The following is a 144,179-nucleotide window of genomic DNA, read 5'->3' as shown; positions in this document are numbered from 1 at the left end:
GACTCCTTTTACTAGCCATATTTTATTTATTGACCAGTCAGTTGCTATACATTACTGCTACTTATTGTACCCAACATTTTAGTTTTATTATATGTTGTAGCAGGTTAAGTTAGAAAAATGCATCTAGCTTTATAAGCAGTAGCGCTGTTTTGGATATGTGAAGATATTTTAGGAATTTGCTTAGCATTTTAAATGAACAGTGCTACTTATTGCTTTCTGCACATTTTCTTCCCATTTTAGGAAAGAACATCTCTCTAAAACAGAGGCTAGGTAAACGGATAAGGGAAAATATGATTTTTTTTTAAGTCATATATCACCAAACACTTTTTTTTGGTCTTGCTTAAGGCAGTTTCATTCCTTGCATTTTAATGGGGAGGTCAGGGAATTACAGTAGTGAAATGAAAATAAATTAAAATCCCAGGCAACTGGAAAAAAAGCTGTAAAGGTAAAGTGTACTTTCTTGTAATGTGCCATTGGCACTAGAATCACCAGCCGCTTAGTCAGAAAGTTAGTCTTGAATGTTTCTTGACTCATCCAATGTCACATGAATATCTGCAGGCCAAATACAACTTTATAGAACCCCTTGTCAACAGGGCACTACCGCACTACCCAGCCCCAAGGGCACAATATTTAATGAAACACAGATTGGGCCATCTGAATGAAAGGCCCAAAATGTTTTAAGTGTTTTACATGCATGCTGCTATGAGAAAATAAAGGGAATTATTCCCAGGTATTTGAGCCTCAGTCAGTTGTTTCATTAGGGTTGATTCAGTTAACAGAGTAAAAATGGCAATATTACCCTTACTAATGCCAGGAAGTACCATGAGTCACGCTATTAGCACAACTCACTAAACTTGAGTAGTGTGTGACCATTACTATGGTAGTGTGCATAACTAATGGTTACTCTATTAGCACAACTCGAGAAACTTGAGTAGTGTGTGACCATTACTATGGTAGTGTGCATAACTAATGGTTACTCTATTAGCACAACTCGAGAAACTTGAGTAGTGTGTGACCATTACTATGGTAGTGTGCATAACTAATGGTTACTCTATTAGCACAACTCGAGAAACTTGAGTAGTGTGTGACCATTACTATGGTAGTGTGCATAACTAATGGTTACTCTATTAGCACAACTCGTAAAACTTGAGTAGCGTGACCATTACTACAGTAGTGGGCATAACTAATGGTAATGCTTGTTAGTTATGCATGTTACCATAGCAATGGTCACGCCACTCGAGTATTGCAAGTAAGGGTAATATCGCCACGTGCTGTGTGTGCACGGTAATATTACTGCTGTTAAGTGAATGAACCCTATTGAAGCTTAACTCATCCACCCTTCCTACAGCTTATGATCTGCTGTCTGTCTCTGCCATCCCTTTTGCAGGTTTCCATTCCACCTGAGAGCAAGATTTAAACTACTGAAGGTATACTGGGCGTTTAAATCAATTCATGACACATGTTCTGCCAATATACAATATAATACAATAACATTTGTAAAGTGTTTTTCTCCCAAAGGACTCACGGTGCATACAAATGTCTCATATATCAATACAGTACATGGTTGCAGGGTGGATGGATCACCACAGCCGGCCTGATAGTCAAGCCAAACAAATCTTAGATAGGTAAGAAACTATGGTAAGAAACTGTGGTAAGAAACTTTAGGTGTTGTACCTAGGATATGTGGAGGTGGGGGGAGTAGTTCATCTAGAGACAGGGAAAGTGGATAGCATCTTGTCATGTCCAGCCCCCAAAACAAAGAAATAGATCTAGTATTTTCTGGGAATTGCCAAGTACTGCGTCTAGTGGTGGATAAGTCTTGCAAATTATGGTGGAGGGCTCCTTCTCCTCTGAATTCAGTAAAAAAAAAAAAATAACAACAACAGTTCCTGCCTCTGCTGGCTTGTGGCAGGGTGGGGTCCTGACATATCTCTGATTTAATACATGAATACACACCAAACTTACTCCTATGCACCCACAGAAGTCCACAAATGTCTTCAGCATGTCTTGCATCTGTCAAGGGGAATGGACTGTTTATGTGACCAACTTTGTTGGTGTAGTTTCTCTGGGTAACAGATGGCAACAGGATGACTGAATTTGTGGTGTACTAATGACAGGCAGAAGGCTCATTCTGGAACAGCCTGAAGGTCAGGGCAGACACCTATTGTGTTATCAATAGAAAGACTCCAAGATTATGGGCTTAGAGAAATCAGTAGGAGACCAATACATAAGCCTGGGTCAGTATAGAGAACAGTACTGATACCCCCGCAGGAAGTAATAGAACTGTTTCTCAAATACTGACAAAGTTACTTGAACTTGCTTAAAAAGGTTAGCCTTGTTCGGGGGACAGAAAGTGTGTGCAACCTTCTTTTGCATTTTAGTTAAATAAAGAGTATAAGAGAAGCTCTAGCATTTATTGCTATCTGTAGCACCATTGGAGAAAATTCCCCTTACTTCCTGCCCCTGAGACCTCCATTATATAAATAGTGGGAAAGCAATAATAACTAGTCAGGCATTCTCACTCCTTCCAAATTGATAAAGTGTTTTAATTGCAGTTGTCTATGTCAATCTTGCTGAGATTTCCTCACTTCTTGTCTGGACAGAGTGTGATGCAATTTTTTACAGTTGGAGACACAGGCCATGAATTTCATGCAAAGGTTTTCAGGTGGTCAGTATTCAGTGTGTAATGACTACCTGGAAACCTGGTGGAACTGGCAACACTTTGGCCAGGGATCGCTGTACAGCCGCAATATTGCTGCATTCTTGGCAACAATACCTATTGTTTGGACTAGAAAAAGCACTGTGTACTGACCACCTGGAAACCCTGGCATGAACTTCACTACTCTTTCTTTTGACATATGTAAATTTACACTACCAATCAGTTGATCCATTATCTGTATTTTAACCACATTTGAAGAAAAAATGTTTTCTTATTGTAGCTTTGAAATTTCCTCAAAACAAAAGGTCTTTTTGAAAGATTTTTTTTCCTTGTTCCCTCTGTTCACCTTAACATACCCTGCAAATCTGGTGATTCTAACATGTATGGGGGCTTTGCTATTTGCATTGGCATCTCTTTTAAAAACCACCCAAAAAAGCCTTTGCGGAATAAACATATTTTTGGGAGGAAATTTTGCCATCTATTCCCCTTCACCATGCCACTACCCGGGATTTCGCACCAGGGCCGGACGGAGGCAGAAGCGAGAGAGCCTCTAGCCTCAGGGCACAGTCCATGAACGTCTGTTCGGGATGTTCATTCATCACTACTTGGTTCATTCATCAATACTTGGTCTTCCCATCAGACCGCCGCTGCTCTGATAGTGATCACTACGATCCACCGGTGATCGTAGTGATCATGTGATCAGGAGCCAATCGCGATGGCTCCTGATCACTGAGGGGAGATGTCAGTTGTCATATGACAGCTTAATCTCCTCTCCCGGGTGTGCACAATCATGTCGGGAGCAAAAATGGCAGGTGGCGTAAATACTACGCTGCATCAGGCTTAGACAGCCACAAGTGTGGTGTAGGATTTACTCTCAGCGGTCCCCAAAAGGTTAAAGGAAAACACACAAAAGTATATATACAGGACTGTGTAAACATCTTGTGGATGCTTTCTATGTTTTTGATATGGTCCATATACTTATAGTATCATAAGTGACTAAACCCTGAAAAACTTTTCTTTATATCTGAAAAGTATAATGACCCCCCTACCCCAATTTTTTTTTACCTCTTTGGTGTGTGAATGCGATATTCCAGTAAGTGGACCTTGCATTTTTACACTGCCTAATACCAACTCATGTGGTTTTAATTGACTTACCAATAAATGGTGCCCAAACCATGGCAGGTCCCTCACATTGTGTATACTTCTGTGTACTGGAAGAGCAGACACAGGCATGTTTGCCTAGAATTCTGCTTTACCTAAGCTACTTATTCATTCTTTTCTTTCCCTGTGTGTGTGCATTAACACTGACATTGGGGTTTTCCAGCAGTTCAGCTTTACATTTGGCATTAGTCTGCTTTGCTCTTTACTCCATGCCATTTTATATTATGTTAATGTTATATTATTTATACTTAGCCATGGAATCATTAACAAACAAGTGTCATCTGAATGAATTTCTACAAAGACACTGCAGACATATTTTTAGAAGTACAGTTTAATGAAATATATTTCAGAAGGTTCACACAATATTTTCTTTGCATTCGTGAACTGCAGCTGAACTCAAATTAAATCCCAGAGCACATATAAAGATGAAGTTTTGTAATAATGCAGTTTCTTTTTAAAGAAAGTAAAGAAAGAAATAAAATAAACCCAAACAAGGGTAGTAAACAGTACATAGCTATCTTCATGTAAATGAGTATTTATGGCTTTATTTGAACATAGTTTATCTAATGTAGTCCTATTTTTATGCTTAAAACTACATGTAAGGAGAGATCCACAAACCAAAATATCGAAAAGGCAGCCAAAGAATTACCTGCGAGAGATAAAAATGTATAAAAGTGTTCCCAGGAGGAAAAAAATGCATCAATCTCTGGAGGTTGGTGTTTACTTAAAATTGTATAGTGTTAGCTATTTTAAGTTTGAATCTGCACTATAAAAATGACAAAATACACACAACACATGATACTTAAAACAAGGTACTAGTGATGATTTACCAAAATAGTAACATCTTGCTAGCTTGTATTTACTATATTGAGATAGGATCCTCTGGATTTATTAAACAAGTTGGTGATAAAATAATAAATGTGTGGAGCAGTGACTACCTGAATGTGACAGTAAGACAGAAAAGCAATCACTGACTTTGTAGATATTCAAGATAAGATGTGGTTTTAGGTAATTTAACCAATCAACAGCAGACTGGTGTAGATTGTGTTTACCTGGAAACCACTATTCACTACTCAATATCACATCAGATGTCTGCAGACAGATTATAAAATATTAATCTGACCATTGCTTGCTTTGTACTGAAGTACACAGCTATGGAAAATGTTGATCATGCAGGACTCTCACATGTGTCTCATCCTCCTACAGCGTTCAGTAGCAGCAAATACCATTTCCAGCAGTGGTGGCTCCAGCTTCACATTTATGGGGGGGGGGGGGGCACAAAAGGGGCACAATGGCTGGCTGGTGGAGCCCATTTGGGTGATCAAAACTGATGTTTGTATGGTGAGCTGTACATATTTTTTGCCTACTTTTATGCTCCTACTCTTAATGTTTGAATTAAGAATGAATGTTTTGTTGCCTCTGCTCAGTGTCAGCCTAAGTGTCCCAGAGTTAGAAAAAGGTCAACAGTTCATGTATTTTATCTCCCCCTGCTCTCAGAAGTTGTATTCTGCCAGTGAAACTTTATGGCTGTAATTTGCTTGTCATTGATGTTTACTATATTCTCGACAAGGTACTGTCAAGACAAAAGCTGTCACTTCCATGTCTAACAATTAACTCTTTCAGGCAGCAAAATAAAGCAAGTAAAACAGCCTGGTTATTAACCACTTTACCCCCAGCCGTACGGATTTCTCCGTCTCTTTTTCCACCCTGTTACCACCAAGGGACGGAGAAATCCGTACCTGACGCCGCTCTCGCCGCTCTCGCCGCTGTCCTCGCTCCCGCTCACTCGTCTGTGCGCCCCCGCGCTTGTGCACGCTGCCACCCGCTTGCCCGGAGATCAATGATTGGGACAAACCTTTCCCATTCGTTGTTCTAAGCCCCCCGCAATGATTAGCTGCTTCTACAAGAAGCAGCGTGATCATTGTGAAAAAAAGTTGCCCAGCCTCCCTGAACCTCCTGCAAGCGTACTTCCTGTACGCTTGCAGGTCGCATAAACAAAAACTCACTGTGGCCATCTTGTGGCCAAATAGTAAAACTACACCCTAAAGCATTTTTCATAGACAAATACATTAGCTATACCTTAACAATTAACTAATTACCTCCCACACTCCCCAATGTATTTATTTTTGTAATAAAAAAAATACAATTAAAAAAATACATAAATAGTTACCTTAGGGACTGAAATTTTAAAATATTTATGTCAAGAGGGTATAACACTGTTACTTTATAAACTATGGGCTTGTAATTAGGGATGGACGCAAAACTGAAAAAAAAATGCACCTTTATTTCCAAATAAAATATTGGCGCCAAACATTGTGATAGGGACATCATTTAAACGGTTTTATAACCGGGACAAATGGTCAAATACATTTCATGGGTTTTAATTACAGTAGCATGCATTATTTTAAAACTATAAAGGCCGAAAACTGAAAAATATTAAATTTTTCCCCACATTTTTTCCTATTTTCCCATTAAAACACATTTAGAATAAAATAATTCTTGGCATAATGTCCCACCTAAAGAAAGCGTAATTGGTGCTGGAAAAAACAAGATATAGTTCATTTCATTGTGATAAGTAATGATAAAGTTATAGACGAATGAATGGAAGGAGTGCTGAAAGGTGAAAATTGCTCTGGTGCTCAAGGGATAAAACCCCTCAGTGGTGAAGTGGTTAATATGTTTTGCACTGTACATACACATGTTTATCTCATCATGTCACATATCACCTCGGGTACACTTTAAATGGTACCTTAAGTGACAATTAAAATGATAAGATAAACATGTATATAGAATACTAACCTTACTTATAAACCAGTGAGTGTTCCTTTCTTTCTCAGTGTAAAAGTTAAGAATATAGGACAGTAAATGGCCGTTTCTCTGCATTTGGAATGCAGTTAGACTGTAGTGTAGCTCTCATTGATAACTAATTAGAGGTCATTAAAATCCTCCATGGCTGAGACATTTTTAAATGCAAGAAACAGATAAAACACTCAATAAGGCATTATTTGCCTGGATGAGAGCTTTATAAATATTGAAATCCTGAACAGTGATTCACCTAAGACAGTTAAACCTTAACACTTAAATTTTCAGCTTTTAAAATCAAAATAACACCATGAGTTTCCAGGAAAGTTCCATTTTGTATTAATGCTATGCATACAATTATTTATCTCATCATTGTATGTTCACTTCAAGTTAGCTTTAAAAGTAAAGAGCCCATGGTCATATCTACAGTAGAAGGGTTGAAATTGGGTGACATTGTCTTTTAGCTACCATTAACCACTTCCACAAGCATTCTTGACGTCGGAGAGGGGCACACATCTGTTGGCCAAATAGTAAATTAAACCCTATCACTTTAAATTCAATAATACATTGCATATGCCCTCCAATTAGAATTAATCTCTTACCTCCCCCACCTTCAGAATCAGAATCAGCTTTATGCGCCAAGTATGCCAGAGACATACCCGGAATTGTTTATGGAGCACATGGCATGGCATTTGTACATACAAACATACATAAGACCTACGTACATATGGTGTAGGGTAGGCTACATAAGCATGGACATGAACATAGACATGTACATAGTGAGAGGCATTCAGTCAAACCGGGGTTATATGCAAGAGGAAAGTCACAAGCTGTCATGTGGGGTTCGAGTTCAGTTGGAGTACCGCTTGGGGGAAGAGGGTATTTCAGCGTCTGGTGGTTCTGGTGGGGACAGCCCTGTAGCGGCGGCCCAGTAGAAGGAGCCTGAAGAACCGACTGCCCGGGTGGGAGGGGTCGGTCGAGATCTTGGTGGCCCTCGTCCTCATCCTGGCCGTGTGGAGGAGATCGAGGGGTGGCAGTGGCAGTCCGATGATCTTTTCTGCAGTGCTAATTACTCTGTGGAGTTTGTACTTATTGCTAGCAGATGCCCCTGCGTACCAGACGATGAGGGATGTGCAAGGAATGGACTCCACGGTGGCAGTGTAAAAGCACCTGAGCAACTTGTGTGGGCTGCCAAATTTTTTCAGTTGGTGCATGAAGAATAACCTCTGCTGTGCCTTTTTCTGGGTTATGGTGGAGTTCTGCCCCCATTTTAGGTCCTTAGTGATGGTTGTGCCGAGGAACCGAACGCAGGGGACCCTGGAGACTTTGATATCCCTTATGAGAATTGGGTGGAGTGGGGGGGGGGGGCGTCTCCTGAAGTCCATGACCAGTTCCACTGTCTCTGCTGCATTGAGGACTAAGTTGTTATCTGTACACCAGTTGCAGATCCTGTCTATCTCACCGCGGTAGGCGTCCTCACTGTTACCGCTGATGAGTCCAATGATTGTGGTGTCATCCGCAAACTTGATGACCTTAACAGAGTCATCAGTTGAGATGCAGCTGTTGGTGTACAGGGAGAACAGGAGCAGGGACAGGACACACCCTTGCGGAGCACCTATGTTAGTAGTTCTCACCTTGGAGAAGCAGTTACCAAGCTTGACCCTCTGCGTTCTGTTGAAGAGGAAGTCCACGATCCACCTGCAGAGGGGGGCTACTCCCAACTGTGCTAGGTTGGCCAGCAGGATTTCAGGGCAGATGGTATTGAAGGCAGAACTGAAATCCAAGAACAGTAGCCTGGCGTAGGCGTTTGGCCTGTCGAGGTGCTCCGTGATGTACTTCAGGCTGATGTTGATGGCGTCCTCTACCGACCGGTTTGCCCTGTATGCGAATTGATGTGAGTCGAGGAGGGTGTTAGTGGAGTGCTTCAGGGAGGCAAGGACCAGCAGTTCAAAGATCTTCATGATGGTGGGGGTTAGGGCCACTGGTCTGTAATTGTTGAGATATGTGTTACCCGACTTCTTGGGGACAGGGATAATCGTGGACCTCTTGAAGCAGTTAAAAAATTAGAACATTTGTATATGTAAAAAAAACGACATTAAAACTACATAAATAGTTACCTTAGGGACTCAACTTCTTTTTAATATGTATGCCATGATTGTGTGTTATTGTTATTTTTGCAAGTACAGTCTTGTAATTAATGATGAATGCAAAACTAAAAAAAAATACACTTTTATTTCCAAATAAGATATTGTCGCCATACGTTGTACTAGGGACATAATTTAAAAAGTTGTAATTACCAGGACAAATGGACAAATAAAACCTGTGTTTTTTATCCATAGTAGCACATTTTATTTTATAATTATGATGGCAGAAAACTGAGAAATAATGAATATCCATTGTTTTCTTATTATTCCCATTAAAATCCATTTAGAACAAAAAATTCTTAGCAAAACATACAACCCAAAGAAAATATAACTGGTGACAAAAAAAACCCCAAAACATAGATTATCTCATTGTGATAAGTAGTGATAAAGTTATTGGCGAATGAAAGGGAGGAGAGCTGAGATGTGAAAATTGCTCTGTTCCATAAGGTGAAAAATCCCTCAGTGGTGACGTGGTTAGCAATACCTCCTTAAAGATTTAATTTCCTAAAGATGGTATTACTGTTTATTGAAAGTTTACGCCTTGAATTTTTTAAAAGTTAGCCAATGCACGGTACCATACTGACTAAAAAAAAAGATGACTCAATCAATGGCTGATGCAATACAATACTTTTCTGGTCATATTTACTATAAGCCATAAGAACAGCTTTTGAGTTCTTTGAACGACTTTGCTAATCTTTGGACTTTAATGAATGTGTTCTTGCATAATGTAAACCGCAGTAAAGGAACAACTTTCTAACTCTCTGCATTTATGAGATAACTTCTACTACTAGATAACTACTAGTTCACAATACAGTATTAAAAAACAAAAATATTAAATGCTTATAAAAGTAAATATCCTGATAGTTTCTCAGTGAGGGCTGGTTCACACTGCAAGAGCTTTTTCTAATCACTTGTGATTTTAAAAGCTCTTGCTAATGTAATGCTATGTGTGTTCTCACTGGAGCAATAGGATTTTATAAAAAATCCACCATAGCATTGCATTAGCAGGAGCTTTCTTTTGAAATCACTAGCACTAAAAAAGCTCTTGCAGTCTGAACCAGCCCTCACTGAGAAATTACACCCTGTCAAAGTTAGAAACATAGAGAAAAATAAACAAAAATCAATATCACTATCACTTATCCCTATACTTAATAATCCAGATGGAATGTCAGAAGCGCACATAAACCCAATGGAGCGGGCAAACTAATATTCATGCCCAGACTATTTTGGCTAATGAGGAAGATGCTTTCGGACATTTCCTCTCAAGTACAATGCTCCAATATTGATATGTGGCATTTATTACAGTTTAGGCATTTTTTTTCCCACCCCAAGGAAAGAAACAGGATTTCTCGGGAGATATCACTCAGTTTGACGAATTAGCCAGTAGAGAGAATAGAACTCAGAAAACCCTGTCCTAAATCTCAAACGTCCAAAGGACTGGCACCACACCAAGTAAGTATAGCTCAAATAGTTTAGTTAGATCATAAAAAATTGTGGTGCTAGTCCTTTTGACGTTTGAGCTATATGTGACCCCTTGGTACATGGGTGAGGACTTTGGCACACACATTTTTTCTGCGCCTATCTTTTTGGGTGCTCCTGGATCCACGTTTCTCCTGTCCTAAATCTATAATCTGATAAATTCAGATGAAACCATACTCTGCTATATCACACTACATGGCAAAGTGATCAGAAAAAAAATATTTTACTGATCTATAAGCGCCTTTTGGGAAGGAGTGAAGCACTATATTTTAAAATTAACAGTGTTAGTTCCAGTTTATTCGGCAACAGGGATTACTGAACATAACAATTAGAACCCAAGGTGATCCAATCTTCCATCTCTTACATCATAACCTATGGAGGATAAAAAAAACATATATGAAAAAAACTCTATGTAGACAACTAATAAATGATATACTGCAGCATATCCAGCATATGGAAGAACTGATACAGATTATATGGAAGAGAACAACAAAAATTAGGACACATGGAGAAGGTGGAATTAATTCCTTACTTTAGAGTAGAATAAAAAGGCAATGGTAGGGAATTAAAATTTGGGTTTGGTCTCTGACATGGGGAATCATCTGAAATGAAATCAAACAGATTTAAACTTTAAAGGTCAACTGAAGCGAGAGAGATATGGAGGTTGCCATATTTAATTTGTCTTGCTGATCCTCTGTCTCTAATCCTTTTTTTAGCAATAGACCCTGAACAAGAATGTAGCAGATCAGGTGTTTCAGACATTATTTTCAGATTTGACAAGATTAGCAGCATGCTTGTTTCTGGTGATATTCAGCCAAAAAAGATCAGCAGGGCTGCCACACAAATGGTATTGTTTAAGAGGAAATAAATATGGCAGCCTCCATATTCTTCTCACTACAGTTGTCCTTTAACAGTAAATAACCCCCTCCTACAAGTGTTTGTGAGCAGAGTGGTTTTAAGGAAAAAACGGTAGCAATTTATTCTTGTTATGATAACAAACATTTTGATTTAAATGGTCTTCCAATTACTCTAACTATATGTGATGAGTTATTTGGAAGAAGGAATACACAACATAAGAAATATAATGGTCTGAGATCAAGATGTAGGTTTCACTGGTAATTTTCAAAAGTTCTGCTTTCTTTTCTATATTGAAGAATAAAGCTCAGATATCCTGTATATATGTTGATGTTATTTGAGAAAATGTTCCTCGGGTCCTTTTTTTCCTTTTTATAAAGTGAAAAAAAAAGAATCAATATTAAAAAATAAATAAATAAATAACCCCATACTTAACCTTTTCGGGACCACGTGCATTAGATTCTACGCCGCACTTGTGGCTGTTCTAGCCTGATGCGGCGTAGGATCTACGCCGGCCCGCAATTTCCGCTCCCAACGCGATCGTGCGCACCCAGAGGGGGAGATTGAGCTGTCATGTGACAGCCGACATCTCCCCCGAGTGATCAGCAGCCATCGCGTATGGCTGCTGATCACGTGATCACTACGATCGCCGTCGGATCGCAGTGATCATTTTGACAGCTGCGGCGGCAGGGGGGAAAAGAAGAGGAGCCACTCACCTCCCTGCCGTTCCCGCAACGATTGGCACCCCCCTCCGCTCTGGCCGGCATCTCCGCTCCGTCTGACTTCAGCGCCGGGTCCCGGCTTGATGACGTCATCAAGCCGCGACCCGGAACTGATCGTCAGACAGAACGGAGATGCCGGCCGGAGAAGAGGGTCCCGTGCGGCTCATCGCTGGAGCCTGGAAGGTGAGTGAAGGCTGCTGGCAGAAGGGGGGGGCACAGGCCACCATGGGGGGACACAAATACAGCCAGCCACAGATGGGATCCGGCCACCTGACCCCCCCAAACGTGTGCACCCCCTCCCGCGCAAAATGCCTGGTCCTTAAGGGGGGTAGGCAGCCGGTCCTGAAAAGGTTAAGCTGTTACACAAACAAAAAGTAAATTCAACTGATTTCATGTGGTCATATATCTGAAATTCTAAAAATGTCTGTGACATACTGGGGCATTAAGGATGTTATTAAGGATCTTGTGCAGGTTCAAATGGGGTAGGGCAGTGCACTAAATAAGAAAGGCATGAAGATGTCAGCCAAGATAATTTGTATGAGTTCCAAAATTGTAAAAAATTTAAAGTACTGTATATAACTAATAACTTACCTTTAGATAGATGTGCCTGGCTGCTCTAGTGACCACATATACTATTACTCCATTGTTATTGCCTGATGAAGCGGGATCAAAACTGCGAAATGCGTTTCATTGTCCCCTGGAGTATGTCAATAAATTTTTTCTATTTCACAAACACTTTGGTAATTTTTGTGTCTGCTTGGAGGAGGTAAGTTCACTACTGCCTCCTCATGTTTTAAACTTTTTGGATACTGTTATCCTTTTGGAGCTTCTATATCCATACTACGCTATTTCAAGTCCACCCCGGTGGAGGAGTGTTACCCCTTTTTTCCTCATCTACGGAGAGCAACTTCTTAATCCTGAGTGGGGTCTGGTCTAATCTCCCCACCTGCCTATACGGTAGTTGCCTTTGAGGCAACCCTGCTTTGTGAGTATAACTTATCATACTTCATTTCAACTACCAGTACATACTACACTATATTTGGCTCTTGGTGTCCCTACTCTGTGTTCTGTTTTGCAAACTACTGTTTAAAAGAGGTTAATACCCAAATAGAATAGGCTAAACATATGATATGTAAAATTTGATTTAGTGTAACTGATCAGGAAGGATATTTTTCTCCAGAAATGATTTGCTGCTCTCTTACACTCTTGTCTCTTAACACTTACCTTCCCCCTTTTCATGGCTAACCCTAACCTCTCCCGCTGCTGTTTCCACTGTATGAGGTCAGCTATAATGTAGCTGAAGTCAATACCGAACAGAGTGCCATACCTGCTACTTCCCCAGCTGCTCCAATAGCTCAACTATAGCATAGCAGAGAGGCCTCACTGAAATAAAGTTCCATTATATGATAGCTGAGCACTCGACTATCTCTTAGCTGAGCATCACTATCATGCACTAAAATTCAGGTTTCGGGTTCCCCATAGGTGCAAAGTTATGTCGCAGACTATGGGTAGCTGGGTTTGATACATGCCCTTTTGTCAAAAAACCCATTCTTCAAGTAATAAGATATTTATAAGTATTTTTGTCTGGATAGGGAGTGTCCATTAGTTTAGTGATTTCGGGAGTTTCAGTTTGCTTTTAAGGTCTGCTATAGAAATCACAAAAAATAGGATTTAAGATCTTGGGAAATTAAATTTGATTTAGAAGGGAAAGTCAGCTAGGTATCATTGTCATTAAGTAGCTGACTCATTTTCTTGCTTTGTGATCATCAATGTCTGCATTACCACATAGGCAGGGACATGCTGAAAGCCAGAAACCGACCAGAGGCCCTGTAGGATGGGTTGCTCGGACAGGTTAATTAAATACGCTCACTCAGTTTCTCTCCCCTCACCATAGCCAGCTCTGCTTCCAGGGTACCTAGTTCACAAACTCTTTGAACTGATCAGAGATTTGCAGGTGCACTTATCCAGTGTCAGAATTATATATACAGTATATATATATATATATATATATATATATATATATATATATATATATATATATATTATATATATATATATATATATATATATATATATATATATATATATATATATATATATATATATATATATATATATATATATATATATTATATATATATATATATATATATATATATATATATATATATATATATATCCTCCTGTGTCCTCCTCTATGCCCCTTTTTGTTCCTCTGTGTCCTCATCTGCATATGTTACTGTACCTCCAACCACAATGTGGCGGGTTAGAGGTACAGTATATATGCATCCAAGATGTTTTCACATTTCAGCGCTCCTCCAATTCATTCGCCAATAACTTTATCACTACTTATCACAATAAAATGATCTATATCTTGTTTTTTTCTGAAACCAATTAGGCTTTCTTTGGGAGGTAAATTTAGGTAAGAATTATTTTTTCTAAATGCATTTTAACGGGAAAAAAATCATTATGTCTCAGTTTTCGGCCATTATAGCTTTAAAATAATACATGCTACCATAATTAAAACCCATGTATTTTATTTGCCCATTTGTCTCGGTTATTGCACCATTTAAATGATGTCCTTATTACAATGCATGGTGCCAATATTTAATTTTAAAATAAAGGTGCATTTTTTCAGTTTTGCATCCATCACTGTTTACAAGCCCATAATTTAAATACATATAACCTATATATATATATATATATATATATATATATATATATATATATATATATATATATATATATATATATACATATATATATAACCTCTTGGCATACAAATTAAAAAAGTTCAGTCCCTAAGGTAACTATTTATGTATTTTTTTACTGTCATTATTTATGTAGTACTTTATTTTTGGGGGGACTATGGGAGAATGTGGGAGGAAAGGAGTTAATTTTAAATGTAATTGTGTTTTTTTATTAAAATAAATGTATTTGTAATTTTACTATTTGTCCACAAGATGTCCTCAGCCATTTTTTCTAAGTGTCATGTAAGCGTACATAGTAAGCTTACAGGAAGTGAAATGAGGATGTGTAACTTTTTTTTATTTTACAGATTGATCACAGCTTCTCTTTGCTGCTACAGGGACTTAGAGCAATAAAACTGCATTCCCATTCATTGATATCCGGGCTAATGAGTGGCAGCGAGAATGCGTGCAGGTGCACATGCACGAGTGAGCGGGAGCGCACACAGCAGCGATCACGACGATGGTGCGTGTATATATACACCCCTGAGTATATATATATATATATATATATATATATATATATATATAATGAAGATAATGAAGTATAGTATAATGAAGTAATCTTCATGGTCCAAGTACTTCTGCAATGCTAATAATGCCTGCTAAAAGCTTTTCTCTTTGACTAGTTCATTCATTGTAGGCATAGGTTCCCACAGGTTGCAGAATCTAAGTGGCTAGTGGTTTTTACCTGACCACCCTTCAAAAGATCATGGATTTTCCACCAATAGTAGTGGGTGAAGGACTAATTTACTGCCTCATAACCACCATGTCAAAGCCCATGGGATTGCCCCACCAGTGTCAGCAAGAACAGCAACTCCACAGGGTGAAGCACAGGAGGAGTGCAGTCTTGCAAGTTCCAGTTTGTAAAAAATGTTCATAATCAAAGGACAAGTCAATGTCAACAGCAGGCCACAGGTAGATGTAGTCATTAAGTAGCTAAGGGTGTGAAACGGTGGCTAATTAGCAGAGTTGATACGTGTGCCAAAGTCTTGGGCAAATGCAAATAAAATTCAGGAAACTAGGCAGGTCATAACAGGTAAGGCAGTTGAACATGAGAATGTGCATGTGAACTATGAAAATGCATAAAATTACAAAAACTTCTGGTTTGTACATGTAGAGTAAGGATGTGTGGGCGAAATTCATAAACCTAAAATTCTAATACAAAAATCGTACATAGAAAATGAGACAGAAAATGCAAGTTATTTTGCAAGCTCAAGTGTGCATCCAGCCAAAAAATTTAAAAAATGAACGTGCTATTCTACACTGTTAACCTCTTGTCCCCCTTTTCACTCTGCAGACTGGTATTTCCAGGACATTCTTTTTTTTCCCTTTTTGCTGGGAAAAGAAAAAGAGAGAAGAAGGGAGAGACAGAGAGAGACAGAGAGAGAGAGAAGCCCATGTTTTAATTGTTAAAGGAAATGTGTACTACCACTTTAAATTTAAAAAAAAGATTAATCAATTTACTAAGGAAAAGAATCAGTTATGGATAAAATGTATGATGAAATTAATGAGACTGAAACTGCTGCAACATTGCACAGGGCTTAAAAAGTACTTTTTTCTCCCCCAAATTTTAAAAATTATTTTCTTTTTAAAAATTATTTTTGACATGTTCCCACTTCTTGCCTAAATGCTATAATTAATTTACTCAAATACAATAAGACCTTTTTAGAAAATACATGTACTCTTAGCATGTTAACAGGGTTAACTTTGATATGCATACCAAATGGTGGTGCCAAATTTATGTATGAGGTCACAAGGCCCTATAGACCTTAATGCCAATTAGCAAAATAGTGACAATTTTTGAAAAAATTAATGAAATTTTCATGTAAAATTCACAAACTGATTTGAGCAAATTCACTTATGAACAACTGTAACCTTTTTTTTTTTCTAAGTTAGATACTTACTCATCTAAGAGCACTGTGGGTGCACAGTACTGAACAACTAATCGTAAAGACGTACTTGAAGACCCGAGTACTTGTGAGAAGACCCAAAGACAGCCAGTGAGAGATTTGAATGGGGGCTCAGCAGTTGAATGAGGAGACACAGAGAGGAATGGAAAGGCTTGAAGGAATCCAGCGCCTTTCCTTTTCTTAGCCCTCTCATTTCAGGTGACCTTTAAGTGCAGAATAAGTGCCAGATTCTGATTGCTGCCAGGTATATAACTGCTTAAAGGGAACCTTGAATGAAAAAAAAAATATGATTTTTACTTACCTGGGGTTTCTTGCAGCCCCTCTAGCCCTTAGGTATATGACTGCTTAAAGGGAATCTTCATTGAAAAAAAATGTGATTTTAACTTACTTAAGGCTTCTTTCATCGTAGCCCCCCTCCCCCCAACACACACACACACACACACACACACACACACACACACACACACACACACACACACACACACACACACACACACACACACACACACACACACACACACAAACTCTCTATCTGGTCCTTCACTCAGGCGCGGAGCTAGGGGGGGTCGGGGTAGGACAAGTGCCCCGGGGCGCCGGATCCCCAAGGGTGCCCTCCGCCTAGCTGAGCTGCGGGGTTTTTTTTCTTCTTCAGAGAAGAGGGAGAGCTGTGCGGACGGTGGGGAAGGGGGGCAATCACCCCCCTCCTTCCCTCACCTTAGGTGCTCTCCCTCCCTCGCTCTCCCCTCCATTACTGTCCGGGTGGCTCGTGGCTGGCAGCGGCAGGCGGAACTCACCTCCGTTTCGCTCCAGTGCCGGCTGGAAGTTCGGGTCCAGCAGCCACTGCTCTGGTCTGGACCAGACCAGAGTAGTGGCAGATCCATCCGGCGCTGCGACGAGACGGAGGTAAGTTCCGCCCACCGTTGCCAGCCACCCGGACAGTAATGGAGGGGAGAGCGAGGGAGGGAGAGCACCTAAGGTGAGGGAAGGAGGGGGGAGATTGCCCCCCTTCCCTACTGCTGCTCACAGATCTCCCTCTTCTCTGCTCTGCTCCCCTTCTGCTGGGGAGGGGGACACCTGGCTACGTACTCTGGGCACCTATACCCCTGCCTACATATATTGGGCACATATACCCCTAACTGCATATACTGGGCACATATACCCCTGGCTACCTACTCTGGGCACATATACCCCTGCCTACATATATTGGGCACATATACCCCTAACTACATCTACTGGGCACATATACCCCTGGATACCTACTCTGGGCACATATACCCCTGCCTACATATACTGAGCACATATACCCCTAACTACGTATACTGGGCACATATACCCCTGGCTACCTACTCTGGGCACATATACCCCTGCCTACATATATTGGCCACATATACCCCGAACTACATATACTGGGCACATATACCCCTGGCTACCTACTCTGGGCACATATACCCCTGCCTACATATACTGGGCACATATACCCCTAACTACATATACTGGGCACATATACCCCTAACTACATATACTGGGCACATATACCTCTGGCTACATATACTGGGCACATCAGAATCAGAATCAGAATCAGAATCATTTATTTATTTTGCCAAGCACGGCTGGGCCGTGCCCGGAATTGGGTTTGGCAAGTACAGGGCTAGTGTGAGAACAAGCAGGACATAACGATACATATATGTAAGCAGACAGACAATATAAAGGGTACAGTTACAGCATTTGGCCACATTTGAACACGTATATATGAAGTGTGCACCCGTGCGGTCAGGCTCGGTGCTACCAGACACCGCTTGTCGCGGTAGGATGAGGAGGGATCTAAGAGTTCTAAGAGTTCAGATAATTTACGGCTGAAGGGAAGAAACTGTTCCTGTGCCTTGTGGTCCTGGTGTAGATGGATCGGAATCTCCGGCCTAGGGGGAGCCTACTAAAGAAGCGGAAACCTGGGTGGGACGGGTCATTAGCGATTTTTTGAGCTCTGGAACGCAGTCTAGAGTTGAAAATCTGGTCAAGAGAGGGGAGTGGTTTCCCGATGATTCTCTCTGCTGATCTGATGACCCTCTGCAGTTTGTGTCTGTCGCTGGCGGCGGATCCAGCATACCAGACCAGGATGGAGGAGCAGAGGACAGATTCAATTGTGGCAGTGTAGAAGCTCGTCAGAAGCTCGCGGGCCATACCGAACTTCTTAAGTTGGCGTAGGAAAAATAGCCTCTGCTGGGCTTTTTTCTGGGTTGAGGTAGTGTTGGCTTTCCATGTCAGGTCCTTAGAGATTGTCGTGCCAAGGAGGCGTGCACAGGGGACGTTCTCAACTACCGTGCCGTCAATGCTGATCGGGGGTGGGGTGGTGGCGCGTTTCCTAAAATCAACAATCATCTCGACCGTTTTTGTAGTGTTGAGGACCAGCCCGTTCTCCCTACACCAGTGGCAAATTCTGTCAATCTGCTGGCGATACTCCTGCTCATCATTACCCGAGATGAGGCCAACGATGGTGGTGTCGTCGGCGAACTTGAGGACTTTGACGGAGTCCGCAGTGGACCTGCAATTGTTAGTGTATAGGGAGAATAGGAACGGCGACAGTACGCACCCTTGGGGGGCTCCTGTATTGGTGGTCCTTGGTTGGGAGATGATAGTGTCCAGCTTGACGGCCTGGGATCTATTCCTTAGGAAGTCCGTGATCCAGAGGCGGAGGGTGGGGTGGACTCCAAGGGCAGCGAGATTTTCCTGAAGTATTCGGGGGCTGATGGTATTAAACGCCGAGCTAAAGTCGAGTAGAAGGATCCTGGCGTATGAGTCAGGTCTGTCCAGGTGTTCATTTACAAGCTCCAGGCAGATATTTATGGCGTCATCAGTAGACCTGTTTGCTCTATATGCAAACTGGAACGGGTCCAGCAGGGACTCGGTCGATTGCTTGAGGAAAGGCAAAACCAAGCTTTCAAAGGCTTTCATGATGACTGAGGTGAGAGCCACCGGCCTGAAATTGTTGAGGTCTGAAACACCCTGTTTTTTGGGGACCGGGATGATTGTAGACCTCTTGAAGCAAGCAGGGACCCTGCCTTCCTGAATGGACTTGGTGAAGATGGATGAGAGAATGGGAGCAAGCTGCTGTGCGCAGGTTTTCAGACAGGCTGGTGACACTCCATCTGGGCCTGAGGCTTTCCTTGCGTTAATCCTCGACAGGTGTTTCCTGACATCATCCTCATACACCGCTAGGGGGGGTGGGCTTGCATGTGGGGGTTCTAAGTCGGTGGCCGGAGGCTCTGGGGACCTTGCTGGGTTCTCAAATCTGCAATAGAACTCGCTGAGGTTCTCAGCGAGCTCGGTGCTGGGAGTTGCATGCTGCGGAGGGGGCTTGTAGTTCGTGGCAGCCTTGAGCCCCTTCCAGACAGTTCGTGTGTCTCTTGAGGAGAGGTTCTGTTCCAGTTTTTCAGCGTAGTTCCTTTTGGCGGCCCTCAGTTCCTTGTTTAGGGTGTTTTTTGCCCTCCTATACTCCTCCTGGTTGCCAGACTTGAACGCCAGTTCTTTGCTTCTGCGCAGATGCCGAAGTTTATTGGAGAACCAAGGTTTGTCATTCGGGTAGTGTTTGCGGATTTTTGTTGGTACACACTGCTCCTCGCAAAAGCTGATGTACGAGGATACAACGTCTGCCCACTCGTCTAAGTTCGGTGTTTCCAGAGCCTTCCAGTTTGTGCAGTCGAAGCAGGCTTGAAGTTGTTGTTTAGCCTCCTCTGACCAGACTTTGCTGGATCTTAGGACTGGTTTTGCGGTTTCCAGGCGTCTCCTGTAGGTGGGTATCAGGTGAATGATGCAGTGGTCCGATGAGCCCAGTGCAGCTCGCGGGGTTGCCTTGTAGGCATCCTTCAGGACCGTATAGCAGTGGTCCAGAGTGTTGGCGTTCCTGGTGGGGCAGGTGACATGCTGGTGGTAGCGCGGAAGTTCATGGCGTAAATTGGCCTTGTTGAAGTCCCCTAAGATAATGAATAACGAGTCCGGAAGGGACGACTCCCCCTGTGTGATGGTGTCGCTGAGCACACTCAGGGCCGTTTTGACATCAGCGTCAGGAGGAATGTACACCCCAACAAGGACGTAGGAGGAAAATTCCCTGGGTGAGTATACGGGTCTGCAGTTAACCAGAAGGAGTTCCAGATCAGGGGAGCAACTCTTGGCAAGAACAGAGGTGTTGGGGCACCAGGCAGAGCTGATGTAGAAGCAGATGCCACCCCCTTTTCTTTTCCCTGAGAGCGCGCTGTCGCGGTCTGCCCGGATGATGCTGAAGCCATGGAGATGGAGAGCACTGTCGGGGATGTTGTCGTGCAGCCATGATTCTGTGAAGCAGAGGACTGGGGTGTTGCTGCGAAGTTCCCTCTTGTTGCTGAGGAGCCGCAGTTCGTCCAACTTGTTTGGGAGAGAGCAGACATTTGCCAGGAGGACAGCGGGGATGGCTGATCGCAGTCCTTTCCTTTTCAGTCTCGCATGGGCTCCGGCACGACAGCCTCTCCGTCGCTGGCCCCAGCGGGGCCCTGACCCAGGGGCAGTGATTTTTTGGACATGGCTCCAGACAGAGTCGAACAGGAATCTGTCCTCTGGGTGCAGGGCTGCGCTAGGCTCCCATTTTAGGAGCTGTGGTCTAGTGTAGGTGATGCGTGTGAGTATAGGGGGCATGGGAGGCATGGGTGTAGAGTCGACTCGCGGTCGCTGTGGTTCCAATCGATAATTGTTCAGCCAGTAGTCGTGCCCTACAGTCCCTCCTGTGAGCCGCACAAGAACAGCCGTCCCTTGTGTGATGCCATACAGACCATCGCATGAGCAGTGCAATACAGTCCATCACATGGCAGTGCAATACAGTCCATCACATGGCAGTGCAATACGGTCTCACACAAATGCAGTGCAATACAGTAAATCACCAGTGCAGTGCAATACAGTCCATCAGTGCAGTGCAATACAGTCCATCATCAGTGCAGTGCAATACAGTCCATCATCAGTGCAGTGCAATACAGTCCATCATCAGTGCAGTGCAATACAGTCCATCACCAGTGCATATACCCCTGACTATATATACTGGGCACATATTATACCCCTGGCTACATATACTGGGCACATATAACCCTAACTACATATACTGGGCACATATACCCCTGGCTACATATACTGGGCACATATACCCCTGACTATATATACTGGGCACATATACCCCTGACAATATATACTGGGCACATATTATACCCCTGGCTACATATACTGGGCACATATACCTCTGGCTACATATACTGGGGACACATACCCCTGCCTACATATACTGGGCACATATACCCCTGGCTACCTGTTCTGTGGACATCTCTACCCCTGGCTACCTGTTCTGGAGACATCTGTACTGCTGGCCACCTATTCTGGGGACACCTATAGACCTGAGGCTACCTATTTTTGGGGAACCACTGCTAACAGATTGAGTGTATTTTGGGAAACTGCTGCCAGGTGAGAGGTGTCTACCATATTAAGGGGGCATTCTGCCTATTTATGTGAAATGTTGTCTATTTATGTGCCTCATGACTGCTGAATTTGTCTTGTTGGGGGCCTAATGGTTACTGAATTTGTCTTGTCGGGGGCCTCATGATTTGTTGGGGGCCTCAAGATCGCTGAATTTGTCTTGTTGGGGGCCTCATGATTGCTAAATTTGTCTTGTTGGGGGCCTCATGATTGCTAAATTTGTCTTGTTGGGGGCCTCATGATTGCTGAGTTGGTCATGTTGGGGGCCTCATGTTTGCGGAATTTGTCTTGATGGGGGGGGGGGGGCTCATGATTGCTGAATTTGTCTTGGAACATGCTGGAAGGTACATACTGAGGGAGGGTGGGTGAGCGTGAGCCTGCAAACCTCCATGTACATTTGGCTCCACCCATAACCACGCCTACATTTGGCCACGCCCCTTCACCTTAGGGGGCGCATTAATAGTCTTTGTCCCCGGGCGCTGAAAACCCTAGCTACGCCTCTGCATTCACTGTCTTCCCAGGCCTCACTGCTGTGTCGCTTTCACCCTATGCACTGTCCTGTGCACCTCCTCAGTCACACTCTTACACAGCCTATTTTGTCTTTATAAAACATAATCATTTCATAAGTTCACAGTCACAAAAATATTGTAGCATTTTTGTGTTAATTTATTATTCAACACACTTCATATGTTTTTGAACTTCTATCTAGAGCAAAACATCAACCATGGACTGCAGTCCTATGTGAAAAAGTAAGTTGTGATGCCTATTTTCAAATGCAAATTCTTTAATGTTTGAACAATCGTTCTAATTCTCTTCATGTTAAAATAAAGTTGGTGTTTTTTCCTTTTGAAGTATTTGTAATTTCTTTTTCTACAATATTTAATTAAAAATTGATGCAAGGTAGAGAATTCTCTGAAACAAAATGAATTCCTGTTCATATGAAATTATTTTCTGTAAGTCAGCTATGGTCTATGAAGCAACTATTCTAAATCTAATTTTAGCAGTGTGGTGGTTTCAAAATAAGATTAAAACAATTCCTATTGTATAGATCTGTCCTCAGGTATAATCTAAAATAAAATGCTTCTGTAAAATCTATAAAAACTGCAGTTAAACGGCAAATATAATCTACATCGATTCAGTACAGCTTTAAAATTCATCTTTGTGATAAAGCCTGGCCTACTTTTGTTGATATTTTCAATTCTTAGCATGTAAAGTAAAATACTACAATCAAATACTAAAAATGCACAAAAGTAAGCTTAGAGGCTGAAAAACTGGGCAAAATCTCTCAGAAAATGAAAATATTACAATTGTGATAAAAAAGAGAGTAAGCATGGGGCAAAGCGTTTTACATACAGTATGACATGTCTTTGGTACAACGAGACTGGACTCTTTTCAAGCACAGGTGGTCCCCTACTTAGGTTACATTCCAGGGGTTTGTTTGTAAGCTGAATTTGTATGTTGCCTACTGTGTTCAACATGGTGAACGATTTATTTTCGAACAACTCTGGATTTGGACATAAAGTGTAAACCATATTTTTTTGGGTTGTTTTCAATGTTCTTGTAAAGTGTTTTTAAAATACTTCTAACAGTTCATACAATATTGTAACATTTAGGCTGGTTTTACACCCGATTTTTGCTCTTCGTTTTCCCCATTGGCCGCCCGCAATGATGGCCACCCACCAGCAGGGTCGGGTCTTCTGTGCCTGTGCGGGCACTTATGCCCACGCGTCCACGTCATCTGACATGTACTGCGTCTGCACAGTACTTGTGGGCAGGCGCAGTATGTGTCAGATAACATGGACTAGCGGGCACTCGTGCCTGAGCAGGCGCAGAAGAGCTGACCCCGCCGGCGGGTCACCATCATTAAAGAATTTTATTTTATCTATAGTTGGTGTAATGGATAGTGTAATGGTTAAGAGCTTTACCTCTGATGTAGGAGACCTGGGTTCAAATCTTGGCTCTTCCCATGTTAGTAAGCCAGAACCTATTCAGTAAGGAGACCTTGGGCTAGACTCCCTAACACTGCTACTAAGTACGCTACAGTGGCTGCCTCGCAAGCTTTTTGAGTCCAATAGGAGAAAAGCACAATACAAATACTGGAATTCATTTTATAATAGTTCTATTTCTTCCATTCCTGCAGGCTACACACACAAGCGACTGTTCCAGCAGCATCTTTGTCTTGGGTAACCTTATGGGATTCTGGGGCACATTATTTCTCACTGCACTGATCAGGTGTTTTGAAGTGTACTGGTTTTGTAGACTATGTTTAGCTTCCACTCAGAAGCATTAGTAAAATAGATCCATTACTCAAAGCAGAACTGCGGCTCTCTGGGTAAAATGACAAATGCCTAATTGTTTTTCTGATCATTTATGTCACAATAATTTGTAAGTAAACTCTGCTTATGAACAGAGTACATTCCCCTCAAGGATAAACTCATGAGGCTCATACCTTAAGTTCAGTGAAACTTGATTATTTGTTCATTTTTCACATAATGGATATACTTATTTCTGGCATAGGAAGGAACACTGCAATGCTGTACTGAGATTCAGTGTGTTACAGACTAATTAGTCAACATATGATTATGTCTTATGTGCACTAGTGGGATTACATGATTTATTATGAATAAATGTAAGAACTCAAAAATACAATGGTGTTTCAAGGCAAGTTTGCATTGTTAATTATTTAAAATATGAAAAGAGTTTATGTAGAACATTTAGAAATCTATTAAAATGTTTTGTCAAACTATGTTATTGCTACTTTTTCTTTGTGGGGTACATAGCATACTCAGGGCCGAATTCATACTTTTTCCCCCCCCAAGGCCACTATCACCAGCTGCCCCCGGACTGACAGCATCCCAAACTCGCCCCCCCCCCCCCCCCCACACACACACACACACATGGCAGGGATTAGATTGTAGGCTCCTGTTAAGACAGTTAGTGACATGATTGCAGGGATTAGATTGTAGGCTCCTCTGAGGACATTTAGTGACATGATAGCAGAGATTAGATTGTAGGCTCCTCTGAGGACAGTTAGTGACATGATGGCAGGGATTACATTATAAACTTCTCTGAGGACAGTTAGTGACATGATGGTAGGGATTAGATTGTAGGCTCCTCTGAGGATAGTTAGTAAAGTGATGGCAGGGATTATTTTATAAGCTCCTCTTAGGACAGTTAGTGACCTAGATTATATTATAAACTCCTTGGTGAGCTGCACATTTTTTGAGTGCCAGGCAGCTCAGAGATCACTGTAAGTGCCCATTCACTTCTTCATCTCCTGAGTGCCAGATCCAGCTGTTGGTAGCCACCCAGCGCTATGTGCAAACTCTGTGTAGCAGGAGAGATGTACTGCAGGATAGCTGCTACTGCCTACCTGCTGCCCACCGCCCTCCCACCCCTTGCTTTCCCAGTGCCCTAGGCCATGGCCTTTGTGGCCTTGCCAGAAATCCGGCTATGAGCATACTATAAAAGCATAAATAGCAAATTGATATTTGAAAACAGTATTCCAAAGTGGCAATGCAGACTTAGACATCTATATGTAGTACAGCAAAGGTGACAGCAATAGGCACAGCGTAGTGTGACAGACCTTACAAGCCTTTATGTGGAGGGAATCTATTGGTAGTTGAATCGGGTATTATATTTTTCCTTGCTTGAATGCTCAGGAATTGGATTTACAAACCCATAGGATACAAACTACTTTTGGTGATAATTATGTTATTAAATAATGTATTACATGTGAGTCAGTCAGAATACGTAGTGTATCTCCTAATCTGCCCTTGTGGCTTGAAATACGTTGGAAGAACAAAAAGAAGGCAGAGGAATCGTCTGTCAGAACATGTTAATAACATTAAAAATGGAATGGAGGGACAATCGGTCTCAGATCATTTTTGTTTGAAACACCAAAAAGATCCATCGGGATTGATTTTTTTTGTGGTGTCCAAAAGTATATTAATAATTGGAGGGGTTCAAATAAAATTAGGGAAGTGAAAAAGTTAAAGACCAAGTGGATCCATGAATTAAATAGCATGGCTCCACAGGGTCTAAATATTGAATTGAACTTGAACTGCTTCATCTCAAATGCATAATAAAACCTGATCTGTATAGTTCATTCTAGATAATATTAAGATGTACAGTGGGATGCAAAAGTTTGGGCAACCTTGTTAATCATCATGCTTTTCCTGTATAAATCGTTGGTTTTTACAATAAAAATGTCAGTTAAATATATCATATAGGAGACACACACAGTGATATTTGAAAAGTGAAATTGGATTTACAGAAAGTGCTCAATAATTGTTTAAATAAAATTAGGCAGGTGCATACATTTGGGCACTGTTGTCATTTTATTGATTCCAAACCCTTTAGAACTAATTATTGGAACTCAAATTGGCTTGGTAAGCTCAGTGACCCCTGGCCTACATACACAGGTGAATCTAATTATGAGAAGGGGGTCAATTGTAGGTTTTGTAAGTTTCCCTCCTCTCTTAATTTCCACTGAAGAGTAGCAACATGGGGATCTCAAAACAACTCTTAAATGACCTGAAGACAAAGATTGTTCACCATCATGGTTTAGGGCAGTGATGGCTAACCTTGGCACTCCAGCTGTGGTGGAACTACAATCCCATGAGGCATTGCAATACTCTGACAGCTCTAAGCATAACTTGGGGAGGCAGAGGCATGATGGGATTTGTAGTTTTGTCACAGCTGGAGTACCAAGGTTAGCCATCACTGGTTTAGGGGAAGGATACAGAAAGCTGTGGCAAAGATTTCAGTTGTCTGTTTCCACAGCTAGGAACATATTGAGGAAATGGAAGACCACAGGCTCAGGTCAAGTTAGGACTTGAAGTGGCAGACCAAGAAAAATCTCAGAAAGACAGAAGCGACGAATGGTGGTAACAGTCAGAATCAACCCACAGACCAGCACCAAAGACCAACAACATCATCTTGCTGCAGATGGAGTCACTGTGCATCATTCAATTTATTCGGCGAACTTTGCAAAAGGAGATGCTGTATACAAGAGTGATGCAGAGGAAACCTTTTCTCCACACACAGCACAAACAGACCCACTTGAGGTATTGTAACGATTGTGGAATTCTCTCCGTGGTCAGCGCACAGGACGTGCGCTGACACTGCGGAAATCCTCCACAAGCGTATAATCTGAGAGAACCCAGCAAAAGGTGCAACGCACCTGTAGAGGGAAATTCCTGTTGGCAGATGGAGCTGTGGAGTGCAGAGGAACAGATCCTCTGCCCTGCCACAGATGCCAGATAGGAATTGTACGAAGGGAAGCAATGCAGGACAAGATAGCCCTTAAAGAGAGAGAGTAAAGCGACAGAGTGTATGTGTGTCCACCAATCTAGTCGCCACCCAGTGACGATGAACACACAACCATGAAGATCAGGTGAGAAGGCAATCGCAAGAGATGGCGATTGCTAACAGCGACACAAGACAGAATAAGCACAGAGGAGGAATGTATGTATGTCCACCAATCTCGTCGCCAACCTGCGATGGAGAACACACAACAGAGGAAACCAAGTGAGAACGCAATTGCAAGAGAAGCAATTGCGAATGAGAATGAGCACAGGGACAGAATGTATGTGTGTGCACCAATCTAGTCGCCAACCCGCGACGGTGCACACACAACAGCAGAAACAAAGTAGGAACGCAATCGCGAGAGAGGCGCTTGCCAGAGGTGACACAAGACTTAAGCAAGACAGAGCAAGAGAGTAGCAAAGGCACAGCAAACTACAATGAGAAGATAAGGAATATAACAAACGCTAACTAAACGCGAACACCGCACTCATTCGCAGCGAACGCGTTTCTGGCGCGGTTTCCGCACGTTAAGCACAACAGAGACAAGCACGCCACCCTAACTAACCAACGCCACACAAACATGAAACAAAGAACGCGAACGCCTGCTTAATGGTTGCCCCACCGAGCCTACAGCAAGCGTTCGTATCAGACAGAGAGAAGGAGCAGCCAGCAGCAACTGCGGCTGGCCTACACTCCCAGACAGACAAACTAACAGAAACAGGAATAGGACAGATAAGTTCCACCGCTCTTCCATCAGAGCGAGTGCGATCCGGGTTCAGGGACAGGATAGGAAAGATCCACTGCTCTTTCCGCCAGAGCGAGTGCGATACGGGTTCAGGGACAGGATAGGAAAGATCCACTGCTCTTTCCGCCAGAGCGAGTGCGATCCGGGTTCAGGAACAGGATAGGAAAGATCCACTGCTCTTTCCACCAGAGCGAGTGCGATCCAGGTACTTGGAATGGAACACAGATCAGAAGGATCCACAGCCGCTACGGCTAGGGGCTAGTGCGATCCAAGCAAGACAGGCAGATGAGATAGCCGGTAGCAACCGCTGCTCCAGCTATACTCAAAGAAAGCAGATCAGAAGGATCCACAGCCACTACCGCTAGAGGCTAGTGCAATCCAAGTAAGACAGATGAAACAGAAGGGGCTACCAGTAGCAACCGCTGCTCTAGTTAGCACCCCCAGACAGACAGGACGATTTCTTATCGACCACCGTTGGCGACAGGAGAATCACAGCAGAGAGGCAACATAGACAAAACAGATATGCAAGCTAACTGCACTAGAGGAGCTGCCTAGTGCAGTCCCCAGAATTACTCTAAGATAACTATAACAATCCAACAGGGAAGGCTGACACTCCAGGAGTGTATTAACAAATCGTTATGACCAGCAAAGCCTTCTGGGAGCAGAAGGCTTTTATACTGCCAGCCCTCAAAGGAGACAGCTGGGCAATTTGCATGTATGCAAATCCCTCAGCAAAGCAACTCTGAAAGTTGCAAAATGAAGCCAGGTCTCTTTTCCAGAGACCTGCATCTCTCAGACATTAGGAATGGTCAAACAGCTGTCTGCCTGTGCAGCCAGCTGAGCGAATCATTACAGGTATGCTAAAGCACATGTGGACAAGCCAGCTTCATTTTGGAATAAGGTGCTGTGGACTGATGAAACTAAAATTGAGTTATTTGGGCATAACAAGGAGCATGGAGGAAAAATAACACAGCATTCCAAGAAAAACACCTGCTACTTACAGTAAAATATGGTGGTGGTTCCATCATGCTGTGGGGCTGTGTGGCCAGTGCAAGGAACGGAAATCTTGTCAAAGTTGAGGGACACATGAATTCCACTCAGTATGAGGCAGATTTCAGAGACCAATGTCCAGGCTGTAATTTCTGTAAAAGGAGGATCTACTAAATATTAATTTAATTTCTTTTTTTTTGTGGTGCCCAAATTTATACACCTGCCTAATTTTGTTTAAACAGTTATTGCACACTTTCTGTAAATCTAATAAACTTCATTTCACTTCTCAAATATCACTGTGTGTGTCTCCTATATGATATATTTAAGTGACATTTGTTAACGTAACAACCAGCGATTTATACAGGAAAATAATGGTCATTAACAAGGTCGCCCAAACTTTCACATCCCACTGTAGTTTTTAGAAAATCCAGTAGATGGCAAATATGTGTCTTTTTTAATTATAATTTCTTTGTAAACAGGGCGCCGCTTACCAAAGTCAGAAAACGTTTTTAGATGTATGTATAACTTTATATCTTTTTTATTTTAGATTCTAATAGATCTGAAAGAGTATTTAAATAATAGAAATTACTACTAATTACTATCTTTATAGGCGCACAAGACGTGAGAGTAGTGCGTGCAGGAGACGTGAAAACGTACTCTTTTTGAATGCGGATGTTAGTACGCTTAAAGTGAGTGTTTACCGTTTTAAAAATAAAAAAGTCAGATACTCACCTAAGGAGAGGGAAGGCTCAGTCCTAATGAGCCTTCCCTCTCCTCTCCCGGTGCCCTCAGTGCTGCGCTGGCTCCCCCGTTCACGTCCGCCGCCGCAGGGACTTCAGAGGTCTTCGGGAGCACTCGGGCTTCTGAAGACGGGCCGCTCCATACTACTAAAAAGAATGAACGTGTAAAGCGTGTTGATGTATTCCTAGACGTATATTTTGAGAAGTGGAAGCGGAAGTGATGTTGCTTGGTACAGAACCCAATTTTAGACAGGAAATCATCTTGTAACTCCCGGCAAGGGCCAGGTAACGCCTCTCACATACGGAAGATGTTATTAAAATGCTGTTCCAGACATATTTAGTTAAGCCCCTGAGAAAACTATTGTAGTGAAACCGGTCAGGTGTGGCTGATGTTTGGTTGGACGGCGTCCTGTGATTTGACATGCTGTATTTTATTGGGGTCCCTGTCAGAAGGGCCAATATGTGAATTATCGTTTTACTTTGTATGTTTAAACCTTTGCTACAATAAATGAGCTGTTGATCGATACTCTTAGATGTTTATTTTTATCATTTTTAACTGTGCACCAAATTAAACTGCTGGACACGCTACCTGAAAACGGTGGACATAGATAAATAAGAGGGAGGCAGGCAGGGAAGTCACCAGCCACTGGTCCTGTGATGCTTCAATTAGACCCTGTAATTAACCACTTGAGGACCCACCCTTTACCCCCCCTTAAGGACCAGCGCTGTTTGTTGTGATCTGTGCTGGGTGGGCTCTGCAGCCCCCAGCACAGATCAGGGTGCACGCAAAGCGATCAGATCGCCCCCCTTTTTTCCCCCCTATGGGGATGATGTGCAGGGGGGGTCTGATCGCTCCTGCGTGCAGGCATGTTGCGGGGGGGGCACCTCAAAGCCCCCCTCCGCGGCGACATTCTCCCCCTCCCTCTCCTACCTTTCCCCCCCAGTGATCCGGGCTGCACAGGACGCTATCCGTCCTGTGCAGCCAGTGACAGGACGTCCCCTGTCACATGGCGGCGATCCCCGGCCGCTGATTGGCCGGGGATCGCCGATCTGCCTTACGGCGCTGCTGCGCAGCAGCGCCGTACAATGTAAACAAAGCGGATTATTTCCGCTTGTGTTTACATTTAGCCTGCGAGCCGCCATCGGCGGCCCGCAGGCTATTCACGGAGCCCCCCGCCGTGAATTGACAGGAAGCAGCCGCTCGCGCGAGCGGCTGCTTCCTGATTAATCAGCCTGCAGCTGGCGACGCAGTACTGCGTCGCTGGTCCTGCAGCTGCCACTTTGCCGACGCACGGTATAAGCGTGCGGTTGGCAAGTGGTTAAGGTCTAACATCTTTTGGTAAGCGTATCTCTAATTTTATTGGTGCATGGTGATAGAATTTTGAATTAGCGCTGAAAATTATATTGATTAATTAAAGCAGGGACACTGGAGTACTTGACTTTGGCAACTTTCATATATGGACTTTCAGATTAATATATAAGATGTGGTTGCGCTGATAAAGTTGTTATTTTTGCAGACTGTGAACAGCACCATAAAGTCAGGCAAAGGGGTATAGAAAAAAAAAAAAAAAAGGTTATGCATGAAGGCGGGACATGGATCAATGCTGCTGAACTCTCTTTTCTTGCAGGAAAGCTTTCTTTGGGACTTGACCAGCCATGTCCAGTCATTTTGCATTTTGGCCAGCTAAAGTCTATAAAAGGAAGCATACTTTATGTATCGGCCACAGCAGCCAGTCACTTCTAATATTGGCGACTGGATCCTGAAGTGGCCACATTTTTGTTTCTGACTGTAACACAAATGTAAAGTTTATGATGAAGCATAATCAGGGGTGCAACTAAGATTTTTGTAGCCCCAAGCAGCACACAATTTGTACCTCCACCCCCCAAGGATTCGGCGAGGAGAGCTTGCCACAGCAAATTAATGGGTGAGGCTCCCACCACAGTGAACAGTGCGCCCTGTGGATGGAGCCAACTGCATGATGCTATCATGTCAATATGGACCAAAATCTCTAAAGAATGCCATGAAGAATTAAAGGGACTCCGAGCAGTGCAGAAACTATGGAAAGATGCATATCATTTTAAAGCTCTCTTTCTCCTCTTTCCAATGATATATAAACCGCCACCCTACGCCTTTTAGTTTTCGCTATTTTTGCGATTGAAATTGCCACGGCCGCGATTCCAATCGTGAAAATAGAGAAAACTAAAAGGCATAGGGCGACGATTTAGGTGTCGCCAGAAAGAGGAGAAAGAGAGCTTTAAAATGATATCCATCTTTCCATAGCTACTTGTATTACACAGGGCGACTTTTTCCTAAAGTCAGCAGCTCCATTCTGCAGAATGGAGCTGCTGACACTGGGGAAAGTGTCGCCCTGTGTAATACAAGTAACTATGGAAAGATGGATATTATTTTAAAGCTCTCTTTCTCCTCTTTCTGGCGACACCTAAATCGTCGCCCTATGCCTTTTAGTTGTTTCTATTTTCACGATTGAAATCGGGGCCGCGGCAATTTCAATCGCAAAAATAGCGAAAACTAAAAGGCGTAGGGCGGCGGTTTATATATCATTGGAAAGAGGAGAAAAAGAGCTTTAAAATGATCTGCATCTTTCCATAGTTTCTGCACTGCTCACAGTCCCTTTAAGGCAGTTCTGATGGCAAAAAAAGGTCATGCTCAATACCAGCAAGACATACCTAATAAAGTAAAAATCAATTAACCCTTCGCACACTCACATGCAAATGTTCAAACAAATGCATTCACAGATTTACTCATCCAGGCACAACTGTTATCCCTACAGCTAAATTAAAAGCCAGGGTTTTAGTTCACAGAAGAATGCATTCTTATGCTTAGTCACCTATACTGCGTAGAAGTACCCAGGTAAACATAGGTGTCCTAACTCTGGCCCTGTAACATGCATAGTGCAGACACATTCATTGCATCAAACCTATCAATGGATTAGGAGCACACATCCTAACTTCCTCTCCTGGGAAAGACAGTGCTTCTTACCAATCGCACAAGGGAGCTAATGTTATGTGTCCATGTGCACCATGCGCATACACCAGCATAAGCTGTCTGCATGCTGACAAACATACAGGGGAAGGGGGGAGTGCACCGAATTGGACCCTAGCCACAGGGGTCAATGATAAGAATAAACATACATATATCCAGGCACATACCTAATAAAGTGACTAGCTAAATACAAGTTAAGGTATGAATAGGGACTGTAGGTCCCTTCTTAACCTGAATCCATTCTTATATCAGAACACTTTTAAAATATGGGATAGGTGAGCGTTCTTACCTGGGGTGGTGATGAGATAGGATTGGATGGGATGTGGTATTTGGCCATTTTAATTGGGTGCCTGGATCTGTGCTTTGGTGTGAAGATGCGGATGGAAAGTGGGTTGGAGCACTTTGGTTCTCCTTGCATCCGTAGTTGTGCACGTGTGCGCTGTGTGATGGATATGGGTGGATATGGAGGCAGCGTCATATGGTTGCCCGGAAGACTTCCATGGACAACATAAGCCATACGTGTATGACACGGATATTTATTTCCGTGTCAGCATGTGGCTGTTGCACTTTCAGCTCCGCCCTCCCCTTTTGTTTCTAGCTACAGGTATTTGCATTTGCTGGGAGTGATCCTCTCAAAACATGGGAATCAATTGGATGGTTCCTTGTGTCTAGCCCAGCCTCCTTCCTCTCTCATAAAACTTGACAGGAAGAATTAGCGTGGAACGCATGCTGAATTCTTATCCCCTACGCCATCATGTCATGCAGACAGCAAGGCGTCTAGTAGTAAGTATCCCTTTCAGCCTAATCAATCCCTAATAAGTTTTAATAGATTATAACAAGGAGATCTTTTTGAAGATAATAGCTGATTGCGCTCTCTATATATTTTTGCAGCATTATTGAAACTGGGAAATCGTTGTATATATCAGTGATTCACAGGGTTTTTATAAGACCAGGTACTGAAAATAGTTTTCTAGGGCTGTTTTGATGGTACGAGCTACAAAGCTACAGTTCTATATGAATATATATATATATATATATATATATATATATATAATATATATATATATATATAATATATATATATATATATATATATATATATATATATATATATATATATTATATATATAATATATATATATATATATATGTGTGTGTGTGTGTGTGTGTGTGTGTGTGTGCTCAGCTAGGACTGCTCACTGTGAATATATATATATATATATATATATATATATATATATATATATATATATATATAATATAATAATATATATTATTATATAATAATATATATATATATTGTGTGTGTGTGTGTGTGTGTGTGTGTGTGTGTGTGTGTGTGTGTGTGTGTGTGTGTGTGTGTGTGTGTGTGTGTGTGTGTGTGTGTGTGTGTGTGTGTGTGTGTGCTCAGTTAGGACTGCTCGGTTCAAATAAGCCAGCATCTGGGTGGATATGTAAAACCATTTCAAACAGTCTGGATGATACCAACCCACGTAGATTCAGAAATAAATATTTTTGTAGAAGGGGGTAAGTGTACCATACAGGGGAGTTTTGGACTTGGTGCATGGTTGTTCACACTTTTGCTCTGTGATCAGACTATCAATATGGTATTGGTTGGAGAGTTTCATGCCACTCTTTTAGTGCTATTTTTCTGTATTGTCACATGACTTGTCTGATCATGTTAATACTTTCTAAATACTGGTACATTCACTTTCATAGAATCTTTTTGTGGTGGTGCACTTTTCACAAAGCTTTAGGTGCTGGTCTTTGGTGTGTAGAAAACCTCCCAATAGCCCATGTGATATCTCTGTTTATATATTTTTATTCTTGATTTTAGGTATTAACCATTTGCATGATCTTTTGCTTAGCTGGGAAAAAATTGTACTCCTGAGGAAGTGAACGTTATTTGTTATAGGGTTCACGAAACGCATAGAGAAAAATCAATGATTATCTCGGCAGGCATTTGACAGTATTGAAATATGATGTAAAATTGATACGGATATTTATTGCCCCTCAGGGCTGGAACCCACAGGAGCGCTTTTGGCAGCGTTTTGGCAGCACTGCGATACGCTAGCAGTTTGCCAAAACGCTGGGCTAATGTTAATGGATGGGGCAACTTCCACAGGAGCGTTTGCGTTTCCCAGAAACGCAAACGCAGGACCTGCAGCATTTTGGGAGCGTTAGCGCTTCAATGTAAAGTATTGAAACGCTAGCAGAAACGCTCAGCAAAACCTAAACTGAGCGGTTTTGCTAGCGTTTTGCGGTTAAGCACACTGTAACAAAATAAAAAATAATTCACAGGACCAATCAGGATAAAAACGCAAAACGCAAAACGCTAGGCACCCGCTGGGGAAAAAAATACAATGTTGCAAAACACGACCAAAAACGCGCATGAATCCGCTTGCAAACCGCTCAGACAAAACGCTAGCGGTTGCGTTTTGCGTTTGCGTTTTTCAGTGGGTTCCAGGCCTCACAGTGTACCCGGCAGACCGTGTTAGGCCTGGGCGGTAACATAGGGACTTTATTCCATTGTAAAATCACCCATTTTGGGTTGATTTTGTTACTACTGTAATAATTGTGAATGTATACATTTTGTGATGGTTTTGTAAAAGAAAAAAAGTATATTTGTGTGTTTTTAACATGTAGTAATAAAGTGTGATTTTATAGGTCATCGGATGATTTGACTCAATACTTACCTATTCAACCTTGAATCTATCTAAGAAAGTTGGATTTCCCCCGAAAAATCCCTAAATTAATATCAAGATTAGCATCTTGTCTAGGATACGGGGTTATGAGTTATATGAGAAAATATTAGTTATTGTTTAACCCATGTGATCATTTAGATTGAAAATATTGGGTGGTCTTGGTTCAAATTATATCGGAACAGTGTCACCTCTGTGCCTTTTTTATCACTGTGTCACCTCTGTTCCCCCTGTTCCTCTTTTGTCCCTCTCTGTTCCCCCTGTGCAAACTCTTGTGCCCCTGAGATTTAGTGTATATTTTTCCCCTGATTTATGCCCTCTAAACCTAGGTGTATTATGGTCAGGAGTGTCTTATGGTTCAAAAAATATGGTAAATTTGAATGAATCACAATTATTAGCATCTAATTGACCTTATCTAGTCATCAAGGAGAAGAACTGCAGCTGTAGTCTGATGGACTGCAAAAATATAGCTCTATGAACACATTAGTAAAAATAAAGAAATAAATTACTAAAATAAATAGCTTAAACAAGTTTTTAAGTAGGATTGGTAATTTCTATGCATATGTGTATCTAATCATACTACATATTATTTCAGGTTTTCTTTAAAATAGGTTTTTCAAGTTTAACCTTGTAGTGTGATGCTTTATGCATTCTTTTATTGCATCTATTAAACTAGTAAACTATTACAAATGGAAATAAGATATTTATTTAAAATGGACCTGAACTCAGAACTTCCACTCTACCTTGAAAGATAAAAACATTTCTTTGTTACAGCCCACGGAACTCCTGCAATAAATCTGCATTGTATCTATTTCCTGATTTAATGGATGAAGACAAAGGGCTAACATCCCGTGTTTACAAATTAGCTGAGGCTGCCAAGGCTGCTGATATTCCAGTGCTTACACAGCTGAGAGATCAAATTACAATTGTGATTACTTCTAACTGAGGGGGAATTAGACAAGCTCTTCACTCTAAACACAGAGTGAATTAATCTGTGCTTTCCTAGTGTTCCGTGCATGAGTTCAGGTCCACTTTAAAGCTCTACCTGCTGGAACATTTTGCAAGTATTGAGTAATGTAAGATAGCTCAGCAAAAATAACAGGGTCTAGTTAATTCACCAAGTCTTGAGACTTTTCTGTAAAAATGATAGATAATAATGTATTGCCGAAGGAAATTAAGACTAATAACGACTTCCTCTTAATGTAAATATGCTCTCAATTATAAGCTTGCAGTAAATTAACATAATGTGCAGACTTATTTGATTCTTTGTACTGTATTCTTAAATCCCTAATTATTATTATTATTATTATTATTCATATTATCATTATAATTATCATTGTTATTATTAATAATAATAAATAATAATATATAATTTAACCAATGACTCAATTAAATGCTTGAGGTCAAAATAGGAAGAGGCTTTTTAGTGGCATGCAATCATGATTTTCTTCTTACAAATCTCATATGACTAAATGTTAAACTAGTAAAATGTCAGCGGTATTAATGTGCACCCAAAATATAAATTCAATAAACTTTTGTGTAATATTACAATGTATGCAATGAGTCTCAAACAGTATTCAACTTTATAAAGTTCAAATGTCTGATGCACATTTTGTAACCAGTCACTTCTTCAAAGTCCAGTGATGAATCATGCCTATCGTGTAATTTATTTTACAGTTAATGCATTCTAAAAAACAAATTGTCAGTTAGAAAATCTCCAATCCAATCCCATAAAATTCTCTCCATAGAGAACCGCACTCAAGAAACCACCAGTTACCCATATTACCTTCCCTAATTATATATCTGGATAGTCATATTGAGCATCATGAATGAGCCAATTAGCCTTGAAGTATAAATAAATATTGGAAATCGTTGAAACCAAATTTTCTCTATTGATCTCTGTTGAAGTAAGCCCTAAATAAACTCCTGTTATAACCAAATCACTGCATAATCTAATCCATGCAGAACACAAAACAAATACTATTGAGATAAAATACAGCATCTCTATATACAGTAAGTGACTGGGAAGCATATACAACAAGCAAGCAACTTGTACTAACAGAAAGAAATACGTAAACATAACCTTTGTGCTGTGCATGTATAAACTCCATCCACAAATTGAATATAGATATTTGTTTAAATAAAAGTATCAGTGTGCTATTATCTCAGTTTACTATAGTATAAACATCATGGCCCATATGCAATTCTCTTATTCTCCTGCATTTTCTCCCAGGAGATATTTTTTTTATCTTCTGTTTAAAATTAATTTTCAGCCATTTACATTGAAAAAGTACCAAAAAGTGGGTGAAAAATTACTGTATTGTTCGGACTATAAGATGCACTTTTTCTCCCCCAAAAGTGGGGAGAAGAAGTGTCTGTTAGGTCCCTCAGTGTCCTCCAAGTTTCCTCATATGTGCTGCTACCCCTTCAAAAAAATTTGCGACTGAAGCTTTAGTTACAGTTACTGTGCATGCACGGTCCCATCCATGCACCTCCTCGACCGGGCTCCCATCTATGGGAGTATTTGGCGCAAGCCTGGTACAATTCTTTTGAGAACAGCAGAAAGCACAGAGTGCTCCTGTCAATGGGACCAAGATCAAGGAGGAGTGCGGGAGCAATTGCACATGCACAGTAGCTGCAACTAGAACTCCAACCACAGATATTTCTGAGGGAGCAGTGGCACATAGAAGGGGAACCAGAAGACACTGAAGGACCTAACATGGAAGGTGAGTAAAAATCTACTTTTTTATACCAATTCAGATGTGCTTTAAAAAACAGAAACAAAAGCACAAACCCACATAGAAAGCATTTAATGTCTTTTGCACATATTCTGCTGCTGAAAAGTATATATAAAAAGCTATTTTTGCTTGGTTTTATTTTAAGGAGAAATAAAAAAAACGAAAAACTTATGTATATGCTCTTTTTTACATGTTATGTTGAGTAATACTTCTTCTTCAATTAACAAGAAAATGTGCCTATTTCTGTAAAATCAGTCTGTGATTGCCATCTGGCCTTATTCTTTTTATCACGCCTGGTATAGGAAATTGCAATATAATTCCATTCAACATGACTGTGTAAAAACAGTGAAGTGTGTATTGCTTCAATTAGCGAATGTTCATGTTTCAGATTTGGTTAGCATGCACAATTTCCTCTTGATAACAGTAAGTTAGTGTTCTTGCATTAAAATGAACACATGCATCTATTTCAGGTAATTTGGGAACAGATGCTAAAACACTCCAAAAGTATTAATAAAAGCTATCTAAAAAGTGATTAATTTGCTCCGTGTTATGTCCTTGGAAAGTACTCTTAGGAATTATGCCTCACCTCTGAAACTGCTTGCTACATGTTCAGGGTCACTTTTTCATAGTACATAAATCTGCATCTCTGTTGGTGATACAGACATCATGTTTTTCCTTGTGAGATGATTCCTTTCCTAATCAGTATTTGGCAGGAAAGGCAGCAGATAAACATTACTTGCAATGTAAGTTACATTAATCACTAATGAAATGAGCATTGTAAACCATAGTCACACTCACACAGACCATATTCTCAATTGGCTAAATTGGTATTACTAAAAAAAAAATGTTGTTATGAATAACCAAAAGTGGGGAAAATGTATTTGAGACACTGAAAACAGAACCACAGCAGGCAATCTTTTTATCATTTAACTACTGTAGATAAGCAGATTGGATGATGTGTATATATATATATATATATATATACTGTATATATATATATATCATAAAAAATGTCAGTTAAATATATCATGTAGGAGACACACCCAGTGATATTTGAGAAGTGAAATTAGGTTTATTGGATTTACAGAAAGTGTGCATTAATTGTTTAAACAAAATTAGGCAGGTGCATAAATTTGGGCCCCACAAAAAATAACTAAAATCAATATTAAGTAGATGCTCCTTTTGCAGAAATTACAGTCTCTAAACGCTTCCTGTAGGTTCCAATGAGTCTGGTTTCTGGTTGAAGGTATTTTGGACCATTCCTCTTTACAAAACATCTCTAGCTCATTCAGGTTTGATGGCTTCCGAGCATGGACAGCTCTCGTTAACTCACACCACAGATTTTCAATTATATTCAGGTCTGGGGACTGAGATGGCCATTCCAGAATGTTGTACTTGTTCCTCTGCATGAATGCCTTAGTGGATTTTTGAGCAGTGTTTAGGGTTGTTGTCTTGTTGAAAGATCTAGCCCTGGCGCAGCTTCAGCTTTGTCACTGATTCTGCTGATACTGAGTGGAATCCGTGCGTCCTTCAACTTTGACAAGATTCCCAGTCCCTGCACTTGCCACACAGCCCCACAACATGATGGAACCATCATCATATTTTACTGTAGGTAGCAGATGTTTTTCTTGGAATGCTGTGTTCTTTTTCCTCCATGCATAACACCCCTTGTTATGCCCAAATAACTAAATTTTAGTTTCATCAGTCCACGGCACCTTATTCCAAAATTAAGCTGGTTTGTCCAAATTTGCTTTAGCATACCTCAAGCGGCTCTGTTTGTGCTGTGGGCGGAGAAAAGTCTTCCTCTGCATCACTCTCACATACAGCATCTGCTTGTGTACAGTGTGCGCCGAATGGTTGAACGATGCACAGTGACTCCATCTGCAGCGAGAGGATGTTATAGGTCTTTGGTGCTGGTCTGTGGCTTGACTCTGACTGTTCTCACCATTCGTCGTTTCTGTCTATCCGAGATTTTTCTTGGTCTGCCACTTCGAGCCTTAACTTGAACTGAGCCTGTGGTCTTCCATTTCCTCAATATGTGCTTAACTGTGGAAACAGACAGCTGAAATCTCTGAGACAGCTTTCTGTATTCTTCCCCTAAACCATGAAGGTGAACAATCTTTGTCTTTAGGTCATTTGAGAGTTGTTTTGAGACCCCCATGTTGCTACTCTTCAGAGAAAATTAAAGCAGGAGGGAAACCTACAATTGACCCCCTTAACCACTTCCCGACCGCCTAACGCACAGCGGCGGCTGGAAGGTGGAGCCCGCAAGGACCAGCTCACCCACAGAGGCGGCGGTCCTTGTAAGGGCATGGGCGGAGCGATCGCGTCATCCGTGACGCGATCCTCCGCCTTCGCCTGTCTCCGCTCACCCGCCGCAACATCCTGCCGGCCATACGGAAGTGCCGGCGGGATGTTAACCCGACGATCGCCGCATACAAAGTGTATAATACACTTTGTAATGTTTACAAAGTGTATTATACAGGCTGCCTCCTGCCCTGGTGGTCCCAGTGTCCGAGGGACCACCAGGGCAGGCTGCAGCCACCCTAGTCTGCACCCAAGCACACTGATTTCTCCCCCCCTGCCTCTAAACACTTCCTGTAGGTTCCAGTTGGAGTCTGGATTCTGGTTGAAGGTATTTTGGACCATTCCTCTTTACAAAACATCTCTAGTTCATTCAGGTTTGATGGCTTCCGAGCATAGACCGCTCTCTTTAACTCACAGCACAGATTTTCAATTATATTCAGGTCTGGGGACTGAGATTGCCATTCCAGAACGTTGTACTTGTTCCACTGCATGAATGCCTTAGTGGATTTTGAGCAGTGTTTAGGCTTGTTGTCTTGTTGAAAGATCCACTGATTCCTGGACATTGGTCTCCAGAATCTGCTGATACTGAGTGTAATCCATACGGCCCTCAACTCTGACAAGATTCCCAGTCCCTGCACTGGCCACACAGCCTCACAGGATGATGGAACCACCACCATATTTTACTGTAGGTAGCAGGTGTTTTTCTTGGAATCCTGTGTTGTTTTTCCTCCATGCATAACACCCCTTGTTATGCCAAAATAACTCAATTTTAGTTTAATCAGTCCACAGCACCTTATTCCAAAATGAAGTTGGCTTGTCCAGATGTGCTTTAGCATACCTCAAATGGCTCTGTGTGTGCTGTGGGTGGAGAAAAGGCTTCCTCTGCATCACTTTCGCATACAGCATCTCCTTATGTAAGTGCGCCAAATGGTTGAATGATGTACAGTGACTCCATCTGCAGCAAGATGATGTTGTAGGTCTTTGGTGCTTGTCTGTGGGTTGACTCTGACTGTTCTCACCATCCGTAACTTCTGTCTATCTGAGATTTTTCTTGGTCTGTCACTTCGAGCCTTAACTTGAACTGAGCCTCTGGTCTTCCATTTCCGCAATATGTTCCTAACTGTGGAAACAGAGAGCTGAAATCTCTGAGCCAGCTTTCTGTATCCTTCTCCTAAACCATGATGGTGAACAATCTTTGTCTTCAGGTTCAGTATACACACAAAGTAGCGCAGAAATGGATGCTATTGCTGACTCCAAAGCCCAAAAGTGTCAAGAACCTAGGTCAGATGCCTCAGCACAAAAGGGGGACACTTTAGATGCAGACCCAGAAAAAGTAGCAACAGTACCTGTTCCTGTAATGGTCCCACCTTAGACGAGAGTTCCTACACTGCACACGAACTGTGGTTATCTTGATGTAATCCCAATATCCATTGCAGAGCCTGGCGCAATGTCAGTAGCGCAGCTCTGCTCTGCGAGCATCAGACGGGACCCAGCTGGACGGATTCCCCCGGTCAGGTGATTGGCAATACTTCCGGCTTCTGCTTCCTGTGCGTTCCAGAACGCTCTCCTCTGCTCGATTGTAGGGAGCAACAATGCCACCCGTTGGCTGTAGGAGAAATGGAAAGAGAATAGTGCACACTGCAGGAAAGAATTGGCCACACACAGGGGGGTCCACTTACTGAAAAATTCTTGTTTAATCGCACATAATAAAAATGTAGCCTCCACTTCCCGACTTAACCACTTGCCGACCAGGGGATGTTACACTGATCGGTGCTGCGTGGGCTCTACAGCCCACAGCACCGATCAGCAGTGCAGCAGGGCGATCAGACTACCCCCCTTTTTTCCCCACTAGGGGGATGTCCTCCTGGGGGGGTCTGATCGCCGCCGGCTGCAGTTGCTTAGCGGGGGGGGCTCTTCAAAGCCCCCCTCCGCAGCGCTTTCAGCCCTCTCGCCAGCTCCCTCCCTCTCCCTTCCCCTGTGTGCTGCGCAGGACGGATTTCCGTCCTGCGCATTGAAGGATAGGCTTCAGCCTATCATATGCCGGCGATCCCCGGCCAATCAGAGGCCGGGGATCGCCGATCTGCCTTACGGCGCTGCTGCGCAGCAGCGCCGTATGATGTAAACAGCGGGGATTTCTTCCCCGCCTGTTTACATTTTGCCGGCGAGACGCCATCGGCGGCTCTCCGGCTGTTCACGGAGACACCCTCCGTGAACTGACATGGAAAGGCCGCTCGATCGAGCGGCCGTTTCCATGGTAACCCGCAGACGACCAGTTTACGTCAAGAGGTTAAGTTTCGGCTCTTGCCTTTGTCAGGGGGTGGGGATATAAAGTTCAAAGGCTACTTTTATAGACAATCCTCCTCCCTATGATCCCTAATCTTTGTCTTCAGGTTATTTGAGAGTTGTTTTGAGACCCCCATGTTGCTACTCTTCAGAGAAAATTAAAAGAGGAGGTAAACTTAAAATGTACCCACTTAAATACTCTTTCTCATAATTTGATTCACCTGTGTATGTAGGTCAGGGGTCACAGTTGGAGGAATACAAGTCACAGCACCATTCGCAGCTCCTATTTAAAAGATTCTTATACACTTACGCATACGTTGATGCATTGCTAGTTCAGTGGGGTGGGGTGGGGGGGCACTATAATTTGGTTTGGACATCATCTTTAATGCACGTCTGACGTGTAAATAAACATTTGAGATAATGAATTGTATGTGTAGTACAAATCATAAATAGAACATTAGCAGTAAAGAAAACAGTCTCACATTTTCATTTTCAGTTCTATAGCTGTATTTATAACATTACAATCAGACTGGTACCATTGCAGTTTAGAATTCACTCTATGTATTTTAAAGAGAACCTAAAGTCACCAAAAAAATGAGATTAACTCACCTGGGGCTTCCCTCATCCCCCTGCAGACGATCGGTGCCCTCACAGCCCCGCTCCGGCCGCAATAGCAGCATAGGGGGCAATATACAGGCTGGAAACGCGAACAATCACTCGCGTTCTCATGCCTGTTGGCCGGTGACGGCCAAAACGGAAGTGTTCGCCGGCGGGTCCTGGGCCATCGGAGCGGGGCTGCGAGGGCACCGATCGTCTGCAGGGGGATGAGGGAAGCCCCAGGTGAGTTCATCTCATATTTTTTTTTGTGACTTTAGGTTCACTTTAAGACGTAAAACAAAGTAGAGTTAATGACCCTTTAAATATTCCTGCAGTAAAACCTTATCTCAAGCTGTCTCTTACTGTTTTTTGGCTTTTTCAGATCCTCAGAAAACAAGACTGGCTTATACCCAGTTAGTTCACTAGCTCTGAGAAGCTCTTCTGTATAGATAGCAACTCAAGTTTTTTTTAACTCTTCCTGTACTGGAAAACACTATGAGACTCTTCCTTGCTAACAATGTTCTATTTATTATCCATAATACACATACAAATTATTATTTCATAAGTTTATTTTCGCTTCAGATTTGCTTTAAAATACCAATGTGTTTTCCAGGCATGTTGTTCAATTTTGACTTTGATACATTTTGAATTTGAACCCTCCGGAATCCCAAACATTTTGACTTGTTTGGGTCAACTATCCACAAAACAAACAGAGGCATATTTTAGCAACATGTGTACTAATGTTGACATTTTCCCTGGTCCAAGAACAAAAGTTATTGAGCCTATTGAATTCAGCAGCTGCCCCTAAAGTAGCTGCTAGAGGCATTTATTGAAGGATAATTTTAGATTTTTTTGTGTTACAAGAATTTTATGTTGATCTTTAATCATGACTGGGTGTCAAGTGATCCAGAAAACCTCAGCTGGTTACTTAAAGAGAAACCGCAACCAAGAATTGAACTTCATTTCAATCAATACCCCCTTTCCCATGAGAAATCTATTCCTTTTCTCAAATGGATCATCGGGGGCTCAGTATGGCTGATTTTGTGGTGAAACCCATCCCACAAATGTCAGCGCCTCACAGCACTGAGGTACTGACATCATACTGTGGGAGCCATGTTGCATTGTGGGAAATAATAGCTGTTTACAGCTGCCAAGAAAGCAGCATCTCTTTCCAGTGACATCACTTGCCAGCAGTAAAAATGTGGCCATGTGATAAATGTCAGAATGTAACATGGCAAGATATTTCTTTGCTGTTGTGTGCGCAGGGCATGCTTGTAAAAGAAGGAAGTAAATAGACTACAGAAGCATTTAGTGGGTTAATTGCATGTTTACAGCATCATTAGAACGATCCATCGTTCAAACTTGCCTGACAAAGCTATGCAGCAGATTGATTCCTCGATTTGCAAAGGTTTTTATCTGATGTGCTTACCCAAGTTTTGTAAATCAGGCCCTGAGTGTGTTCCTATTCAAAGAATCATTTTATGAAATTCAAAATCATTTAATCCCCCCAAAAAACGAGATAAACATTTTGCACTATAAAGAAATTTTAGTATTCACTACGGAAGGAAAAAATAGTTTGGATTTCATTAATAGATATTTTATTGCACTCATAAATGCTTACTAAAGACAGATCTTTATTGCGCATTGCGAGGCACAGAACAGCATATGTTTAGAATTGATTTCTTTTTCTTGCCACATGGAGTCACTGCAGTGCACACAACAAGACAATACAATACAAAGCAATACAGGTTCATAAAATTAATTTTGTTGCCTCTTCCAATTTTCTCCTGAGATTCTTTGTTGAAATAATAGTGTTACCTTCAGATATTCTTGAAGGTGCAGGTTTTGCTAGCAGAGCTCATTGGCCCAACAAATCAAATCTTTTTCATACAAAAGCAAAGAAGTATTGAATACATTCCATCTTTCTTTGTTTATTTCTGGGTTTCTATTGTTGAGAATACAAAGAAAATATAAAAGACTTTACGAACGATTGCAACAATTGATTTTCAGGCATAATTTGTATTGTTCCACGCACAGTAGTTTGGAAATTTCATGAACAGCCAGTTTTAAAATTGGTAATTAATTGATTTGTCTGGTTCAAAATGTTATGCTTTGCTTGATGACGATATTTATTTATAGGCTGTAGTATTACAATGGTTCTGTTTGTTGGGATTTCCTCTGCTGTCCAGTGCCAACCAAACCTCCACTTTACCTGCAGGTTTCTTTCTAGCCAGGAAGGAATGTCTTGTATCAATGAACACAACCATCACTAATACTTGTGCATACAGGCAGTGGACAGTCTTTATAATAAATAAAGGTTGTCATGAACTTATTAGGAAATGTTTTAATTGATGATACTTGCTAGTGATGAGCACAAATTTTGCATAATCATAATTTCGCATGGTAATTTGCAATTACAATGCGAAATTGTTAGGCAAAATTTGGGGAAAATCATACTGATTTCATGTGTAAGCATAATCAGGAACCATAATTTAGCAATTTTACATATTTTTCACACTTCTTGCCAACTTTAACAGCTAATAGCAAAGCCCCCTTACATGCTATTGTCACCAAAATTGCTACAGTCCTTGTAGTTTTTGAGAAACTCGATTTTACAAAATCAAAGGAAAATCGTTTTTTAAACTTAGAGATATATACCGGTATATATATATATATATATATATATATATATATATATATATATATATATATATATATATATTATCCTTATTTTGACTTGTTCCCACGCTTCCCTGTTAACTGCTAAAGTCGGCTCAAAATTACATGAAAATTATACAAAAAATACACAAAATTAAAAATGTATTAAGCTAAATCAGTTGGTGAATGTCCAAATCATAATTACGTATAACCGTAATTGTAAAAATGTACACAAAATTTCACATTGGCCTTAATTCACTAAGCAGTTTAGACTAGTCTACAGATTTTTTTTTATTCTACTGATGGTTTGGTGTACTGTTTTAGACCTGTTTTTAGACCTGGTCTAATGTTCAGTAACTACACAATTCACAAGGGCAAACAAGAAGTAACCATGCCCACTTTTTCTGACAAAGATTAGACCAGCTGATTTTTGTTGGTGAAGTACTTTTGTGAGGTGTTTTAGATGTGAGGATGGAACCTTTTGAATTAATTATGCAGGAGTTTAATTGTATGCAGAGGAGAGCTCCTCAGAGGAGCTAGAATAGCTACTAGTTTATGAATTGCATTTTTTGATCATTTCCCCTGCTTTACCCACCTAATTACCAAATGGTTTAGACCAGGTCTAAAACTAGGTCTAAAACATTTGGTAATAGTGAATTCCCCTTTGATGCAACTGCCCAAACCATCAGTAGACTAAAAAACATCAGTAGACTAGTCTAAATTGCTTAGAGAATTGAAGCCATTATTGTAATTAGCAGATGATCACTAATACTTGCTCATCTGCTATTTCAGTCGCCTCATACCAATTTTCGCTATGGTCTGGTAAATCACATGTGAAAAAATATGCTTTCTGATAGCAGACAATGCTTAAAAAAGCTAAGGCCATGTTTATTGGTCCATGAAGGCTTTCCAGACACAGAGATTGTTATTAAAGCAGGTTCTGCTTTTTCATTTTGTAGACTCAGACACAGGCACACTAAAAATACAATAGACCAGATTTACTATGCTTTATGATGATTACCAAAGGCAATATTTCAACTTGACCCTGTGCTTATCAGACAAGATGGGATCATGTACTGCCCTGCTAGCAATTCCACTGGGATAGGGACTACCATGGTTCTCTGCACATCAGCAGCTGAATTTGTCACCATTCAAATGTACATGGAATCATGGCAGTGAGTACTTATCACATTCAGGCATTGAAAAATGTGAGCTCCAGCCCTGTAATGTGATGCCTTGCCAGCACATATTTCTATAACAATGCACACACATGCTTATGAACATCAAAATCATGACTTAAATTGGGGTAAAAATTAAAAATAAATACATAAAAATAAAATAAAATAAATTGGGATAAAAATGAATTAATAGTGTCGCAATAAGAAATGCTAAATAAGCCACACAGAAAAAGTGATCAGTAATCATATGTCCTCCTCCTTCTAAGAAGTCTACCAACCTACATACAAAGCAGTCAACATTGAGCTACATAACTTTTGGGTTTTGAAAGTGGTCAATACACTGTGGGTCATATATGTCCTTGTAAAAAAATAAATCCATAAAATATATGCAGGCAACAGCTAAAAGTATTAGTTTCCAAAATATATCAAAATTTATTGAAATACATTAATACAATTTATAATGTGCATAAAAACACATGGGATGGCCACCCCGACACAACCTCATTCAAGCAGACACAGCACCACATAGCATACACACAGCAGCTACATATCAGGGAATATTGATGTTGTATCATCTAAAGCTTTAAACCACTAGGATTACCCAGAAAAATAAAGTTCTTAAGTTCCACATTAATGCCAATATGTAGCATAACTAAGTTAGTTTCCGTAATGAATAACAGCAATAAAAATTTGCAGGCGACAGTCCCACATCAAACAGCATGGATTAGTAGTGCTGCAGTAGACATAGGCAGGCCAAGCTGAAACTGTAGCAGTAAATAAGCATTAGTCCAGCATGTATAGATGATAAGCAGAGCAATCTCACCCAGTCCAAGCTTCGGTCCCAATGGTCACACAGGGATAAACTGGTAGTTACCAAATGTGGGTTTGCATCAGCACATCCAGTGTGGTAGGTACTTCACCAGATGACAGGATGCTGTGTAGGCGTGCAAAGTCATGAACCCAAGCGGTGGCAGCCTGGCCAGCGTGACCGGGCGGCATACATGGCTAGGTGGAAAAGCTCTTTTACAGGTCTGTGATGCAGCTGAAGATAGAGGCTGGGGTGGCGTGGCATCCCATGCAGATTGTGCAGGACAGAGCTACCCTCAGTTTCACTGGCTTTCGGCTTCCTCAGGGGACGTGGCTATTTGCTGTGCACATATACACCACATTAAAGGTCTCCTGAAATCAATCATAGCACACAGCACACACAGAGGGATGGCGGATGGGCGGAAAGGAGCAAGCAGTCACATGATCAGCGGTCACATGACCGCAAAAGAGGAAATAAGAAATACGACTTGGCTGCCTGAAAGAAGAATGCCCCCCCAGCATAAAAGGAGGTATAACCAGCCAGGCCAGATCACACAAGTGCAGCGAAGGGCATAAAATGAAATGAATAGACACCCGACTGCCAGTCCCATCAACCAACCGAGGTACCCCAAGAAAAAAAAAAAGTAAAAACAAGGAGAAACAAATAATACTAAACCCATTTTATGCATATAGCTGATGGCTCACGACCAGCATATAGACAGCCAAAGTTAATCTGAACATAAATGTTCACCTTGTTAAAAACAATCTATTTTGGTGTCTACTAAATAATGATATTTTAGACTTAGCTGTCCAAAGAACATTATTTCATAAGTCTTGGTCTTTGTCTGTTTTCTCTCTGGCAAACTTCAGTGTGGCCTTGATGTTTTTCTTAGCGAGCACTGCAGAAGATTCATCCTTGCATGCCTCTAATGCAAATTAAAGTTGTACAGTCTGTTTATGATTGTGGTGACATGCACTTTCACATCAATAGCAGCAAGAGCTGCTGTAGGTCCCATTTTAGGGTTTTTGGAGTCTTCTTCTTGCACCTTATATTCTGCTTTCAGCATTAACTTGTTTGGACTAACAGACCCAGACCCAGGCATATGGGCAGTAATTTTGAAAGTCCACCACTTTTATTGTCTGGACAGTGTAATGGCTGCTTTCAAATTATTTTAACATGTTTTTAATCCAGACTTATAAGCTGCCACAGTCTTCTTTCTTAGGGCCTCAGGTAGATCTTTTGATCTTACTGTGGTGTATACTCTCATCTGTGCTTCCCTGCAAATACACTTAGGCATGGTTCACACTATTGTTTTTAAACCAAACAAAAAGAAGAAAATGCATACTTACCTGACCAAATCTTATGTAGGCTCAACCTTCCTTGTCTTTTTTTTTTTACTGGCAGAGAAAGTGGCTCACCAAAGCAGAACTACCCTCTCTCCCAATTAAAAAGTATTTCCCACATGACCTCTCCCTAGCCCCTGCATTTGTGCAGAAAATGGTGCAAAAGTTCCTGAAGTTGGGGAGACTTGGTGCTTCTCATACAGATGCGCAGGATGAGCAATACGAGGAAAAAGGTGCCAAGGTAAAATGTCCCTACAAGGTACTTCGGAAGAAAAACAATTCAAAAACACGTTAATTATCAATGAAATCACTATCTGCCTTGCAACTGAAAAAGAGTAGATGCTTTTGCATGCACCTGCATGATTTCACAGCCAAACCAGCAATCAATTTGATCACTTTGCTTAAAAGTGCATAACAGTCATTTAAAAAAAACCTTGGGTCCCCCATGCAAGCTTTACATGGGGCCCCAGGAACTCTATTGATATGGAGCCTCAAACTATACCAAGGAAATCTGCAGTGTCAGAGAGGTGTAAACAGAGTATGGAAACAATTTGTGGAGGATTACCACCATGTCATGCACATGTAGAGGTGTTCATTACCAGCATGGCACCAATGAAAAGCTAATGAGATGAGTGAAAGAGGGCCCATAGTGCAGTCGTAACCTCTGCATAACCTATTGATACACCACAAGGCTCCAATTATCCTTCTCAATGCTTGGTAAACACCACACGTATGCATCCTTGCATACGCCTTAAATTTGGACTAGGACATTTCTTTAAGAATGTAATACATGTGAGCAGGGATTGAAAGCAAATGTCTTTGTCAAAAACATACTTAAGAGGCAAAATACAGTTTAGTTAATAACAGAACATTACACAGATTCATTTTATAAAGGAGTGAAGAGGCACTTCACATACACCAGTTTCCACAAATATCCTCCTCATGTTCAAGTGCAGCTACTGCAGAGAAGAAAAGGGAGCCACGCGCAAGCAGCTTTCAAAACATTCTTTCAAAAGATTGCAAAATAATCTTATATATAGAAAGTCTGTCTCAGAAAGTTTGTTTTCTTCAAGAAAGCTATTGGTTTTAAAAGATGAAATGATTCAAAAACTAGCAGGAGGAACAGAAATTTTTGACTAACTCGGATCAAATTGAGAGCAGAACAGCTGCTTTTCGTGCCAGTTAATAGATCGTTTTATGGCTCTACAACCTGATATTTTAAAGCAACTCTGTCTTATCGTGCACTTGTAAAATAATCCTCACCTCATAATTCTGATGCAGACAATAAACTATATGACTGCTATGGTAGAGATTAGATTAAGAGTATCTCAAAGGAACAGTTAGTGATATGACTGTGCTCTGTAAAGCACTGTGGAAGATGTCAGCACTATATTAATGTATAATAATAATATTTCAATGGCTTTTCTTTTTGCAAAGTCTTTTACTGTCACCTAAAATACCACCTCATAACATAGCTTTTTTTTTTTAATCCAGGTCTGCTAGATCAAATTGGTTCATTGCCGTTCTTTCACCTTAGATAGCCTTAGTAAAACAAGCCCATCGCTTTGCTTTATTCCTACCACAGGTAGTTCTTAAGAATCCCCTTTTCATTGCACATGTCCTCAAGAGCTCTTTTCAAGCTTGCTGGACTCCTCCTGAGCATAAAACTGATCACTGAGCTAGAATTTCTTTTTGACCATGTCTCAAAATCTGCAGCAGCCTGTTGAGTTATTCAACATCAGTGTACATACATCTTTTAGCTCAGTTAATTTTCATATCATCCTTTACCTTAAAGGAATACTTAAGTCATTTAAAAAAAAATGACTTTTACTCACCTGGGGCTCCCCTCAGCCCCCTGCATCTGAACGGTGCCCTCGCCGTCTCCCTCCGATGCGGCTGGTCTCGCCGGCGGCCACTTCCAGTTTGGCCGTCACCGGCCGATAGGCTGTGAACGCGGCTGATTATCCGCGTCCCCGGACGCAATAGCGCCTTCTACAATGCTATTGCGTCCGGGGACGCGGATAATCAGCCGCGTTCACAGCCTGTCGGCCGGTGGCGCCCAAACCGGAAGTGGCCGCCGGCGAGACCAGCCGCATCGGAGGGACACGGCGAGGGCACCGTTCCGCTGCAGGGGGCTGAGGGAGCCCCAGGTGAGTAAAAGTCATTTTTTTTAAATGACTTAAGTATTCCTTTAAAGAGAAACCATAACCAAGGCCTGAACTTCATTCCAATTAGTAGCTGCCTGATACCCCCTTTCCCTTGAGAAAGATTTGCTTTTTGTTAAATAAATCATCAGGGGGTTTTGTATGGCTGATATTGTGGTGAAACCCCTTCCGTCAAATCTGCAATGATTTTTACTGCAACAATATAATTGGAACTATGAAGAGTGGTTTTAATTTTAGGCCAATCTTATATAAAGGAGTATAGCCTCTAAAATATTAGCTACATGCTTGCTATACTATCTTTTAGCGTTCACATAATCAGTGACAGACCTAGACCAAGTTGCGCCTGGGGCAAGGTCAGGTTTTAGCGCCTAAAGGTAGGTTTTGGTGCCTAAACTGCCATTCCCCATCCAAATTTTGCCGCCTTTTTAAGAATTCAACAAACTGCGCCTGGGGCAAGAGACCCGCCTGCCCCCCCCCCCTAGATCCGTCCCTACATATAATCCCACCCATTATTAGCATTTTCCCAATAACACTCCTCTTTCCTAACCCATCCCTTTATTTAATATTCAATCAGATGATGAACCTATTGACTCCATCCCCTTATTTAATATTCAATTAGATAATGAGCCTACCAACTCCGCCTAATGAATGGTGATTGGCTACATAGTTAATTTATGCATTGTTTGTCAGTATAAATGTTTCTTCCTGTGAATGCTGTAAGACCTGATGAAATGGAGGGATTACCTCTGTGAAACATTGTCTGTGAATAAAGGTGATTTATTTTACTTATGATTCTGCACTGTCCATAGCATATGCTGTTTGCTGCCAGGAACCTAGCGGCAGTGTAGCATTCTTATTCAGCAGCTATCGCTCCCTGAGGTTTTACAACTTCTACATTTTGTATGCTAGTGACTACTGAATTCAGCGTACTGCTCCCCATTGCGGCCTCCTTGCAAGCCTGGAATACATGCTGGGTATACCATCACCACTGCTGCCAGAGGGAAGGACGTCCACCTCCACCGCTGCAGCCTGAGAGCCTGGTCCCCGGCAAACACTACTACAGGCTGTTATCCAAGCACAGCCACATCTTAATGAGGTGAGATCTGTCCTCGATAGGGCCGTATGCCATATTTACATAGCAGCTGAGAGCGCTTTTTTCTTTTCTTATCTTTAAATCTGCAATGACGTCACCAATCAACTGCAATCACCCCTCGGCCAACCCACACGACCATACATAGCTCTATTATGTAAAAACAGAGGCTGGGTTATAGCCATAAGGGTGAAAATGGGTGTGGCTATGAACTGGGAGGCCACACACTCCACTCAATATCTTATTTAGTCTAGCATTACTGGACATGTAGTTTTTTTCCTCTGTGGCATAAACAACCCTGCAAAAAAAATCTGATCTATGATACACACAGTGAACTTTTCTTCCAATTGTTGACTGTAAAAGGCGTTCAAGTCAGGAGGGCAGATGTGGTTTGGCTTCATAGAAGGAGCCCAATGCCTCACCTTGCCTTTTAAATTGTGCATTGTACAGAAGCAGATAAAACTGTATACAATACAGCCTTACCGTTAGCAGACACTGTGTAAAGTTTGACACATTTTCTTTGAGGTTAATTTCACACCAGGACGTTGCGTTAGAGGGGGCGTTAATGTCGCATAACGTTCCCCTAACTCAACGCCTGGTGGTGCTGGATCTGGACGTCAGAGTGAGCCTTGTTGTGCAGCTCACTCTGGCGTCAGTGATGCCGTGATGCGCACTCTTGTGCGCATGCGGCATCACGTGGTCCCGCCGGCCAATCGCCGCACAGAGCGGCTGCTCCAGGAAGTAAACACTGCACGTCATAACGTGCAGTGCATATTAATTAGCCATGTGCCTGGCCGCTCTCCGCTCCTCCCCAACATTACTGAGCATGTGCAAGCAGTCTAACGCGGCTCAGCCGCATCCAAAGTACTGCATGCAGTACGTTGTCTTGTGATGCAGCGTTACAATGTAACGCAACGTCCGCACTGCGAACAGCCCCATTGATTTTTCATTACTGTGCGGTAGGCTGCGTTACAGGCTGCTCTAACGTGCGCCTGTAACGTCCCACTGTGAAACCAGCCTAAAGGTCTGTGTACACTAAACTTAAATGAACATGCTCAAGCAATTGCTGATACTTCTGACCATAAAAAAGCATTAGGGTCCTTTTCAACTTTTCTTGCAATTTTACGTTTTCTTTTCATCTGAAAAATACAAACTCAATTACAGCACAAAATGGCCCCTGAAATGCACAGGAAATGCACAGGAAACTATTCGGCATAAATAAGAAAATTTCTGATTGCATCACAGAGATAAAGGGCCATATTCTATTGCTGAACTCGCCAGCGCTAAGCACTGGCGAGTTCTTAACTTAGGCGATGGGGGCATCGCCTAATCTACTAAAACTTTAGACCCCCCCAGGCGGAAAAGAACTCGCTTGGGCGATATAATCGCCCAGCGAGTTCTTAACACCGAAATCCAATTACCCTTATCATGTCTCCGGGAAGCGATGCTTCCCGGCAGACATCAGCGTTAGCTTAGACCTGCAAAAAGCAGGTCTAAACTAGCTAACGCACGTCGTCGCCGCTGCATCTGGGGGTCTCCTTTAATAAGGAGACCCCCAGAGCTCCCCGTCGGGTCGCCGCACAGTTTAGAAGCCCCCGCGCAGCTCTGCACCGGCACCCCTGCTGGCATACATACCGCGCCGCAGATCACCCGCCGCCTCTCGCCGCAAAATCCGTCGCGTAATTACAGTGTATCTAACACTGTAATTACTGTCGGCATAGAAGGAGCCCGGGTAAAGCATCTTTGAATCTGCAGCCTGGGCTCCCCATTGGTCCGCTGTCTAAACCAATAAAATGGCTCAGACAGCGGACCAATGGGGAGCCCAGGCTGCAGATTCAAAGATGCTATGCCCGGGCTCCTTCTATGCGGACAGTAATTACAGTGTTAGATACACTGTAATTACGCGACGGATTTTGCGGCGAGAGGCGGCGGGTGATCTGCGGCGGTATGTATGCCAGCAGGGGTGCCGGTGCAGAGCTGCGCGGGGGCTTCTAAACTGTGCGGTGACCCGACGGAGAGCTCTGGGGGTCTACTTATTAAAGGAGACCCCCAGATGCAGCGGCGGAAGATGGCGGCGGGCGAGTGCGCATGTGTGGGGAGTGAGGCCGTGGTGCTGATGGACAGCACCACAGCGTAAACCTCACTCCCCATCGCTCGGTAAAAGGGAGCATCGCTCAGGCTTTCGCCTGAGTAATGCTCCCTAACGATCGGCCATCGCGCGAAGGATATGGGCAATAGGATTTGCCGGTAATCCTCGCGCGATGGCAAGGTGATAAGTAGCTCGCATCTGCAAGCTACTTATCACCTTGAATAGGATATGGCCAAAAGTGTCTTCACACAAAGCAAGGCACATTGGCCCACATGCAATGAAAAATTTCTCCTGAGTATTCTCCTATATGATACTTTCACACTTTCAATAAAATGCCTTTTCAGCCACCAGCATGCAAGAAAATACTCAAAATGATTTTAAAGGCACTTTCCACCTACTTTGTGATACCTTTTTCATGCAAAAAAATAATCTCCTAGGAGAAAACTCAGAAGAGAAAGTGAATTGCATATAGCCCATTATGTAAGAAGAATTCACTCCTAATACAACCAGGGGGTTGTCAAGACAACCTGGAAAAAGTGATAGAAGTACTTAAATTTTCATGCACACTACATTTTTTGTGTCTGTCTCCTTATCAGTTTTTTCCCAATGAAAGTGTATCATGTTGTAACATCTGTAGGAATGGCGGCTGGGGACACGCAGGGTGTACCCGCAGCCTCCTTTGCTTCCTCTTCTCAGACCTCATCCATTCCGTAGGCGTCTAGCACGCCGGGAACGGTAGTGTCATCTGCTCATAGGGTCGCTGCTTCGCGCGGGCGTGCGCGGAGACAGGACCTTTATGCTGGGAGAAGGCGCGTCAGCTGACCTGGCGGTCGGCTGACGTCGGAGGTGACTCTCGCCACTCGGATTGGCTGTTCCGAGATGGGCGCAGCTGAGAGTCTTCCTTTGCTTCATAAAGCCTTTGTTCACCATTCGCAAACGGTCTGCTGTCATGAATACTTTGTGTTAGCACTCAGACCTTGGACTAGTTCCCAGGTGTTGAAACCAAGGACTTCACACCAGACTAGAAATTGTGATATTGTTATTGATTACTTGTGTATGATTCTGGCTATACTCTGACCTCGCATTTGCTTACTGATTCTGTACTTCCGCCTATCTGATCCTTGTTGCTGAACTTCTGCCTGATTACCTACTATTCTCTTGTCTATCGCTCTGTACTGATATTACCTCTCTGTTGCCGAACCTTTCCTGTCTGACCACTCCTCTCACCAGTGGGCCCTTGCCACTGGTGAGGTGTATATATATGCCCACCAGCTCCTCTGGTGAGGTGACACTTGTTTCTGATAGTCCCTTGCCAGCTCCTCTGGTAAGGTTTTGTTAAACTATACAGTTACCGTGTCTGATAGTACTTTGCCAGCTCCTCTGGTAAAGTCTTGTTAATTAATACTGTCTTATCATTGATAGTACCTTGCCAGCTCCACTGGTAAGGTGTTGCCAAACTATCTCGTTCTGTTGTAGCTAGGACCCACCAGATCCTCTGGTGAGGGCTAGCACTGACTCTAGTTAGTACCCACCAGTTACTCTGGTGAGGTTCAGAGTTAGTATACAGCTCCAGTGACTGATAGTACCTTGCCAGCTCCTCTGGTAAGGGCTAGCTAAACTACTCAGTCACTTGTGCTGTTAGTACCTTCAACACACACAAGCAATAGAACACAGCAGTACATGCATCCAGCTACATTGAAGTGGTCAGCAGGTGCTCGTCAGCCAATCAAGATGCACTGTCATACACCCTTTACCTGCCATACCACATCTAGCAGCCATTAGCATTCAGGTGGGAGGCTTCAGTTGGACCCCATCACAAGATTGCGTCGCTAGCAGGCATCCCTCCCACAGGGGTCCCTCCCTAACCGCTCACCTGTCCGCCATGTCCTAGAGCTGAAAGAAAACATTTAAAAACACACGATTGGTTTGCACAATGGCCAGGGGCCCCGGACCTCTCTCACTGGCCAGGGCCCCAAGGCCAATATGCGATACCTGGAGGGGAGTGCAGATGGGCCTGGACCTCTCACACCCAGGCTCTGGACCTCTCACATCCAGAAAACCCACCAACACTGCCTCCATACTGAATGCTAAATTAATTTTGAATTTAGCTTTCAGTATGGAGGCAGTGTTGGTGGGTTTTCTCGATGTGAGAGGTCCAGAGCCTGGGTGTGAGAGGTCCAGGCCCACCTGCACTCCCCTCAAGGTATCGCATATTGGCCTTGGGGCCCTGGCCAGTGAGAGAGGACCGGGGCCCCTGGCCATCGTGCGAACCAATCGTGTGCTGTTAGTACCTTAACAGCTCCTCTGGTAAGGTTTAGCCAAACTTCTTTTACTCTCTCTTTTGCTTATACTTTACCAGCTCCTCTGGTAAAGATCTATTGTTTATATTTCTGTTGTTGGACTCTTCAGCTCCACTGGAAAAGTCTATACTGTTGCACCAAACACCACACCTTACACTCTGCTAGCTATACTTGTATCATTGGTGATACTGCAGATCACCACATAATCAGGTATAGCGTCTGTATTATTTGTGGTTCTGCAGAGCACAAATAATCAGACGTCTGAGTTGCAGCACCCAATTGTTATACCTGTGCTTTTCAACTTCATTTATCTTTGCATGGGTTTACAGCACAGCACCTTAAAGTGGATCCGAGATGAACTTTTACTCATTGCATAATTGTGTTCCTTTCCTATTGTTTATAGGGCATTCCTTAAGCCAAATACTTTTTTGGTTTTGTTTTAATACTCTAATTCCCTATAAACTAAACAAGCCACACCCACAGGTTTTCAGAGAGCCAAGGCACTTTCAGACAATAGCAAGGGCTCATGGGAGCTCAGTCTGGGCAGGAGGAGGGGGAGGTATTACTAGCCAGAGATTTCAGAGGCAGAGGGGAGGAGGGAGGAGGAGGGGGATTAGTCTTTTTTGCTCAAGATGCAGATAAGCCTGCCTCTGTGTAATGTTTACAAACAACATGACTGCTGTCATTATATTACAGGAAGAAATAATCATATTCTATTAAAGCTGTTTTCAACTAGATTTGCTGTGTAAACTATCTAAACTTTAGATAAGATATATAGACAAGTTACTTGTTATAGTTTTTCATCTCGGATCCGCTTTAAGTAGGCTGAAAAACAAACACAAAAACAGGAAAGCTAACATACAGACTTACACAGCATTGCAATTTCCTGTCTGTTTTTTATTGGTTTGTGATGTATGTATTTTTTGTGCACATCAAACTATGTGTGTGTAGTGTGTATGCATGTGTGTCAAACTGGTCACTCCAAGGATAAGGTAGTAATGAATATAGTCCTCCCGATAGTGCTTATCTAACAAAATTAAGCTAGCAAGTAATTTTGTTTTCTGCCAAAGTTATAATGAAGAAATTGAAAAACAAATTTTACTAACATTAAATGGCAAGAAAATAAATAAATAAATAAATAAATAACATCACACTCAATTTAATTTTTGGCAATATTATAGGGTAAGTGGAATTTTCTGATGTATACAAGGGTTGTGATAATAAAATATTTCTAATATATATGAGACACTTAGCTAGGGTGTGCTTACTTTGGACACTCTTCTTTGGTTAAGATATTCCCCTAAATAAATTACCCGCTGATGTTATAGGACTTCTTATACTATGCACTCATGGATTACATTGCCTAGAACTTGAATTTAACTTGATGATAAACTGGTAGTTAATTGATTCTGTAGCACTACACAGCTTTACCTCTATTTATACTTTTTTCTTTATTTATCTTCTCTTGTTATTTATGCATATAATTACATTTTATAATATAAAAGTAAACACAGGTTCACTTCTAATATTATCTAATCTATGGGGAAATATTGTTCTTTCTGGAAAATGTTTCATGCTGTGCTTTATGCCATAAGTTAAAATAATTTGTTCTTGTTAAACAGTTGTTCTCATTTAAAATTTCAAAAAAATAAATAAAATAAAAGAATAGAAAAGAAACTTAAAAAAAGACTTGGGCAGTACCCATGTATATTTAAGAAAGTTGAATTTCTGCTACAGTGTACCTGAGGTGAGATATATTTATTCTCTTTTAAATAATGACAGTTACTTGGCTGTCCTGCTGATGTCCTCTTACTACACTTTAATGTTCACAGGACAGAAGAAAAACAGAGAAATGCACCCTGTATGTATTTAGAGAGTTCAGCCTTTCTAATTCCCCAATATCTGTGACTAATCACCAGTGTAATTTGATCTATCAGCTGTGTCAGCTCAGGAATCTCCTCTGCTATGGCAAAGCTGCTAATCTGTAAACACAGGGGGCCATATGCAATTCACTTTTTCACCTGAGTTTTCTCCTAGGAGATAATTTTTAATCTTCAATTTAAAATAACTTTCTAGCACTTTACAATTAAAAAAGTACCAAAAAGTAGGTGAAGAAGTATTCTCAAAATTATTTTGAGTATTTTCTTGCTTGCTGGTGGCTGTACAGGCATTTTAATGACAAATTTTAAAATATCACCTAGGAGAAAACTCAGGTGAAAAAGTGAATTGCATATGACCCTAGATGTTAACAATATGTCTGTTTCCATGAGCAGGATTTGCATCAGCTGTAACAAAATGTTTTTCTTTCAAGGTTATTATGCTGTTGCATATCTTAGTAGAGAGGAAGTTATCAGTTCAGGTCCCCTTTAACTACTACCCACCAATGCACTATTTTAAAATGCCCTGTTGGTCCCTGTTAATGGACCACAGAAAGTTTTAAAACTTCGCCTCACCCGCCACCACTACCTGTACGAATGACGGACACCCTAACCCCCCCCCCCCCTCCCCTTGGTGCCTACTGTCGGAACTCGCAGAGCCGAGATTGGTAAAAGGGAAGAAGACTTGAACCAATCAAAGTGCTGGTAAGCAAATATCATGGCTTCAACAAGAAGCCAATGATCTTTGTTGTAAGAACACTGTCTCTGTCTCACAGAAACAGTGATTATGAGGATACCTAGTGGTAAAAAAAATTACACACAAAATTAAAAAAAGACATTTTTCACGACATTTACACATTTTACATACTATAAATTAAATTAAATTAAAGCCTAACAGTACTATGCTATGGGAGTTTTTTTTTTAATTTGAGGTATGATCTGAGTATACTATAACGAGATGAACATATGAGAACCAGTGTACACCAGGACAGATACAGATTTCAGCCAGAATGTCAGGGGTGACCTGGGAATAGCCATAACATGCTACTTAGACCTAATTGGCAGTCTCAGCAAAGGGTGAGTCGTATTCCATTATAGGTGTGGTGGTGGTATTGTGGTAAAGAAGAAACAGCTAATACAAGATTGAGGACTGTGTTGCACCATTGTTTACATTATATAAATAGTTATGTTAGGGACTCCGCTTTTATACTATGTATGGCATGAGGGTATATTACTGTTATATTTTTATATATGGGGTTGTAATTAGTGACGGACGCAAAACAGAAAAAATACACCTTTATTTCCAAATAAAATATTGTCTCCATACATTGTACTAGGGACATAATTTAAGTGTTTTAATAACCGGCCCAAATGGGCAAATAAAATGTGTGGGTTTTATTCACAGTAGCACATTTTATTTTAAAATTATAATGGACAAAAAAAACAGAGAAATAATGAATTTTTTCCAACTTTTTCATAATATTCCTGCTAAATCACATTTAGAATAACATAGTTCTTAGCATAATGTACAACCCAAAGGAAGCCAAATTGGTTGCGAATAAAACAAGGTATAGATCATTTTTTGTGACAAGCAGTGATAAAGTTATTGGCGAATGAAAGGGAGGAGTGCTAACAGGTAAAAATTGCTCTGGTCCGTTAGGGTAAAAACCCTTGGTGGTGAAGTGGTTAAAGGGCACCTGCATTGACAGTAGTTCTGTAAAATACACACCAGCATGTAGTGTGGAGTTCTTAAGGTGGCCAGTAATGGTCCAATTTCTAGCAAAAAATCGTTTGAGTGATCAGATAATTCTGATCGGAAGAAAAATCGTTCACTACACCATCAACAAAACAATCGTTGCTTTCTATCTATCACAGCCAACAAGAAAATCCAAATTTTGGTTTGACAAAAATCCAAATGAACGATCGATTTTTATAATTGTTCGTAATCAATTGTGCCCATCAACTGAAATTATTTACAACCAATCCGATCAGAATTTCTGATCACTCAAACGATTTTTCGCTATAAATTGGACTGTTAGTGGCCACCTTTAAACTTAGCTGTCCTCAGTTTCCCTGCAATTTTACACTCCCACCTAGCTGCAGGGCCGGAGCTACCATAGGAAAAAATTGGCAATTGCCCCAGGGCCCCAGAGCCTGTAGGGGCCCCCAAGGTGTCCCTCCCCATCTCAACTGTTGCTCTCAAGGGACTCTGCAGAGTCTGTTATGTTGGGAGGTTATTGGGGGAGGGTCAGCAGCCAGCTCAGGGGCCCAGGAGGAAATTTAGCTGCAACAAAGGTCCTCTAATGATCCTTTTTGGGTGGGGGTATCTGTTGGGGGGCCCCAGGCTAATTTTGCCCTAGGGCCTAATTGTTACTTGAACCGGCCCTGCCTAGCTGTGCACAGCAGCCATGGCAAGGAGAATTCTGGGCGTGTGTACATGAAAAGTACCCCTCATACAGGGAGTGCAGACTGGACAGAGCATGATCTGCTCATTTTTAAATGAAGGGGTGGGGAAAAGTGGTACAACAGAGGGGGCATCCAAAACCAATGGACAGGTAACTACAAGGACCACATACTACACATGTAGGTTTAGTGTCAGTTCATGGGTCCTTTGAAAGCCTCTACATACTTCTGTCGCTGCTTCACTATACTGGCAGTGTGAGGAAAGGTGGCGAGTCTCCTGCCTCTTAATTTTCTATTAATTGTCACATAATTTAAATAACCACCATAATACTGAGTAACCAAGCTATAGTAGCACCCAGAGGACAAAAGTTATTATTAATTGTATTTATAAAGTACCAAAATATTACACAGCGCTGAACATTAGTTCAGGTTACAGACAATATTTAGAGGTGACATACAGCAATAAGAAAATACAGGAATACATGCAAACCAGATCACGCAGCGCAGTATGAATACTATAGGGAAGGCATAAGCAGTCGTCCTCCAAGTCTACAACATGGAATTAATATATATTTTATTTGCTTATTTATTGCATAGTGTGCAAACTGCTCTATCTTTCCAGAATAGGTAGATCTGATTCCAGTTAATTCACACATTAAAGGGAGTAGGAAGCCGAACCCAGTTGACAGTTTTTGAAGATGTATGAGTATCTTTATTTACAGTTAAATAACTAAAAAAGAAGATGCTTGGGGGGGGGGGGGGGCAACTGCAGTTATTATATTTTTGAATAACAAATAATTAAAAAAGAGGACATTAGAAAATTGTTATTCCTATTCAATGTCCAATCTTGTGAAACTTCATGGGATTCACCTTTAAATTTATGGTTTATTACATGGTTAAAAAAAATCTACTCAGTAACAAAATGTTGTACTCTGAATGCTGGAAAACACTTTAAAGTCATTAATCTTAGCTCCTACTATTAAAATACTTGCAGAAGAAGTCTAAAACGGATGAAAATGCACACACCATTCCTTTATGGGAATCATTTATGTTACAATAGGCCAGCATCTGGTGCTGCTGATACATTTTTAAAGATGTTTATTGGTTTAATATATTGCAGTAAGGAAAGAACAATTTTATGTAAGGATGCAAAAACCTTAAGTCTTTGTATGGGGAAAAATTCACATGGTTCATTGAAAATATTCATGTTGTATTTTTTACTTGAATTATCCAGTCAGGCTTGTGACGCCTAGAGGCACCTACACTGTATCCCCTATGCTATCAAGGCATTTTGTATGGACCTGAGGAAGTGGGCCATGACCCGTGAAACATGTTGTCAGATTGCTTTTTGCATAAAACCATTTTTTCCAGTTAAACTGGTATCCATATCTTCTGGAGAGGTAAGCAATGACCTCTCTTTTTAGTATTATATCTTATTATATTTTATTATTATTTTTCTTTTTGTATTTTAAAATGTTAAAATACTAAAATAGAACACGCATTGGGCGCTTCCATCCTATCCATTAAACATCATGAGAATGTCTGTTTTTAAATTTTCCCCAACCTTTTCCATACACCCCAAAAAAATCCTGTACAAATTTCCAAACAGTTTATCAATGTATAATCTCACATGTACTAATATTAAACTTCTGTCAGTTAATTTGATCCAAGAGAATTACATTCACTGAGTTTCAAGCACATTTTGGTTCATAGGATAAAGCATCACTTTGTTTGATCAATCCCCAATCGCTCAACAATATAACACTAATATTAACCAAAAGTTTTTTTTTTTATAAAACTGCCTAGTAGCTCAAAATCATAGCAGTGTGCACAGACATCTAGTGTGTCAAGCCCCTGTCTGAATATCCAAAAAACATAAAATTCGCTTTGTGCTGCTCATCCCTCGGCTTATATTATTTTCCCCTGTGAGCGTGCATAACCACACCCATCTCTAGCACAGTTAAGCATATAAATGAGCGGTGCTCATAGTTCAGTTAGTAGCTAGTAGAAGGTGAGGTGCTTTTAATCTCATTTCTCCCATTTAGCTGACCCCTTGGCTTTTGGCATGGTTCCCACTAGAACGCTGATAAAAACTAGCATTTTTACCTGGTTAGAGTAGGACTCACCAGATCAGGGACACTTTGGCGCAGTTGGTGAGCTTAAACGCGTTAAAGCGTAGCCAAGAGCACCCGCAACTGTTTTCCTGTTGTGTGCTGCAGCACCCTCTGTGTATATATATATATATATATATATATATATATATATATATATATATATATATATATATATATATATATATATATATATATATGTTGTCTCCACCTATCCATAAGACATTCTTCCAGTACCTTTTTGGTTTGTACACATGGGCCCATATGCAATTCACTTTTTCACCTGAGTTTTCTCCTAGGTGATATTTTTAAAAATTGTAAATAAAATGCCTTTTAAACTACCAGCAAGCAAACAAATACTGAAAATCATTTTGACAGTACATTTTCCCCTACTTGTTGGTACTTTTTCCATTGCAAATTGCTAAAAGGTTATTTTATCAAAGATGAAAAATGATCTCCTAGGAGAAAACTTAGGTGAAAAAGTTAATTGCATATGGGCCAATTGCATATGGGGATCTTTAGCAAACTGTAGATTGGTCAGATGTATTTTGGGGGAAGAGAAGTGGCTTTCTCCTTGGTATCCTGCACACCACTACTCTTCCATGTTGTTATGGTGGACTCATAAACATCAATTATTGACAATAAAGAACAGGGCTTTAGTTGTGTAGAAGTTAACTTGCGTTCCTTTGTAACCTCCAGGATGGTCGACCCCTTTCTGGGTAGTGTAGTGATGGTCTTGAATTCCCACCATTCGTACACTGTCTGTCTGGGAGTTGATTAACAGAGTACAAAATCGATATGGTCTTGTAAGTTTTTTTCCAGCTTTATGGGCATTAACAACTTTTTTTCTGCTTGTGCTTTCCATGCCAGGAACTATACACATGACATTTGCAAAACAAATGAAAGGAGAATGTGTTAGGAGGAAAAGACGAAGAGAAAAGCAAAAGAGAGAAAAAAATCATCTTACCTTGTCAGTGTGGAGATGAAAAAGTGCCCCATGCAGTATGGGAGGAATCATGTTTACTACTGGCACGCAAAGCTAGAGGTTTTTATTTTTATTCCCTTAGCTGAAGGAACGCCCTTTTTTCCTTATATAGGTACCCGAGTTTATCCAGATCACTTAGGGGCCCATTTCACACTGAAAATTGCTGAAAAGTCCCTGCTATTTTGCTGAAATTCTGTTTCCAATTCTTGTTCCCTGAAGCAAAATTTCAAATGCATTTGCTTCAATCACTTGCCACAATTGTCAGTATGAAACAGACTGGTTTTCACACTGTGTTATTTTCTGCTATTTCTGCTATTACTCTGCTCTCCACTAGGCTGCTATGTCAGTGCTGTGTCTGACCCCGTGATGATGCTATTTCTCTGCTGTCATCTAGGTTGCAGAGCCTGTGTGTGATCCTCCTATATGTATAGTATTATATTGTGCCACTAATATTAAAGGCTGGATATCTCAGCACTAATAGCTCCTACACACTCCAAATTGCAGGCAAACATGTGCCAAACTGCAGCCCTGTGCTGGTTCCAGAGATAGGGTATACAGATGCTATCTTATGGACACACCTGCTGTAATTTGGCACAGAGGTAGTTTGGGGGAAACCCCTCCCTACCCTCAAAATCTGGAGTGTGTAGGAGATATGAACGCTGAGATATCCAGCTTTTAATATCAGCATATGCAAATTATTATTATTATTTATTTATAAAGCGCCAACATATTCCGTGGCGCTGTACAATGTTAGAAGACAAACAAGGGATACATAATGATACAGACAATGATATACATCAAATATGAACACTTGTACAAAATACAGAACTGGTGATTACTATAGCAAATTTAACATGATGAGTAGAGATGGCCCGAACGGTTCGCCGGCGAATGGTTCCCGGCGAACTTCCGTGGTTCGCGTTCGTGGCGAACCGGAAACTTCGGTTCGCCCCCATAGTGCATCATGAGGGTCAACTTTGACCCTCTACATCACAGTCAGCAGGCACATTGTAGTCAATTTGGCTACACTCCCTCCTGGAGCCCCACCCCCTTACAAAATGCAGGCAGCGTCAGGCAGTGGACTCACTTGTGTGCCTGCAGTAATTAGTGAAGGGATAGCTGCTGCATACTCTCATAGGGAAATCTTAATTAGGCTCTTGTAGGCTTGTTAGCTTGCTCCTGGCTGATTGTTATTGCTAAAAAAAGCACCCCTCTACAGCTCTTTTGAGAGCTAATCTTGTTACATAGTTACATAGCTATTTTGGTTGAAAAAAGACATACGTCCATCGAGTTCAACCACTACAAAGTACAACTCCAGCCTGTCCCCCACATACCCCTGTTGATCCAGAGGAAGGCGAAAAAAAACCCACAAGGCATGGTCCAATTAGCCCCAAAAGGGAAAAATTCCTTCCTGACTCCAGATGGCAATCAGATAAAATCCCTGGATCAACATCATTAGGCATAACCTAGTAATTGTAGCCATGGATGTCTTTCAACGCAAGGAAAGCATCTAAGCCCCCTTTAAATGCAGGTATAGAGTTTGCCATAACGACTTCCTGTTGCAATGCATTCCACATCTTAATCACTCTTACTGTAAAGAACCCTTTCCTAAATAAATGGCTAAAACATTTTTCCTCCATGCGCAGATCATGTCCTCTAGTCCTTTGAGAAGTCCTAGGGACAAAAAGCTCATCCGCCAAGCTATTATATTGCCCTCTGATGTATTTATACATGTTAATTAGATCTCCTCTAAGGCGTCTTTTCTCTAGACTAAATAAACCCAGTTTATCTAACCTTTCTTGGTAAGCGAGACCTTCCATCCCACGTATCAATTTTGTAGCTCGTCTCTGCACCTGCTCTAAAACTGCAATATCTTTTTTGTAATGTGGTGCCCAGAACTGAATTCCATATTCCAGATGTGGCCTTACTAAAGAGTTAAACAGGGGCAATATTATGCTAGCATCTCGAGTTTTTATTTCCCTTTTAATGCATCCCAAAATTTTGTTTTCTTTAGCTGCAGCGGCTTGGCATTGAGTACGATTATTTAACTTGTGGTCGATGAGTACTCCTAAGTCCTTCTCCAAGTTTGATGTCCCCAACTGTATCCCATTTATTTTGTATGGTGCTAGACCATTGGTACGACCAAAATGCATGACATTACATTTGTCAACATTGAACTTTATCTGCCATGTATGTGCCCATATAGCCATCCTATCCAGATCCTGTTGCAATATGACACTATCTTCCTGAGAGTTGATGATTCTGCACAATTTTGTATCATCTGCAAAAATAGCAACATTGCTCACTACTGCATCTACTAGGTCATTAATAAATAAATTGAAGAGCACTGGACCCAGTACAGACCCCTGTGGGACCCCACTGCTAACAGTCTCCCATTTTGAGTACGATCCATTGACCACAACTCTTGGTTTTCTGTCCATTAGCCAGTTCCCTATCCATGCACACAAACTCTTCCCCAGTCCTTGCATCCTCAACTTTTGCACCAGACTTCTGTGGGGAACAGTGTCGAAGGCCTTTGCAAAGTCCAAGTATATCACATCTACAGCATTCCCAATATCCATATTAGCATTCACTACCTCATAAAAGCTGAGCATGTTAGTCAAACAGGACCTGTCTTTAGTAAACCCATGTTGATGCTGAGAAATAAGATTATTTTCTACTATGAAGTCATGTATAGTATCTCTTAGTAACCCCTCAAATAGTTTGCATACAACTGATGTTAAGCTTACATGTCTATAATTTCCTGGATCAGATTTTTTGCCCTTTTGAAATAATGGGAAAACGTGGGCTCTACGCCAATCCACTGGGACTCTGCCAGTTGCAAGAGAGTCACAAAAGATAAGATAAAGGGGCTTAGCTATAACTGAACTTAATTCCCTTAGGACCCGAGGATGCATGCCATCTGGGCCAGGTGCCTTGTCTATTTTTAATTTATTTAGTCTTGCCTTTACTTCTTCCTGCGTTAAGTATTTAATATTACAGTTAGAAGATTGAGACTCTTCTGCCTCTGTAATTTGCAACAGTGCTGTTTCCTTTGTGAAGACAGAAGCAAAGAAAGCATTTAATAACTCTGCCTTACCTTGGTCATCCACCATTGAGTTCCCACCCTCATCCTTTAGGAGTCCTATACAGTCAACCTTTCTTTTTTTAGAGTTGATGTACTACCTCAGCCCGGCGACCATATGGGCTTGAAAACCTCCACGGCCTGCACTGTTGCCATGGTGCGCACCAGTCCAGCATGGCCGTCACTACACAAACAGCTGTTTGTGGTGCGTTACACAGTGAGATTGGTGTGTCAGTGTGAAGCAGTACTCTAATTACACTCCCTGATTGATGTATATGTTACGGCCAGAACCCGAAGTTTGGCCACTTCTAGTTCTGGCCGGCCACTTCGGGTTCTGGCCGGCCAATGCGCGAAGTGGCCGCTGCGCTGCGGCCAATGTTGAAAATGGAATGATTCCTCTGACATTAATGTATCTTCTGGCCGCAGCGCAGCGGCCAAACGTAGAACAACTTAGTTCATTTAATGCAATTAAGCCGGCGGCAATGTAACAATTCAAGCCGCCGGCTTTTTCTCTGCCTCTCTCTCCTCCTCTTATGGGCAGCAGGCGGGGGACATGCGTGTCCCCGGGAGTCGTTCGTCGCACCAGGAAAGCAGAGCGGGGAGGCTGCAGACATCGCTTCTGCCAGCACCTGCTCTGCAAGAACGGCAGGATTCCCCTGCCGCAACGAACGACTCCGGGGGGGGGGACACTTGTGTCCCCGCCCGGCTGCCCATAGGAGAGAGCGAGAGAGGTGGGAGGGGGGGGGGGAGAAGGAGAGAGATGCAGAGAAAAAGCCGGCGGCTTGAATTGTTACATTGCCGCCGGCTGAATTGCATTAAATGAACTAAGTTGTTCTACGTTTGGCCGCTGCGCTGCGGCCAGAAGATACATTAATGTCAGAGGAATCGTTCCATTTCTAACATTGGCCGCAGCGCAGCGGCCACTTCGCGCATTGGCCGGCCAGAACCCGAAGTGGCCGGCCAGAACTAGAAGTGGCCAAACTTCGGGTTCTGGCCGTAACATATACACATGCAAGATGTTTTAAAGCACTTTAGGCCTGCAATTTAGCATTCAATGTGATTTTGGCCCTTAAAACGCTGCTTTGCGTCAAATCCAGATTTTTCCCCAGGACTTTTGGCATCTATCCCACTCCGCCATGCCCCCCTCCAGGTGTTAGACCCCTTGAAACATCTTTTCCATCACTTTTGTGGCCAGCATAAATGTTTCTAGTTTTCCAAGTAGTGATGCTCGGATGTGCCTCATCCACGAATTCGGAAATCCGCGTGGTTGAAAAAAAAAATCCGCATTCGGCCCCGCCGCATGCGGATTTGCGGTCGCGTCCACGCAACCACGCGGATTTTTTCCCGTGAATGGCGTAATCACGCGTGGATTCACGCCCGGAGGCGGATTTTCTTTTAATGTTAATAACAAAGCCCCCATACATGCTACAGTCCCCCAAATAGCATGGATTATCGAGGTGATAAGGGGCAACATAACTTCAACATAAAAAATTCCCCAAAAAAATTTTTTTCTAGAGAAAATGGATTTTAAAGTGAAATCAACACTTTAAATGGGGCTATTAATTGGTAATAAGTGGTTTTAAAAAGGGATATACGCGTTAAGCAGTCAAAGAGGTGAAGGCGAGTTCCAATGGCACTTGGCGGCGAAGGTACCGCTGGAGGAGGATGAGTGGCTGACGGCAAAAAGGCTCCAGAGAGGTTTTTGTAATTTTTTTTTTGTTTTTTTTTGCAGCAATTAGCAATGACATCGCAGCAGAGTTGTCAGTGGACACGGGCAGTGTGAACGCAGAGTGCAGTGGTGGTAGCGACTGAGTCAGGAGAAGGACTATGTGGGCGGTCAGTTCAGCAGCACAGAAGGACCACGGCAACATACTGGTGGTAGTAGTAGCAGCACAGCGTCATAGTGCTGGCCAAAAAATTAAATGCACCCGGTGACCCGGGCAGTGTGAACGCAGAATGTAGTAGCGACTGAGTCAGGAGGACAAAGCGGGCGGTCAGTTCAGCAGCAGCAGCACAGTAGTAGTAGCACAGCGTCATAGTGCTGGCCAAAAAATTAAATGCACCCGGTGACCCGGGCAGTGTGAACGCAGAATGTAGTAGCGACTGAGTCAGGAGGACAAAGCGGGCGGTCAGTTCAGCAGCAGCAGCACAGTAGTAGTAGCACAGCGTCATAGTGCTGGCCAAAAAATTAAATGCACCCGGTGACCCGGGCAGTGTGAACGCAGAATGTAGTAGCGACTGAGTCAGGAGGACAAAGCGGGCGGTCAGTTCAGCAGCAGCAGCAGCACAGTAGTAGTAGCACAGCGTCATAGTGCTGGCCAAAAAATTAAATGCACCCGGTGACCCGGGCAGTGTGAACGCAGAATGTAGTAGCGACTGAGTCAGGAGGACAAAGCGGGCGGTCAGTTCAGCAGCAGCAGCACAGTAGTAGTAGCACAGCGTCATAGTGCTGGCCAAAAAATTAAATGCACCCGGTGACCCGGGCACTGTGAACGCAGAGTGTAGTAGCAACTGAGTCAGGAGGACAAAGCAGGCGGTCAGTTCAGCAGCTCAGAAGGAGGACCATGGCAACTTACTGGTAGTAGTACCATAACACCAAAAAATTAACCAAGGTAGGCACTAGGCAGGTAGTAAATGTCTTTATAAAGGCAGGCATAGTTAACAACAGCACATGCAGCAGCCACTTCATGTCCCCCTGTGTCCGACAATAGGGGCCAGGAACTCACCTTCCACCCAAGCCTGGTTGATTTTCAGGAAGGTGAGTTTGTCCACAGAGGCGTGGGAGAGCCGAGAGCGCTTCTCTGTGACCACGCCACCGGCCGCACTAAAGCATCTCTCTGAGAGGACACTGGAAGGAGGGCAGGATAGGAGTTCCAGGGCGTACTGGGAAAGCTCGCTCCAGATGTCCAGTCTCTTGACCCAGTACTCCAAGGGGTCCACGGGGCTGTCGGTGTCATTGAGCCCGCTGGATGACCCCATATAGTCAGACACCATGGTGGTCAGTCGTTGCTTGTGCTGGTTGGTGGTGGATGCTGTGGCAGGCACCTCTGTTCTGGGCTGCTGCACTGCATACAGGCTCTTGCTTAGGCTCTTCAGGTCTCCGGGGCGCCAGTTGCTGCTGCTGCTGCTGGTGGTGGTTGTTGTGCTGCTAGTGGCAATGGCAGGCACCTCTTGCTGGCTTGGCAGAGCAGTTACAGTGGGGGTGGAAGGCTGGGGGAATGCTTCCAGTAGTCTGCGCACAAGGGCCTCCTTCAACTCCTTGTGCGTTGCTCGGTGGTGGATGGCGTCATTAAGTCTCCCAGCTTCCCCTTCAGACGGGGATCAAGCATCAAGGTAATCCAGATGTCCTCCCTTGAATGCATCTGGATCACCCGGGGGTCCCTGCGAAGGCAGCGCAACATGTGCACAGCCATGGGAAACAAGTGGGCCCTGCCAGCAAGATCTTCCTCGTCCTCGCCATTGTCCCATAACGCATGCCTGTCCTCTTCCTGTGCCATGTCGTTGTCCTCCTCAAACCGCCATCCACGTACAACGCCTGCTGCACTCTGCTCCTCCTCCTCCTCCTCATTCAGGTTAGGGACCTCCAACTCTTTCACTACCTGCTGTGAGCCCTCCTCTGAGCTGGACTGTGCTGCCATCTGCTCCTGTTCTTCCAACTGCCTCAGGGCTTCATCCCCACGCTCAATTAAATTGTCCATTGCCTGCTCCAGTAGACAAACCAAGGGCACCCACTGGCACACAGAGGCCCGCTTCTCACTGACCATCTTGGTTGCCTCCAGGAAGGGACTCAGCACCAGGCATACTTGCTGCATCAGTGTCCACTGAGTGGCAGTAATCATGGGGACTTGCTGGTTGCTGGGGACACTTGGGTCTAGCATGTAGGCCCTAACAGCCAGCCTGTGCTGACACAGCCGCTCCAACATGGCCAGAGTCGAATTCCAGCGAACTGGCATGTCGATGATCAGCCGGTGTTGTGGCCTTCCATACTGCTGCTGTAAGGTGGACAAGAGTGCAGAGGCAGTGGCTGACAGGCGGAAAAAGCGTACCACCGCCCGGGCATCCTGCAGCAGCTCGCTCATCCCCTGGTAGGTGCGCAAGAAGCGCTGCACCACAAGATTGAGCACGTGGGCCAAGCAGGGGATGTGCTGGAGGTTTCCCTGCTGCACTGCTGCCACCAGGTTGGCCCCGTTATCGGCTGCCACATACCCCACTTCCAGGCCTCTGGGGGTCAGCCACCTCCGCTCCTGCTTCCTGAGGGCGGCCAGGACGTTGGTGGCCGTAAGCCTCTCCTTCCCAAGGGTCACCAATTTTAAAAGGGCTTAGCAGTGCCGAGGCTTGGCGCTGCTGCTGCCGAGGCGGGCTTGCTTTCCGGGTGCTGAGGGAGTGTCGTGACAGGACCCTTCTGCATCCCCCCTGATCCCGCGTGGTGGCACCACTAGCTGGGCTGATGCGCTCTTGTCCTCCCTCCCTTCCATCAGTGTCACCCAGTGGGCCGTAAAGGACAGGTAGCGACCTGTCCCAAATCTGCTACTCCACGAGTCCATGGTCACGTGGACCCGCTTGCCCACAGAGTAGTCCAGGGAACGGGCCACGTTTTCCACCGCAAACTTGTGGAGTGCTGGGATCGCGCTCCTGCTGAAATAGTGGCGACTGGGGACTTGCCACTCGGGGATGCCAAATTGGAGCAGCGTCCGCATGGCGCTCCCCTCCTGCACCAGGGAGTAGGGAAGCAGCTGTGATGCCATGGCCCGGGCCAGCAAGCCATTTAGTTTGCGGATCCGCCTGTGGCTTGGAGGCAGAGGCTTGGTCAGACCCTGAAAGGTGTCGCTCAGCAGGGTCTGACGACGCTGGGATGCAGGGGAGACAGAGGAGAGAGACGAACACTGGCTGCCAGCCTCAATGTCTGTGTCCTGAGCAGCCGAGGTGGAAGAGCGCTTGCGTGCTACTACTGCTGCTGCTGTGGGGGATTCACGACCCTGAGGGAGGGAGGATGCTGCTGCGCTGGTGGGCCTTCTGCTCTCAGGAACCCCTGCCAGCAGTGCCTGCTTCCTCTTAAAGTCCGCATACTCGCGGCAGTGGCGGCTTCTCAGGTGGCCCTGGAGGGATGAGGTACCCATCTTGCTCAGACTTTTCCCACGGCTCAATCTTTTGCTGCATAACCTGCACACCGCATACCTTTTGTCATCAGTACATTCCTCAAAGCAATCCCACACTGGTGACTTTAATTTACTGCGGCCCCCACTAGCAGAGGGTGCAGAGGAGCAATGTGTGGTAGTAGTTGCCGGGGGTTGCATGGTGGTGGTGCCGGCTGAAGCAGTGTCCTGTCTACTTCCTCCACGCCCACTGCTGCCGATGCCCCTGCCCCTGCCTGACATATGGCGATATCCTTGCCTAGGCCGAGGTGACTCGTCATCCTGCTCTGCCTCTGACCATTCTTCCACGGACTCAGCAGGCTGCACATAGTTAGGGTCCACAACGTCGTCATCATCAGCAGCATCATCATAATCCAGCTCTTCCTCTGACTCCCCCGCCTCCTCTTCTGTCCCTACATCCCCAGACACAGACCCCTCTTCTTCATCACCAGAACTCAACAACGCTTGTGATTGTGGCCCGATCTCAATCTCTGCCACATCAGTCCCCAGTAAGTCCTGAGCTTCTTGCATCAGCAGGTTCCCAGATGCCGGACTGAGGGACAGAACGCTGTCATCCTGGGAGGGCTGCTGACCAGTGGGTGCTGGGGTGGATGTCACAACAAGCGTGGGATGTTGGCTGCTGCTGCTACTGCTTGGAGTGGTGCTCACAGTAGAGGTCTGGGAGGAAGTCATGATGTCCATGAGTACGTCAGGTTCCATTTGCTCAACCACCACACGGGGACCAGAAACTTTAAAATATTTGGACAATGGCGTCCGCTGACTCGGCCCAGGCTTTGCTGCCCCCCTTTCTGCTGCATCACGACCACGTACAGCTGGGCGTCCTCTCCCTGGACGTGGAGCAGTCCCAGAAGTGGCTGAGGCAATTGAACTCCCTTTCCTGTCACCCCGCGAAACCCTGCCAGACATGTTGCTAGTAATGAATCACTGAAAGCAGTGGGCACAGTACAAGGTCACTGAAGGATGCAGTGGGCACAGTACAAGGTCACTGAAGGATGCAGTGGGCACAGCAGTGGGCACTGGATATACAACTAGGTCACTGAAGGATGCAGTGGCCACAGTACAAGGTCACTGAAGGATGCAGTGGGCACAGTACAAGGTCACTGAAGGATGCAGTGGGCACAGCAGTAGCCACTGGATATACAACTAGGTCACTGAAGGATGCAGTGGCCACAGTACAAGGTCACTGAAGGATGCAGTGGGCACAGCAGTGGGCACTGGATATACAACTAGGTCACTGAAGTATGCAATGGGCACACAAGGATGTCACACTGTGTAATGAGATGCTCATATACCAGCGAGCGAGCGAGCAGTGGGCACTGGGCACGGCACAAGGTCACTGACAGAATGAATGAACAGCGCTGGCAGAGAGTGGCGGCGCCGGCGGTGTGACTGGCTGCCTGCAAATAGTACAAGTGTATAACTGTCACTGGAATATACAAGTGAACACTGCAGCTGCACTAACCTGCCTGCCTGCACTCTACACACAGATAATCCCCACTCCCACTACACTGCAGCACTGAACCTGCCTGCACAGCACTACACACAGTTAAATAATCACTAGACTCCCACACTCCCACTACACTACACTGACTACAACTAACTACAGCAATCACTCACTGACTAGCTAACTGTGTACAGTATAAGAGCAGTGTTAGCAAAAAAAACGCTTTGTTTTTAACACAGTAAATGCACTTGCTCAAACAACAATGGCCTGGAGATAATCCTCTCAGCACCACAGTCTAACAAGGACAGAGCTTTTCCATCATGGCCGCCGCTTTATATTCAGGAGGGGAGGGCATAGCTCCCCTCCTGTGATTGGTTGCTAGGGCCTGGCTGGGGCACTCTGATTGGCCTGCAATGTGTCACTTCCGCATAGTTTGACGCATTTCCGCAAACCACGACTTCAGCACCGGGTTTCACGAGCGTGAATGCGGATTTCTGTCCGCATTCACGCGAAGCCGAAGTAGATTTTCGTGGTTGAAAATCTATTCACGGATTTTCGTGTCCGAGGCGGAATGCGTCAAAATGGTCGTGAATCCACGCGTAAGCGTGATCACGACCTGGCGGTGAGCACCACTGTTTCCAAGTTCGCCTCCCCATTGAAGTCTATTGCGGTTCCCGAAAGTTCGCGTGAACTGAACTTTCGCAGGAGGTTAGCAAACCCAGTTTGCGAACCTAAAATCGGAGGTTCAGGCCATCTTTAACCACTTGATGACCACATCGCTAACCCCCTCTAACGACCAGGCTGTTCATTGCAGAACTGGGCTGTGCAGGCTTTTCAGCCTCCTGCACAGCCCAGCTAAAGAGCCCAGCGATCGGACTCACCTCCTTTTTTTGTCAGACATGCCACCAGAGGGGTCTGATCGCTGCGGCACTTTGCATTTTTTTTTCCTTAGCCTCTACGAGGCTCTCTCTCTCCCTCCCCTTCCCTCCTCCCCTCTGGTGTCTAAATTGGAACAGGGCGGCGATCTGTCCTGTTCCGCCTCTCATAGGCCTCCGCTTATGAATGGACGGCGCTTCCTGGCCAATCAGAGGCCGGGGATCGCCTATCTCATACAGCGCTGTGGCCCCCGGCAGCACTATACGCTTGTAAGCAAAGGAGATTTCTTTCCCCTTACATTTACAAGCAGCCTGCTAGCTGCGATCAGTGGCTAGCAGGCTATTCACGGAACTCCGCTCCATGAACGGGAAGGGAGCAATCGGGCATGCGCGCGGGCGTACCCTGGGAAACTGCAGCCCCAGGACTTGACGCCAATTGGCGTTAGGCGGTCCTGGGGCAGCCGCTGCGTTTACGCCCATTGGCGTGAGGTGGTCCTTAGGTAGTTGATGATGACTAAAATGTATAAATGTCTAACAGAGTGCAAGCAATTAAATTATAACATTCCATGACACAAAAGGGTGAGAGCCCTGCCCTTGCGAGCTTACAATCTAAAGAGGATTGAGCTGCGTGTGATGTCATTACCCACAAGGCTGTGCATCAGTATGCCAAATTTTAATTAGGTCAACACTGTGGGAGGGGCTTCACCCTTTCAGCTGGATTTCCATTGACTGCTGTACTTTTTCCACTCTGGGAACTGGGTTTTCCTTGACAAACCTTCTATCAGCTTCACACTACCCTACAGTTCCTCTTTAAGGAAAACTAAGAATTGATTATTATTATTAAAAAAAAAACTGGGTGAGTGAGATTCTTATATTATTATTATTAAACTGGCTATAGCAAATTGATTGACTGCTGTGGGCTACCACACACTGAAAAAGATAATTGCTCTTTATATTGCCTCAATAAGGACAACCATTACTCTATATGTGTATGCACACAATCTCAGGTTTACCTGTAATGTAAATGATAGGCATAATACAATACACAGGGCTTTTAACGAGCAAGACCAGAACCATGAAAGGAATTGTTTCTATTTTCTGTCACTACAGTATTTCACTGTCAGTGACTATAGTGTCTTAGGAGAAGCACTTTCCACTGTGCATTTTATTGCTTGATAGCTCGCTGATTGCTTTTAAAAAGCAATAAATTTATGACCTGATACAAAAGTGACATTAGCTTATGTTCACTTTTTGATCGATGCTCTTATTTAGAGCTCATATTCCTTTTGTTTTAGCATGGTTGATTTAAATAGGCAGCTTTTATGTCATAAGGATAATGCCAGTCTAGTAGAGAAAAAGAATGAAGAATAAATGTTCTATCCATGATTTGTTCTTTTTTGTTATAAGTCATTACTTTATCTTTATCCTTTAGCTGTTTTCACCTGCACAAAGAAGAGATGGAGTCAAAAAGCAGAAGAAGGTGAAAAACAAAAACTCATTAAATATTAACACCTCAATTAAATAAAGTTAATAATTTAACTACTTTTGCGGTGCTCAGAAGAAGAAAAGAAATTTCATTATGCTGTGCTTTGGCTCTATAAAATTCAATGAATCAAACCAAATTGCACTTTTATTGCAAGAAATTTCAATGAAACATAAGAATAACGTATGGTTTGAGGTACCTCTATAAACTACAACAAAAACAGTGCATTATTTTTACAATTTTTTGCCGTTGTATATCATGAAGCACAGTAATATGTGTTGCAATTTGCAACAAAGTAAGCTGCTTATTAACTTTGTCTTAAAAAAAAAACCTCCTGCAATTTAAAGGGAAAATGTAAGAAACAGAATAGCATTCACATTGATACACATACATAAAAGCCAGCGAGTAATGCTCATATCATGGATTAAGTCTAAATGGCCCCACTGGTTCTCACCTGGGCACCCGTATGAGATGATGGACTGGTGATCCTCGTGGACACTAGAGTCTTTGCTGCTGAGGTCACACCATACAGGGTCACACCCACAAATGGAAACAGAAACAGGTAATTCCCCGAGGGGGAGGGATGGGGGGATGGGGAAGTCATCTGAACAGATCAAGATGAAGTCTAAAGGCAGGTGGAATCATCATAAAGGTTGAAGTTTCAAACTGTAAAATCAGACCAGAGCTACATAGTTGCATAGTTAGGTTGTTTGAAATAAGATATCATCCGTCTAGTTCACCCCAAAAATATGGTACAACACTGGCCTGTACCCTACCATACCCCAGTCGATGCAAAAAAAGTAAAAACACCTTAAAAAAGGGGGAAAAAATATTTCACAAATCCAGATGGCAATCAGAGAAAATCCCTTGATCAACACTGCTGTTAATTACCTAGTAATTACAGCCATGGATGTCCTTCAATGCAAAGAAAGCCTCCAAGTCCCCTTAAATTGCAGTATAAAATGTGTCATAATTACTTCTTATGGTAAGATATTCCACGTTTTAACTAGTGTTGGGCGAACATCTAGATGTTCGGGTTCGGGCCGAACAGGCCGAACATGGCCGCGATGTTCGGGTGTTCGACCCGAACTCCGAACATAATGGAAGTCAATGGGGACCCGAACTTTTGTGGTTTGTAAAGCCTCCTTACATGCTACATACCCCAAATTTACAGGGTATGTGCACCTTGGGAGTGGGTACAAGAGGAAAAAAAAATTTAGCAAAAAGAGCTTATAGTTTTTGAGAAAATCGATTTTAAAGTTTCAAAGGGAAAACTGTCTTTTAAATGCGGGAAATGTCTGTTTTCTTTGCACAGGTAACATGCTTTTTGTCGGCATGCAGTCATAAATGTAATACATATAAGAGGTTCCAGGAAAAGGGACCGGTAATGCTAACCCAGCAGCAGCACACGTGATGGAACAGGAGGAGACTGGCGCAGGAGGAGAAGGCCACGCTTTGAGACACAACAACCCAGGCCTTGCATGAGGACAAGAAGCGTGCGGATAGCATGCTTTGTACCACCATGCAGTCATAAATGTAATAAAGATAAGTGGTTCAATAAACAGGGACCACGCGGCAACGCTAACCCAGCAGCAGCACACGTGATGGAACAGGAGGAGGCGCAGGAGGAGAAGGCCACGCTTTGTGAGACACAACAACCCAGGCCTTGCATGAGGACAAAAAGCATGCGGATAGCATGCTTTGTACCGCCATGTAGTCATAAATGTAATAAAGATAAGAGGTTCCATAAACAGGGACCGGCAACGGTAACCCAGCAGCAGCAGCAGCAGCAGCAGCACACGTGATGGAACAGGAGGAGGCGCAGGAGGAGAAGGCCACGCTTTGTGAGACACAACAACCCAGGCCTTGCATGAGGACAAAAAGCGTGCGGATAGCATGCTTTGTACCGCCATGTAGTCATAAATGTAATAAAGATAAGAGGTTCCATAAACAGGGACCGGCAACGGTAACCCAGCAGCAGCAGCAGCAGCACACGTGATGGAACAGGAGGAGGCGCAGGAGGAGAAGGCCACGCTTTGTGAGACACAACAACCCAGGCCTTGCATGAGGACAAAAAGCGTGCGGATATAGCAGCAATGCTTTTTGCCGCCATGCAGTCATAAATGTAATACAGATGAGAGGTTCAATAAACAGGGACCGGAAACGCTAAACCATCCCAGATGTTCATCGGTCATGTTACTTGGTTGGGGTCCAGGAGTGTTGCGTAGTCGTTTCCAATCCAGGATTGATTCATTTTAATTTGAGTCAGACGGTCTGCATTTTCTGTGGAGAGGCGGATACGCCGATCTGTGATGATGCCTCCGGCAGCACTGAAACAGCGTTCCGACATAACGCTGGCTGCCGGGCAAGCCAGCACCTCTATTGCGTACATTGCCAGTTCGTGCCAGGTGTCTAGCTTCATGCCCGGTTTCAGGTCCAGCGGTGCCAGCCACAAATCCGTCTGTTCCTTTATTCCCCTCCAAATTTCCTCCCCTGTGTGCTGCTTATCCCCAAGGCAGATCAGCTTCAGCAACGCTTGCTGACGCATGCCAACAGCTGTGCTGCACTGCTTCCACGATCCTACTGCTGCTGGTGCTGGGTTAGCATTTCCGGATGAGGTACAGCTTTGAGATGCGTTGGAGGAGAAGGAGTCAGAGAGGTAGGTGCTGCTGTTGTTATCCAGCTGTTTGCGGCGTGGGCAACACCCGCGCCGTAGCAGGTGAGGAATCACTGCCAGGCTCCACAAGGTTCACCCAGTGCGCGGTAAGGGAGATGTATCGACCCTGGCCGAACGCACTCGTCCAGGTGTCAGTGGTGAGGTGAACCTTGCAGGCAACGGCATTCTTCAAGCTTCGGGTTATTTAGCTGACCACGTGCTCATGCAACTCAGGCACTGCAGAGCGCGCAAAGTGGTAGCGGCTGGGAACCACGTAACGTGGGATGGCCACTGACATCATGCCCTTGAAGCTGTTTGTCTCCACCACTCGATATGGCAGCATTTCGCAGGCCAGAAGCTTGGCTATGCTGGCTGGCTGTTACTGCCACGGCCCGGGGGTCATTTGCTGGCAATTTCCTCTTGTGCTCAAACATCTCAGAGACAGACAACTCAACCGTAGCGCTGCACACCGAAGGGCTGTTGGTTGTTGTGTTTGATGAACACTGGGAGACCTCAAGAGCACTAGTCCGGAAAGTGACAGTGTCAGCATCGTCTGATGTTTGTGAATGTTGTGAACCACGCAATGGCTGGGCTACTGCTGCTGCTGAGGCGGGTCTGGTGGTGAGTCTGGTGAACCCAAGGGAGGCAGTGTTGCTGGTGGTACCCTGTCCTGCCGTGTTTGCCCACAGAGTGGGATGTTTGGATAGAATGTGGCGGCTCATGCTGGTGGTGGAGAGGTTGTTAATACTTTTCCCCCTGCTCAGGCGGGTCTTGCACACCTTGCAAATCGCCATGGTAACATCCTCAGTGCAGTCTTCAAAGAAAGCCCAGACTTTAACTGGCTGAGGACTCGGACCTCGTGCGTGATGTGCTGGTGCTGCTTAACCCACTGCTGGACGCTTGAGAGGTCATCCAAGTAATTATCTGGTCCTGTTCTTTTGGATCTGTGAGGGTTGTTGTCCTGGACAACATGGGCAGTATTGAGTGGGTTTTCTTGGGTGCTCCCCTGTGGCCTGTACGTGAACCGTCAGGGGAAACACCTCTTCCCTTGCCCATCCCTCTTTCACCGGATTTCTTCCTCATTTCACTTATCCTTAAAGTACACGCTGACTGGCAGCAGTACAGTGGCAGTACAGAAATGCTATACAGTGGTGGGTGAGCGGTGTACCACTATTGTCAGCAGTGACACAGAGCACAATGCTATACAGTGGCGGGTGAGCGGTGTACTACTGTTCCCAGCAGACACAGAGTGGAAGTAAACACAATGCTATATAGTGTGGCTGAGCCGTGTACACAGAGTGGCATTAAACACAATGCTATATAGTCTGCTATATAGTCACCCCGAACAGGGTGATGTTCTGCAGAACCCGAACAGTGGCAAACACTGTTCGCCCAACACTACTGGGAGGGAACGCAGATTTTAGTACCTAAACACACGATACAACATGTTTTCCGGGGTCGGACTCTGAGGCACATACAGATGGTCCCGATCATCATCCTCATCATACAACTCTTCTCCTGAGTCTGACCCACCCACCACCTCTGCCACCCCAACATCCCCAGACACAGACACCTCATCGTCCTCAACATTAACTTGGGATGCTGGCCTGAGCCAGACCTCCTCCTCCACATCAGGCCCCATCATCTCCTCAATGGCAGCCCTCATTAATCGCTCTGGCGACGGACTGATGGACACAACGTTCTCCTCCGGGGAGGGCTGCTGCTGACCACTGGCTGCTGGGGTGGATGTTATAGCTTGCGTGGGGCTTTGGCTGTTGCTGTTGTTGGGAGTGCTGCTCACAGCGGAGGTCTCTGGGGAACTCATGTTGAGCTCATATAGTGGTTGACGGTGAGTGGAGTATTACTGATCCCAGCAATATACACACTGACTGGCAGAGTACGCAATGCTATATAGTGTGGCTGAGCGGTGTACACAGAGTGGCAGTAAACACAATGCTATATAGTCTGGCTGAGAGAGCGGTGTACTACTGTTCCCAGCAGAATCAGAGTGGCAGTAAACAATGGTATATAGTCTGGCTGAGCGGTGTACACAGAGTGTCAGTAAACAATGGTATATAGTCTGGCTGAGCGAGCGGTGTACTACTGTTCCCAGCAGAATCAGAGTGGCAGTAAACAATGGTATATAGTCTGGCTGAGCGGTGTACACAGAGTGTCAGTAAACAATGGTATATAGTCTGGCTGAGCGAGCGGTGTACTACTGTTCCCAGCAGAATCAGAGTGGCAGTAAACAATGGTATATAGTCTGGCTGAGCGGTGTACACAGAGTGTCAGTAAACAATGGTATATAGTCTGGCTGAGCGAGCGGTGTACTACTGTTCCCAGCAGAATCAGAGTGGCAGTAAACAATGGTATATAGTCTGGCTGAGCGGTGTACACAGAGTGTCAGTAAACAATGGTATATAGTCTGGCTGAGCGGTGTACACACAATGCTATATAGTCTGCTATATAGTGTCAGTAAACAATGGTATATAGTCTGGCTGAGCGAGCGGTGTACTACTGTTCCCAGCAGAATCAGAGTGGCAGTAAACAATGGTATATAGTCTGGCTGAGCGGTGTACACAGAGTTTCAGTAAACAATGGTATATAGTCTGGCTGAGCGGTGTACACAGAGTGTCAGTAAACAATGGTATATAGTCTGGCTGAGCGGTGTACACAGAGTGGCAGTAAACACAATGCTATATAGTCTGGCTGAGCGAGCGGTGTACTACTGTTCCCAGCAGAATCAGAGTGGCAGTAAACAATGGTATATAGTCTGGCTGAGCGGTGTACACAGAGTGTCAGTAAACAATGGTATATAGTCTGGCTGAGCGGTGTACACAGAGTGTCAGTAAACAATGGTATATAGTCTGGCTGAGCGGTGTACACAGAGTGGCAGTAAACACAATGCTATATACTCTGGCTGAGCGAGCGGTGTACTACTGTTCCCAGCAGACACAGAACAGTAAACAGAATGCTATATAGTGTGGCTGAGCGAGCGGTGTACCACTATTCCCAGCAGACACAGAACAGTAAACAGAATGCTATATAGTGTGGCTGAGCGAGCGGTGTACCACTATTCCCAGCAGACACAGAACAGTAAACAGAATGCTATATAGTGTGGCTGAGCGAGCGGTGTACCACTATTCCCAGCAGACACAGAACAGTGAACAGAATGCTATATAGTGTGGCTGAGCGAGCGGTGTACCACTATTCCCAGCAGACACAGAACAGTGAACAGAATGCTATATAGTGTGGCTGAGCGAGCGGTGTACCACTATTCCCAGCAGACACAGAACAGTGAACAGAATGCTATATAGTGTGGATGAGCGAGCGGTGTACCACTATTCCCAGCAGACACAGAACAGTAAACAGAATGCTATATAGTGTGGCTGAGCGAGTGGTGTACCACTATTCCCAGCAGACACAGAACAGTGAACAGAATGCTATATAGTGTGGCTGAGCGAGCGGTGTACCACTATTCCCAGCAGACACAGAACAGTGAACAGAATGCTATATAGTGTGGCTGAGCGAGCGGTGTACCACTATTCCCAGCAGACACAGAACAGTAAACAGAATGCTATATAGTGTGGCTGAGCGAGCGGTGTACCACTATTCCCAGCAGACACAGAACAGTAAACAGAATGCTATATAGTGTGGCTGAGCGAGCGGTGTACCACTATTCCAAGCAGACACAGAACAGTGAACAGAATGCTATATAGTGTGGCTGAGCGAGCGGTGTACCACTATTCCCAGCAGACACAGAGTGGCAGTAAACAGAATGCTATATAGTGTGGCTGAGCGAGGTACACAGAGTGGCAGTAAACAGAATGCTATATAGTGTGGCTGAGCAAGCGGTGTACTACTATTCCCAGCAGACACAGAGTGGCAGTAAACAGAATGCTATATAGTGTGGCTGAGCGAGGTACACAGAGTGGCAGTAAACAGAATGCTATATAGTGTGGCTGAGCAAGCGGTGTACTACTGTTCCCAGCAGTGACACAATGACAGGGGGGACCCTGGCTAGCGTGGCTGGAGCGCGAACTACCCTGCCTGCCTACCCAAAGCTAAACCCACAGACAAATGGCGGAGATATGACGTGGTTCGGGTATTTATTTACCCGAACCACGTGACCGTTCGGCCAATCAGAGCGCGTTCGGGTCCGAACCACGTGACCCGTTCGGCCAATCACAGCGCTAGCCGAACGTTCGGGGAACGTTCGGCCATGCGCTCTTAGTTCGGCCATATGGCCGAACGGTTTGGCCGAGCACCGTCAGGTGTTCGGCCGAACTCGAACATCACCCGAACAGGGTGATGTTCTGCAGAACCCGAACAGTGGCGAACACTGTTCGCCCAACACTAGCCACTCTTACCGGAAAAAAATCCCTTTCTGAATAAATGGCAAAAGCTTTTTTCTTCTATGTGCAGATTGTGTATTCTTGCCCTTTGCACAAGCCTAGGGGCAACATACTCTTCTGCTAAGCTTTTGTATTGCCCTCTGATGTATTAAATAAGCTAAATAAGCCCAGTTTATCTAACCTTTACTTGAAAGTGAGACTTTCCATCCTTTTGATTAATTGTATTGCTCATTTCTGCACCTGCTTTAAAAATCCAATGAACTTCTTGTAATATGGTGGCCAAAACTGTATTCCATATTCCAGGTGAAGCCTTACAAGAGAGTTTAACAGGGGCAGCGTTATGCTAGCATCCTGAGTTAAGATTTCTGTTTTTATACATTAACCTCCCTGGCGGTAAGCCCGAGCTGAGCTCGGGCTATGCCGCGCAGGGGGAGATCTCAGCCCCTGGTGGGGCGATTTTCATTCTATAAATTGCTGTGCGCGCAGCCAGCACTTTGCTAGCCGCGCGCACAGCTTGATCGCCGCCGCTCTGCGGCGATCGGCCGCACGCAGCGGCTGAAGAGGGCCCCCCCCCGCCAGAGCCCTGCGCTGCCCGGATCAATGAGTTCCGGGCAGCGCTATGGGCTGGATCGGGTCTGCCTGACGTCAGGACGTCGGCTGACGTCCATGACGTCATCCCGATCGTCGCCATGGCGACAGGAGAAGCCAAACAGGGGAACGCGTTATATACGCGTTCCCCTGTTTGCTATAGATGCCGGCGACGATCGGACTAGAGGGCCACATGCGCCCTCTAGTGGTGTTTCATGTAGCTACCACTCTGGTAGCTTTACATGAAACAAAAAAAAAAAAAATTAAAAAAAAAGGATTTTTTTAAAAAGGAAAAAAAAAATTAACCGCCAAGGAGGTTAAGAAAAACTGAGTTGCTTTAGCTGCTGCTTGGCATTGATTACAATTATTTAACTTATTGTCAAGCAGTTTTCCTAAGTCCAAGTATAATGGCCCTATTTGAATTCTGTTTATGTTGTATGGTGCTAGACTAATGGCATTACCAAAATGCAGAACTTATTTGTTAACCTTTTTTCAGGGTCCAAAATGGAACCATCAGCGCTATCAGCACTTTATAAATATAAATAATAATAATAACAACCGTAGCTGAGGGCAGAACACTGAGGAAGGTAGCATCAATCTAAACAGATCAGAACTCACAGGACCACCCAGTTGCCATTGTGGGCTTTAAACACCTTCTTAAATACCTACCCTGACTGCAAGCAGACTTGGTGCATGGTCTGCATGATCATGCATGTCTGTACTCAAATTCAGAAACATGCCGTGTGTGCATGACCACATGTGCAGGTACAACTGTGAGAGCATGCCCCCGGTGGCAGCAAGAAAGCATCAGTGGGCTGGATATTTGCATTTTTTTATGGATAGCAGATGTGTGGCCACTGGAAGTAACATGAAACACTTACAACTTTTGCTAATCAACGTTTGGAGGTACTGCAATCTGCTGGGAAAAAACTAGCTTACTCAGTCAGTATTTGTATATTCCTTGGTATTTGGCTCATGTCAGTTGCTCAGGCACCAAGAATTAGATATGTAGAAAATGTCCAATTAACAGAAAAATAGAAAATGGCCTAATTACACTGCTGACTGTGGAGGATTCAAATTAGGCTAGTGGTGGCTGTACAACTGGAAATGTGCTTCCAAATTTACTTATGTTCTACATCCTTTAAGTGGAAAAAAAACGTATATTATTTTAAAATCATAAAAAAATGTCTTCATTGATAAGTATTATTTATATAGCACTGACATCTTCAGCAGTGATTTGCAGAGTATTGTCACTAATTGTCACTCAAAGGGGCACACAATCTAATCCCTACCATGGTCTTATGTCCATCATAGTCTAGGGTCTATGTTAGGGGGAAGCCAATTAACTTATCTGTAAGTTTTTTGAGAGTGTGAAAAGAAACTGTAGAGCCAGGAAGAAAGCCACGCAGACACGGGGCAAGAACACACAAACTCTATACAGATAGTGTCCTTGCTGGGATTTGAACTGGGGACTCAGCACTTCAAGGCAAGAGTGCTATCCACTATGCCATTGTGCTGGTGCGTGGTGGTGTAGTGGATAGCATTGTATATAAAATAATTTCCCTGACAATAAATAATACTTGCACATTCAGGAGTATGTACCTGTTTAAACCGGCAATCTCTTAGTGACCTATGCAGAGTAGGAGGGAGTACATTTTTCTGTGAATGCAATTTTTCTACATGTTTCCTGCGTGATTTTGGTGCGATTTTAGAGCTCAAGATGGATGCTCACTCAAGATGAATAAAAGAAAAATATTTACCATGGTGACAGCAGGCTTTGGACAAACTAAAAATGTTACAGGTAGAGTACATTTATTTAAGGGTGTCAACTAATATATATTTTTTTTCATCATATATAAGGTTTAATCTCACTTTAAAGAGACTCTGAAGCAATTTTTTTTTTGCTATATTTAGCTTTTAATTCGCTTCAGAAGTCTCATCAGACCGCCACATCCCGCCGAAAAACAAGGGCCCCCAAATCCCCGGGCAAACATCCACGACCAACTTCGTCATGGATTGAGCTGCCCTGATGCCGTCAATCGCCGCGCGGATCGCCGCCTCTCCCCGCCCCTCTCTGTGAAGGAAGAGTGAGGGGCGGGGAAGAGGTGGCAATCCACTGCAAATTACATCAGAAGAGGCAGAGCTGCAGCAGAGAGCTCTGCCCCTTCCAGGAAGCACCGGCCTTAGTCCACCCTGGGATTTGGGGGTCTGCAGCCCTCGTTTTTCGGCAGGGATGCGGTGGTTTACCACTGATGAGAGTACTGAAGGGAATTAAAAGGTAGATTTAGCAAAAAAAATTTTGCTTCAGACTCTCTTTAAATACAGATTTAGTACAGATTTGCATTAAAAGATGCAATTATCCAGGTGAATGACCCACTGATTTTAAAAACTGTGAAAAGACTGCTGGCTCCACGGCTAGTTCTATCACAAAATATGTACATGCGTCACATTGTCCAAAATATAAAATGAGTGAGTTGAATTATGAGTTTTACACTTTTAAATAGCTTCACTACCCAACTATTATATAAGAGTAAAAGGGTATTGATGCAACATGCATGGAAAAAAATACAGGTAGTCCCCAATTAACAAGCGAGATGGGGACTGTAGGTTTATTCTTAACTTGAATCTGTCCATAAGTCAAAACACTGTGCTGTATCTACTCTGTTACTCCCTGTGCCTACAGTGTCCCTCTCTGTGCCACCTCTCTGTTCCCCTGATTCCACTGTAAATACTCTGCAAGATTAATGATGCTGGGGCAACACATGACAGAGAGTCCTCAACTGTGCACAGTGGGATGAGTTCATAGTGATGTGTCGGGGGGGGGAGGGGGGGGGGGGTTGTGGAGAGGGGCAAATCCTATTGGTAAGTTGTCCATTCATGGTTTTTTATGAGTTGGAAACTCCCTGCTTTATTTGATGCCTATTTCATATGATGGTTATACATTTCATGTACCGGTATAAACAAAGTTTTGCTTGATGGCACCTTGAGAGCCAAATGCTTGCTGAAGAGGCCTAATCCAACTGAAAGCTTGTAGGTGTAAATTATTCAGTTAGACTAGGTTCACAGTCAACTGCATAACACGTGCATTATAATGAGTGTGAACAGCAATGGAGAATGGAAATAGACTTTAATACAATGCCTGCATGCCACCTGTTCAAATAACCCAATCCATTACAACACAGTTAGAATTGTATGGGCAGTGAAATGGCATGCAGAATTATTCTGCAATTCAACTGAGCACTGTGAAACAGAAACAGAAATCACTTTACCATTCCCTATTTCTACCAATGGCTAAAAAAGCATAGGACAATGGTAGACTAGGAATTCCTAAAAATTGTAAATTATTTATGCACATAAACAGTAACAATAAACTAAGGTCTTAAATGTCAGATGTTTCTAATAAAATTTAATGTGTACAACATTACAGTCTAGAGTCAATTCTGGGAAAGCCAATTAACCTAGCAAGTTGTCTTTGTGAGGAATCCAGAATGCCTAAAGAAAAAAAACACACACACCCACACATACAGGAAGAACATAGAGATGTCATTCAGACCATGTTTCACTGTAGCTATGTTTCAAACCTAGGACTCTAACACTGCAAGGTTAGAGCACTCACCACTTAGCCACGATGCTGTGTAGAACAGATGTGAAGCATGAAATGATACAGACGCTCCAAAAACATCTTTTTTATAGCTTGCATGGAAAAGTGCCATGGAGAAAAGACATCTTCACTTTTTGAAACTCTTACAAAATTCTGCTGTTTATCTTTTTTAGGAGGTCTTGTGAAAATATTTAATTCAGTGTTATTGTTTCAGATATGCTAGCAAGGCAGGTTTCCTCAGTGCTGTTACTGTAAAGTGGCTTGTCTACAGTGTTGGCACTAAATGATATGTGGGTTGCATATCGGATAGGGTGAGGCTTAGTTTAAGGTTAGCTTAGGATTGAATTAATGGCTACTTACTAGTACCTAATACAAGGGTAGTATTACTTGTAGGATAAGGGTAAGAAAAAATTAAAATTGGACTTGTGAGATTTAATGCCATACTACTAATAAGAATAATGTTAGGGTTACAATGGCGTTTTGTGAAAAGATCGATTTTATGTTAGGGCTGATGTGAAGACTAGACTAGGATTTGTGTTAAAGAAAATCTGTAATGAAAAAAACTCCCCTGGAGGGTACTCACCTCGGGTGGGGGAAGCCTTCGGATCCTATTGAGGCTTCCCCCTATCCTCCTCAGTCCCACGGCGGCGGAGAAAATGCTCCCAGAGCGGCGATGTAAATATTTACCTTTTTGCTCCAGCTCCAGCGCAGTATCCGCTCTTCTGATGGAGACAGGCAAAAATAGCCGATCTCCGTTGGGCAGCTCTACTGCGCAGGCGCAAGTCTCCTGTGCCTGCACAGTAGAGCGGACCCGACGGAGATCGGCTATTTTCACCTATCTCCTTTAGAAGAGCCGCAACAGCGCCCCCGCTGAAAACCCGAAAAGGTAAATATTGCACAGGCTGTCGGATTTCTCACTTGTGCATTCCAGGGGCTGTGGCGAGACTGCCTTGGGACACAGGAGGATGGGGGAAGCCTCAATAGGGTCCAGAGGCTTCCCCCCACTGAAGTGAGTACCCCCCAGCGGAACTTTTTTCAGTACAGGTTTTCTTTAATGTTAGTGTTGGGTGTAGGCTATGTGTGGATATTCTGTCCCTTTTTGATGACCTCATAGAGTTATGTTTTGAGAGCAGAAAACAAATGTTTCTGTCCTCTTGGTACTACTGGCTTTAGAATCTCATGATTCTGTAAACCTCAGACAATAATGCTTTGTTCCTAAAAAATCAAATTTGGACTAATTTATTCAATGTAATATTCAAAGCAGAATTTGGCCTTTAATTTTTTTTTACACTCTTGCCTATTTCATTTCCAACTCAGGAAAAGTTCTAACCCTGTTGTTCTCTTGTTGAAGAACAAGAACTACCACCTTTGTCAGGCACTTTATGTTGTAAGGAATCTGCAAAATCATAGCAAATGAAGTCCATTTTACCAATGCTTTTTCTTTTTTATGTATTATCTAAGTAATTTCTATGGACAATTAAAAAAACAATGAGATTTCTTTCTTTCCTTCGTATGCTTATATCTAGTAGCAGTTTCTACTAAGCGTGAAATATATGCCATCACAGAGTGTTATAAACAAAAGCCCTTGTTCCATTTATGACTTCACACTCAGCATGATTCACAAAAGAAGCTGTTTTCTGTAGTTTGCTAGAACAAAAGGAAGAGCTAGCAAGGGAAAAATAACTGCCTCCTTACTCTGGGAACAAGTTTAGGCAAACCTGCACTGAAGATAACCTATGAGATAATCAATCGTATACAGCTCATACAGTAAGTACTCCAGCACTCCGGGGGCATGTGAGTATACTTCCTGTCAACAAAAACAAAAGTTTGCTTTCCTAAAACAGAAAGAATTTGCGATAATTCAGGTTGGAGTGAGCTTGAGATGTCTCCCAGGCACCACTGCTGAATATATGCAAATTAACCATCGTCAACAACAGAGGCACTTGTGGAAGCACCAAGGAAGGACCCGCCACACAACAACATACTTTAACTAATCGTGAGTTACTAACCACAACTTTATATTATACAGCTGTTTTCAGATTTCAAACGTTCTGAGTGGTATAATACTGTCCTAAAGGATTCGTGGACTTGGGAACTGCATATATCTGCAACTGGACATTAGAATACGTTTCAGTAAACTTTTTTAACCATTTTTTTTATCTGGCACACGTTTTTTACCACTCTAAGCAAATATTGCAACTTATGCAACTCCCATACACACACAACTTTTTTCCCTTTTTCTTTTTTTTGTGTGCAATTTTGATTTGCACATCAGATAGCTAACGAGTGACAGTTAAGTGATGTGGGTTGTATGCACTTTATATTGCATTTGTTTCATTATATGCACATATGCACATATATACTGTATACTGATATAGCCCTGGCAGTGTATTTTGGCATATATACGGATGTTAAACTGAATATATATCTGTGAATAGTACAGGTTAGGAATTTGCACAAATAGAGTGTATAGCAATTTTATTGTTTTATATTTGTTAGATGCCAATTAAAACATATTTATTCAAATTAACACTTGCCATGCACAACCTTTCTTTAATCTAATATCTTGACATGTAGGAGTACTAGAGGAGATGGGTAACTTAGTACAATGGCTAGTAGCAGGTGAACGCACATACTACAGCACGGTTCTCTCCGTCAGTGTTGCTCGGATAGTGCTTTTTAAAATCCGAATTGATCCGGATCTGGATACCTAGATATCTGGATCCGCTTCGGATATCCGAATCCAGCCTTTTAGATATCCGCGTCAACGCGGATATCCGGTTGCATTATCCGCGGATATCCAGGCTATTCGGATATCTGGATAGAAAAACCGGAAGTGCCCTTTAAATAGCTTTAAAGGGAGTTTTTAGGGTAAATGAGGCATGTATCATCATTATTTTGCAAAGGGGAACACTAATTGATGATGTGGGGACTTGAAAAAATGGCTGTCAATTAACATCAGGCCTAGGTTCCAGTCAGTGGTCGTGCAGCCCACATTGTGTCCAAAGTCCAACCGCACAACTGGGACATGACAGTTTTCAGCCAAGACACCTCCAAAAAATTATGTAGCAATTGTTTTTTGGATTAAATATAGGTGGTATCAGTGGCCTGTGGCACCCTGGCCTGGCGGTGGGAGCTGCACAGGCAGCAGGAGCAGGGCAATGCAGCAGCAGCAGGTGTAACGCATGCCAAGAGCCTGCTGGACGTGGCACGTGGCACTTGGCACGTGTCACGTGGCACTTGCCAAGTGTCACGTGGCACTTGTCACGTGGCACTTGGCACTTGTCACTTGGCACGTGTCACGTGGCACTTTCCAAGTGGCACGTGTCACGTGCCACGTGCCATGTGACACGTGCCAAGTGCCAAGTGACATGTGCCAAGTGCCAAGTGACATGTGCCAAGTGACACGTGCCACGTGCCAAGTGACACGTGCCACGTGTGAAGAGACACGTACCAAGTGACAGTCAGACAGCAGAGGAGAAGACACTAGTGCACACTAACACATTAATGAATTAACAATAGTGTAGTAATAGTGAAGGGGTTAATAACTGAGCTTATCACTGTGTAAAGCCCTTGGCCCAGCAACAGCACTGCAGCTGTGCAGCACACACTCTAACTGTCACACTATGAGACATCAATCAAGCTAATGAACGATTTAACTATAGTGTAGTGATAGTGAAGGGGTTAATCACTGAGCTTATCACTGTGTAAAGCCCTTGCCCCAGCAACAGCACTGCAGCTGTGCAGCACACACTCTAACTGTCACGCTATGAGATAATCAATCAAGCTAAATAACGATTACTATAGAGTAGTGAGGGGGTTAATCAATGAACAGCTTTAGGTTTATAACTGTATACAGACAGCCCTCGCTAGGCCACCAGCACTGCAGCATGTCTCTCAGGAAGCATTCAGCAAGCCAGAACAATCTGTCTCATCATGGCAGCCCTCCTTATTATACAGTGGGGCTGGCCAGTGTTCCTTTCTGTGATTGGTTGCTAGGGCTTCTGCTGGGAGCCCTCTGATTGACTCCAGGACGTCATCACCTTAGTTACAGTATTTCGGATTCGGATATCCGCGGATAGCCGCGGATATCCGGGTCATGCATCAAACTATCCGCAGATAGCTATGCGGATTTCTATAGCTATCCGGGATCCGGAATCTGATCCGGATAGCGTAAAAATGGTCGGATATCCGGGTTAACCCGGATATCCGGATTCCAGATGAGCATCACTACTCTCCATGCGCCCTATACCACCACCAAAGGGAAAAATGACTGCCTCCTTACTCTGGGAACAAGTTAAGGCAAACCTGCACTGAAGATAAACTGTGAGATAATCTATCTTATGTATAGTACTATTGGTAAATACAACATACTCTCATATTTTTATTTTAAGTTGAAGGCTGCATTTTAGGACTGCAGTCTAAACAGCAGCCATGACTAGGGATGCTCATTCGGATTCCGCGGAAATGCAATTTCCAAAATTCCGATCGGAATTTGCATTTCCACATCGGAATGCGGAAATCGGTAATGCAAGTGTGTTAGGCGGATTTCCGCCGGAAATCGTGGAAATTTCCGCCGGAAATCGCGGAAATTCTGCCCAAATTTAACATCAATTTTCTCAGAATCTATAAGGTCTTTTTGAACAATTTTTTTGCATCTTGTTCATAAGATTCAGTTTAATAAACCCTGAAAATTTGGTGTTTCTAGGACTTAAGGGGGCTTTGCTATTAACCGCTAAAGTCGGCGGATTTTTACTGTAAAGTAAAATGCAGAAAATCTGCATCTGCCTATTTTCTGCATTTATATTACAGTAAAAATCAGCAAAGCCCCCGTAAGTCCTAGAAACACCACATTTTCAGGGTTTATTGAACAGAATCTTCTGAACAAGATGCAAAAAAAAGTTTTCAAAAAGACCTTATAGTTTTTGAGAAAATCGATGTTAAAGTCGGGTGGAATTTCCGCGATTTCTGGCGGAAATTCCGCATTGGAATGCGGAAATTGGTACCGGAAAGCGGAATCGGTAATTAGCAATGGCGGAATGCGGATTTACAGCGGAATCGGAAATTGGCATTTCCGACCATCCCTAGCCATGACAGTCTGATTTTAGATTCTGCTTCAAGCAGCTACAAAAGAAGTGATGCCTATTTACTTTTCTGGACAAAGGCTGATTACCAATCCATCCTGTGCCCCTGCACCCGCCTCTATGTTCCCCTGTATATGTGTGACATTGCCATCGACCTATTGTTAACTTTGGTTTTCCAATAGACCACATGAACTGGCTGGATGGTGCCCAGATTCTCTGTCTTTTACACAGTAACTTTTACATAAACTATGTAACGTACAGCATCATGGGAGGTGCTGGCACTACAGAAATAAAAAATAATAATAACCCATAGTATACACTTAGCGTAACTCATTTTCTTTACACAAACAGTTGATCCAGTTTAATGTTTCACCTCTGCTGAAAATAACTTTTCAGCACTCTGCAAATGAAAGAGTACCAAAACGAAAGTGAAAAAATACTGTCAAAGTTGTTTTAAATATTTTCTTGCTTGATTGTGAATTAAAAGGAAATTTTAATAAATCAAATATTGCATAGGAGAAAATCTAGGAGAAAAAGTGAATTGAATATGCCCAATGTGTCCATTGTTTTTGTTACTCTCTGTTTATGTAAGATTCAGTGTAGTTCTCTTTTTATGTTTTTTTAGTTTGAGTTATTGATAATCAGTATGGGAGGGAGGGATTCAAAGAAGGTTCAAATAGAAAAACTAGAGTCAGACTGCTTTGAGTAAATGTGCATTGGCTAATGTTGTGGGATTGTCAGAGAACATGGTTGTAGAGAATAAAACCCAACTTGTTTAAAATGAAATTGTGCAATTATAAGGGAAGATTTTAAACATTGTTACGTTTCTATAAAGAAGGCTGGTTTCTTTAAAGTTAGTTCCGCTTTAATGTAAGAGAGATCGTGTCATTGGCACTAAGTTCTGTAAAAAAAAACAAAAAGAAAAATTACAATATAATGTACGCTGAATTCTTTTTAGAATAGTGGCACCATTTTATGCCGCAGTGCTGATTTCTGCCTGTAGATTCATGTATCAAACCCTTTATTTCATGCTAGCCTTATACTATGTAGCTGTTGGAGAGATAGTCATACAGTATTTATGGGTATATTTCTTCCTTTGCTTACCTGAGGAAAATGTATGCGTGCTCTAACACCAAGTTTTAACCCTAGCAAGTCTGGCTCTGCAAATCTGGCTCAATTGGCTATTCATGAGGCAATGATCCTGCAAATATGCATTTGCTTTCGCACGCCAAACTATGCAGGGTCAAAAAACGAATACCGCAAAGCGGTCGCCCTGCGGGAATTAGTTCATGCCACATTAGCACTATCCAGGAGCGCCACGGGGAGGCTTCCCAATGCCCCCATACAACCGTGGGACCGCGGGGTTCCAGGCACTCTCACCGCCTCGGAACCACAGCAGCACCCCGGAGGGGGAGGCTGGGTGGCGCAGGCGACCCCCCCAAGCGTGGCCAGCACCGGGGGGAGCTGTCCGCTCCAACCTCTCAATATTAAAAACAGGCACTTACCTTAACGTCCATTGCCTTCTGCTACAAGCGCATTAACTTGGGGGCACCACATGAAAAAGGAGTGAAGCATGGGTCACCCCAAGCTTTAGAGCTCAGGGCTGGCTCACACACAACACTCCAGGGGGGGGGGGGGGGACAGGTGCAAACAACTCACCCCAGGGCTCACACCACCAGAGCAAGCCATCTTCCACCTGCCTCCAAAGGATACAACTACAAAAAATGCTTACCTGAGGAAAATGTATGCGTGCTCTAACACCAAGTTTTAACCCTAGCAAATCTGGCTCTGCAAATCTGGCTCAATTGGCTATTCATGAGGCAATGCTCATGCAAATATGCATTTGCTTTCGCATGCCAAACTATGCAGGGTCAAAAAACGAATACCGCAAAGCGGTCGCCCTGCGGGAATTAGTTCATGCCACATTAGCACTATCCAGGAGCGCCATGGGGAGGCTTCCCAATGCCCCCATACAACCGGGGGACCGCGGGGTCCCAGGCACTCTCACCGCCTGGGAACCACAGCAGCACCCTGGAGGGGGAGGCTGGGTGGCGCAGGCGACCCCCCCCCCCCAAGCGTGGCCAGCGCCGGGGGGAGTCGTCCGCTCCAACCTCCCAATATTAAAAACAGGCACTTACCTTAACGTCCATTGCATTCTGCTACATGCGCATTAACTTGGGGGCACCACATGAAAAAGGAGTGAAGCATGGGTCACCCCAAGCTTTAGAGCTCAGGGCTGGCTCACACAAAACACTCCAGGGGGGGGGGGGGAGGACAGGTGCAAACAACTCACTCCAGTGCTCACACCACCAGAGCAAGCCATCTTCCACCTGCCTCCAAAGGATACAACTACAAAAAATGTTTACCTGAGGAAAATATTTCTTTCTTTGATACATGTTAAGTAAGAAGGTGAAAAAGAAGGTATATCTGGTAATGTTTCTTTGGCTTTAAAACAGTGAACTAACATTCCTAAAATGTCTAGCCATCTTTTATCCTTTACAAAGTATTAACACAATTTGTGCTTGCTGGGAACAGAACAAGGCACATTAGGGCAGATACACTAATTGCAGGTAAAATTTATGTGGACAGGGTACGCATATTCTAGTGGTGTTTATGCAAAGTATGTTACATGCAAACCGCGCAACTTAAAGAGAAACCATAACCAAGAATTGAACTTCACCCCAATCAGTAGTTTATACCCCCTTTCCCATGAGAAATATTTTACTTTTCACAAAAGGATCATCAGGGGGTTCTGTATGTCTAATATTGTGGTGAAACCCCTCCCACAGTGTGATGTCAGGACCATGGTTCTGACATCACACTGTGGCAGCCTTGTTACATTGTGGGAAATAACAGCTGTTTCCAACTGCCAAAAAAGCGAGCAGCATCTCCCTCCACAGACATCAACTGCCAGTAGTTAAAATGTCACCATGTGCTTAATGTAAGAATTGTAAATCAGGGAGAGGAAAGCGTTCACAATGGGCAAACACTGGCTAAATCATTTATATGTAATTATTGTAAAAATGAAGCACTTTTTTATTACATTATTTTCACTGGAGTTCCTTTTTAAGTAATGTACATAACATGGATGTTGCCTGTATAGTTCATATTACACAAATAGCATAACGCTGCATATACAAGCAACATATACATTACATACGTGACATAAGTTGTGCTATGTGTACAACACTTACTAGATACTTTGTGAAAATCCTAATAAATCTGTGCACATACATTTTATCAGCAGATAAAGAAGTATCAATGGCATAGTAGGTGAACAGAACTAGACAAGTAGAATGAGCGATGTCCAGTAGTCTTAAACTAATGCCTAGGTGAAGAAAGCTGGATTCTGCTTGCTGTGCATTGGCAACTATATGAGATGGAAGTGTGCATGCAGTATTCAAGTCAGTGAAAAGGTTCTTGGCAATGCTCTGCTGGATCACCACCAGTACAAAATGCAAAAATAAGCATGACCTTTAACTTCAGTAAGTGCTGCTTGGGGTGAGATAAAAGCATCTTTTGGACATAAATCAATATTTGTGTGCATGTTTACTTTATTAATTTATTTGATTCATTATTGTAGTTTTACATTACATTTCTGTTTACTGTTGTTGATAATTAAAGGACAACCGAGGTGAAAATAAACAGATGTAATAAAAGATTGTATATATCTCCCTTCTCCTAAAAATGGCTTTTTAAGATATTCCACAGTTTTATTTTATGTTTAAATCTAGTTTTTAAGTTTGAACTGTTTTATTATTTTTGCTCAATGACACATTCATTGAAGTAAGCCAGCGCTAAAATCTATGAACTCAGAAGCCATTATCTGCTAGGAAAGGTTTTTTTTATAGTTGGAATTTCTTATCAGTGAGGGTCATACTGTAGTCTAGAGTTGGGCCGAACCTCCGATTTTCGGTTCGCGAACCGGGTTCGCGAACTTTCGCGAAAGGTTCGGTTCGCGTTAAAGTTCGCGAACCGCAATAGACTTCAATGGGGATGCGAAGTTTGAAAAAAAAAATTAATTATGCTGGCCACAAAAGTGATGGAAAAGATGTTTCAAGGGGTCTAACACCTGGAGGGGGGGATGGCGGAGTGGGATACATGCCAAAAGTCCCCGGGAAAAATCTGGATTTGACGCAAAGCAGCGTTTTAAGGGCAGAAATCACATTGAATGTTAAATGACAGGCCTAAAGTGCTTTCAAACATCTTGCATGTGTATACATCAATCAGGTAGTGTAATTAAGGTACTGCTTCACACTGACGCACCAAACTCATCGTGTAACGCACCGCAAACAGCTGTTTGTGTAGTGACGGCCGTGCTGGACTGGTGCGCACCATGGCGAGAGTGCAGGTTTTGGTGGCTTTACAGCCCATATGGTCAGTCACCTGGCTGATGTAGCTGAATGACAGAACAGTGACTGTCCAGCTGATCAAATTTGGTCTGACCACAATGAGGCAACGACCTTATTATCGTGGGTGTGCCCCCCGAGACACTCATCTAGGCGCCGGTCATTGCTCCATTGTGATACGCAAGCCCCTTCACCACGGCAAGGTAATGATCACGAAGGGGAATGGGCGCATGTTCATGCCTTTTCTTTTGTTGTTGCAGCTGCCCGCAGTGCAGCCAGAAAAATTAGGCAGTCATGTACACGCACCCGAAAAATTATTACAGCGGCCGCTGCTAGCAGCGGCCTAAAAAATTCAGCAATCCGCCTGGAGTCCCGGACCCTGTTGGTGGTGGCGGAGAAGGTAGTGAAGCGGCCTGCAGGCAGACATGCTGTGTGGAGGGACTGGGAGCGACTTAGTCTTCTTGGGGCAGGCCAGGCAGCCAGTCACACGGCGTGCAGGCAGAGATGCTGTATGTGCGGGGACTGACTTAGTCTTGGGGCGGGCAGCAGCCCTCCGGGATCCATGCCTCATTCATTTTTATAAAGGTGAGGTACTTAACACTTTTGTGACTTAGGCGACTTCTCTTCTCTGTGACAATGCCTCCAGCTGCGCTGAAGGTCCTTTCTGAGAGGACGCTTGCGGCAGGGCAGGAGAGAAGTTGGATGGCAAATTGGGACAGCTCTGGCCACAGGTCAAGCCTGCGCACCCAGTAGTTCAAGGGTTCCTCATCGCTGTTCACAGCAGTGTCTACATCCACACTTAAGGCCAGGTAGTCGGCTACCTGCCGTTCCAGGCGTTGGTGGAGGGTGGATCCGGAAGGGCTACGGCGAGGCGTTGGACTAAAGAACGTCCGCATGTCCGACATCACCATGAGATCGCTGGAGCGTCCTGTCTTTGACTGCGTGGACACGGGAGGAGGATTAGTGGCAGTGGTACCTTGCTGGCGTTGTGCCGTCACATCACCCTTAAAGGCATTGTAAAGCATAGTTGACAGCTGGTTCTGCATGTGCTGCATCCTTTCCACCTTCCGGTGAGTTGGTAACAGGTCCGCCACTTTGTGCCTGTACCGAGGGTCTAGTAGTGTGGCCACCCAGTACAGCTCATTCCCCTTGAGGTTTTTTATACGGGGGTCCCTCAACAGGCAGGACAGCATAAAAGACGACATCTGCACAAAGTCGGATCCAGTACCCTCCATCTCCTCTTGCTCTTCCTCAGTGACGTCAGGTAAGTCAACCTCCTCCCCCCAGCCGCGAACAATACCACGGGAAGGTTGCGCAGCACAAGCCCCCTGCGACGCCTGCTGCGGTTGTTCTCCTGCCGCTGTCCCCTCCTCCTCCTCCTCCTCCCCCAAAGAAACACCTTGCTCATCATCCTCTGAGTCTGACTCATCTTCTGCACATGACCTCTCTTCTTCCTCCTCCTCCCCCCTCTGTGCTGCCGCAGGTGTTGAGGAAACAGCTGGGTCTGATGAAAATTGGTCCCATGCCTGTTCCTGCCGTAACGGTTCCTGGTCACGCTCATTCGCAGCTTCATCCGCCACTCTACGCACAGCACGCTCCAAGAAGTACGCGTAGGGAATTAAGTCGCTGATGGTGCCCTCACTGCGGCTCACCAGGTTGGTCACCTCCTCAAACGGCCGCATGAGCCTGCATGCATTTTTCATCATTGTCCAGTTGTCGGGCCAGAACATCCCCATCTTCCCAGACTGTTTCGTTCTACTCCAGTTGTAGAGGTACTGGGTGACGGCTTTCTTCTGTTCTAGCAGGCGGGAGAACATGAGGAGGGTCGAGTTCCAGCGAGTGGGGCTATCGCAAATGAGGCGTCTCACCGGCATGTTGTTTTTACGCTGAATTTCTGCAAATCGTGCCATGGCTGTGTAAGAGCGCCTCAAATGCCCACAGAACTTCCTGGCCTGCTTCAGGACATCCGCTAAGCCAGGGTACTTTGCCACAAATCTTTGAACCACCAGATTCATGACATGTGCCATGCAGGGTATGTGTGTCAGCTTCCCCATATGCAAAGCGGCAAGCAGATTGCTGCCGTTGTCGCACACCACGTTGCCTATCTCCAGGTGGTGCGGGGTCAGCCACTCATCCACCTGTTTCTTAAGAGCAGCCAGGAGAGCTGCTCCAGTGTGACTCTCCGCTTTGAGACAAGCCATGTCTAAGATGGCGTGACACCGTCGTACCTGGCATGCAGCATAGGCCCTGCGGAGCTGGGGCTGTGTAGCTGGAGAGGAGAACTGCCACTCAGCCAAGGAGGAGGAGGAGGACAGCGAAGAGCATGTAGCAGGAGGAGAGGAGGTGGCAGGAGGCCTGCCTGCAAGCCGTGGAGGTGTCACAATTTGGTCCGCCGCTTTCTGCTTGCCATCGTTCACCACCAGGTTCACCCAATGGGCTGTGTAGGTAATGTAGCGGCCCTGCCCGTGCTTGGCAGACCAGGCATCCGTGGTCAGGTGTACCCTTGACCCAACGCTCTTCGCAAGAGATGACACCACTTGCCTCTCAACTTCACGGTGCAGTTGGGGTATGGCCTTTCTGGAAAAATAAGTGCGGCCTGGCATCTTCCACTGCGGTGTTCCGATGGCCACAAATTTACGGAAGGCCTCAGAGTCCACCAGCCGGTATGGTAACAGCTGGCGAGCTAACAGTTCCGCCACGCCAGCTGTCAGACGCCGGGCAAGGGGGTGACTGGCCAAAAGTGGCTTCTTCCGCTCAAACATTTCCTTCACGGACACCTGACTGCTGCTGTGGGCAGAGGAGCAGGAACCGCTCAAGGGCAGAGGCGGAGTGGAGGAGGGTGCCTGTGAAGGTGCAAGGGAGAGAGCGGCATAAGCAGATGATGCACCTGAAGGAGGAAGAGGAGAAGGAGGGTGACTTTGCTTTTGTGTGCTGCTGCTGCTTTTGCTCAGGTGGCCATCCCATTGCTGTTTGTGCCTTTTCTGCAGGTGCCTTCGTAAGGCACTTGTCCCTACGTGAGTGTTGGCCTTTCCACGGCTCAATTTTTGTTGGCAGAGCGAACAGATGGCTTTGGTCCGATCTGAGGCACACACATTAAAAAATTTCCACACCGCTGAGCCACCCTGGGATGTGGGCACTATGGGGACCTCAGCAGCTGATGCTGAAGGGCAAGTTGGCTGGCTGTACATAGGTGGCGAATCTGGCGATACATGGTGCCGGACTCTGCCACCAGCTGTTTCTGACGAAGAGCTGCCCCAGCTTCTTTCAGCAACTTCTATCCTCCTACTACTCTCTGACTCCCCCTCTGAACTGTCCCCCTCTTCATCTCCTCTATTGGGAACATACAGAGGATCCCTATCATCGTCATCATCGTAATCATCCTGCCCAGCTTCGCTTGCCTCAGAAAAATCCAAATGTGTAGGTCCTTCATCCTCCTTACACGTTACATCCATAGTGTTGTCGCGTAACGCAGACATATGAGCTGGTGAAAATTCATCTGGCTGTAACAATGGCTGTGCATCAGTGATTTCACCACCACTAAATAATTCTTGCGAAGTGTCAAATGCAGCGGAAGTGGTGCTAGTAGTAGCGCTGGTGGCTGAGCAAGATGAGGTGTTCTGTGTCGCTAAATACTCAACCACGTCCTGACAATCTTGGGAGGTGATGGGACGTGCCTTCTTCCGAGCACTGTACTGTGGGCCAGGTCCACACGAAATTACATTTACACGACCTCGCGCAGACCTGCCGGGTGGCCTTCCTCTGCCTCTGCCACTACCTCTTCCTCTTCCTCTACCTGTTTTGTCCATATCGGGTATGCACGGAGTGGTATATCACACTGCGTGCACTCACGTAGGTAGGTGGGTTCACTTAACTGCACAGGTATGCGCACTGATGCGGTGGGTTCACTGAACAGTACAGGTATACAGTGGCGGGTTCACTGAACACAACAGGTATGCAGTGGCGTGTTCACTAAACAGGTATACAGTGGCAGGTCCACTGAACAGAACAGGTATACAGTGGCAGGTCCACTGAACAGAACAGGTATACAGTGGCGGGTCCACTGAACAGAACAGGTATACAGTGGCGGGTTCACAGAACAGGTATGCAGTGGCAGGTTCACTGAACACAACAGGTATGCAGTGGCGTGTTCACTAAACAGGTATACAGTGGCAGGTCCACTGAACAGAACAGGTATACAGTGGCGGGTTCACAGAACAGGTATACAGTGGCGGGTCCACTGAACAGAACAGGTATACAGTGGCGGGTTCACAGAACAGGTATGCAGTGGCAGGTTCACTGAACACAACAGGTATGCAGTGGCGTGTTCACTAAACAGGTATACAGTGGCAGGTCCACTGAACAGAACAGGTATACAGTGGCGGGTTCACAGAACAGGTATACAGTGGCGGGTCCACTGAACAGAACAGGTATACAGTGGCGGGTTCACAGAACAGGTATACAGTGGCGGGTCCACTGAACAGAACAGGTATACAGTGGCGGGTTCACAGAACAGGTATACAGTGGCAGGATCACTGAACAGGTATGCAGTGGCAGGATCACAGTACAGGTATGCAGTGGGCTGAGGGCTCACTGAACAGAACAGGTATGCTGTGGCAGGATCACTGAACAGCTATGCAGTGGCAGGATCACAGTACAGGTATGCAGTGGGCTGAGGGCTCACTGAACAGAACAGGTATGCTGTGGCAGGATCACTGAACAGGTATGCAGTGGCAGGATCACAGTACAGGTATGCAGTGGGCTGAGGGCTCACTGAACAGAACAGGTATGCTGTGGCAGGATCACTGAACAGGTATGCAGTGGCAGGATCACAGTACAGGTATGCAGTGGGCTGGGGGCTCACTGAACAGAACAGGTATGCTGTGGCAGGATCACTGAACAGCTATGCAGTGGCAGGATCACAGTACAGGTATGCAGTGGGCTGAGGGCTCACTGAACAGAACAGGTATGCTGTGGCAGGATCACTGAACAGCTATGCAGTGGCAGGATCACAGTACAGGTATGCAGTGGGCTGAGGGCTCACTGAACAGAACAGGTATGCTGTGGCAGGATCACTGAACAGGTATGCAGTGGCAGTATCACAGTACAGGTATGCAGTGGGCTGAGGGCTCACTGAACAGAACAGGTATGCTGTGGCAGGATCACTGAACAGGTATGCAGTGGCAGGATCACAGTACAGGTATGCAGTGGGCTGAGGGCTCACTGAACAGAACAGGTATGCTGTGGCAGGATCACTGAACAGCTATGCAGTGGCAGGATCACAGTACAGGTATGCAGTGGGCTGAGGGCTCACTGAACAGAACAGGTATGCTGTGGCAGGATCACTGAACAGCTATGCAGTGGCAGGATCACAGTACAGGTATGCAGTGGGCTGAGGGCTCACTGAACAGAACAGGTATGCTGTGGCAGGATCACTGAACAGCTATGCAGTGGCAGGATCACAGTACAGGTATGCAGTGGGCTGAGGGCTCACTGAACAGAACAGGTATGCTGTGGCAGGATCACTGAACAGGTATGCAGTGGCAGGATCACAGTACAGGTATGCAGTGGGCTGAGGGCTCACTGAACAGAACAGGTATGCTGTGGCAGGATCACTGAACAGGTATGCAGTGGCAGGATCACAGTACAGGTATGCAGTGGGCTGAGGGCTCACTGAACAGAACAGGTATGCTGTGGCAGGATCACTGAACAGCTATGCAGTGGCAGGATCACAGTACAGGTATGCAGTGGGCTGAGGGCTCACTGAACAGAACAGGTATGCTGTGGCAGGATCACTGAACAGCTATGCAGTGGCAGGATCACAGTACAGGTATGCAGTGGGCTGAGGGCTCACTGAACAGAACAGGTATGCTGTGGCAGGATCACTGAACAGGTATGCAGTGGCAGGATCACAGTACAGGTATGCAGTGGGCTGGGGGCTCACTGAACAGAACAGGTATGCTGTGGCAGGATCACTGAACAGGTATGCAGTGGCAGGATCACAGTACAGGTATGCAGTGGGCTGAGAGCTCACTGAACAGAACAGGTATGCTGTGGCAGGATCACTGAACAGGTATGCAGTGGCAGGATCACAGTACAGGTATGCAGTGGGCTGAGGGCTCACTGAACAGAACAGGTATGCTGTGGCAGGATCACTGAACAGCTATGCAGTGGCAGGATCACAGTACAGGTATGCAGTGGGCTGAGGGCTCACTGAACAGAACAGGTATGCTGTGGCAGGATCACTGAACAGCTATGCAGTGGCAGGATCACAGTACAGGTATGCAGTGGGCTGAGGGCTCACTGAACAGAACAGGTATGCTGTGGCAGGATCACTGAACAGGTATGCAGTGGCAGGATCACAGTACAGGTATGCAGTGGGCTGAGGGCTCACTGAACAGAACAGGTATGCTGTGGCAGGATCACTGAACAGGTATGCAGTGGCAGGATCACAGTACAGGTATGCAGTGGGCTGAGAGCTCACTGAACAGAACAGGTATGCTGTGGCAGGATCACTGAACAGGTATGCAGTGGCAGGATCACAGTACAGGTATGCAGTGGGCTGAGGGCTCACTGAACAGAACAGGTATGCTGTGGCAGGATCACTGAACAGCTATGCAGTGGCAGGATCACAGTACAGGTATGCAGTGGGCTGAGGGCTCACTGAACAGAACAGGTATGCTGTGGCAGGATCACTGAACAGCTATGCAGTGGCAGGATCACAGTACAGGTATGCAGTGGGCTGAGGGCTCACTGAACAGAACAGGTATGCAGCCAGGAAGAAGTTAAGCCTAACTAATCTTTCCCTGAGAGACAGTCTGCAGCAGCTCGCCCTACTCTGACTAATGCAGGCACACGAGTGGCCGTAATGGCCGCCGCTGCCTGCCTTATATAAGGGGGGGTGGGGCTCCAGGGGCTAGTGTAGCCTAATTGGCTACACTGGGCCTGCTGACTGTGATGTAGAGGGTCAAAGTTGACCCTCAGGTGCATTATGGGGCGAACCGAACTTCTTCCGCAAAAGGTTCGCGTGCGGTACCCGCACGCGAACCACCTAAGTTCGCGCGAACCCCGTTCGCCGGCGAACCGTTCGGCCCAACTCTACTGTAGTCACTTCCTGTCTGAGTCAGGACTGAGTCAGCCACCTACATACCTGATATTTAACTCTTTCAGGCAGAGAAAGAAAAAAAGGAACACAGCATAGTTGTTAGTGTGGTAGGCACTGTACATACATATGTCTAGCTCATCATATCACATGTCACCTCAGGTATCCTTTTAACTAATTTTGTTTTTGAGGAAAGGTCTGTATATGCACCCCTGGGGCCAGTGACAGTGGAGGATCAATTGAGCAGAATGTATGCTATGTTATTAATATTGTATACTGTATTCATAAAGTGCCATCATATTACTCAGCGCTGGACAATAAATAGGGATACCTACAATGGTAACAAGGGATAGCAGACATAGCAATTGTAAAACAAAGTTATGCATGTCAAACAGGGTGCAAGATACATGATCATGCGATTATGAAGCTAGTTACAGACATCCAGTAATTCAAGTCTGAGGAGGTCCATGTGAGGGTGTCCAATGGTGAGGCCAACGATCATGTAGGATACACTCGGGAGGACCCTGACAAATACATACCATCTAAGGAGACGGGAAGGGAGTGGGACTAGTGATGAGTGAAAATGCTAATATTCTTTTTATTCGTGAAAATAATGTAACAATCGATTTTTGAGCGAAAATTCAATCGAAAATTAGTTTTGTTATTTTTCAGGTATTTCACAAATGTTCATGTTAATAATATAGTTTTTGCTTTTTCACAGAAAAATAGTCGCAATAAAAATATTGTTTTGTGCATTTTCGCAGAAACACGAAAACGCAAAAATTCAAGCACTTTTTCGCAAACACTTTCACAAATTGAAAAATAGATTTTCGATGCAAAAATTATTTTACTGAAAATTTGCAAGCAACACTGGGAGGGACACACTAGGTAGCTCTGTAGAATAGGTGATTAGAGATGTAGCGAACGGTTCGCCGGCGAACGGTTCCAGGCGAACTTTGGGGGTTCGCGTTCGCCTGCACCAGACGAACTTTTGTGGAAATTCGATTCGCCCCATAATGCACTATGAGGGTCAACTTTGACCCTCTGCATCACAGTCAGCAGGCACATTGTAGCCATTCAGGCTACACTAAGCCCTGGAGCTCCACCCCCCCCCCCTTATATAAGGCAGGCTCCGGTGGCCATTAGCCTCACTCGTGTGCCTGCTAGAGACAGACTAGGGACAGCTGCTGCAGACTTGTTCTTCTAGGGACAGATTAGTTAGGTTCTTGGCTGCTTAGCTTGCTCCTGGCTGATTATTATTGCTTTTCTAGCACCCCTCAACAGCTCTTTTCAGAGCTCATCCTGTACATTATTTTCCTGTGTGTCAAACTGACACTTTTGTTGCATGCACAGCCTTGCTAATTCATAGTGTGCAGCCCATCAGCCCAGCACATTCAGTGACTACCTGTGTGTGTGACAGGGAGCTGCACATTGTACTACCCAGTACCTGTTGTGTTTACTTAACCCACCTCATCACTGCATATACCTAGCTTTGTGTTGAGTGAACTCACCTCACTGCATCTCACTACCTGTTGTGTTGAGTGAACCCACCTCACTGCATCTAAGTACCTTTACTGTTCAGTGAACCCACCTCACTGCATCTAACTACATGTTGTGTTGAGTGAACCCACCTCACTGCATCTAAGTACCTTTACTGTTCAGTGAACCCACCTCACTACATCTCATTACCTGTTGTGTTGAGTGAGCCCACCTACTGCATCTAAGTACCTTTACTCTTCAGTGAACCCCACCTTACTGCATCTCACTACCTGTTGTGTTGAGTGAACCCACCTCACTGCATCTAACTACATGTTGTGTTGAGTGAACCCACCTCACTGCATCTAAGTACCTTTACTGTTCAGTGAACCCACCTCACTGCATCTCACTACCTGTTGTGTTGAGTGAACTCACCTCACTGCATCTAAGTACCTTTACTCTTCAGTGAACCCTACCTTACTGCATCTCACTACCTGTTGTGTTGAGTGAACCCACCTCAGTCACTGCATCTAAGTACCTTTACTGTTCAGTGAACCAAGCTCACTGCATCTAACTACATGTTGTGTTGAGTGAACCCACCTCACTGCATCTAAGTACCTTTACTGTTCAGTGAACCCAGCTCACTGCATCTAACTACATGTTGTGTTGAGTAAACCCACCTCACTGCATCTAAGTACCTTTACTGTTCAGTGACGATTATACGGATGCCACGTATGTTCCCAGTAGAAGAGATGACCAGGGGGACAATTCAGAGGGGGAGTCAGAGAGGAGTAGGAGGAGATGACTCCATGATAAAAGCAGAGGGAGCTCGTCCTCAGAAACAGCAGAGGGCAGTGTCCGGCGCCATGTATCGCCAGCCATGGCCAGCCAGCCAACATGCCCTTCAACTTCAGCTGCTGATGCCACCGTAGCGCCATCACCCCAGGAGGGCTCAGCAGTTTGGAAATGTTTTAATGTGTGTCTCAGATCAGAGCAAAGCCATCTGTTGTCTCTGACAGCAAAAATTGAGCCGTGGAAAGGCCAACTCTTACGTAGGGACAAGTGCCTTACGAAGGCACCTGGAGAGAAGGCACCAACAGCTATGGAAAGAACACCTGAGGAAAAGCAGCACCCAAAAGACAAGCCACCCTCCTTCTCCTCTTCCTCCTTCATGTGCATCGTCTTCATCCGCTTTCTCCCTTGCACCTTCACAGCCACCCTCCTCCACACCGCCTCTTCCCTTGAGCGGTTCCTTTTCCTCTGCCCGCAGCAGTACCCAGCTGTCCGTGAAGGAAGTATTTGAGCGCAAAAAGCAAATGTCTGCCAGCTATTACCATACAAGCTGGTGGAGTCGGAGGCTTTCTGTAAGTTTGTGGCCATTGGTACCCCGCAGTGGAAGATACCAGGCCGCAATTATTTTTTACAAAAGGCCATACCCAAACTGTACCATGCAGTTGAGAGGCAAGTGGTGTCATCTATTGCGGAGAGCGTTGGGTCAAGGGTCCACATGACCACGGATGCCTGGTCTGCCAAGCACGGGCAGGGCCGCTACATTACGTACACAGCCCATTGGGTCAACCTGGTGACCGATGGCAGCAAGCAGGGAGTACGTGGCTGTGCAGCGGACCGACTTGTCACACCTCCACGGCTTGCAGGCAGGCCTCCAGCCACCTCCTCTCCGCCTGCTACCACCTCTTCACTGTCATCATCCTCCTCCTCCTCCTCCTTGGCTGGTGTCGCAAACTCCTCTCCAGCTACACAGCCCCCACACCCCAGGGCCTATGCTGCGTGCCAGGTACGACGGTGTCACGCAGTGTTAGACATGTCTTGCCTGAAAGTGGAGAGTCACACTGGAGCAGCTCTCCTGGCTGCTCTTAACAAACAGGTGGAACAATGGCTGACCCCGCACAAGTTTTAGATCAGCAACATGGTGTGTGACAACAGCAGCAATCTCATTTCTGCGTTGAATTTGGGAAAGCTGAAACACGTACCCTGCATGGCACATGTGCTGAATCTGGTCGTGCAAGATTTGTGTCCAAGTACCCAGGCATAGAGGACGTCCTGAAGCAGGCCAGGAAGTTGTGTGGGCATTTCAGGCGCTCTTACACAGCCATGACATGCTTTGCTTTCTTTCAGCGTAGAAACAACTTGCTTGTGAGATGTCTGATTTGCGTTAGCCCGACTCGCTGGAATTCCACCCTGCTGATGTTCTCTCGCCTGCTAGACCAGGAGACAGCCATCACCCAGTAGCTGTTTCATTACAGTACAAGGACACAATCTGGGAGGATGGGGATTTTGTGGCCCAACAACTGGACACTGATGCGAAATGCATGCAGGGTCATGGAGCCCTTTGAGTAGGTGACCAAACTGGTGAGTTGCGCTGAGGGCACCATCAGTGACTTGATCCCCTACACCTACTTCCTGGAGCGTGCCGTGCATAGAGTGGTGGATACAGCTGTGGAGGAGCGTGAACGAGAACAGTTATGGCAGCAGGAGTCATGGGAGCGATTTACATCCGAACCCGATGTTTCCACAACACCTGCGGCAGCACAGAGGGGGGAGGAGGAGGAGGAGGAAGAAGAGGAGTCGTGTGGGGAAGGAGAGGAGTCAGACTCTGATGATGGTGAGGAGGAAGGTGTTTCTGTGGAGGAGGAAGAGGCGGTGGAAGAAGAACAACCGCGGCAGCCGTCACAGGGGGCTTCTGCTGCTCCACGTTCCCGTGGTATTGTTCGTAGCTGGGGGGAGGAAGAGGAGTTGCATCCCACCACTGAGAAAGAGCAAGAGGAGATGGAGAGTATGTCTGCATCCAGCTTTGTGCAGATGGCCTCTTTCATGTTGTCCAGCCTGTTGAGGGACCCCCGTATCAAAAAACTCAAGGCGAATGACCTGTACTGGGTGGCCACGCTACTAGACCCTCGGTACAGGCACAAAATGGCGGACCTGTTACCAACTCAACAGAAGGCGGAAAGGATGCAGCACTTGCAGAACAAGCTGTCGATGATGCTTTACAATGCGTTTAAGGGTGATGTGGCTGCACAACGCAATCAAGGTACCACTGGCAGTAACCCTCCTCCTCCCAAGTCCATGCAGACAAGGACAGGACGCTCCAGCGATCTCAGGGTGATGTCGGACATGCGGGCATTCTTTAGTCCAACTCCTCGCCATAGTCCTTCCGGATTCACTCTCCACCAATGCCTGGACCGGCAGATAGCCGACTACCTGGCCTTGAGTGTGGATGTAGACACTGCGAAAAGCGACGATGAACCCTTGGACTACTGGTTGTGCAGGCTTGACCTGTGGCCAGAGCTGTCCCAACTTGCCATACAACTTCTCTCTTGCCCTGCCGCAAGTGTCCTGTCAGAAAGGACCTTCAGTGCAGCTGGAGGCAAAGTCACTGAGAAGAGAAGTCGCCTAAGTCATGACAGTGTTTAGTACCTGACATTTATCAAAATGAATGAGGAATGGATCATGGAGGGCTACTGCATGACCGAAGACTAAGTCGGTCCCCACACACAGCATCTCTGCCTGCAGGCCACTTGCCTTCTCCGCCACCTCCAACAGGGTCCAGGACTCTAGGCGGATTCCTGAATTTTTGGCCACTACGCTAATTTTTCTGGTGCATGTACATGCCTGTCTAATTTTTCTGGCTGCACTGCGGGCGACTGCAACAAAAAAACAAAAGGCATGTACATGTGCCCATCCCCCTTCGTGATCATTACCTTGCCGCGGTGAAGGGGCTTGCGTATCACAATGAAGCAATGACCGCTGGCTATTTGAGTGTCTCGGGTGGGGGTGGGACACAAAAGATAATAAGGTCATTGCTTTATTGTGGTCAGACCAAATTTGATCAGCTGGACACTCACTGTTGTTCTATCATTGAGCTACCACAGCCCGGCGACCATATGGGCTTGAAAACCGCCACGGCCTACACTCTCGCCATGGTGCGCACCAGTCCAACACGGTCGTCACTACGCAAACAGCTGTTTTCGGTGCGTTACACAGTGAGTTTGGTGCGTCAGTGTGAAGCAGAACTCTAATTACACTCCCTGATTGATGTATATGTTACGGCCAGAACCCGAAGTCTGGCCACTTCGGGTTCTGGCCGGTCAGAATGCGAAGTGGCCGGCTTATCCAGCCAGTATGCAAAACGGCGAGTTTTTGCGGAATTTGGCCGGCCAGAACGCATTCTGGCTAGATGTGGCCGGCCAAGTCCCGAAGTGCCGTTCCCCGCCGCAAATTACCTCCTCTTCAATGTCCCTCCTGCTGCTGCCACTTGTTTTTCACTCCTGCTGCTGACGCTTATTTTTTTCTCCCCCTAGTCTGCCCCCCTCTCCTGAAAGCAAGGACCCGGGGCTTCCTTTCATGCTGCCGGCTGCAGCTGCTTTCTTCCTTTCCTGTATGGACCCGGGGCTGGCTTGTGTGCTTCCGGCTGCAGCCGATTCCCCCGCCGCCTTCCATCTTCTCTCCATCTTCTCCCCGCAGCCTTCTTTCTCCGCTTTCTGTCTTCTATGCATCTTCTCCCAGCCACCTTCCTTCTCAGCCTTCTGCATTCTATCTTCTCCTCTTCCCGAGCAGTGCACCAGAGCAGCCACCTAATTTAAAGTGGACCTTAACTCTTGCACAGGACTGAAGGAAACCCGTACAAAATTCACTCTGTATGTATCTAGAGAGTTTAGCCTGCTTGCTCTCCCTCATCTGTGTCTATTAATCCCTCATCTGTGACTCATCTGCTTCATCTGCTTAAGATCTGCTTAGTGGATCTAAACTCTTGCACTGGACAGAAGGAAACCATGGAAAAAGGCACACTGTATGTATTTAGAGAGTTTAGCCTGTCTAATTCACCCTCATCTGTGACTAATCACCATTGTAATTTGATCTCTCCTGTGTCACCTGACTGCCACAGCAGAACAGCTAATTTGAAAGCACAGGGTGTTAACAATATGTCTGCTCCCATGAAAGCAGGATGTAGACACACTGCTGATTTATTGCAGGATTTGTATCAGCTGTAACTAAGAAATGCTTTTCTTTAAAAAGATTATTATGCTGTATCTGTAGCAGAGAGGAAGTTCCGAGTGCCATTCATGGTGCTGGACAGGACCCGGGATATTCTGGGATTTGTGCGTTTTGCAGTTTGGCCGACTGACTTTGGCCGTTTCTAGAACTGGCCGGCCAATGTCAGAAATTCCCAGCATTTTGGACTTTGGCTGACGTCAAAGCGGCCAGTTCTAGAAACGGCCGGCCAATTCTAGAATTGGCCGATTTCTGGTTTTAGCCATAACATATACACATGCAAGATGTTTGAAAGCACTTTAGGCCTGCAATTTAGCATTCAATGTGATTTCTGCCCTTAAAACGCTGTTTTGCGTCACATACAGATTTTTCCCCGGGACTTTGGGCATGTATCCCACTCCGCCATGCCCCCCTCCAGGTGTTAGACCCCTTGAAACATCTTTTCCATCACTTTTGTGGCCAGTATAATTTTTTCTATTTTTCAAAGTTCGCATCCCCATTAAAGTTTATTGCTGTTTGCAAACTTTTCCGTGAACAAACCTTCCGTGAAGGTTCGCAAACCGAAAATCGGAGGTTCGCGACATCTCTATAGGTGATCAGCAGAGAGAGTTATGGCGTGGTAGACGGTGGGTAAGCCATTTTGAAGAGGTCCATTTTGAGGGCTTGCTTGATGGGGTTGAAGGAATGGGCCAGTCTGATGGGTAGTGGAAGAAAGCTCCATAGGACAGCAGGAGATCAGCTCTTCTTGAGAAGTTCTGCAGGCGTGTGTGGGAGAGAGAAATGGGTGGGGATTTTAGGCTAAGATTTTAGATGTAGGTAGGACAAGTTTTGTGCACAGATTTATAGGCCAGGCAGAGAATCTTAAAACTTATCCTGAAGACGAGGATAGGGAGCTATTGCAGAGATTTTCAGATGAGGACATGGATGCACAGCGGTGTGAAGAAAGTCTGTCAGCTGCATTCATGGTTGATTGAAGGGAGACAATGTGGTTCAAGGGGCATCCAGACAGAAGAGAGTTGTAGTTATCTAGGGGGTAAGTAGTCAAACCACATGTTGCCGCAAAAATGGATGTGGTTATGGCAGTTTGAATGCATTGCCAAGTAGCAGGAGTATAACTCGCAGGGGCACCCCGCCAAAACTTTGGACAGAACCCCTTTTCCTCAGAGTAAACTAAATAGGCCCTAAAAAGCATACAAGCAATCTCATAGACAGAACATGAATCTGTACTGCTTTCCTGTTGTATAGCATATACTGTACCCCTAAATTCACAATTAAGCAGCTTATTTTGCTAAACATAATTAGTCAGTGTAAACCCTCCACATAACATTAGTTTGTATGGTCCCCTAAAACAAAATAAATAAGCAGTGTGTCCTCCAAATAACATTACAATTAGGCAGTTTGCACCCTGAAAATATAAACATAAATATGTAGAGTGCATCCCGTCCCCTCATTAATAAAATACAAATTGCCCCATTTACAACCCAGAACCCTGTAGGCACAAGTATCCTGGTGCCCTAAACTCCGCCCCTGAACACAGGCCACACCCCTAAGTAAAGTATTCTGAACTCTAATCTCTGCTTATGTCACTAACTGTCCTTAGAATCTTACACTCTAATCATAAGACTAGGATAAGGGTGTAAGTGCCTGAGGTCAGTGATATGAGGCAAGGATTAGACTGATAAGCTCCTGAGGTTAGTGATCTGAGGAGGAGGGGGCCCCTCTCCTACATAAGGTGCCTGTTGGCACGTGCCTACAGTGCCTTAGGGAAAATCTGGCCCTGCCCCATATACACGATTAGGAAGCATGTATCCCTCCCCCGAAAACATCAATGGGCAACCGAATCTTCAAACTGTACCCCCCTCCAAAAATAAATAAATAAATAAATATATATATATATATATATATATATATATATATATATATATATATATATATATATATATATATATATATATATATATATATATGCTCACTGGTGGCTTGCTAAAAAAAAGAAAAAAAAACATACTAACCTGTTGGCTCACCCACGTCATGTGCAGCCTTTCCATTTTTAGCAGCCATCCTACTGCACACCAGGCCAGACTACACTGCTAGTGTCAAGTGATATGGAAGCAGTACAGATTTGTCTTTATCAATTGGACTGTGGTTACAGAAAGCTTAAAGGATACCAGATGTGAAAACTTTGGAGAAACGGGGGGAGCAGGCGTTTAGGGGGAGATGTGCTTATGCCCACCGCTTCCCCCGTTCTCCTCTGACACCCCTCTTTCTTACCAAAAGATTTCCCCGAGCTCACTTCCAGTTCACCAGTAGTCGTTATCAGTGCGCAGATGCTTGCGTCCTACAGCAGCCAAGAGCGCTCTGCGCAGGCCCATGATGTCTTTAGGTAACAAAGAGAGGTGTCAGAGGAGAATGGGGAGAGCGGTGGGCATCAGCACAGCTCACCCTAAATGCCTGCTTCTCCAAAATTTTTCACATTTGGGGACATATGCAATTTACTTTTCTCCTTAATTTTTTTCCTAGGAGATCATTTTTCATCTTCAATTTAAAATAACTTTTTAGCACTTTGTAATGGAAAAAGTACCAAAAGGTAGGTGAAAATGTACTGGGAAAATTATATTGAGGATGTGTTTGCCTGCAGGTGGTTTAAAAGGCATTTTACTTACAAGTTGTGAAAATATCACCTAGGAGAAAACTTAGGTGAAAAAGTAAATTGCATATGGCTCTGATATCCTTTAAACACACAGTGGATAGTTGCTGCCTCCTGCCTGGCTGCATGTAGGAGATCCAAATGGTACTTTTGCTGCACAAGGATTTGCTGCTAGGTATTCATGGGCACTGTACCTGAATACTTGTCCCTACTGATGCCAAGGGCTCTAAGTAAGCCTTCACTCCTTTGTCATACTTGGATAGCAACCTTATCAGTCACTATATCCCTTTGATTGATTAATTGATCTTTTTGGTTTCAATGATTAGGGATTCCATTCGCTAAACATTATCTTTCAGTTTATTGAGCAGTTTGTCATACAGTGGCCGTGTATCAAACTTTAAAAGAATCCTGCAAGGCAACCATGTTAAGTTGTACTGTATATTTCCCTTTTTTGCAAGAATATACACGGAAATAATAGTCAGCTTCTTCTACATAAAGATTTCCTGACTAGAGGGCTTGACTGGTTGTTTCATTATTTTGATTATATTAAATGTTCCTTCACTTATTTTACCTTATTTCTATGAGAATTAAATTGAAAAAAAATTATATTTAACTTGACTTAAATTATTTAAAAATCTAATTTCATTGTTGGATAAGGTAAGCCTTTGTTAAATTCTACTGAAGTGTTCCTCTGGCCACAGAACTTGTATAACATTATTTTTGAATGGCCAGGATAATATCCAAGTTGCCTATTACTATTATTATAACTTTTGTTCATTGTGGCTTATTATTCTCAGATCCTCATCAGGAATTGATTTCTCAGGTGACAGTTTGGAGCTGAGCCTGTGCATCTATTGCTAGCTACAGCACTAGCATTGTTTTCTGTGTAGCGAGGCTAAAATCCAGTTGCTTGTTATTATTATACACAATGTTCATTGTTCAGTGTTCACATACGAGGACTTTAATGGCTGTACAGAAATCTTGGGGCACACAGTATTAAACTGGCAGCACCTAAAATAGTGGCTACAATTTGTAGTCTCTATTTGTAGCTGCTATTTTCTGTGTGTAGCCACTATTTGTCACTGCAATTTTTGACCATTGTTTCTATCTGCAATTCAGGTATCTTTTTTTAATAAGATGTTGAGGTTAAGGTTAGGTGGGGGGTTATGGTTAGTTGGGGGGTTAAGGTTAGTTTCCCACCTGGGAGTTTAAGGGTTAGGCGCCACCAGGGGTGGGGTTAAAGTTTAGGCCCCACCAAGGGTGGAGTTAAGGGTTAGGCACCACCAGAGTGGAGTTAAGGGTTAGTCACCACCAGAGTTGGTTAAGGGTAGTGTTGGGCGGTAAAATCCCCCATAGGATTACATTGCCTCCCTATTTCACTTTCCAAAATCTCACATCTTTTCAAAGGGCAATGGCTCAGCAGTACCAAATTTTCTAGCATTGTAGGGACCCTTAGGGGGAACATGACTGGTGAGTTTCGGGCCCCTAGGCCGAAGAGGTCATAGCCTAGGGTCACAAAAACCTGTTTATTTGGGCTATTTCAATGGTAGTGATGGTGGCGTACATAAATCTCAGCCATGGCCGTTAGCAACGTCTGAATCTCACGAAATGTCTCATGCAGGTAGAAGACATATTGTTAGACTTGGATTCCAAAGATGGGGTCCCTACATCTCTGCAAACCAGAGTTACAGGGGTCCAAAATTGGTAAAATCCCCCATAGGCTTTCATTGGGCCTCCTATTTACCGTTCCAAAATCTCACACCATTTCAAAGGGCAATGGCTCAGCAGTGGCAAAACTCACCAGTCATGATCCCCCTAAGGGTCCCTACAATGCTAGAAAATTTGGTACTGCTGAGCCATTGCCCTTTGAAAAGATGTGAGATTTTGGAAAGTGAAATAGGGAGGCAATGAAATCCTATGGGGGATTTTACCAATTTTGGACCCCTGTAACTCTGGTTTGCAGAGATGTAGGGACCCCATCTTTAGAATCCAAGTCTAACAATATGTCTTCTACCTGCATGAGACATTACGTGAGATTCAGACGTTGCTAACGGCCATTGCTGCGATTTATGTACGTCACCATCACTACCATTGAAATAGCCCAAATAAACAGGTTTTTGTGACCCTAGGCTATGACCTCTTCGGCCTAGGGGCCCGAAACTCACCAGTCATGTTCCCCCTAAGGGTCCCTACAATGCTAGAAAATTTGGTACTGCTGAGCCATTGCCCTTTGAAAAGATGTGAGATTTTGGAAAGTGAAATAGGGAGGCAATGAAATCCTATGGGGGATTTTACCAATTTTGGACCCCTGTAACTCTGGTTTGCAGAGATGTAGGGACCCCATCTTTGGAATCCAAGTCTAACAATATGTCTTCTACCTGCATAAGACATTTCGTGAGATTCAGACGTTGCTAACGGCCATTGCTGCGATTTATGTACGCCACCATCACTACCATTGAAATAGCCCAAATAAACAGGTTTTTGTGACCCTAGGCTATGACCTCTTCGGCCTAGGGGCCCGAAACTCACCAGTCATGTTCCCCCTAAGGGTCCCTACAATGCTATAAAATGTGGTACTGCTGAGCCATTGCCCTTTGAAAAGATGTGAGATTTTGGAAAGTGAAATAGGGAGGCAATGAAATCCTATGGGGAATTTTACCAATTTTGGACCCCTGTAACTCTGGTTTGCAGAGATGTAGGGACCCCATCTTTGGAATCCAAGTCTAACAATATGTCTTCTACCTGCATGAGACATTTCGTGAGATTCAGACGTTGCTAACGGCCATTGCTGCGATTTATGTACGTCAGACTCGCCACCATTGAAATTGCCCAAATAAACAGGTTTTGTGACCCTAGGCTATGACCTCTTCGGCCTAGGACTGCATTGAACGCGACCCACGCATTGTGCGCATTCTGGACAACACCAATTACTGGGTTTATACTCTTCTGGATCCACGGTACAAACACAATGTTCCAAAACTGCTTGAAGAAAGAGCCAGACAGGTCAAAATGGAAGAATACCAGCAGGCCCTTGTGGAGACTTTAGAGAGGAGATTGACATCCTCCCCCTCCTCTAGCCAGTTGTACGCCGACAGACTGACTTCCGCAAACCCAGGACGACCAGGAGGGCAGCAAACAACACAAGCCGCAGCTAGTGCCCAAAAGGGAATGGTATCGGCAGTGTCCTTGGAGTGGGAACATTTTCTGACACCCATGCAGCAGCACACAGAACAGCAAGCGTGCAGATCCACCTCCAACACCGATCGCCTGGAGAAGATGGTCAAGGACTACATGTCAGATGGCGTAGCTGTGTTGAACAATCCATCTGCACCCTTCAACTATTGGGTATCGAAGCTAGACACCTGGCACAAACTGGCAATGTACGCAATAGAGGTGCTGGCTTGCCCGGCAGCCAGCGTTATGTCGGAACGCTGTTTCAGTGCTGCCGGAGGCATCGTCACAGATCGGCGGCGTATCCACCTCTCCACAGAAAATGCAGACCGTCTGACTCAAATTAAAATGAATCAATCCTGGATTGGAAACGACTACGCAACACTCCCGGACCCCAACCAAGTAACATGAACAATGAACATCTGTGATGGGTTAGCGTTTCCGGTCCCTGTTTATTGAACCTCTCATCTGTATTACATTTATGACTGCATGGCGACAAAATGCAAATTGCTATCCGCACGCTTCTTGTCCTCATGCAAGGCCTGGGTTGTTGTGTCTCAAAGCGTGGCCTTCTCCTCCTGCGCCACCCTCCTCCTGTTCCATCACGTGTGCTGCTGCTGGGTTAGCGTTACCGGTCCCTTTTCCTGGAACCTCTTATATGTATTACATTTATGACTGCATTCCGACAAAAAGCATGTTACCTGTGCAAAGAAAACAGACATTTCCCGCATTTAAAAGACAGTTTTCCCTTTGAAACTTTAAAATCGATTTTCTCAAAAACTATAAGCTCTTTTTGCTAATTTTTTTTTCCTCTTGTACCCACTCCCAAGGTGCACATACCCTGTAAATTTGGGGTATGTAGCATATAAGGAGGCTTTACAAAGCACGAAAGTTCGGGTCCCCATTGACTTCCATTATGTTCGGAGTTCGGCCATGTTCGGCCCGAACCCGAACATCTAGATGTTCGCCCAACACTACACGTGACCCGTTCGGCCAATCACAGCGCTAGCCGAACGTTCGGGTAACGTTCGGCTATGCGCTCTTAGTTCGGCCATATGGCCGAACAGTTTGGCCGAACACCATCAGGTGTTCAGCCGAACCCGAACATCACCCGAACAGGGTGATGTTCTGCAGAACCCGAACAGTGGCGAACACTGTTCGCCCAACACTAGTTAAGGGTTTGACAACACCGGGAAGGGAGTTTTGTGTGAGAGTAGGGAGAGTTTAGGTCATAGTAAAATATCAGTAAATATTGCCAATATTTTTCGATATGAATGTAGTAGAATATTGGTAAAACTACTGATATTCTACTATCCTGCACCCTTTTAAACATGCAGCTTTTTCGAATGTATGCCTAGAGAGGTCACCCGTTGGGATCGGGACCCTGACAATTCAAGGCTTAGCCTGAACAGATGCACCACTAGCCCTAAACTGGAACCACAGATAGTTAAAGCTACACTGCACTTGTGGCAGCCTAAACCTGATGTGGCATAGTTTTAATTCCTGTGGCTCCCATGCACAGGACACAATAACACAACCCCGCGGGCACAGATCTCCGCTGCCGTTTTCATTGGCTCCTGACTACCTGATCACTGTGAGCCAATCACAGTGATCAGTAAGTGTAAAATTAAAGAAAAAGGGTGCGGTTCTTAAGGGACCCCAGCATGTTGGTCCCAAATGAGTTAAAGTTCCTTAACAAATTGCTTTCTGTCTCTTGAAATATGATTACATAAAAGGAATTATCCCAAAATCATTCCATATCATTTACTTACATAAAATATTTCATTAGTTTAAAGCTACTGTGGCAGAAATAAAGTATTACTTATTCTGCAAAGATATTCTAAAATGTTCTGGGCACATTTGTTAGAAAATATTCATAAATAAATGTATACATGTATTAGAGCGATTTTTCAAACTAGTCATTTTTTAATTAGTGTTACATGTGTCTTCAGTCATGCAATCCATCTTTCAGCCTTTTTAAAAGGAGAAAAGTCATCAATATTTACTGTTTGTTAATATAGTGTGTTCCACAGTAAACAGGGACCAGAAAAAGGAAAGAAGAGAGAGCAAAAGAGTAGGAAGAAAATGATAGACAAGTGAAAATCATGAAGAAATATTTTAAAGGACACATGGGGTCATATCCAATTGAAGGTGATAAAAAGCTTGCTGTGTGCAAGTTTCTTTTCACCTGATATCGCTGGGGAGGTATCAGCAAATTCGATTGGTGGTTTCACCTGTGCAATGTCTGAGAGAGAAGGCCCTTGCTCAGACGAATAACAGTCATTTGCCTCAGCATTGCTTCTATCTCCCCATTAATGTTAAGCAAGGATTTGTGCTTTGGAGCAGTCCATTGCACTTTTACATCGCTCCTGTGTAATAAACTGTACTGCTGCATATGGTGCTGCAATTCTGGGAACCCTGACATGATCCCAATGTCCATCATTATAGTGTGCTGCATCACAATGCTCTCCTGATGTCTGTCCCACTCACCACTACATTGTCAGGTACCACAACACTCTTGAGTTTGCTGCACCTCTCCCGGACTTGCCGCTTAATTGCCCTTATACTGCTGGGAAACTTGCCACATTCCCGGCATCAACCTACATGCCTGGCTCTGTTGGTAGCATTGCTCTTCACTGCAGCCGCACTGACCTGCTGGAACTATCGGCACAGCCACAGCTCTCTGCCACAATTTACTATAATGAGCACTGGCAAAAAACATCTCCAAAACTCCCACAATGTTCCCTATTGTTCCACTAAGTGGGACCACTGCTGCACCGCTGCTCTTCACTGGAACTCTGCAACACTACTACACAGGGATCCCTGGCAAAAAAACACTTTTATCCTCCTACCAGGGCTCCCTATCAGTCCATTAAATTGACCTATTGGAGTCCTCCTCAGGAAGGATTTTCAATTGTCCATTAAACTGACCATTGGTAATCCTTCTCAGGGAAAATTCTCATTGGCTCATGCTCTGGCCAAAGGGAGAACCTTGTCAGGAGGTTTAAAGATGCTTTTGCCAGTGTTCTCTATTTGGTAGTGTAGTGAAGTCCAGGCAAGGAGCGGCAGTGGTCCTGATGTCTGCACTGCAGGAATGGATTGTGGTGGTGCCAAGGGTGCTTGGAACCATTGCAGAGAGTTGAGACTCTGTGGCAGTGGATATAATGAGGGTCAGGGTGCCTGGCTAACGACAGTGGATAGTGGCAAAGTGTGGCAGTAGTCCTGTGGGGATCGGTGGTCAAGAGGTGGACCTTCAATCAAGTTTAAATGAGAAGACAAAAGATGGAAGAAAATAGTAAAACAAAATAAAGAAGAGACAGATGCAAAAATGAAGAAGAAAGGTGATCTTCTCTAAATAAAGTAACTCCCTTTACCCATATAAAGGATGTGAATCTGTGTGTCTCCCTACTAAAGAGGAATAAATCAGTTTTTTTAATTAATAAAGTAACCATCTTCACCCATGTAAAGGATGGTGATTTGGAGGTCTCTCTATTAAAGGCTGCTCCCACATGCCAATATATGCCAGTGGCAGATAAGTGTTGAGGACTTTTCACCTATTCCAAGCAGACAAAACGTTCTTGCTCATTTGCCTCCATGTCAATGCAATCCGCACTGTAGACACTCCTCCTTAGTGCCATCCTATCCATTGGATATTAGTCACTGAAATGAATAGGTACAGTGGAAACTGCAGAAGGTCCCACCTACATGACATCATCATCATAACTACAGGGTACAGATAGGCAGCCAACTAATGAAATTACAGAAGTAGGCCAGGTTAAAGGACCAGCAGGCCATGGAAAAAAAGCCACTGAAACTGCCATTGCTAAACATCTGATTTTATTTTTAATACATAATTTCAAATGCATAGTGTTTCTTGTAATTGCATTTCTATGAAACCCATTTATAAAAAATGCACCTGCAAATATTTTAAACATAGCTAAATACCACATTTTTCATATTTGGCTCTTTTTAAGTGATGCTTATAAAATATCGCTACTGGGTCTTTCTAATGTATAAGTTATATATTGGTTACTATTTGCTTTCTGATCCTCACAATAATCGTGGTTGCCAGGTATTGATCACAGTTTTAATAGAAAATTATTCCCTAAAGAAATCTGAAGTGATAGTTCAATTATCCCTGCAAATGGCATCCTAACTAGCTGAAAAGACTATTTTAAGCATTTAGTAGTTCATTTTGCTTTTGCATAGTGGGAAGTAATAAAAAGGTATATGTGCTGGCATAAATAATTTGCCTCAAGGACCTTTTAGGTTAAAATATAAGACAGAAAACTGGGATGCAGTTTAATAGGATGTATTAATAAAAGTTAGAAAACAAAATGAAGGATACTGATATATGAGGTAATATATGTATGCAAAATAAATAATCAAACTGTTATATGTGCAGAAAAATGATTTTTTTTCCAGCCAACTATTACGTACTGTTCAGTTTTTCAAAGTGTTAACTAGTCTCTCACATGATTCCAAACAGTCTATGGACCGAGGTGCTGACACAGACTTTTGCTTTTTCACCTTTAGTGATTTATAAGTGTTAGAATCTCCAAACAATGTGATAATCATGGAGTGCAGTTAGATGTGCTAAGTATGAAAGTGCACCTTCCCTTCTTTCCTTATGGGCTTGTGATATTTTAGTCCCTTCACATGATGGCCTTCAGCACCATTTGTCATGTATATATAATGAAGTTTCCTCATTGGTACTTATGTTTTAAACAAAACTACAACCAAAAACATTTACATATAAGTTATATAAGTCGTAAAGATGCACGTAATTGGCCTGGCCACTATGGCTAGCTTACATGATTAGATTTGGCATGGTTTGTAATGTGGGCATGACTTACTCTGCACTGCACTCACGACTGGCCATTTTTTTTTGTATTGCCATGATTGGTCGGTTTGCAGCCACTTGGGTACATGCTGGGTTGCTGTGCTGCCACACTTACTGATGAGAGTTGGCAAGATGTGTGCCCAGTGTGCTGTGTGCATCTATGATTTTTTTTTCTTTTCTTTTCAGTCTTTTGCACTGTGTGGAGCGTGCTGACACACTCTCTCCTTGGGTACTTCCTGGGTGGGTGGGGCCGTTGTTGGCTCTTCTCAGGTCTTTCTAGCCTATTCCCTGGATTCTCTTATAGGTCAATACAATGTCTCTGTCAGTTCCCCATCAGGTACCCCTGTCAGTGAGGAGCATGTGCAACCCTGCCATTGGTGAGCATGTGCAACCCTGCAATTCGTTTTCCTGCATCTTCGACAGGTATTTAAGATGCTGTGTGTGTTGGATTAATTTAAGACTGCTTAGCCTGATGAAAAGCTTCTATCTTTGCCTGAAACCGCAGCAGGGATGTAGCTATACAGCAACCCTAATGATCCTTTATTCTGATTTTAAAGCATTAACTGAAGAGCTATATTTTATTCAAAAGCTTGATACATTGTTTTTAACCACTTCAGCCCTCAGTCATTTTCACTTTATGCATCCGGAAAATTTTCACCTCCCATTCATTAGCCTATAACTTTATCACTACTTATCACAATGAACTGATCTATATCTTGTTTTTTCCACCACCAATTTCGGCTGTCTTTGGGTGGTATATTTTGCTAAGAGCCACTTTACTGTAAATGCATTTTAACACGAAGAATACGAAAACAACTGAAAAAAATCATTATTTGTCAGTTTTCGTCCATTATAGTTTTAAAATAATACATGCCTCCATATTTAAAACTCACATATTGTATTTGCCCATCTGTCCCGGTTATTACACTGTTTAAATCATGTCCCTATCACAATATGTGGCGACAATATTTTGTTTGGAAATAAAAGTGCATTTTTTCCGTTTTGCATCCATCACTATTTACAAGCTTATAATTAAAAAAAAAATAGAAATATTTCATCTTGACATTGATATTTAAAAAGTTTAGACCCTTAGGTAAATATTTACATGTTTTTTTTATTTACATTTTTTTTGTTTTTTTTTTATTAAACATTTTATTTGGGTATTTTGGGTGGGATGTACACAGTAATTTTTTTATGTAAATATGTGTTGATTTTTTTTTTTTACATTTAGCTGTAGTTTTACTTTTTGGCCACAAGATGGCAGCCATGATTTTGTTTACATGATGTCACTATAAGCGTAACATGTATGCTTAGAGGGACGTAGGGGGACGCAAGAGTCAGAAAAAGCGAGACTTCCGAGAGAAGGAGTCACTTTTTCTGCGGGGGTGAGGAATCAATCATCAGGCACCATGGCCCGATTGATTGATTCCTGGGCTAATGATCCCCAGCCGGGAGCGCGCGTGCATGCGAGCAAAAAGCTGCAGGAGTGCGCGGAGGCGCACATGGCCTCCTGGACGTAGCTTCTACATCCAGGAGGCTTAAATGGTTAAAGGAGGTGCTGACCCACATTTAAGTTATATATATGCACAGGAAAAACAATGTAACATACTAAGCTGTTTAAAGAAGCTTTGTCCACATGTGCAAGGTATAGGGCAGATTTAAAGCCATGCTAGTTGCATGCACATCACCTGTTAAAGAGAAACCATAACCTAGAATGGAACTTCATTCCAATTAGTAGCTTATACCCCCTTTCCCATGAGAAATCTTTTCCTTTTCACAAGCGGATCATCAGGGGGCTCTGTATGGCTAATATCGTGGTGAAACCCCTCCCACAGTGTGATGTCAGGACCATGGTCCTGACAGTTTCCTGTCTGTAACCCTCATTGCATTGTGGGAAATAGCTGTGTACAGCTGTTTCCAACTGCCAAAAAGCAAGCAGCATCTCCTTCCACTGACATCACCTGCGAGCAGTAAAAATGTCAGCATGTGATAAATGTCAGAATGTAAATCAGGGAGGGAATATTTTACAATGAGCAAACCCTGACTAAATCATTTATACATACTTATTAAAAAAAAATTATTACATTACTTTCACTGGAGTTCCTCTTTAATGAGTGCTGACTGTCCTTACACATAACTAGTTTTTTACAGCTTTTTTCCTTGACAAAGGAATGCATAAATATACCAAAACACTGGATATTATTGCACAGTCTAAATAAATCACCTTGCTTTAGCATTGGTGTTCTTACATTACATTTGTATTCTGCATATTCAAGGCTTTTTCATGGCCAAGGCTGTACAGCTAAGCCACTAGCCTACAGGAAATATGTCCTATTAGCGGAGCACCTGATGGAATGGCACATGACTGACGTCACATGGAGACCAGCTGAGTGGGGAGAACAATGCTCTCAGACAAGGATTTTCCTAATTGATCCGCCAGGCTAATTACTGCCAAGGTGTTGGGTGGCATTGACGGTTATAGTATACATGCTAGATTCTCAGCAGAGGTGGCCTTTTGATCAGCTCGGCCGAGTTTCATCTAGCATGAGTATAAGGCTTAACTGTCTCTGTAAGATCACTACCATCCCTCCCTCTGACTGTGCACTACCCTATATCTCTTTCTAAAAGAAATAAATCTAATCTAAACACTAGAATTATTCAACTCAAAAAAAAGAAAAGAAAAACTTTTTACCACGTAATATTGGAAACGTTCATGTTAACTACTCATTGGCTGCTTGGTGCTTGCTCTGTGTGGTCAAAAAAGTTTGTAAACTACCTTTAAAAGGATCCTCTAGCTAAAATTACCCATAGCTCTGCCTTCTCTATCAAAAAGTTGCAGCTGTGAAAACAACAACAACAAAATTTATCAAAAATGCATTTCCATTAAAAATAGCTTAAACTAAACGTTTTTTTTGTGAATTCTACCCATTTTTTCCTACTAGCACTCAATGAACAGTTCTTCCACAATTAGCAGAATTTCTAAACCTAGCAGCATATCTAAAACCATCTTGACTCAACTGTATAGGTCATTTATTTGATTTAGTTAAACATTTGATATGGCTTTGTTCTTTTTCTGAAATCCATTCTCCTAATTCTTTAATAAAAAAGGGATTTGGGAAATACATTTCTTTCTTCCAAGTAAAATCAATTTGTTTGCTTTGTGAGATCATGATATCTTCAGTCAATTTTAGGCATAGTAAAAAATAAAAAACTTTACTAAAATTGGCTGTATTTACTGAGTAGCAAACTCAGTATCTAAGTCAATAGAGTAAACATGTTCACATGCACATCATGTCAACTAGGATTTTACTTTACTGTACTTTATTTTTTTACACTTAAAATGTCTCATTATAAAAAATAAGACAACAAGTATGTCAGGGATGGCAAATGTGTCAGCGATAGCAGCAAGTATAAGGTGTCATTTTGAAGGTTGTCTGAAAGTTCCACAAGGCCAATAAATGCCAACCAAGCATTTGACATAAACAGCAATTCATCTTCCCAGTCACAAGAGGAAGATTATGATGAATATGTCACTTCATCATCAAATCATTGTACTGCTCAGTCCTCCTACTCTTCTGCAGATGAATGCACTCTTTCTTTGAGTCAACATTGTCACTCTTCATTACTCTTTACTTGCAGTCTTCCTTTGCTGGAGAAATGATTGAAGGCTCATCCCTAATTTGAAGCAAGATAAAGCCTAACATCAGGAGGAAGAATGATCCAATGTTTATAATGGGTTGAGTTTATAGAGCTAATGTGATCTCCGGTAGTTGATCTGTATCAGGTGTGGTTGTGGTAATACATGTGGAAGATCCAGACTTTCAGGACTACTACATACAATATCAATACAGTATTAACGCAGAGAGACTGTAACTGCATTGCCTTGATACAATTTTTTACAAATATCAATAAATATAACTGTGTATACTGCTGAACGCTACAATTTACTTTATTCAAAAAGTTGATCGTTTATAAAGCTCCCCAAATTACACCAAACCTCCCCTACAAATAAGATTCATATGTGAAGGCAATGGTGGCTAAATGTTAATACACTGTGTGATGGCTGCAGGCACTGAAAACAAAAATTACATATACCTGAAAAGTTCCTCTCTCCTACATCAGATCAGAACTCATCTGATTCTGTAACTCCCTCCATAAGGTACATCTGAGTATTGTAGTCCCAATCTGATGTAAACCTATTAAAGTGCTGTGATGAAAAATGGGTGCAAGATATTACCAATAGTAGCATATTGAAAAGCTGCAGGTCCTGATGGTGTGCAAGGACGTGTGCTCCAGGTCTGTGCTGGTCAACTAGCAAAAGTTTTTACACAAATATTCAACCTCTCTCTGTTCTTGGGTGTAGTTCCATCATGCCTTAAATCTACAACCATTGTGCCAGTCCCAAAAAATCCTAGGATAACCTGTCTTAATGATTATCGACCAGTTGCTCTAACCCCTGTCATCGCCAAGTGCTTTGAACGACTGTTAGCCACACACATCAAGGCCTCCATCCCAGCAAATCTAGATCAACACCAGCTTGCTTACCGAACAAATAGATCGACTGAGGATGCCATCTGTGTAGCTCTCCATGCTGCCCTCTCACACCTGGAAAAGCCCAACTCCTATGTTAGGATGCTCTTTGTTGACTACAGCTCAGCATTTAACACCATTGTACCTAGCCAGCTGACCAACAAACGCCATGCACTAGGTCTTGCTCGCTCCATATGTACTTGGTTATTGGACTTCCTTACTAATCGCCCTCAAACTGTCAGACTAGGAAAACAGACATCCTCCACCCTTACCCTGAGCACTGGCGTGCCACAGGGCTGTGTATTAAGCCCTCTCCTCTATGCACTTTTCACCCATGACTGCCAGCCTATCCATACCTCAAACATAATTGTTAAGTTTGCAGATGATACGACTGTCATTGGGCTTATATCAGACAATGAGGAATCTGCATACAGAGAAGAAGTTAGGAACCTGACTGCATGGTGCGACATTAACAACCTGTTATTAAATACAAAGAAGACCAAAGAAATTATTCTGGACTTTAGGACCACCAAAAAGACCACTCACCTACCGCTAATGATCAATGCAGAGGCTGTGGAGAGAGTTTCCAGCTTCAAATTTTTGGGGGTCACCATCACAGAGAACCTGTCCTGGGCTGACAATGCTTTAGCTCTAACTGGCAAAGCACAACAACGCCTCTACTTTCTGAGAAAACTAAGGAGCGCTAACCTCCCACAGAAGCTGCTGGTTAATTTCTACAGATGCACTATAGAAAGCGTTCTGACCAATTGCATGATGGCCTGGCACAACAGCTGCACGAAGGCTACTAGAGAAGCCCTGCAGCGAGTTGTTAAAACAGCAGAAGCCATTATTGGCACTGAACTACCATCACTGGAACTTTTGTATAATACTCGCAGCGTGAGAAGGGCCAAAAACATTATCAAGGACAACACTCACCCTGGAAATGCCTTGTTTGAGCTCCTTCCATCAGGTAAACGTTTTAGATCAATCCGCACACACACAAACAGACTGAAGGACAGCTTTTTCCCATCTGCCATAAACTTGATGAACTCTGAATCCTCTCTGAAATAATTAACACTGTGTACAAATTGTTTAAATATCTGTAATACCTGGCATATGTGTATAATTTCTTCTCTTCCTTGTTACTATCACTATGTTCCCTATATGCACCATGGGGTTGTCATGAAAAGTAATTTCGTTGTGTTACACAATGACAATAAAGTGAATTGAATATTGATAATTTTACCGATAGTCTACAATATTCTGCTATGTACAGTAGGATGTGGGTAAGGGTGTTTTGCAATCCAAGGCCCAACAATATTGAATGGTAAATGTGGGAAAATATCAACTTAGATTGTTTTTCTTCATTTTAGATGATCAAAACAAATTTGATCTAAACAAAGTTTAATTGCAGCTGGCCAGCCATGCAGCCATGTCATGTGCAGAATATAGTCCGGGCCATCTCTAACCCTCAATGCTCTTAAACAAGCACCAACTCTTGGCATTTAACTTCCGCTCAAGAATTTGCTTATAGAGGGTACATGGAGTAGCTGGATAAACTTTATAAGTACCCTCTGCTCTAACTGCTATGAGAATTTCAAATGCAGAAAATCTCCTGCTAGCACATGGACAGATGGCTGTAAGGACCAAAACGTTCAACGCGCTTCACTCATATCTTCAGGTTTCCTCAGGATCAGACAAAGGGGAGCAAGAAAAAAGGGCGCCAGCTGAGGGTGGACGAAAAGGCGCCACGATAGATTCTAATGCAATTATCGTTAATATGGTGAAAAAAAAGAAAAAAAAGGGCGCCTGATAAATATTGTTAACAACATTAGAAGATTACAGTTTTTGAAGTATGTAATCGTTTTAGAAGCTTGCAACATTGTAGTTTTTGCCATATTATTTTGTTTGTATGTACAGATTTTACGTTATCAAAGATATTATCGTTTCTATGTGTAAAAAGGTGTTTCTACAGAGAGATTGTTTAGGGTTAGGCACCACCAGGGGGAGTGGTTAGGGTTAGGCGTCACCAGGGGGGTGGTTAGGGTTAAGCACCACCGAGGGGTTAGGGTTAGGCACCACCGGAGGAGTGGTTAGGGTTAGGCACCACCACTGGGGTGGTGGTTAGGGTTAGGCGCCACTAGGTTAGTGGTTCATTTTAGGTACCACCAGGGGAGGGTTCCGTGTGAGAGCAGGGTTAACAATTTTTAACATTAATATCTTTTCGTTATTATCTCCCGTCTGCTTTTAAAACTGTATTTATCATTAACCAAGTTTGACAACGCTGTTTATCGTTATTAAGCTTTTGTTAACTGCCGGCGCCATTTGGTTATCCAGCCGGACCCTTTTTTCCTAGTGCCCTTTTTTCAAGCACGCAACAAATGTTTGTGTGCACATTGGAGTGAGTTGGCATTGCAATAATAAATGTTCAAATTGTTACTTTGTTCTCCCAATCTTTTTCAACTACTTCACATCCAAATAAGCTCAGATGTAGCAGCCTATTATATTTATTGCAATTACATTGCTCCTCCTTCCCCCACATCAAACTGGAAGTATGAGATGTTGCTGGAGAGGAGGAATCTGCAAAAATAGGTACCACCCGCCCATAATGATATTGAGGGAAAAGAAAAGCCCCTTTTCTTATCCATTTTTGGATGCATCCAGTCCACTGATCCAACCTTTTAGCATATGAACTGTCCTAGCTCTGTAGCCTTGCAAATAGCATTGCTTATTCCTTGAATGCTGCCCCATGTCTGAGCAGGACAGGTGAGCATATCCATTACAGCTGACTAGACTGGCAGAGCCAGCACAAGAGCACAAGCATAAAATGAACAAAGTCAAAGCTGCAACAGGCTGGGTTCAGATTAGCAGGCTACAAGTGCACAGTACATGAAGCAGAGCTAGCAACAGGTAAGGTGACGGTCAGTACTAGCAGGATACAAATAAAACAGTCTCTAGATAAATAAATACTCTCCTAGAAAGTGTGAAGGAAGTCTCCAGCATATAGAAAATTATGGGTGAAGGTCAAATACCAATCAACAGAAAATGTGGAGTAATAATGCCTAATGTTTTTCTTCTACAGATGGGAGAAACAAAGTCAGAACCAATGCTGAGTCAAAGGGAAGAAAGGAGACATGAAGAAAAAGATTGGAGAAGGGATTTCCGGAAGACCAGTACAAGAAGATGGAGTAAAGGATGTTGTAGTAATTGTTCAGATCACTCATGGTCAAAATGTTACACAGTAGGTTCCTCATCATTAGTGAATGGTGTCCAATCATTCCCCAAGCAAAGGCCATTCCCAGTTGGCATGCCATACAAAGGTGACTGTAAGCCTAGTTCTGACCCCAATTAAGTCTGTGACTGGGAGTGTTTCCTGAAGGACAAGAACCACAAAAAAAAACAAAACAAAAAAACTTTGGAATTCAGACAGACTGAAAGCAACAGCAATCAGAGCAGTGCAGAAACTTTTTGAGGGGATGGGGAAGGCCAGAGAAATGGATGAAGCAAAAATTTTAGTCAATGTGAAGAAGTGATATTTCCAAAATAGTAAAAATAGACTGTGTGAGTCATTGCGGCTAGTTATTGCGGCCACTCTGGCAGGTTATCTGTAGTTCAGGTAAATTGTGGTCTGTGATGCATGTTGCAGTCGTATTAACTGGAAATAATGAGTATACTCCCATCAGGATTATAGAATGAAGTTATTTTAGGCTCTGAAACTCATGCAATTTCTATATTTTCATTATGAAAATAGCATGTAGCCTAAGAATGACGTATTTCTTTACCTGTCATGCTATAATTTCAAAAAAAATGTAGATATGAACCTACATGTACATTACTCTACATCAAAAATATGTACAATGATATACCCAGCGTGATATTGAACACTGACCATTAGCTATAGTAATTTATGTTAGGAAATTTCCTATGAACTGCCTATAAAACATAACTTATAATGTCAAAAGTCCTTGTAAGTGTATATTTTATTCTAATTTGAAATCGTATATTTCAATATTATCCTAGTTAAAATCCAAACCTCAAAGTATAATCAAATGTATCTTGCTGCCTAGTCATTCATTTATTAGACCTTGAAATGAAACAGTGGAAGATATTCTTCCAGCTGTGGCAACTGACAGAGCCACAGGCAACTTCTTAAATGAGCTCTGTGGGCAGTTGTACTGACATATCTCAAATAGCCTCTGGGTTTGTCACATGGCTAGGCTGCTGACTAGTTTTCTTATCTGTTCCAGCATAATGTTCCTATGATTGCATAAAATGATGCTCTTAAAATACTATTTTAAAATGGATTAAAAGAACAATGTGGGTTTCCAAAAGTTTTGTCAATTTTAAAATAATGTATTTTGTTTTTCACGCTGAAGATTTAAAGTACAAGTATTCAAATGAGCAAAGATGTTTACCTGCATACAGTATTCTTCCAAAATAGTGAGGAACTCTAAACAAAAGACATAAGGAAAGATGCATGCAAACTGCTGTAATAATCACTGTCTATTTCTAAAGTCATGACCTTTCCTGTAACTAGTTTGTGTTCCTTAATGTTCTTTAATGCTTGCTATGTTGCCCTGAACAATGTTCTACCCTTTCTGAAAACAGGGTTGGTAGTGTTCACTAATATCAATTATTTTTCATGATGTTTTTTATATTGCTTTTTTTCAACATCACTATTTAAATCAGTGGTCTTCAAACTAAGGCCTGCGGGCCGAATATGTCCCCTGAGGTTTTTTTACTGGCCCACGCACACAAAATGTACTTATAGATGTGGCCAGCTACATCTTTAAATATTGGTGGTCCGCATATGGAATAGCAGTGCTGGCACCACCCTTCCACATGGAAGCCAGAAAGCAGTAATTTGCTGGTTTCCAATCTAATTCCACATCAGGTGACACTGCTGTCCAATTGGACTGCAGGTTGTCACCTGGGTATGCTTCACTGTCTGGCCCGCAAAGACTTCTACATCATTTTATGTATACTCCGGCCCCCCAGGAGTATGAAGTATGTTGACCCGGCCCTAGATAGGGAATGTGTGTACTTACATATCTGTAGTACAGATATTCCATTTTAAAAACAGATATTAGACTCTTCAAGGGCATGCAGACCAATTTAAACACAGTAGGAATGTTGTGTAAAATTATTATTATTACGAATTTATATACTGCAAATGTTTTCCACAGCACTTTACAGTGTTCATAAGTCCTTTCTCTAACTGTCCCTCAGAGGAACACACAATACTTATCACAGTCATAGTCTTGGGCGGCGTACAGGATATCACACTCGCCTTGCAGTGCTGGGTCCCTGATTTGAATCTAATCCAGGACACTATCTGCTGCACATTGTGTGTATGTTCTCCCCATGTCTGCGTGGGTTTCCTCCAGGAACTCCGTTTTCCTTGTACATCCCAAAAACCTACAGAAAAGTTAATTGGCTTCACCAAAAGATTGGCTGTAGACTGCGAGGAACAGTTAGTGGCACAACTATTCTCTGTGAAGCTCTGAGGAAAATGTCAGTGATATATAAATAACAATGAAGAATCATCATAAGTGATAATAATAATATGAATAGCCTAGACTCTCAACTGATTTTAAGATCAACCAATTATCTTCTCAGTATGCTATTGGGAGGTTGGAGGAAAATGAGTACCTGGAGGAAACCCACACAAAGACAAGACCATAAAATTCTATGTAGATAGTGGTCTGGCTGTATTTTAAATCCAGAGCCAGCCTGCTTAATTGAAAATAGTGCAAAGACAAAATCATTTGTTTTCCATTCAAATAAACAAATGCTCATTGTTAATGTGATGTCAGCAACACATAAAAAGAAAGGAAGGAAGTTTACCACTGTGTTACATCACCTCTTCTTTGAATGCAAACCTGTGAAAAACATATAGTTACAATTTGAATACCTACCTCAATAGTGGGAAGATTCTGGATGATCTAAAAACTTCCCATATCCCCCTTGAACCCATTGAATCCACCCAGGATCCTCTTCTACTTGGAGTCATGCTCCCATCTGAGTACAGACTTCTCTGTACTGCATGAGTAAGCTCCACACCTGCTCAGCAGAATGAGGTGCTGATACTGCAGACTTTTCTCATGCATGCCCAGTAAGGATAAGTTGATACACATGCCCACAAGAAGCATATTTAACAAGACTGTGTTGAATATGCTTAGAGGGACTCAACACTTAAAAGGTGGTGTGTAAGATGTCCAGGGAAGACTCTGAACTGTTCGGAGGCACGCACCACCAAGGTGAGTACCTATCTTTTAGTTGTTTGCTTCGGGTAGACTTTAACAAGACTCCATAAATATTTGAAAATTGAGTTAGGAAACCAATTCCTCTAGTTTGACAATGAATGTTGTTGTATTTGTGCCTGATATAAGATTTAAGGCAGGTCAACTTAATACTCATACTCCTTCACTGAAGAAAATTGCTTTTGTAATAGGTGTTGTGCTGAATGCAATCTTGCTAAAATAAGCAAGGCCTTCCCAAACAAGAAATAGGGAAAGTAGCATTTGTTACTCCAACATTTGTACAAATTACTCAGCTTTAAATTAATTTTGCTTTCAGAAATGTATGCAAACAAATTGTGTACAGGTAATGCAAGTCTACAACTCTGTGTCCAAAAGGACAAGAACCTAAATGTACACTAAAGTGATGGATGTAAATCCCTCATATCTCATAAACGGTAAATGCTCGACTGTCTATTGGACAATAGTAAAGAATACACGAAACGCATGAAATGCTGCAAGTAAAATCCCTGTAGCACTGTATGTGGCCAGTGTTCGGTTATGGACGATATGTGTGAGGGAACAGGGAAAAAGTGCTGATCCCCCCACATATACAAACTGTTAGTGGGTTGTAGCTATTCGTCTACACAACCCAGTATTAATATTGTGTCCCTCAGCTACATAGCAAGTGGGTACAGCAAGTACAAATAGGTATCAGCTCATAATGTAAAACTCAGTAAGTGTTTGGGTACAGTGACTCAAAGGCACAGAACTCAATGCCTAGTATAGCTGTAAAGCCCACTCCTTCATTAAAGGGACGATGTACTTACAATTGGTGGGAATCAAAACAAAAGGAGATGGTGCAGGATATTTACTAAGTGCTGTACAATAACTCTACATGTTTCACCCTTAAAAAGGACATGGTCAGGAGTATAAGTACAGTGCAACAACCAAAGAACATAAATACAACCCCCCCCCCCACCACCACCACCACCACAATGAACATAAATTCCAACATCAGTAGCCAAAGGCAAAGCTGGGCTGACATGTCAATGCTAAACATTTGAGATGTACTGGAATGATGTTAGCTCTGGAGTGACTTGCAATATAAAGAATGTCTGAGGTAGAAACATTTGCATATGGCTTGCCAAGCTTTGCCCATTTGATAGTGAAAGTTTATACATGGTATGGGCTGCGTAGTACATTGCCATCGTATTTTGTCCCGTGAGCATGAATGACCTATCAGTCATGTTACTATAAAATGCATCTTGATGTGTCATGTTTACCTGATAATTGGCTTGTGTGGTGGAAAGGGGTAATATAGCTACTTTTGATTGTTGATAATCTCTTCCCCAAAATTACTGTGGTGGCAGTGGACACCAGACAGTAAATTTATTTTGCAACTCCAATATCAGGCAATAGATACTGCCTAAAAGTCTTACTTCTATAGATGGGATGGACTGTAGCAGAAAAAAATGCTGAATCCAAAGGAATCCTAATGACATTGGATGAGAAGTGGCTGATACCCAAAGGAGGAGACTGGTGTCAGGAATATAGCAGATAGTTATGATGCAGGGATAATACAAAAGCAAATTTTTCATTTTTTAGACTGTATCATATGTGATGTCGGCTACAGCTAGTGTCGGGCGAACAGTGTTCGCCACTGTTCGGGTTCTGCAGAACATCACCCTGTTCGGGTGATGTTCGAGTTCGGCCGAACACCTTATGGTGTTCGGCCTTTTAAGTTCGGGTTCGCCCCGAACTACTGAATGGCCGCCGAAAAGGGCCGAACAGGGCCCCTGTTCGGCCGAACAGGGCCCTGTTCGCCCGAACATGCCGCAATACGGCCCCCCTATGGGGTCGCAGGCATAAGGGGGGAGCATGCCCCGATCGCGGGGGGGGGGTCGGAAATTCCCCCCACCCCCTCCGCTAGCGCCCCCCCCCCCCCTCTGCCCGCTTCCCCATACAAAAAGTTTAAGGCAAGTTAAATAGTACTTGGTGGCTGGCACTGGCAGTGGAGTGAGGAGGAGGAGGAGTCCAAATAGGAGAGTGACGCGTTGAGGCCGGGCAGCGGGCGGTTCAGCGGTAGTACCCTTGCGGTACTTCCGCCCTTTCTCTGACCTCACGTCCTCTGCATACGAGGGTACGCGTCACGCGTACCCTCGTATGCGTCATCACGTAGAGGACGTGAGGTCAGAGAAAGGGAAGAAGTACCACAAGGGTACTACCGCTGAACCGCCCGCTGCCCGGCCTCAACGCGTCACTCTGCTACTCGGACTCCTCCTCCTCCTCCTCACTCCACTGCCAGTGCCAGCCACCAAGTACTATTTAACCACTTCAGGACCACAGTCTTTTCGCCCCTTAAGGACCAGAGCCTTTTTCTCCATTCAGACCACTGCAGCTTTCACGGTTTATTGCTCGGTCATACAACCTACCACCTAAATGAATTTTACCTCCTTTTCTTGTCACTAATACAGCTTTCTTTTGCTGCTATTTGATTGCTGCTGCGAGTTTTAGTTTTTATTATATTCATCAAAAAAGACATGAATTTTGGCAAAAAAATGACTTTTTTAACTTGCTGTGCTGACATTTTTCAAATAAAGTAAAATTTCCTATACATTTGAGCACGAAAGTTATTCTGCTACATGTCTTTGATAAAAAAAAACCATTCAGTGTATATTTATTGGATTGGGTAAAAGTTATAGCGTTTACAAACTATGGTGCCAAAAGTGAATTTTCCCATTTTCAAGCATCTCTGACTTTTCTGCGCACCTGTCAGGTTTCATGAGGGGCTAAAATTCCAGGATAGTACAAATACCCCCCAAATGACCCCATTTTGGAAAGAAGACATCCCAAAGTATTCAGTGAGAGGCATAGTGAGTTCATAGAAGATTTTATTTTTTGTCACAAGTTAGCGGAAAATGACACTTTCTGACAAAAAAAAGAAAAAGAAAAAGTTTCCATTTCTTCTAACTTGCGACAAAAAAAAATGAAATCTGCCACGGACTCACTATGCTCCTCTCTGAATACCTTGAAGTGTCTACTTTCCAAAATGGGGTCATTTGTGGGGTGTGTTCACTGTCCTGGCATTTTGGAGGGTGCCTAATTGTAAGCACCCCTGTAAAGCCTAAAGATGCTCATTGGACTTTGGGCCCCTTAGCGCAGTTAGGCTGCAAAAAAGTGCCACACATGTGGTATTGCCGTACTCAGGAGAAGTAGTATAATGTGTTTTGGGGTGTATTTTTACACATACCCATGCTGGGTGGGAGAAATATCTCCGTAAATGACAATTGTTTGATTTTTTTTACACACAATTGTCTATTTATAGAGATATTTCTCCCACTCAGCATGGGTATGTGGAAAAATACACCCCAAAACACATTATACTACTTCTCCTGAGTACGGCGATACCACATGTGTGGCACTTTTTTGCACCCTAACTGCGCTAAGGGGCCCAAAGTTCAATGAGTACCTTTAGGATTTCACAGGTCATTTTGAGAAATTTCGTTTCAAGACTACTCCTCACGCTTTAGGGCCCCTAAAATGCCAGGACAGTATAGGAACCCCACAAATTACCCCATTTTAGAAAGAAGACACCCCAAGGTATTCCGTTAGGAGGATGGTGAGTTCATAGAAGATTTTTTTTTTTTTGTCACAAGTTAGCGGAAATTGATTTTAATTGTTTTTTTTTTAAAAAATGTCATTTTCCGCTAACTTGTGACAAAAAATAAAATCTTCTATGAACTCACCATACTCCTAACGGAATACCTTGGGGTGTCTTCTTTCTAAAATGGGGTCATTTGTGGGGTTCCTATACTGCCCTGGCATTTTAGGGGCCCTAAACTGTGAGGAGTAGTCTTGAAACCAAATGTCGAAAAATGACCTGTGAAATCCTAAAGGTACTCATTGGACTTTGGGCCTCTTAGCGCACTTAGGGTGCAAAAAAGTGCCACACATGTGGTACCGCCGTACTCAGGAGAAGTAGTATAATGTGTTTTGGGGTGTATTTTTACACATACCCATGCTGGGTGGGAGAAATATCTCTGTAAATGACAATTGTTTGATTTTTTTTACACACAATTGTCCTTTTACAGAGATATTTCTCCCACCCAGCATGGGTATGTGTAAAAATACACCCCAAAACACAATATACTACTTCTTCTGAGTACGGCGATACCACATGTGACACTTTTTTGCAACCTAGGTGCGCTAAGGGGCCTAACGTCCTATTCACAGGTCATTTTGAGGCATTTGGATTCTAGACTACTGCTCACGGTTTAGGGCCCCTAAAATGCCAGGGCAGTATAGGAACCCCACAAGTGACCCCATTTTAGAAAGAAGACACCCCAAGGTATTCTGTTAGGAGTATGGTGAGTTCATAGAAGATTTTTTTTTTGTCACAAGTTAGCGGAAAATGACACTTTGTGAAAAAAAAAACAATACATATCAATTTCCGCTAACTCGTGACAAAAAATAAAATCTTCTATGAACTCATCATACACCTAACAGAATACCTTGGGGTGTCTTCTTTCTAAAATGGGGTCACTTGTGGGGTTCCTATACTGCCCTGGCATTTTAGGGGCCCTAAACCATGAGGAGTAGTCTTGAACCCAAATGTCTCAAAATGACCTGTGAAATCCTAAAGGTACTCATTGGACTTTGGGCCCCTTAGCACAGTTAGGCTGCAAAAAAGTGTCACACATGTGGTATCGCCGTACTCAGAAGAAGTAGTATAATGTGTTTTGTGGTGTATTTTTACATATAACCATGCTGGGTGGGAGAAATATGACACATTTTTGATTTTTTTTTACACACAATTGTCCATTTACAGAGAGATTTCTCCCACCCAGCATGGGTATGTGTAAAAATACACCACAAAACACATTATACTACTTCTCCTGAGTATGGCGATACCACATGTGTGACACTTTTTTGCAGCCTAGGTGCGCTAAGGGGCCCAACGTCCTATTCACAGGTCATTTTGAGGCATTTGTTTTCTAGACTACTCCTCACGGTTTAGGGCCCCTAAAATGCCAGGGCAGTATAGGAACCCCACAAGTGACCCCATTTTAGAAAGAAGACACCCCAAGGTATTCCGTTAGCGGTATGGTGAGTTCATAGAAGATTTTATTTTTTGTCACAAGTTAGTGAAAAATGACACTTTGTGAAAAAAACAATAAAATTCCAATTTCCACTAACTTTTGACAAAAAATAAAATCTTCTATGAACTCATCATACACCTAACAGAATACCTTATTGTGTCTTCTTTCTAAAATGGGGTCACTTGTGGGGTTCCTATACTGCCCTGGCATTTTACGGGCCCAAAACTGTGAGTAGTCTGGAAACCAAATTTCTCAAAATGACTGATCAGGGGTATAAGCATCTGCAAATTTTGATGACAGGTGGTCTATGAGGGGGCAAATTTTGTGGAACCGGTCATAAGCAGGGTGGCCTCTTAGATGACAGGATGTTTTGGGCCTGATCTGATGGATAGGAGTGCTAGGGGGGTGACAGGAGGTGATTGATGGGTGTCTCAGGGGGAGGTTAGAGGGGAAAATAGATGCAATCAATGCACTGGGGAGGTGATCGGAAGGGGGTCTTAGGGGGATCTGAGGGTTTGGCCGAGTGATCAGGAGCCCACACGGGGCAAATTAGGGCCTGATCTGATGGGTAGGTGTGCTAGGGGGTGACAGGAGGTGATTGATGGGTGTCTCAAGGTGTGATTAGAGGGGGAAAATAGATGCAAGCAATGCACTAGCGAGGTGATCAGGGCTGGGGTCTGAGGATGTTCTGAGGTGTGGGCGGGTGATTGGGTGCCCGCAAGGGGCAGATTAGGGTCTAATCTGATGGGTAACCGTGACAGGTGGTGATAGGGGGTGATTGATGGGTAATTAGTGGGTGTTTAGAGGAGAGAAGAGATGTAAACACTGCACTTGGGAGGTGATCTGATGTTGGATCTGCGGGCGATCTATTGGTGTGGGTGGGTGATCAGATTGCCCGCAAGGGGCAAGTTAGGGGCTGATTGATGGGTGGCAGTGACAGGGGGTGATTGATGGGTGGCGGTGACAGGGGGTGATTGATAGGTGATTGACAGATGATCAGTGGGTTATTACAGGGAATAACAGATGTAAATATTGCACTGGCGAATTGATAAGGGGGGGTCTGAGGGCAATCTGAGTGTGTGGGCGGGTGATTGGGTGCCCACAAGGGGCAGATTAGGGTCTAATCTGATGGGTAACAGTGACAGGTGGTGATAGGGGGTGATTGATGGGTAATTAGTGGGTGTTTAGAGGAGAGAAGAGATGTAAACACTGCACTTGGGAGGTGATCTGATGTCGGATCTGCGGGCGATCTATTGGTGTGGGTGGGTGATCAGATTGCCCGCAAGGGGCAGGTTAGGGGCTGATTGATGGGTGGCAGTGACAGGGGGTGATTGATGGGTGGCAGTGACAGGGGGTGATTGACAGGTGATTGACAGGTGATCAGTGGGTTATTACAGGGAATAACAGATGTAAATATTGCACTGGCGAATTGATAAAGGGGGGTCTGAGGGCAATCTGAGCGTGTGGGCGGGTGATTGGGTGCCCGCAAGGGGCAGATTAGGGTCTAATCTGATGGGTAACAGTGACAGGTGGTGATAGGGGGTGATTGATGGGTAATTAGTGGGTGTTTAGAGGAGAGAATAGATGTAAACGATGGATTTGGGAGGTGATCTGATGTCGGATCTGCGGGCGATCTATTGGTGTGGGTGGGTGATCAGATTGCCCGCAAGGGGCAGGTTAGGGGCTGATTGATGGGTGGCAGTGACAGGGGGTGATTGATGGGTGGCAGTGACAGGGGGTGATTGATAGGTGATTGACAGGTGATCAGTGGGTTATTACAGGGAATAACAGATGTAAATATTGCACTGGCGAATTGATAAAGGGGGGTCTGAGGGCAATCTGAGCGTGTGGGCGGGTGATTGGGTGCCCGCAAGGGGTAGATTAGGGTCTAATCTGATGGGTAACAGTGACAGGTGGTGATAGGAGGTGATTGATGGGTGATTGATGGGTAATTAGTGGGTGTTTAGAGGAGAGAAGAGATGTAAACACTGCACTTGGGAGGTGATCTGATGTCGGATCTGCGGGCGATCTATTGGTGTGGGTGGGTGATCAGATTGCCCGCAAGGGGCAGGTTAGGGGCTGATTGATGGGTAGCAGTGACAGGGGGTGATTGACGGGTGATTGACGGGTGATTGATGGGTGATTGACAGGTGATTGACAGGTGATCAGGGGGGATAGATGCATACAGTACACGGGGGGGGGGGGGGGTCTGGGGGGGGGTCTGGGGGGGGGTCTGGGGAGAATCTGAGGGGTGGGGGGTGATCAGGAGGGGGCAGTGGGCAGGGGGGGGATAAAAAAAAAATAGCGTTGACAGATAGTGACAGGGAGTGATTGATGGGTGATTAGGGGGGTGACTGGGTGCAAACAGTGGTCTGGGGGGTGGGCAGGGGGGTGTCTGAGGGGTGCTGTGGGCGATCAGGGGGCAGTAGGGGGAATCCAGTGTGCTTTGGTGCAGACTAGGGTGGCTGCAGCCTGCCCTGGTGGTCCCTCGGACACTGGGACCACCAGGGCAGGAGGCAGCCAGTATAATAGGCTTTGTATACATTACAAAGCCTATTATGCTAAGTACATGCGGCGATCCGGGTGCTAGTAACCCGCCGGCGCTTCCGAACGGCCGGCGGGTTACTACGAGCGGTGGGTGGAGCCAGTCCCCGGCGGCTGATCGCGTCACGAATGACGCGATCGCCGCATAGCCACTCCCGCAGCCGCCCCCGCCGATGGGCGTATTGCGGTCGTTTGGGCCCAGTCTTTGCCGCCGCCCATCGGCTGGGGGCGGTCCTCAAGTGGTTAACTTGCCTTAAACTTTTTTTATGGGGAAGCAGGCAGAGGGGGGAGCGCTAGCGGAGGGGGTGGGGGAAATTTCCGACCCCCCCGCGATCGGGGCATGCTCCCCCCTTATGCCTGCGACCCCATAGGGCCCCCAAAATGGGCATGTTCGGGGGTCCCATTGACTTCCATTGAGTTCGGCGTTCGGGCCGAACATGCCGAACATCTGGCCCATGTTCAGCCTGTTCGGCCCGAACCCGAACATCCAGGTGTTCGCCCAACACTAGCTACAGCCATTCTGGCTTTAGGGAAAGCTGTGTTTGCTGTATGACAATAGGAAGTACTTTTGAGTTTCTGTATGCAGTTCCTCTGAGAGTGGGTCACTGCTAATTGGGTTGTCTGCATAGCTTTTGAACTCTTTGACATGTAGACACCCAATTGTCCCAAAAGACAATCGGACTAATTGAATCTGCCAACTTCATAGGCTATCAGGAAACTCTGTAATTTACATATGACGGCCTGATGGAATGTTGAAAGGCCTCACTTCACAATCTTTTGATGTATGGACCAGACCTGTGGAACTGTAGACTTTTGCCTGTGGGAATTGGATTTTGAACGAACACAGGATTGCTTTGAAGTCTGCAAAGTGTGTCAGGATAGCCTTGAAATTCGCATGTCACATCTAGCCCAGATGTGACAAGGGGCTCGGCAGACTGTGATGCCACAGTCTGGGAAATTGCGTTAGTTGTGGGACTTGTACCCTCAGGCACCAAATGGGCCTATAAGAACCTGCACAGGTCCTTCACAACTGGTAGCTCTCTGGAGATAGCAAAGACACTAGGGCTGCCCGACTACTGGTCGAAAGCGGCATTCTCCCGCCAATGACGTTCAAACAACGCTGGTAACGTTTATTTTTCCCTGTTTATTTTGGTAAGCAAATAGCGTTGTGTGTATCATTGTAACCTTTATTTTGTAACTTTTTACTTTGTTTTTTGTACATCTTTTGTATATATTATTTGCTGCATTGTTCCACTTTTTTCCTGGAATATTAAATCGTCATTTAATAAGTTGGACTTCTGCTGTACTAAACTAACACTCATAGCCTAGAAGAGACTGAAGTGTAACTGTGGATAAGTCCATGCCTGATTGTATGACTGAGCAACACTACCGTATAAGATTGTAATTGCATTGTGTGTATGGAGCACTTCTGCGCTCGACAGCAGAGTGGGAAGTCTAACAGTATCGTTCGGAATGACTGTTAGTAGGTTTGCTTCACTACAGTGTAAGATTGCAACTGTGTGTGTGTGTGTGGCGTTCTCGTATTCGGCCTAAAGCGCAAAGCTGACCCGAGTACGAAAACGCGGATTGCGTGCTGAACACTCGACAGCAGAGTGGACGTGTCTAGCAACAGCTAGTGGTGGCAGTGAGAAGTGTTTGAGGGGTCCCAGCCTTGTTTTTAGCTTGAATAAGGCGGCTCCCCGCTTGATCTGGTCAAACCCTCAGTCGGGAACCGTATACGCAGGCGTGCCGTGTGCCGGTTCCTGACAACTGGGACATAGATTTCCATGAGCCCACTAATTGGTATCATAGGATGGAGCAGGGGCAACTGTGGCAATAGTTGCAGATCATGTGTAAATCAGTAACAACACCAATATGAAGCTGCAAGAAAATCATCATAATACCCTCCATACCTCCCCAGACCCAGGTCCCTCGGGGCAGTCACAAGTGCTGCACCCACCATTCTGATGTTCTTGTTCTGCACAGATAGCCCTGTAATTAAAATAATCACACTACACTTCAAAACCAGCTTAAAGTGGATCCGAGATAAACTTTTACTCATTGCATAATTGTTTCCTTTCATATAGTTTATAGGGCATTCCTCAAGCCAAATACTTTTTTTGTTTTATTTTAATACTCTAATTCTCTATAAACTAAACAAGCCTCGCCCACCGCTTCTCCAGAGAGCCTTGGCATTTTGAGCCTTAGTAGCAAGGGCTTATGGGAGATCAGTCTGGGCAGGAGAAGGAGGAGGTTACTAGGCAGAGATTTCAAAGGCAGAGGGGAGGATAGAGGAGGAGGGTTTTCACAGGCTGAGGGCTGGAGATACAGAGCAGCTTACCTGTATTTAATGTGACAAATAGAACATGGCTGCTCTCATTGTATCACAGGAATAAATATTCATAAACTGTTGGAGCTGGTTGCAGCTAGATTCGCTGTGTAAACTATCTAAACTTTAGATATGATATATAGACAAGTTACTTGTTATAGTTAGTTTTTCACCTCGGATCCGATTTAACCTCTTGCTTGAAGCTGAAAGACCCAGCCTGCTCACAGTCCTTTGTATACCTGTTGATTGACCACTAAAGACCAGAAGGTGAATGCATGCAAATGTTATTTTTATTTGTCTGTGGATTCAAACTAAGTCAATTAAATGCATTTACTGCTGATTTGGAGCCATGCTTATGCGCTTTAAGTCCCATGGGAGAAAAGCGCTTTACAAATGGTATTTGTTGTTGTTGTTGTTGTTGTTGGTCCACTTTGACGTAGCATACAAGCTAGAATACAATTTCCTCCAAGTTGAAAATATTTACAGTTTACTGATAATATCTAAAGCTCTGTGCACAGATCCAGTTTTGATTAGCCAATGACTATCCAATCTTACCACTTCCTGCACAATCTGTCATAGCCTCCAAAATTTGTTGGCCTTCATATTAAATGGGGATGGAAGAAAATGGCCAATCATTGATCAATCTAAAGTGAAGCATAATTCTGTGTAGGGTTTAAATCCATTATCCTATGGCCAGCTTTGAATATGACTGACAAGTTTAGACAAGAGTAGGGGTAATCGGAACATGCGATTTCCGATATAGTGGAAATTCCACGTTCCGCTATAATGAAATTCCACTACTGCTACATTCCAGCGGTTTTCTCAGCGGGACAATTTCCACAATGTTAAAAAGGAACTCCAGTAAAAATAATGTAATAAAAAAAGTGCTTCATTTTTACAATAATTATGTATAAATGATTTAGCCAGTGTTTGCCCATTGTAAAATCTTTTAAATCCCTGATTTACATTCTAACATGTATTACATGGTGACATTTTTACTGTTGGCAGGTAATGTAGCTGCTCCATGTTTTTTTGGCAGTTGGAAATGGAAACAGCGGTAAACATCGTTTATGAAACATCGTAGGCCATGGGACCAGAAGTGGTTTCACAGCAGACCTTATAATTTTTTTTGGAGCAGCAGGAGTTGTCGTAGGCCATGGGACCTAGAGGGTGTTCTACGGCAGTCATTACAATTTTTGTTTGGAGCAGCAGGAGTTGTAGTAGGCCACACAGAGGCGCTATTCATGCTACTGACGAGCTACTGTTTGTCCCCTATCTTATTGCCTGATGAAGCAGGCTGTGCTTGCGAAACGCGTTGCATCTTTTGGGGTACCAATAATGAATGTATTTGTTTAATTCAGACAGTATTTTGAGTCTGATTTCCGGAGGTAAATCCACCACTGCCTCCCAGCAAGTTTTTAAAATTTGTATTACCTTTTATCCTGCTGGCGCCTCTGTTCTCTTACGATAATGGTACATGCTAGGCTGGCTTCAGCATGTAGCATTGTAGTGTGTTGTGTTTGTGGTATAATGGTTAGGATAGCAGCCTACCACGCGGTAGGCCTGGGTTTGATTCCTGGCCAATGTATGTGAGTTGGCTTTTGACATCCTACAAATCCCTAAGCAAGCTCATTTTTCTCTTGGATATATCATAATGGTACATGCTAGACTGGCTTCAGCATGTAGCATTGCAGTCTGTTGTGTTGGTGGTATAATGGTTAGGATAGCAGCCTACCAAGTGGTAGGGCTGGGTTCGATTCCTGGCCAATTGTATGTGAGTTGGCTTTTGACATCCTACAAATCCCTAAGCAAGCTCATTTGTCTCTTGGATATATCATAATGGTACATGCTAGGCTGACTTCAGCATGCAGTGTTGTTGGTGGTATAGTGGTGAGGAGAGCTGCCTACCAAACACTAGACCTGAGTTCGATTCCCGGCCAATGTATGTAAGCTGGCTTTTGAAATCCTTCAATTCCCTGGAAGACAAGACCCTCCTCTGGAGGAGGAGAAGAGAGGGAGGATTACACTTCCTGATGTTGTAAAGCAGTGTAGGCCTGCAATTGAACATTCAATAAGATTATTGACCTTAAAACACTGCTTTGTGTCAAATCCAGATTTTTTTTCTGG

This window comes from Hyperolius riggenbachi, chromosome 5 (assembly GCF_040937935.1).
Source record: "Hyperolius riggenbachi isolate aHypRig1 chromosome 5, aHypRig1.pri, whole genome shotgun sequence".
NCBI classification, from domain to species: Eukaryota; Metazoa; Chordata; class Amphibia; order Anura; family Hyperoliidae; genus Hyperolius; species Hyperolius riggenbachi.
Note: the sequence above shows the minus strand (reverse complement) of the source record.